Genomic DNA, 121,896 nt, shown 5'->3' on the forward strand with positions numbered 1-121,896 from the left:
CTGTCATCTTTAGACTTAACCAGCCCTAGAATGACATTTCATAAGTGTCCCTGAAGCCTCCAAAGCACCTCATATCCTTGTGTCCATCAGGGCAGCCTGTGTCAGCCAGTTCTGGAGCAACCAGAAATGATGAGGCATTTCACAGACCCCACCAAGACTCAGTGGATGGGTGCTGGTATTTCTCCTGCCCAATTCGTTTTTTTTGTTTGTTTGTTTCGTTTTGGTTTTTTTGAGATGGAGTCTCACTCTGTCGCCGAGGCTGGAGTGCAGTGGCGCAATCTCGGCTCACTGCAAGCTCCATCTCCCGGGTTCACGCCATTCTCCTGCCTCAGCCTCCCGAGTAGCTGGGACTACAGGCACCTGCCACCACGCCCAGCTAATTTTTTGTATTTTTTAGTACAGACGGGATTTCACCGTGTTAGCCAGGATGGTCTCGATCTCCTGACCTCGTGATCCGCCCACCTCTGCCTCCCAAAGTGCTGGGATTACAGGTGTGAGCCACTGCGACCGGCCTCTCCTGCCCAATTCTAAGCACACCCCTCTTCTGTCTTTCTGTGTCCTTGCATCATTTTAATCTTACGACAAGCATACACAGAGGGAATTGCAATAAGCACATCCACAATACCAAGGACTACTTATTAGTAAACATGTTTGGTTTTGTCATTGTCTTATTTTTATCTTAATCAATGTGAATGTTACTTACTCCCACTTCCCAGAATCTTCACCCAACCCTTAGCAGATAGGGACCTGAAGGATTAGGCTATTCTCCCCCTGAACACACTTCCAGGAAACTTTTCAAACAGCCACATACACAGCTAAGCAGCCCAGTATTTGTGAATGCTTTTTCTGACCTTCTCTTTTTCTTTCGTTTAACTACTTTAGGGGATGTTTCTGGCCACCTAGAGGGAATTCTGAGTAACAAACAGATCTCCATGTGGTTGTTTTTCCTGAGCCAGATGCATGTAACACCTGGCAGCTGAGTCATTTGGGGAAAACAGCTTATTGTCACACCTCTCTGATTCCACCAGCCCAGGGAATCATTGGAGAATCCAGAAACAGTAGCACAGAGGTTGGCATTGCCAATTCTTACTTTTCACATAACTATGGGGAGTGTGAAATGCTGCAACCCATCTTTTCCTTTTGTATAGCTTCTTGGTTTCATCTCAGAAGAATAAGACAGGAATGCATTCCTTTCATTTGTTAATATTTTGTTAATGTGCAACTCTACATACATAATGCACATCATGCTATTCCTATGCCAAAAAGAAACCCCGAGTGTCTCCTCACTGCCAGTAAATTAAGCCCAACATCTTTTCAAGTTTCAAACAAGCTGAACCTGCTTTTTTTTTAATTCTATTTTATAGTGTGTAGAGTGCTGTAATCTAGGCAAATCGACCATCATCCACTTTCTCTTTTGCCCCAGACTGTCCCTCTTTTGCAATTTTGCTCACACCACCCCTCCACTTCAAGTGTCCTCTCATCCTGTTGTGGTGACCACATACCCAGCCATCCTTCTGGAGTCAGCACGGCCCCAAGCAACTCAGAGCTCACCTTCTTCTCAACCCCCATAGCACCTTGGGGTGCCTCGCTTACTCCATTTTACATTCCACTTTGTATTGCAGTTTTGACCAGTTTGTCTCTTCCACTGTGTTAAAAGTTTCCTGAGGGGAGGGAAGGTGGCGTAGTCACTTTTGCTACTGACAGTATCTCCTATGTCCCAGGGATTCAAAAATGTTCACCCAAATGAATGTTAAATGAGAAGAGAATTAAATGGCATGGCAGTCCTTTCTCTTGGGCATCAAGCATCCCCCAAGCGAAACTAAATTTGCCTTCTTGCAAGTGCTTATTTAGTGCCTGTGCAGCTCTTGCGTTTAGTTCCCCAGAAGTCCTGACCAGCTAGTGTAGTGCTCATGGAATTGACTTATCAATGCCTAAGGGATTAGAAGAACTCCATTCAAGACACACTGACTCTTCTCTTGCTAATTATCTTCAGTGTCTCCTGAACAAATTGCTCGGTAATCAGTAACTTCATCCTCTGCACAGAGCCTGGGCTTAACTTAAGATGTCTGAAAAACAGCTTTGTCCTCTCCCATCTCTAACAGGGATAAGAGGGCGGTAAGCAGGCCTGAGAATGGGGCCTTAACACTAAGTAGGTTTAACATATGACAGGAAGGCTCAAGAGCTCAAAGGACCCTTCGCGACTATCTAGCCCAATACTCTCATTTTATTAGGTTGCTGCAAAAGCAATTGCTGTAATACACACAAGGAAAACGCAGATGGAAGAAGGGGGCCACTTCCCCAAGGTTATGTGGTTCCTTAAATGTAGAACTAGAACTGGAACTCTGGAGGCCTGATTCCCAAGACCGCACTGCCATTAATTACGCTGGTGTTTTCCCTAATCCGCCTCAGCACGCAAATCACCTGATGTTTTTTGTTAAGAAGAATCATGAAGACTTTGTTCTGCCAGATTATCAGAGACAAGGAATACAGGCTAAATAAGTGGCAAGTTTCATGCTTAGACGTTCCCGCCCCTCAGCCTGGCTCGGGTTCCCCCTACGTCCTGGCTGCCACTGCCTGGGCACCCATCTGCTGCCCTCGAGGAGCTGGGCTGTGGGCGGAGAGGCGCCCCAGCGCTGCGCGTGGTGTTTCTACCCGCCTGCTCGGTGGCCTGAGCCTCCTGCAGCCACTGACCTGGCTGCACCTCCCTGTGTTCCTGGCACCTCCCGCTCTGCCCCCTCGACTTCGGCCTCGGCGGCATGGAGAGCTCGTGCTGGCCCTTGCTCGCTGAAATCTCCTCCAAGGACCTCACGGTCCCGAAAATGCTTTCATTGTGCTACTTGGTCGTATGCGCCTCTGCCGCATTCTCCGGCTGACCGAGAAGCACACGGAGGCAAGTCCCAGGCTGGAACAGCGGCTCTGCACGGTCGGCACGTCGCCTTCTCAGCACTGGCTGTCTACTTTGGGCACGTGTATTGCTAGGCTGGGGTGTGCACCATCTTTGCCTGCCTAGTGTATGCTGTCCTCCTAACCAACATAGGGTCCAGCATGGTGGGACTTCCAGAGCGAAGAGCATACCCTCTTAACCTGAGGGAAAGCTATTCTGAACCCTTCAATCCTGCTTGGGAGGAGGCAGCCCACTGCCCGGAAGCCAGAAACAAGATGCTACTCTACTCTGGTCTTCCCCACCCCGCGTCCTCTCTTGTCCCTACTGAAGACAGAGGTGGGGTGAGACAGAAGGGCAGAAGCCAAGTCTGACTCCAGTGCTGCTGGCCTCTCCCCAGCCCTCAAGCAACAGCAACTCTACCTGAGAGGCCCCAAGAAGTTGAGCTAGCAGAGACCTCCACCATTTGGTGCTGAAAAGAGTCCAGAGGCTCATGACCACCATCCAGTTTTTGGCCTTTACATAGCCACCTTTTGCTGAGGTCAGGCGCCCCTGGGCAGTGGCTGCTCCCTGACAATCACAGCCATTTCTCTCCACAGGGTCATTCACATGTCTGATGTATCTCATGATATACTGTGCATATCCAGGCCTGGGGCCACAGTCCCCTGCTAAAGCTGCTCAGGTGGTCTAGTCCTGACCTCACCTCTTTGATTTGGGGTGTGCCCTCGGGTGCATACCCTTCCCTATCTGAGCTTCAATGTGTCCATGTGTGTGATGGGGGATGGGTGTGTTATGTGATTTCCAAGGGCTGTGCCAGTCTGTGGTTCTGATGTCATGGATGAAGGTGGTGTTCTGTGCCTAAAGGATGACCCATTCCAGAAAAAGCACCAGCACGGCATGTATTTCCCTTCCCTTCTGAAATTTCTGGCTTACAGACCTCCCCTCCTTTACAAAGGTATGGGGGTGGAGGGATCAGATCCACAGGTCCCTACCCTGAAATGGGCTCCCTGGTATGCCCCTGTCTTCCCTACTGCTCCAGGCCCTGAGCGTTTTTGGTTGTACATTTTATTTTAAAGGAAAATAATGTTTTTTGCCAGCAACAACAACCAAGTTTCATGCTTAGGAGATGGTAAAAGGAGGGGCCTTTAAGAAGAAAAAGAGAATTTGTAGGTTGATGGTGGAATTGCAGAGGGGAGTGGAGAGGAGTTCAGTTTTTGAAATGGCACTGCAAGTCACATAGTAGTACAACAAAGTGTTTTATGATCTTATTGGAAAAACTAGACTAGGACACTGCACGCCAGGTCTTAGAATTAAGCACTATTGGCAATGGAGGAGCAAAAATGACCATGATTACTAAATGACTAGTAAAAGCTTCTTGGAGGAGGTAGTGTTTGAGCCAAACCTTGAAGAAGAGCAGGACTTAAATGGGGCCATAGAGGGGTGCAGAGCAAAGGTAGTTTGGCAGAGGGGCGATTTTCAGGGACATTAGAGACCAGCTATCCTCAATCAAGAGATGAGGGAGTCTGGAGAAAAAGTGTTGCAGTCAAAACAGCTAAGAAAACAATGCTTTTCAGTGGTCTCTCCCTCTTCCCTCCTCTTGGTGCAACTTACACAACTCTGCACACTTACTTTCCTGCCAATATCACCCAGCACCTGTTCAGAGTAACACCCCACTTGGATCCCTCCTGCCCTAGACAACTCCCATATTCTCAACCTGCTCAGTCCCTCTCCCCACTAATTAACCAGTGCTCAGGCCTTACTGTGTACCAGAGCCTGTGCCAAACAAATGACATGTAACATCTATTTTGGTACTCACAGTTTAGCACTTAATAATAGTTATTATTATCTGCATTTAACAGAAGAGTGAATTAGGTATGGTAGGCCAAATAATGCTCCTGCCTCCCCCCAAAAATATCCACACCCTAATGCTTAGAACCTATGAATATGTTATCTTACATGTTAAAATACGTTGGCTGGCACGGTGGCTCATGCCTGTAATCCCAGCACTTTGGAGGCCAAGGCGGGCAGATCACGAGGTCAGGAGATTGAGACCATACTGGCTAACATGGTGAAACCCCATCTCTACTGGAAAAAAAAAAAAAGAAAAGTAGCCAGGCATGATGGCAGGCACCTGTAGTCCCAGCTACTCAGGAGGCTGAGGCAAGAGAATGGCCTGAACCCGGGAGGCAGAGCTTGCAGTGAGCCAAGATTGCGCCACTGCACTCCAGCCTGGGCAACAGAACGAGACTCAGCCTCAACAAAAAAAAAAAAAAAAAAAAAAAGGTTACAACGGCACTTTGTAGATGTGATTAAGTTAAAGATCTTGAGATGGGAGATGATCCCAGATTCACTGTGTGGGTCGCTGTAATCACAAGGGTCCTTCTAAGAGAGAAGTAGAAGCATCAAAGTCAAAGGGAAGCTGTGATGATGGAAGCAGAATCACACAATTAAGAGTCATGCACCTGAAGATGGAGGAAGGTGGAAGCCAAGGAATGCAGGCAGCCTCCAGAAGCTAGGAAAGGCAAGGAATTCAATTCTTCCCACAGCTTCCAGAAGGAACACATCTCTGCCAAACATGTTGATTATAGCCTGTAAGACCCATTTCAGACTTTTGACCTCTAGACTGTAGGATAATAAATTTGTGTAATTTTAAGTTCCTAAGTTTGTGGTAAGTTATTACAACAGCAGTAGAAAAATAATACCGTGGGTTTACACAACACTTGCACTTTAGCAGAGACTTTTACTACCTTAACTCAGTGCAGTTTCTTCAAACAAAGGAAATTTTGCAAAATCTGGCAGGCCAGTAGGGGAGACATCTGTGTGTGTGTGTGTGTGTGTGTGTGTGTGTGTGTGTCTGTCTGTCTTGCAGAGTATGCATGAGAGGGTGTTGTAAGAAGTAGCTGTTGGAGTGTTTGAAAATTCATCATAATGTCAAACAATCTGTTCTAATGGAGAGAATTCCCCAAGCAGTCAATGCCACATCTGGAATGAGATTCTAACCAAAGTACCTAAAGAAACCTGGTCAGGGCTGGGTGCAGTGGCTCACACCTGTAATCCTAGCACTTTGGGAGGCCGAGGCAGGTAGATCAGCTGAGGTCAGGAGTTCGAGACCAGCCTGGCCAACATGGCAAAACCCTGTCTCTGCTAAAAATACAAAAATTAGCTGGGCGTGGTGGCAGGTGCCTGTAATCCCAGCTACTCAGGAGACTGAGGCAGGAGAATTGCTTGAACCTGGGAGGCAGAGGTTGCAGTGAGCTGAGATTGCGCCATTGCACTCCAGCCTGGGTGACAAGAGCAAAACTCCATCTCAAACAAAAAAAGTAACCTGGTCAGAAAGCATCACTCGGAGACCTCCCTCCTACTACGGTTTTACATCCCTCTCACTGCCTTTGTCCTGGAATCAGTGGCTGCAGTTTTTGTTCTCCAGGAGCCTGCTGTCAATCTGACTAATTAGGTGGGTGCAATGTTCAGGAATGGGAACCATAAAAGGAAAATTGCTGAGCGGTTGGCTGCCCATTAGAGAAGGGCTATGCCTATCACTCCGCATTAATAAAAGAAAGGTGGGACTTTGCATGAAATCTCAGCTCTAATATTGCCTGGCTGGTTTTTATCGGCCGTAAGAGACTGTAAGCAGGAAATTCTGAGACAGTTCAAAAGCACTGTATTATATAAGATTTACTTTACATTCAACAAGGCAAAGTAAAGTTACTGTGCTGGTGGTTAGGTGCTGAGGTACCTGACCATTTTGTTTTCAAGAAAATATAATGAATTACTTGGAGAAAATACAAAGATTGACCTATGATATGATGAAAATAACACTTTGCCCCCTCTGGTCTTCCTCCCAAAAACCCATACCCTAGTCTAATCATAAGGAAAAAAATCAGATAAATCCCAATTGAGGGCATCCTACAAAATAACTGACCAGTTCTCCTCAAAACTACCATATGGATTGGCAACTACAGAGATTGCCATTTCCATAGTGTGTAAAAGCTCTGGCTCCTGCCTCCGCTGGTCCCTACCACAAAGCCCTATGCAAATCTTAGCCTCAGGATCCATGTGGGCAGCTCTCCTAATTTCAGAAACAACCACTGTAAATGAACACAAAGACTTACATGTGCAGGATTCAGGAGACATGATCTTGAGCAGGTCATCTGCCCTCTGGAAAGCCATCTCCTCACTTATAAACTGAAGAAGTTGGTTTAGGTCAGCTCTTGTCAATCCTAACTGCATACGAATCACCTGAGGACCTTGTTAAAATGTGGATTCTGACTCAGTAGATTTGGAGTGGACCTCAAGAGTCTTCACTTCTAACAAATTTCTAGATGAGGCAGATGCTTACTGGACCACAGACTGTATTTCGAGAAACAAGGGTCTGGATCCTTGGTTCTCAAAACAGGGATGATTTTGACCCTCAGGCAGACATTGGGCAACATCTGTAGATAGTTTTGGTTGTTACAACTGGAAGGCAGATCTACTGGCATCTAGTGGGTAGAGGCCAGGGAAGCTACTAACATCCTACAAGGCACAGGCCAGTCACCACAACAAAGAATTACCTGGTCCAAAATATCAACAGCACTGCTGCTGAGAAACCTTAGTCTACATCAGTTGTCATCAGAATCACCTGGAGGATCTGCTAAAGTACTGATTGCAAGGCCCCTCCCCAGAGTTTCTGAATCAGTGAGTCTGGATGGGGCCTGCGCCTTTGCATTGCTAGCATGTTCCCAGGACGCAGTTGGAGAACCGCTGGTCTTCATGACTCAGATCCTTGCAGCTCCAGCACGCCTTGCCTCTCCCACTGCCCACACACCGGAGGCCATGACTCCTCATTCTAAAACACCTAACACAGCCAGAACTTGTTGGTTCCAAGGTAGGAACTGGCATCTTTCCCCTGTGACAGCTTCAGATCTCGAGATGAAGCAAAATCGAGGGGGAAACCAACTCCATCTTAAAGAACATTCACGGTACACCTGGCCCTGTGTGTAGGTGGATCCACTTTTAAATGAAAGTAACAGCCCTTCTTCTCCTGAGGCTAAAAACAAAGCAATGGAAGGACAGTTTACACACAATTTTGTTGCCCCCCGCCCTCCATTTCTGTTCCCCACAGATGACTCATTAAATGTCAGAACCATATACAAGGAAACAGCTAACAGGCAAAGAAAAATAGCTGTCTGTCTAGGATGACATGTTGGCGGGCCCATGAGATGGCACACAGTGAGACTCCCCACCCAACCCCTCCATTCTTCTCACATGAAACAGCACAGAAAAACTGTTCCTATTAATCCAGGCGACCTAGGAGTGAATACACACGCCCTCACCTCCCGGCTTGCCCACTTCTCTGAGTGACCCGGGGGAAGTCACTTCACCTCTGGAAGCCTCGGTTTATAATCTGTAAACGAGAATGATACAAGTACTTCACGGGTTACTGTGAGGCTTGATGCATGAGGCAGCCTATGTTATTGACCCCAACTATGGGCCAGCACCGTGGTTAAGCACCAGGGCTATCGCAGTGAACAGAACAGACTAAAATCCCTGCCCTGCTGGTTCGTGGTAGGACCTCAACATTTTTTTTCAAGATGGAGTTTCACTCTTGTTGTCCAGGCTGGAGTGCAGTGGCGCAATCTTGGGTCACTGCAGCCTCCACCTCCTGCATTCAAGCGATTCTCCTGCTTCAGCCTCCCAAGTAGCTAAGATTACAGGCACGTACCACCACGCCTGACTAATTTTGTATTTTTAGTAGAGACAGGGTTTCACCATGTTGGTCAGGCTGGTCTCGAACTCCTGACCTCTGGTGATCCGCCCGCCTCAGCCTCCCAAAGTGCTGGGATTATAGGTGTGAGCCACCGCACTTGGCCCGACCTCAACATTTTTTGTTGAATTTACCTTAGACAAATTAATGAGGGCTTCCTCTCCCTAAGAGATCAGTCAACTCACAGCCTCCAATCCACTCACAAAGAAAAGCTCCAACAAGCCAGGCAGCCCAAGGCAGAGGAAATGGAGTCAGTGAGGCCTTTTTCAGGATTAATTATTTTTCGCTCAATATGGTATGGGCTGCAACTCCCTGAGCTTTAAATATTAAGGGTTTTATTATGACTATTTCATTACTCTGGGCAGTACATTGCAGGAGACAAAGTTACTCAGTGTGACCAAAGCAGGAGGTGAGGCTGGCTGGTGTCAGATGCCCAGTCCTGTTGGGTGGACAGGGAACTGGGAGCTGGTGAACCGCAGTCAGCTGAGAACTCCCAGCTGGCTGTGGGGAGGACAGGATGTATCTCGTTCATCAGTGGATATATGGAGAAGGCCCCATTTGTGTCAGGGACTGTGCAGGGCAGAGGGGACACAGCAGCTCTCTGGGCACAGGTGTCAAGTGGTTGGCTCTGCGGCCGACTGCCAGACCCAGGCCCAGGACTCCCAAGGGCCAAAGAGGACTTTCTGGTGAAGCCTCCATTTAAACAATGGCTGTGAGCTCTGGCTGGTCAACATAGCAGGTCAGTCTGAGCCTCTACAGGTCCCACATCATGGGTTCTGTCAGGGGGCCAGCAGCCATGAGCCAGCCTGCCCTAGTCTGCCTCCTTTCTTCCAGCACCCCAGTCCCCTGGCCTTCCTCTCCCTGTTGCCCCTTCTCCCAAGGGAACCCCCAGTGTTCATGGTCTTTTCAGTGATTACCCTGCCTTTGTCACTTTCTCCCTGGACCCACTCCCTATGTCTAATTAAATGTGACAAACTCTTCCCCAGGGCTGGGATCAGAGGATGCTGACTTGCTAGTGTTATTCCTCTGAAACATTGATTCGGTAAACATATATTCACATTTGTCATATAGGTCTTCTGGAGGCTATTTTTTAACCCCAGGGAATGATGGATGCAGAAAGTTGCCACACCAGCAAACAATGTGAGGGGACAAAAGGTCAGATATTGGGAGGAAAGCATTTGTTTACTGCCACGATAGGCTGCTAAGGTCACAATAACCATAAGAGGTAGATATTATTTAGGCAGATTTTTGCAAATGAGGAATCTGTGGATAAGAGAGCTTTAAGGGACTTTCGTAAGTGTCACGCAGCTAGCAAAAGACCCAGCCAGGATTTTCCTAAAGTCACATGCCCCATCATCCATGAGAAGCCAGCTCTTTAACCCCACGTACATGGCCTCCTGATAAAGTTTGGGGTTAGGAAGCCCAGAGAAGTGAGACCTCTCTAATATCTGTGCTGAACCTACTGCCTCACTTTCCCTCCTCGCCCCCCAAAGTCCCAGCCTGTGGTTGTAGCTACAGCAACTGGAGAAAGAGGTCAAGCAGCAAGGTGCAGCCTGTGCCTATGCAGGAATGAAAACCGTTCAGGTGTCCCCTGAAAGGAATCACGGTCCAGACCCAGGTCAACTCTACCTGCGAGTCTGAAGGCCAGACCCTGATGCAGGACAGCGGGCCCTTGGCATCACTTCTCCAAGCCCTGCCTGGGGAAGCAGGGCTCACTGAAGCTAAGCTGGCCAACTAAAGCCAGTTTCCGCCTAACAGCTGGTGTAGTGCCTTCATGTGTCTGCCCTCCTGGGTCACATTTGCATTTTAACAGCCACCTTCTTGTTGCCCCACTGGGGGGCAACGGTTGCAGGGTGGGGGGCAGGGTGGGGAAGATGCTCTTGAGAGAAAAGGGCGGCCTTTCCTAGACCTGGAAATGTTTTTGATTTCCCAAGAGCTATTTTTCTATTTCCTACTCAAGCCTTTTCCCCGCTAGGCTGCTCCTCGCTTCCTTTCTACTGCAGCAGGAAGGGCTCACAGCTTTCAGGGCCCCCTGCCTGTCTTCTCTCTGGCAGGGCAGATTAGCCTCAGCTGGGGCTCCCAATTAAGCAAGGGCTCGGGCTAATGGGCTCCCTCAGCTCTCCCTCAGGGCAGTCTGGGAGGGCTCCCTCCCGCCCTTTCTGCTGCATCCCTGACACCGTGCCACTCTCCTCCACCCCAGCCCTACCACACACCTCCCCAAACCAGCCTTGGATTCCCATGTCTCAAATCCAGTGCCTTTGACTACTACACCCCTGCCAGCTCCAGGACTGATTGCTGATCATGGTCTCCACTGACCCCTCCCCCTGAACTAAGTGATGACCAAATCATGCCCCCCACGCCCTTACACACCCATAGTAAAACTGGAGAGGCTCTGGGTTTGGTGCTTGGTGATTCAGGTGTGACTCCCAGCTCTGCCACTTGTACGAGTGACTTTATTCAGGACGTGACATCTCTACGTCTCAGTTGACTCACCTGAAAAATGGCAAGGCAACCAATACCTGCCTACTTCACAGAGTTGTTATGAAGGTCGAATAAGATTATGCATTTAGGAGCCCAATAAATAATACTCCTGTCTTCTCCTCCTGAGTTCTGAGAGGAGAAACATGATTAAAAAAAAAAAAAGACTAAATTGAGGCAGAGTATGTTTTTTAAAATCAATCAGTCTTGGCAGGGCACGGTGGCTCACGCCTGTAATCCCAGCACTTTGGGAGGCCGAGGAGGGTGGATCATGAGGTCAGGAGATCGAGAGACCATCCTGGCTAACACAGTGAAACCCCATCTCTACTAAAAATACAAAAAAAAAAAAAAATTAGCCGGGTGTGGTGGCAGGTGACTGTATTCCCAGCTACTCAGGAGGCTGAGGCAGGAGAGTGGCGTGAACCCGGGAGGCAGAGCTTGCAGTGAGCAGAGATCATGCCACTGCACTCCGGCCTGGGCAACAGAGTGAGACTTCGTCTAAAAAAAAAAAAAAAAAAAAAAAAATCAGTCTTATTAATAGAGCTAAACTGAAGAACATGGATTAGATTTGGGGCCAAGGGGGCTTCCTGGTATGTCTCTCCTGAATGCACATGTGAAAGCAGAAGGCATCACAGGCCTTCTGGCCCTGCAAAGCCCAAGCCTGTGGAGTGTAGCTGTGGCAATTGGAGAAAGAGGTCAAGCAGTAAGGCACAGTCTGTGTCCATGCAGGAATGAAAATAGTTCAGGGTTGCCCTGACAAAAATCACAGTCCAGACCCAGGTAGCAACTCTACCTGCGAGTCAGAAGGTCAAACCCTGATGCAGGATAGCTGGGTCTCTGGGCATCACTTCTCCAAGCCCTGCCTGGTATAATGGAGTATACATTTTTATCTCCAATATACACATACAAGACCTGTGGCTATTACTTGTTACAGAAGAGGGCGCTAAGGCCGAAAGAGATGAAGAAACTTACCTAAGCCCACACACCTAATAAGCTGCAGAGCTGGGATCTGAAGCCAATTAGTTGATTCCAGGCTCTCACCACTAGTCTGGGGAATACCAGGGCCTGGCTAAAAGGCAAGTGACTTTGCTGCAGTTGGAGGCAGAGGCATGGGACAGCAACTATCTCAACCAAGGGGTCATGCTTATACTCTTCACTTCACCATCTCACTGCATTCACTTATCCATTCAGTAAACTTCTATCGAGCACTGCGCTGTGCTAGACCATCTTCTAGATCCTCAGGACGCAGTAGGAAACAACATAAGTCCCTGCTTACATTCTGGCAAGGAGACAGACCCAGAAGAACTATCCGCAGAGGAAAGGCAAATACACAGATATAGACTAAAACAGATAAATTCAATGAAAAACTAAATCAGGGTTAAGGGATAGACCAGTCAAGGATGGCTGCTGTGAGTGTCACATCCAGCAGAGACCCAGTACGGTGAGCAAGTGTGACTATCAGGGGAAGAACATTCCAGGCAGAGGGAACGGCCAATGCAAAGTTCCCAAGAAGGAAGCAATGTAGTCATCAAGTACCAGCCAAGTCCTGTCAAGTAAGGCATTGCGGCTAAAAAAACAGCAAGAAGGAGAAGGATAGGAGGTGAGGTCTTAGAGTTAGTAGGAAGTTATGGGGCATGGATTGGGGTTATATATAGTCTAGTTGATCACAAAAAAGAGTGGGTTTTATTCTTCAGTGTGTCAGAAACTGGGGGATTATAAAACCAGTGAGTGACTTGATCGAATTTACATTTTTAAAATATAGCTATGGCTGTTATGGGGAAAGCAGGCTACAAATGGCAATAATGGAAACAGGGAGCCTAGTCCAGTTATGAAGCTATTACAGAATTTCATCTGGCACATAATGGTGGCTTGTACCAAAGGGTAAGCAGTGGAAATGTTGAGAAGTGGTTGGATTCTGGATGTATTGTGAAGGCAGCAGGGTAGGTATTGTCCCCCCACAAAAAAAGGGAAGCCCAGAGCCCAGAAGTAGGAAGGGAGGATGAATGCACCAGGTGTAGGGTATCCAGTTATCAAGACCTGAGCCCGCTCTGGAAGCAGCTCCCTGACCCTGGCCTGGGATCTCTACATTGGATGCACCAAACAACACCAAATGTCCAAGCCAGGGCCCAGCCCCAGCCACGGATCCATCCCTGGTTCCTCACCCTTCTCCTGTCGAGATGGCAGGCCAGATGCACCATCTAACACTTGCTGTGTATTTTTCAAATGATATTTTCCCAGTAGTGAAAACACAACATGGCACTTTAATGCAAGATGGTGGAACAAAGGAACAACTCTGGGGGGAGGCATCTCAAATCCTCAAATTCAGGGAACCATACCACATATCCCACAGAGAAGCCGGTGATGCTGCATTTCAATCAATATCCCTGAGCACGGGCTTGCCAGGTGCTTGCTGCAATACCAAGTTATACATTACAGAGGGCTGTGCTCCTAGCCTGATGGTAAAGAGAAAGAGAGGGATAAACTAAGCATCCAGTAGACTGTTCACCAGGGGCTGCAGGGACACAGGATAAACAAAGGCTAAAGCAAAAGATAAACCCAGGGTAAGGAAAAGAGTCTTCAGTGTGTGCCCTGAATGAGACTTGGTGATGGGGGTCCAGGGAGAGAAGATCAGGTAGGGCAGTGTGTGAGCAGAGACCCGGAGATGTGAAAAGGCATGGAAGCAGAGTAGACCCATGCAGGGAGTAGTCTAGTGCATCCTGAGCAACAGAAGCTACAGCAGACACTAGTGTTTACTGAGCAATATGCCAAGCCCTGTACTGAGAGCCTGTAGGCATTCGCTCACATGTTCCTCACCACACTGTGAGGCAGGCATTATCATGGCCCCATCATGTAGGATGAAGAAACTGAGGCTTGGAGAGCTTAAGTGACTTGTCCAAGATTATACAATCAGTAAGAAGTGAAACTTGGATTTTTAAAAAATAAATGTCTTTTATTGAAATATTTTACAGAAAAGATCGCAAATCCTAAGTGTACAGCTCGAGAGAGTATCACAAAGAGAACACACCCAGTAACTACCACCCAGATCAAGAAACAGAATCTTACCATTCTGAAGCCCCTCTCATGCCCCTCCCCAACCCCTTCCCTTCCCTCCTCCCCACAGTAAGCACTATCCTGACTTTTAACTCCATAGACTAGTTTTTGGAGTTGAGGTTTGCATCCAGGTCTGTGGCCAGGATCTGTAGTAGGCACAGTAATAATAGGTGGATGGCTGTCTGCAGTCTGATAGGGTCTGTGCAGGATTGCCAAGATTGTTTTCCCCAGCTGCATCCCATTCTGTGCTGTTCTCCTTCAATCTGCTTGGCCGGGCGGGAGCTTGTGGGAGACAGGTGCTAGCTCTAAAGAGGACCTCTGGAAACAAGTGAGGGAGCCACCTGTGTCCAGTGTGGAAGCGAGTCCCTTCCTGTGCTCAAGGAGCTGGCTATGCACTAGGCCGCAGTCAATGAGGTTTGCTACATCCCATCTTTAGGAAAATATGATTTAATGACAAGAATGTCCTTTTGGAGAGAGCAAATCAATAGCTCTGGGCAGTATCTTTGGACAGGTTTAGCCATATTCTCAAAGTAAAGGGTTTCAATCTGTGAAATGTGAAGAAAACTATAGTCATTACCAAAAAAAAAAAAAAATAGAAAGACTTCAGTTTGTCAACTGGATAATAAGACTCAAGACTCACTCCCACCCCTCTACCCACCCCCCGGCTCGTGTTCTGAAACAAAAGCAAAAAATAAGCACAAATTGTGCTGAGAAAATGACTAGCTTGGGCTCCTTTGAAGCCCTAAGTCACATAAGCCTCAGCCCATCTGCCACTTGCCTTCACCCCATATTTTAGACAAATCTTCATACAGAATTCCATGGTCCCAGCCTTTGCTGACCACTCTTCTCTCAGGAAGTCTTCTGTTTCCTCTGTCCCGTCATTCAGGTCAAGATGGACCTCTTTCTCAAGTGGTCTCCAGCAAGATTCTGCTCTCCTCACCAGACAGTCCTGACTGGGGTGCTGTATTGCTAACTGGAAATAGCTTTAAGGGTTGTCCCTCTCGGAGGCAGCATCCCTCCTCTCAAAAGCTACTCTGAGTTTAGGGAACAGCCACCTTAAGGGAGACTTAGGCCAAGCCACAGAGACAGGTAAAATGCAATGTGGATGCTTCCATAGCATCTAAGTTGGAAATGTGCCTTTAAAATGCAGATATCAGCTGGGCGTGATGGCTCACACCTGTAATCCCAGCACTTTGGGAAGCCAAGGCAGGCGGATCACCTGAGGCCAGGAGTTTGAGACCAATCTGGCCAAGATGGTGAAACCCCACCTCTACTAAAAATACAAAAATCAGCTGGGCATGGTGGTGAGTGCCTGTAATCCCAGCTACTCAGGAGGCTGAGGCAGGAGAATTGCTTGAACCTGGGAGGCAGAGGTTGCAGTGAGCCAAGATTGCACCACGGCAGTCTAGCGTGGGCAACAGAGTGAAACTCTGTCTCAAAAACAATAATAAATAAAATGCAGATACGAATGACAAGGTCCCAAATAGGGATAAGGAAACACAAACCCAGGGTAAGGGCCGAGGTGCTCACCTGTTGGTCAGGGGAACAGGTACTTCCACGGAGTAGCTCCGTGGAAAGCCGAGCACTGTAAAGATATCCAGGAGGGAGAGGGTTGGAGAACAGAACTCAATCTTTGAGATAGCATGACATGGGGGAGGCAGCAGGGTGTAAGGGTATTGGGTTTACATTCTGCAGGCAGAAAAACACGGGTTCAAATTCCGGCTTCTCCATGTATTGCTGACGACAGAATTTACTTAACCTCTCCTAAAGCTCAATTCCCTTTATGGAAAGAGGGGTAATTCAATCTACCTCACAGGATTCAAATGAGGTTTAAAACAAAACAATGTATTTCAGTGACAGGCATACAGTAGAGGCTAACTAGATAAATGGTTGATGAATGAAATGAATGGGAGAAATTACAATTGCGCCCCCTGGTGAGATTTTGAAGCCTAGCACATTGGAGAATGACAAGCACATGGGAGATAGTGTCATTACAGGATGTGTCAATGTGTCATGGCCAATACTTACACACACACACACAGTCTACCTCTGCCAGATTCTCCTTGCTGCTACAGCAGCAAATAGAAGTGACCACGTATTAGTCCTTTCTCCTTATTCTCACACACACACAAATGCAATCAAGAGAAAAATCTCCACATCTAAGTGTGTCCAAAAGTCGTATCCAAGTTCTGTATTCTCAAATGTCTATTAGCAAACTCAACAAAAATAAATGATGGAGAAAAGACTCCCTATTCAATAAATGGTGCTGGGATGACTGGCTATACATATGTAAAAGAATAAAACTGGACCCCTACCTATCACCATATACAAACAATAACTCAAGATGGATTAACGACTTAAATCTAAGACCTCAAGCTATAAGAATCCTAAAAGAAAGCCTAGGAAATATCCTTCTCAATATTGGCCTTGGCAAAGAATTTATGACTAAGTCCTCAAACGCAACTGCAACAAAAACAAAAATTGACAAGTGGGACCTAATTAAACTAAAGAGCTTCTGCACAGCAAGAGAAACCATCAAGGAAGTAAACAGACAACCTACAGAATGGAAGAAAATATTCACAAACTATGCATCCAACAAAGGTCTAAGACTCAAAATCGATATAAAAACTTAAATCAACAAGCAAAAAGCAAATAACCTCATTAAAAGTTGACAAAGGACATGGACAAACACTTCTAAAAAGAAGACATACAACCAGCCAACAAACATATGACAAAATGCTCAACAACACTAATCATCAGAGAAATGCAAATCAAAACCACAATGAGATACCATCTCTCACCTGTCAGAGTGACTTTTGTTAAAAAGTCAAAAAATAACAGATGCTAGCAAGGCTATGGAGAAAAGGGAACACATATGCTGTTGGAAAGAATGCAAATTAGCCACTGTAGAGAGCAGTTTGTAGATTTCTCAAAGAAGTTAGGCTGAACTACTATTTGTCCCAGCAATCCCATTACCAGATATATGCCCAAAGGAAAATAAATTATTCTACCAAAAGGATACATGCACCCATATGTTCACTGCAGCACTATTCACAATAGCAAAAACATGGAATCAACCCAGGTGCCCATCAACAGTGGATTGGATAAAGAAAATGTGGTATATACGCACCATGGAATACTACACAGCCATAAAAAAGAACAAAATCGGCTGGGTGCGGTGGCTCCCACCTGTAATCCCAGCACTTTGGGAGGCTGAGGCAGGTGGATCACGAGGTCAGGAGATCGAGACCATCCTGGCTAACACGGTGAAACCTGTCTCTACTAAAAATACAAAAAATTAGCCAGGTGTGGTGGTGGGTGCCTGTAGTCCCAGCTGCTTGGGAGGCTGAGGCAGGAGAATGGTGTGAACCCGGGAGGCGGAGCTTGCAGTGAGCCGAGATCGTGCCACTGCACTCCAGCCTGGGGGACAGAGCAAGACTCCGTCTCCAAAAAAAAAAAAAAATCATGTCCTTTGCATCAACATAGATGCAGCTAGAGGCCATTATCCTAAGTGAAGTAACACAGAAACAGAAAACCAAATACCACATGTTCTCACTTATAAGTGGGAGCTAAACATTGCATATACATGGACATAAAAATGGCAACAACAGACACTGGGGAATATTAGAGGAGGGACGGAGGGAGGGGCGCAGGGGCTGAAAAACTACACATTGGGTACTATGTTCTCTACCTGGGTGATGGATTCAGTCATACCCCAAACCTCAGCATCACACAATATACATTTGTAACACACCTGCACAGGTACCCCCAATTCTAAAATAAAAGCTGAAAAAGAAAAAAAAAATCTATTAGCAAACCAGATGGTGCTAACATAAAACAGCAGAGAACAGGTTAAAACCCTCTCAGAGGAAATGCTATTCTAAAAATAGTCTCTCTTTGGTCCCCATTCCCACCCCAGCAGCCCCGTGACACACGCACATACACACACACACACCAATGTGTGTTCATGGAAAGCTCACCTTAACTGAAGTTTTAAAAACACCAGTTTGATCAAATCAATATTTTTTAAAAATAGACTCTGAAAGAAGATGGCCCTAAGGATCTCGCTGGGGTGTTCTTTGGTGCAACAGGCGATAAGCATGGTGACTGATATTTCCAGTCTTTCCTCCTCCCCTCTCATCCCACTGATCATGAACAGGCACTTTAAGTCTCCCATCAGCTTGAGAAGGGGTCAGTCTCCTTTCCTCAAGCATGAGAGAGGATGGCAAAGCTCTCTCTACCATTCAGTTCCTTTACTGGTCCTGAAAAGTGACAGTGGCTTTTCTTCTCGGAAGCTTATCTCAAGGGTTAGGGCAGCATCATGCCCCACCCATTCTTAATCTCCTCTTCCTCAGGGTCCCTGCCTGGAAAAGGAAAATGCCCCTCTCCACAGGCTGGAGCATAACCCTCCCAGAGGGCCACCCTTCTTGGATGCCAGGCTGACACCTCCCCAGAGAGTGTCAGAGCACAATGTTCAGCCCAACACTTTAATGACACTGCTGTTTCCTGGCTCTGAGATTTGTCCGAACCTGCCAGGTATACCTCGGCTTACTGTGGGTCTCCTCTTCCGGAAGAGTTTACATTCTAGTTAATTCAGTAAATGCCCATGGTGGACCCAAACTTCCTAGACTCTGAGGGCATTTTAGGGAAATTTATATTAACAATTATTTTAAAGCTTCATAAATATATGGCACTTATGAATTTTCAAAAGTACTTTGATCTTCATTACTTCGTTTAAATCTGACACACTCCTATGAGGTAGAAAGGACTTGATATTATTATTCCTAAATAAAAAGATTAAAGATTAGAGAGTGATTAGTCCAGGGTTATGCAAATAGTCTACTGCAAAGCCTGGGTGGTCTCTGGCAGGCAACAGTAAAGCCATATGCACATGAAACAGGTGTATGAAGAGGTGGGTGAGACTGAGACTGAGAGGGTGGAGAGTGCAGGTCCTGTAAGTTTCCTTCTCACAGACTGACCAATCTGAGTTCTACAGGAAAGCCACCCACAGTTCCTCCTTCTTGAGACCCCCCTAGATCTAGAAGTGGGGATTGTACCTCTTCGTGCACATGCCATTCTGCCTTGTACAAGAGTTGTGTCTATATGTGAGGGGCCACTGGCCATTTATGAGGTCCTGGAAGGCAGGGAGGGCTTGGCACAGTACCTGGCACATGACAGGTGCTCTCTAGTGTGTTTGAATTGACCATCCTCCAGCTGTTCTGAAGGTTAAACCGGGACTTTGCTTTGGTGTGGCTCATTCTCACCCTCTAGTGGCCACTTTTAAGAATAACGGACCACAGATGGAGCTGAGTTTCCAAAGCCAATCAGGAGGCACTGCCATGCCTGGGCCACAGTCCACCTTCTGGTCAGGAAAAACTCAGTTGTCAATGGAAGTCTTTAAAAATACATGTGCATCTGGGGTCGGGCGCGGCGGTTCGCGCCTGTAATCCCAGCACTTTGGGAGGCCGAGGCGAGTGGATCACGAGGTCAAGAGATCGAGACTATCCTGGCCAACATGGTGAAACCCCGTCTCTACTAAAAACACAAAAATTAGCTGGGCGTAGTGGTGCGCGCCTGTAATCCCAGCTACTCGGGAGGCTGAGGCACGAGAATCTCTTGAACCCGGGAGGCGGAACTTGCAGTGAGCCGAGATTGCACCACTGCACTCCAGCCTGGCCGTCAGAGCGAGACTCCATTTAAAAAAAAAAAAAAAACATGTGCATCTCCGCTAGCAAGGTGTCTGGCTCTAAAGCAAAAGTCAAATAAGGAAATCGGCCAACTGTTTATCAGGCACTGACTACGTGGCAAGTACCCTGCAGGGACACATGAGATACAGGAAAAACACATTTCACAGTTCCTGAACCGTAAACGAGCCCACAATTTAATGTGAAGTAACAACACTCCACCGCCCAGGCATCCCAGCATGCTTCACATACATAGAACAATGGAAGTTTTAGAACTCCAAGGAATATTTGACGCTGTGAACAAAGCAGAATTTCTCTGGAGGAGAAAGTTTGAAAAACCCAATGAGACACTTTTTTTTTTTTTCATTATCATGGTTCAGAAAACCTTCCTGCTACAAAATACCTAGAAATTCTAGATAAAATACAAAAAAATAATAATAATGAAGTCCTGCTTAATGCATAGCTGATCATATAAGAAAATGACATTAGACAAGGGCCAAGAATAGCAATTTAAAACATTAGTATAAAACACAATCAAAAATCAACAAGCAGATTTGGACTATAATGAAATGGTTTTTCTAAAAGCCAAAAATATGGTCATTGAAATTAAAAACTCAGTAAGTTTTAAGCAGCAAACTAAACATGGCTGAAGAGAGAGTAACTTAATTGGAAATGATCTAAGGAGCTTAGCTACAGTGTAGCTTGAGAGATAAAAAGATTAAAAATAAGGCAGGGCACAGTGGTACATACCAATAATCCCATCACTTTGGGAGGACAAGACAGGTAAATTGCTTGAGTCCAGGAGTTCGATACCAACCTGGGCAACATAGTGAAACCCCATCTCTACAAAAAATACAAAAATTAACCGGGCATGGTGGCTCATGCCTGTGGTCCCAGCTACTTAGGAGGCTGAGATGGGAAGATCACTTGAGCCCAGGAGGTTGAGGCTGCAGCAAGCCATGATCACTCTACTGCATTTCAGCCTGGGCTATAGAGTGAGACCCTGTCTCAAACAAACAAACAAACAAAAAACAGATTAAAAATAAAATAAGAGAGTAAGAGACTTAGAGGAAAGAACAAAAGGTCCTATGTACATGGAACCACAGATCAAAAGACAGAAAATAGAAAAGTGAGAAGGCAACATTAGAAAAGATAACAGCTATAAATTTTCTAGAATAGATGAAACCCATAGAACTTGCCTTTAGGAAGCACAAGGCCTAAGTAGGATAAATAAAAATAAATCCACATCTCAACACATCATAGGAAATTGCAAAACATCAAAGAGAAGTCTTTTTAAAATACAGAAAACAGAAGACCAATCTATTCAAAATGTTGGGAGAAACAGCTAAATTATAACTCAAGAATGAGGGAAAATAAAGGCATTTTCCAACAGAGTGTCCCACTAATAATTCTGCCAAGTAATTATGAAAATATGTGTGTTATGAAGAAAACTGAATCCATAACCAAGATTGACAATGCAAAATAAAATAGTGAACAAAGTCATTAGTAATAATCTGGGAAAATCTAAATGAGCACTGACAGGATAAAACAGTAATTGTAACTAATGTCAGGAATATAAAAGCAAGGTGGAATATAATACTTAACATCAATAACATGTAAGACAGAGTGGTCAGAGTTTAAGCTTTCAAAGCTTTCATATTGTTTAGGAAGAGGAGAGAAATACTGATTAAATTCAGATTTTGTTAACAATCCATGCCAATTTTAAAAGATGGCCACTAAAGTAAGAAAAATAAAATGTGTAATTTTCAAACCTAAAAAGAGGATAAAAGTGAACATAAAAATCTCAACTTTTGGTTCAACATGATAGGTTGAACCACTGTTTTCTCTCTGCTGTCTTCTAACACCACTCTAAAAATAGTGAATTTAGCAAGATTGCAGAATGAAAGACCAATATATAAAAATCAATTGTATTTTTATATACTTGCAACAAACAATCATAAGTTGGACTTTTAAAAAAATACTATTTACAGTAGCATCATAAAATATAAAATATGTAGGGATACATCTGATAAAAGATATATAAGACTTATACATTGAAAAGAATAAAACATTGCTGAGAGACACTTTTAAAGACCAAAATAAATGGACAGATATATCTTTTTCATAAATCAAAAGACATAACACTATTAAGATGTCAGCTGTCCCCAAATTGATCTATGGATTCAACACCATCGCAATTAAAGTCCCAGCATTTTTTGTAGAAATTGACAAGCTGATTCTTTAAAATTTATATAGAAATGCAAAGAACTCAGAACAGCCAAAATGATTTTGACAAAAAATAAAGTTGGAGAGCTAGATTTCAAGATTTATTTTAAAGCTACAGTAATTAAGACAGTGCGGTATAGATGTCAAGATAGACAAATCAATGGAACAGAGTCTAGAAACAGACCCACATATATGGACAAATGATTTTTTCACAAAGGCGCAAAGGCAGTTCAAAAGAGAAAGGACAGTCTTCAATTATGGTGCTAAAACACATGGATATCACATGTAAAATAATGAACTTCCATCTATTACCTCACACTATCTTAAAAAACTAACTTACCAGGTGCAGTGTTTCAGGCCAGTAATCCCAGCACTTTGGGAGGCTGAGGCAGAAGGATTGCTTTAGCTTAGGAGTTTGAGACCAGCCTAGACAACATAGCAAGACCTTGTCTCTAAAAATCAAAAACTTAGCCAGGCATTGTGTTGCACAGCTGCAATCCCAGCTATTCAGGAGGCTGAGGCAGGAGAATCATTTGAGCCCAGGAGGTCAAGGCTGCAGTGAGCCATAATTGCGCCACTGTACTCCAGCCTGGGTGACAGAATGAAAAAAAAAATTAACTCAAAAAAAAAAAAAACCCCACCTAAAACTTTAAAACTTTTAGAAGACAACACAAGAGAAAAATTTTTGTGGCTGGGATTGGTGGCTCACACCTGTAATCCCAGCACTTTGGGAGGCAAAGGCAAGCAGATCACTTGAGGTCAGGAGTTCAAGACCAGCCTGGCCAACATAGTGAAATCTGTTTCTACTAAAAATACAAAAATTAGTAGTAATGGTGGGTGCCTGTAATCCCAGCTACTCAGGAGGCTGAGGCAGCAGAATTGCTTGAACCTAGGAGGTGGAGGATGCAGTGACCCGAGATCATGCTACCACACTCTAGCTGGGGCAACAGAGCGAGATCCCGTCAAAACACACACACACACACACACACCACACACACAAAACACTGGCCGGGTGTGGTGGCTCACGCCTGTAATCCCAGCACTTTGGGAGACCCAGGTGAACAGATCACGAGGTCAGGAGTTCGAGACCCACCTGACCAACATGGTGAAACCGTGTCTCTACTAAAACTACAAAAATTAGCCGGGTGTGGTGGTGTGCACCTGTAATCCCAGCTACTCAGGAGGCTGAGGCAGAAGAATCGCTTGAACCTGGGAGGTGGAGGCTGCAGTGAGCCGAGATAGTGCCACTGCACTCCAGCCTGGGCAACAGAGCAAGACTCCATCTCAGAAAAGAAAAAAGTGACATTAGATTATGCAAAGATTTATTAGCTATGGCACCAAAGCAAAATTGGTAAGTCAGACTTCATCAAAATTTAAAACTATAGCTTTCTAAAAGACAGTGTCGTTTAAGAAAAGAAAGACAAGCCACAGAATAAGAGAAAATACTTGCAAAGTATAAATCTGAAAGTGACTTGTATCCAGAATACGTAAAGAACTCTCAAAACTCAGTAAAGAAGGCCAGGTATGGTGGTTCATATTTGTAATCCCAGCACTTTGGGAGGCTGAGGCAGAAGGATCACTTGAGGCCAGGAGCTCAAAACCAGCCTGGGCAATATGGCAAGACCCCATCTCTCTTAACGAAAAAAAAAAAAAAAAACTCAATAAGACAACAAACAACCCTCCTCCAAAACAATGAGTGAAACTTTGATATACAAAACATGAATGAATCACAAAATTGTGCTGAGTGAAAAAAAGCCAAACAAAAAGAAAAGGAGTACATACAATATGATTCCACTTATATAAAATTCTATAAAACACAAAGTAATCGCTAGTGAGAAGAAGGCAGGTCAGTGGTTCCCTGGAGTAGGAGGGAAGATTATGAAAAAGCATGAGGAAACTTTAAGAGGCGATGAATGTTCACTATCTTGATTTTGGTGATGGTTTCAGAGGTGGATACATATCTCAAATTTATCAAATTAAACACTTTAAATGTGTGTAGTTTATTTTATGCCCTTTATACCTCAATAAAGCTGTTTTTTAAAAATAAAATTATATTAACAGACGTCATAGACTGAGTGCTTGTCATGCTTGATTGTTTCTTTTTGGTTATATTATCTTTGCACATTTCTTATTTTATTCAGGGTAGGAATGCAGTCAACTAAAAGGATCACATTTCTCAGCCTCCCTAGCAGGTAGATGTAGACCTAGACCAAGTTCTGGCCAAAGAGATGTAAGCAGAAGCGTCATGGGGTGTTTCTGGAAAGTCTTCCTTAACAGGAATAAGGCACGCCCTTCATCTCTTCTTCCTTCTGTATAGAATGATCTGCTGACTGTGACTCCAGCAGCCTTTTCAGACCACAAAGTGACTTTGAGAGCATCAACCAAGTGCTGATGATAGGAACAGGGGCCTGAGTCCCTTACAATATGATGAAACTGCCATATTAGCTCCAGACTTCCAAACCCTAGACTTCTGTGAGAAAAGTCAACTTCTACCTTGCCTAAGCCAGTTGTTTTGGTTGTTTTTCTATTATGTGCCATTGAACCTAGTCCTCACTGAAAGAGCCTCCCTCAGTGATGCTCAGTATGGTGGGGCTACTTCTCTGATACTGGGGTACTTAGGTCTTACGACAAGCTGACACCTTGAGTGAACATTGTCTTCATGCTTCCTGCTAGCTCGCAGACATTGCCCCAAGCCTGGCTGACATAGGCTTTGATTCCCTGAATCCACTTTGCTGTTCTCATCTGCTCTAATCTGCTTTCTAGCTTTGTGTGGACATCTTATTTTCCTTACAAATACATTGGTTTAGGCTGAACTCGATCAATTCTTAATACCACTTTGGCCCAGTTGCACTTTGTACTGAAAATAAGTAACACAGTATATGTTTGTGTTACAGTTTTTTTTTTTTTTTTTTGCTTCCAATTCATGTTATATCGATTATTTCACATGGTCTTCTAAACCACTAAACTGAGGAGGGCAGAGATGACCCTCTCATTTCTCAGATGAAGAGGACTGACAGAAGAGAGCAATCTACAAATGTCCCCAGGAAAGAGTGGGGCATTGAGAGTAGAGCGAAGGCCCCGACTCTGTGCCTGTCCTGTGCTGCAGAACAGCTCTCCCTCAGTCACTCACTCCTTTATTCCCATTTGTTTTTCAAATGCTTGCCAAGCACGCTCTGCAGCAGGAACCTGCCATCCCACGTGTTGGGGACACTAAGAGGAGCCAGACATGCTCCGGGCTCTCGAGGAGCTGCCAGTGCAGAAGAGGCCACTCACCGTACACACCCACAGTGCCATGGACAAGCAAGCTGTCAGGGTGGCATCTCGGGGTAGATGATGGAGGTGCAAGGAAAAGGACAATTCCCTGGTGTCTTCCCTTATCTGTTTTTAGGTAAGAACTAGAGCATTCTGCTATTTCCTCCTCTATTCCTTTGATTACCAGTAATTTCCACCTTCCATTCATTCCAATCATCTCCTCTTGACCTCTGTGGAATAAATGGACTTAGTGTTCCCAACTATTCAATATCATTGCAAATATTTTGCCAGTTTATCATATTTCTTTTTGGCAACTTACTGTTTACTTCTCTCCACCCTGGATTTCTTTGAGAAAGATTCACTTTCTCTTCATCCATTCCTTAACCAGCATTTACTCTTCCTGCTATGAGGTGACCCCATCTCCCATCACTATATGCCCTGAAGCCTTCATATTCCAGGCCTTCCTCTCCTCAGCTCTGGTTAGCTGTCCTCCTGGCATCATTCATCACTGAGCTTTCAGAGGTGGAACCCCCAAAGCCTGGGCTTCTCCTGAAAGACTTAGGCCTTCCATCAGACTTAGGGCTAGAAAAACATGACCTTTACCAAAAGGCAGCGTGATGGTAGAACATCCACTAGACTAGGGCCTAACCAAAGCCTTGCTCCCTAATTAGCTAACCATGACCTTGGACAAATCACCTTCTTTCTCTGAACCCCAATTTCCCCTTAGGTAAAACAATAGGATTCAACTGCAGGCTTGCCCAGCCCTGACATATATAATTCTAACTATATTGACCAGTGCTGCCCAATGACATGGCCACTAGCCATGTGGCCATTGAGCCCCTTGACATTTGGTTAGTCCAAACTGAGATGTGCTGTGAATGCAAAATAGATACACCAAAGACTCTGTACAAAAAAAGCATGCAAAAATCTCATGAATAATTTTATATTAATTACATATTAAAATAATATGTTGGATAGTTTATATAAATAAAATATAATGCAAAAATAAATTTCACCAGCTTCGGGTTTTTTGTTTTGTTTTTTTGTGTGTGTGACAGGGTCTCACTCTGTCACCCAGGCAGGAGTGCAGTGGTGTGATCACAGCTCCTGCAGTCTCGAACTCTCAAGCTCAAGTGATCGTCCCACATCAGCCACCCAAGTAGGACTCTAGGTGCACACCACGATGCCAGGAGTCTTACTATGTTGCCCAAGCTGGTCTCAAACTCCTGGCCTCAAACCATCCTCCCACCTTGACCTCGCAAAGCACTGATTACGGGCATAAGCCACTGCACCCAGTCCTGCCTTTTACTCTTTTAAATGTGGTTCCAAGAACGTTTTAAATTTGGGATGCTCATTTTGTTTCTACAGGCCAGAGCCAGTACAATTATCTCACAAGAAGCCTAGCACCACTGACTGAGGCTCAGCTCATTCCGCACGAAGGGTAAAGAGGAAAACTTTGGTCTGCCTTAGTCTCCAGGTGACTAGGATGATTTGGATCTGGACAGGGGTTCATAATCTGAGGATAAAGCACTGAGCAGAATTCAGGTAATCCATGAACTTAAAAAATGACATCTATCTTTTCACTAGCCTCTAACTGAAATTTAGCATTTCCTTCCATTATGAAGGCAAGTTGTAGGCATCATAGAAATATTGGCTGTACTTGTTTGTCAGCAACAGAAATCAGTTATTTTCATAACACATTATTGTTACACAATTGCAAAATATCACTCAGGTGCATCACTACCACACAATTTTGGTAGATATTAGACCTGCTGCTAGAGCTTGTTATTTGATGTGTTAATAAAGCAACACATATCTTACTATATCCCAGATTTGTCTTTATGTTTTGGTAACTGTATTGCAATTTATTTCCTTTGATATCTGTGGGGTGTTATTTCATGTGTGTAAAAACATTCTGAGAAGGGGTCCTTCTCAGAATACATATACATATGTATCTCATATATACATAGACATATGTATCTCATATATACATATACATATGTATATATGTGTACATATATATACATATATACAAAATATATATATACATATATACAAAATATATATATACATATATACAAAATATACATGTATTTGCATTGGGGATCCCATTTCTCCCAGAAATGTTCTATATGTTGCTTAAGGAGCTCCCCTGCCTGCATGGAGACTGGAAAGAGGGTTTTGAGGCTGCCCCCAAGCCCATTCAAAGCCAGCACTGTTCTCTAAGGTTGTCAGACCCCAGGAGGTTCTAGGCTGGAATATATATGTATATATATACACACGTATGTATGTATGTATATATGTATATATGTGTGTATACATACAAAATATATGTGTATATATACACACACATACAAAATATATGTGTATATATACACACACATACAAAATATATGTGTATATATACACACACATACAAAATATATGTGCACATATATATATACACATACATACAAAATATATGTGCATATATATACACATACATACAAAATATATGTGTATATATATACACATACATACAAAATATGTGTATATATATACACATACATACAAAATATATGTGTATATATATACATATATACAAAATATATGTATATAAACCCCAACTGACAAAGATGGGGTATTTTCATCAGCCAGGGTACTGGAACATCCTGAGTAGAGGCGGACACTGGGCCTAAAGGGGTTCCAGGCACGATGTACTGTCCCAGTAAAGATGCCAAGTGTCCCTCAGCTTGTCTGACCCCCTAGGCAGCCCCTTTAGCTGAAGAATCAGAGGACACAGTATCAGACCCTTTTGTTTTGATACCAGGACTTTTTGACTTTCACTATTTTGAAGAAATGGTGAAACACACACCATTAAATTGTAGGATCCCTTTAAAATTACTAAATAATATGTGCAACAGATATCCTTCCTTACACCATCCCCAAACCCAACTTCCATATCACAGTCTCACCCCAAAGTGGGCATCGGGGTTGGCAAAAGGCCCAGAAATGGGTGTGTCTCAGCCTGCGAGGCACAGAGATCCAGGGGTAGGCTAAGCTCTAAAACCGATTTGATGTCTGATCAAAATATCCTGCTTTGGTTTTACTAAAACCTTCTCTGCAACAGCTGAGTTTAGCCTAGGGGCAGGGCTCTAGCAGTGGCTGCTGAGAAGTCTAGTTTACGTATTCTTTCCCAAGCCAGCCAGCCGCTCCCAGATCTCTGGGCAACACAGCCTCACCCACAACCCAAGCACCAGGGATAGACTAGAAGCACAAAATCAGCCACCCCTCACTGGGCAGCTCCTGTGCCAACACTGTCCTGCCACTCTACCTGTAAAGTCTCATTCAATACTCTAGGCAAAGCAAGGAGGTTAGCCCTGGGTTATGGATGTAGACACTGAAGCCAAACAGCCTCCCCAAGACCAGCTATTAAGTGAGGGAGCCAAGTTTTTAATCCAGGTCTGTTTAACTCCAGAGCTGTTTCCCCAAACAAGTCACCTCCCCACTTGGTTGAGGCCAGCCAACACTGAAGTCCTTGAGCAGAAGGTGGAATCCCTTTTACAGAACTCAGCGGATATCAACTAACCAAATATAACTTGTAAACAGTGTTCAGTTCTCTGTAGAGCCCTAATCCAATCCACTGCAGACCTACAGCCCAACAATGGGATCCTGACCCCGTCACTTTGCTTCTGGGTCTATTTCATCATCTGTGAAATGAGAAGCCTGGATTTAAACGGTTTCCAAGCTCAAGGGAGAGGCTAAGGGGAGGCTCCAGACCCCCCTTGCCGGTTTCAACCGTACAGCTTTGCTTTCCTCTGATTTCCACATTGAAACTTCAGGTAAGATTTCCTGAAGGGATCCACAGCCAAAACATGTTTGAAGGCCACTGGGCTCGCTAACTTCTAAAAGCACCCCAGCTCTAGCAGACATCCTAAGGAACATTCCCAGGAAAATTCCAGCCTAGAACCTCCTGGGGTCTGACAACCTTAGAGAACAGTGCTGGCTTTGAATGGGCTTGGGGGCAGCCTCAAAACCCTCTTTCCAGTCTCCATGCAGGCAGGGGAGCTCCTTAAGCAACACATAGAACATTTCTGGGAGAAATGGGATCCCCAACACAATGAACACTATGGATCTTAATGGTCTGTATGGTTAAATACACAAGACCCCTCATTTCTAACCCTGCCTGTCCATCTGATTCATCTGTACAGTTTGTTATAAAAGATTCCCTCCCCAACATGGCAAAACCCCATCTCTACAAAAATAAAAAAATAGTTGGGCATGGTGGTGCACACCTGTAGTCACAGCTACTCAGGAGGTTGAGGTGGGAGGATCACTTGAGGCCAGGAATCTGAGGTTGCAATGAGCCATGACCATGCCACTGCACTGCAGCCTGGGCAACAGCAGGACCCTATCTAAAAAAATAATAATAATAATTCCCTCCCTGGAATTCTCAGGAATGGATCCCACTAAAGTTTTTAAACAAGCCCACCCACTGATTATGATGGCCATCTTGTGGAACCACTACAACAGATGGTAGCAATAGAGAAATTAAGAGGGTCAGCTTCCATCTCCCCTAGTGAAGACTTTAATAAAGATTTTCCAGAAGCCAGGTGCTGTGGTGCATGCCTATAGTCCCAGCTACTCAGGAGGCTGAGGCAGGAGGATCCATCCCTTGAGCCCAGGAGTTCAAGACCCACCTGGGAAACAGCAAGACCTGCCCCATCGCTTAAAAATTTTTTTTTCCAGAAAAAAAAAGAGACTTCTAGGGACACTCGAACAACTCTCTTATAAACCATGGTAGCCAAGCATATGCCAAGTTCAGCAACCCGAAACGACCTTCCTGTTGCAATCTGAATCCCACCATTAGATGGCAGGCACACATCAGACAACCTGACTATACAGCCTGTCCTACTTCCCAGCAGTTGCTTTGGGTTTAAATCAAGTTTCCTTCTCAGAAAAACTGGAGCACATCCACATTCCTTATATATTTCGCAGGACTGTTTTAAGGATAAAATGAAAAGTGTAACAAGAGCTGGAAAAGGTGAATATGAACATTACAATGCAAACTGGAAATTTCAGAAACAGAAGAGAAAGCATATTCCATTATAAAGAGAAATCTTGAGAACATCCACAACTACAATTATCTTGGGTGAAAAACTCCTGGGCTTTTCAGCATAGAATTCCACCATCACCTGTGAGCTATTTAGGCAGAGACCATGGTGGCTTTCCCTGGACCAGAACAGTCAGAATTCAGTGAACACTGCATTAAACCCTGCACCGTTTTCATTCTGGGCACCATGTCATAGGCACCACTGGATCTAGTCCAAACACACCCTAATATGAAAAGGCAATGCTATGCGTGGATTTGACTGTATGAAAAGGGAGTGTGTATAAGGCACAACTTCATATTCTCCTGCCCCTCACCTCCATTCATTTAATTGAGAATATATATCTTGGTTTAGTCCTAACTCAAATTTTTTTACTTGGTATTTTGTTATTTTAGTTCATGAAAAAATTATAAGCATATGTGTATGTGTGCGTGTATATATATACACACACACGCACACACACACGCACACACACAAAATCCAAAATCTAGCAAGTAGCTTTACTTCATTCTGGGTTTAGGAAGTGATCTGATTACAGTCTACTTTAAAATAGAAATCTAAAGGCCAGGCGCGGTGGCTCACGCCTGTAATCCCAGCACTTTGGGAGGCTGAGGCGGGTGGATCACAAGGTCAGGAGATCCTGGCTAACATGGTGAAACCCCGTCTCTACTAAATATACAAAAAAAAAAAAAATTAGCCGGGAGTCGTGGTGGGCGCCTGTAGTCCCAGCTACTTGGGAGGCTGAGGCAGGAGAATGGCGTGAACCCGGGAGTCAGAGCTTGCAGTGAGCCAAGATCACGCCACTGCCACTCCAGCCTGGGCAACAGAGCAAGACTCTGTCTCAAAAAAAAAAAAAAAAAAATAGAAATCTAAACATCCCCCCAGCACCAAATAACAGAAATCCATCTCTGGTTCCATCCTCTCAAAGCACTTTCCCACATCCCAAGTCTTCTTCTCCACCCCTTATTTAAAACCTTTCAGCAGGTCCTAACAAGTTTCTTTTAATCTGCCCCCAATTGGGGTTTGATTAAAGCAGCACTAGTCAAACAGGCGTCTCCTCCTAGCTGGGGAGCTGGAGGATGGCTCAGAGGATGTTGTGACACAAGGGTGGGGAGACAAAAATAAAAAATCGACTCCGGGGCATTACTGGCCTGCACCACGGTCCCCTCCAACTACAACAAAAGTGCAGAAACACACTGTGAGAACCAACTGGCATCCCAAGCAAAGCATCAAAGTCCAGAGGTGGTTGGCTTGGGACACGCGAGACTGCGAGCAGTGCAGAGGGAAACTGAACCACAGCTAAGCACCGGCTTGCACGACCACTGCCTGTGTGACACCAGGCAAGTCACTCACTGTGACTCACGATGTCTTCACCTGACAGAAGTTGACAATGCTTACATTAGCTCTTGCAGGGGCACCTGAGTGTTGCTTAAAATAGCCACCTTCTGAGGGCAGATCCTGTTAAAAACCTGCTAAATTCACAGATGGGGTTGCACCTGTCAGAGTGGAGCTAGTGGCTAGAAAGAAAATGGCTCTGCTCATCAATGACAGTCATTGGGTGCCTGGTAGGCAGTGGTAGAAGAGTTGAACGAGAAGCTAAGAAAGGTGGCAAGCTGATAGGGGATAGGGCACCCCAAACAACAGAAAAGCCGTATTTTTTCCTTTTTTTTTTTGAGACAGTCTTGCTCTGTTGCAGTGGTGCAATCTCAGCTCACTGCAATTTCTGCCTCCTGGGTTCAAGTGATTCTCGTGCTTCAGCCTCCCGAGTAGCTAGGATTACAGGCATGTACCACCACACCTAGCTAATTTCTGTTTAGTAGAGATGGGGTTTCACCCTCTTGCCCAGGCTGGTCTCAAACTCCTGGTCTCAAGCAGTCCTCCTGCCCCGGCCTCTCAAAGTGCTGGGATTATAGGCATGAGCCACCACACCCTGACAAAAGCCAATCATCTATCTTTGGTGGGTGGCCTAGGTCTTTGAAAAGCAGGGATGGACATACACATACATCCATTCACTGCGTGTGGGCAACATGCAACTGTTTGTGTTGTTATAATGTAAACTTTCCTCATCTTCCACCCACCTCCCTCAAAAAAGTTTACTTTAAACGGGTTTGTTTGAGCAAGGAAGGGGCTGGGTCACCAGCCTAAGGAAGGCAATGGGGCAGAGGCCAGGTAAACTGGATGGCATCGGGGGAACATAGCGCCAGACTGTCCTAAGAACCAAAGGCTCCCAGAAACCCTGGCCCGGGCTTCCCACTTGACAAGAACTGCAAGTCCACTAACCTGAACCGGTATCTGAGCCCAGGTGAGGCCTGGGGTCTGCCCCACATACACCCCAGGATCATGAGGCTTTGTGACAGCAGGCCCAGTGACATCTACACCACACATGCACAGCATGGCCCTTCCTGAGCCACTTGGGACAGCCAGGATTCAGTCGCTGCTCTGGGCCAAGCATCACACAGAAGGCGAGAGCCGGATCCTTTTTGTTTGTCTTTATTTACAGCAAAGTACATAATATGTGGTCACTTTGTAACCACTAACAATAAAGGTAGGGTGGTAAAAAGAAAAGGGAGAGGAGCAAGCATCTTAAAAGGGGGGGAAAAAAAGCCTAAGTCTGTATTTAGCTACTCACCCTGCTCCTGAGGCAGGACTGGGTAGGCATTCCCTGCCTCTAAGACCACAGCCAAACTGACCCGGAATGCCAGTCCCCAGTATGAGGAGGGCAGCAGAACGTCCAGAGACAAAAGATTAAAGGGGACTGAGCTCTGGATGCATCCTCTTATGCCTTTGCCGGACAGTTCCCTTCCTTGTTTTGTTTGAATGCTTCCCCTACCCCGCCCTGAGCAAAGTGTAAAGGGCAACGGTGGTACAGAAGTACAGGCGGTCCCTTCTAGAAGCAGTCCTGAACCGCATAACCCACCTACCTAGCTGCTCCTCAGCCTGCCCAGTTCTTGGCCCTGGAATCTTTAACAGGCACATAGGAGATTCCAGGGCAGAGGAAAGTATTTCCCTGCAAGAGGTTACTTCCCTCCAACAGCCGTGGGGGCCAGTGCAGGTCAAGGTTGCTAAATCAAGGAAAGTGCACGAGGGCAGCAAGAGAGGTCATATACAAACCAACCAGGCTTCCGGCCCTCCTGCTGCCCAACTGCTCTGAGGTGTACACAAGCCTCCAGCCCGACCCAGCGGCCTAATGAAACTCTGGCAACCCACCCTGGGCGTGGCCACCAGTATCCAGCTGCAAGCCCAAGTGAGGCGGGGAGTCAACTTCCCCATGATTGCCAAGTGGCCAAGACCAGAAGCAGGGACGATTAGGCTAGTTCTGCGGCAAGGTGAACTGGAGACCCTGTCTCTGCCCTCCTCCCCTGGCCTGTCCCACAGACATCCCGTTGTTTAACCCACTGCCTTTGCAAGGACCTGCTCTGTCCACTCCAAATCAAAGGATACTTGCATCCTTCTTACACAGACTCCCATCTCTCTGCTCATAGTGGTCCCAGGCTGCCCGAGAATAAGAAACTTGGGTCAGTAGAAGGCTCATTAGTGTGAAGGAGTGTGAGGCCAGGCCTTCCTGTGACATAATGCTTCTATGCTTGTTTCCTAAACACTTGGTCCACACACACTACCTGAGCAGGAAGAGAGAACCAAGCACCAGTGGATGGTTCTGGAGCCAGGGGACTTCCATGCACATACAACCAACATCACCCCACTCTGTTCATCTGTGCCTCCACCCTGAAGAGCAAAGAGTACCTAGATGGCAAATGTCATGGTTTCTGGTCCAATAATTCTACTCCTGACTCTCCATGGAATCAGAGACCCAGAGGCTCTTAAAAAACTAAGACCATTGTTTGTTCCATAGAAAGCTCAAGTTCAGATACAGAGTTGGCTAAATGCTGGGCTGCCACAGAGGGATAGAGCCTTCCATCCCTTCCTTTTTCCAGGAACAGTGTGTCACAGACCCCAGCAGACACTGTTCAGTGTCCCCAGCCAAGCCACCAATAATTGGTGATCATTTGACAAGGGGCAGGGCAGCCCTTATAGCTGTTTCCAAGCTAGGAGTGGGCTACTCAGAGATATTGGAGGCTTGGTCCCAACACCACAGGTAGATGAGGAAGCAGCTAGGTAAAGGCTCAGAGATGAGACGAGTCCATCTTCCAAGGCAGTGGAATAAACAGCCAAGGCACTAAATGGTTTGGCACCTGGGAGCTTCAAGTAAAGTTGAGCATGCTGCCCACTGAAAAGCCAAGGCTCTCCCAGACAGGGGTGGGCTTCACCTGAGCACGACCCAGTGCCATCAAGGCCAGGGGCCCTGTGTCCTCAGGATGCTAACCCAGGTCTGCATTCCCTGCTTCATCTCAGAACTGATCAGGGCATGACTACAAGGATAATAATGATTGATCCTGAACTGATCCCGGTGAGCACCGGCTTTCAAAGGAGGCATCTTGGGAGCCTTCCCTTGCTCCAAGTAGGCGGCTGCTGTGACTGGGAGCTCCCTTCACAGCCTGCACGGTCTCCTGAAAGTCTCCAGGTGGCAAGCTCTGTTGGGGACTAGGTTTGACTTTTTAAAATAGCAAAACAGATTTAGAGTCAAACTGAGCCCAGAAAAGGGGAATCAGACTGGATGGTGCTGAGTCTGAGGGGAAAATCTGGTGTGACCAAGTAATAACGGAGACCAATTTACCTGAATGGCTAGAACAGGCTCTGAGAGCAATGGAAAGAAAAAGTTCTCCAAAATGTTTCTGGCAATGGCAGCCACAGTGGGATAGCTAAGGGCACAGTCCACCAAGCACTAAGATGATCAACAATGAAATGAAAATCTCTGGCTCTTCTGCGGTCAGAAACTGAGGCTTGGGACTCTATAATCGGACCTCCTTCAGGCTCACTTGGGCTCCCCTCCACCCAGAATGTCAGGAATCTCTACTTCCAGAGAAAACACTGCCACCAAGCAGCGGCCCTCAGGAAAGCTAGAAATCTCCACCCCAAATATTTCAACCTCAGACTCCAACTTAGGTACCTATGATTTAAATACTCTCCTTTTAAATACTTTTTAAAAACTGCTTTTCTGAGCCCCTTTTATGCTCTGCAGCTGCCATATCCACTAGGTGGTACTGCAAATAAGAAAATTATCCTGGCCATGATGCTGCTAGTGAGAATCCCTGACCAAAGTTACTCTTCTCACCTCACTGCAAACCTCCAGGAAACGGAAACTACTACCCCTCCACAGACAGAGCTCCCCTGCCACCCCGTGAGGCGCTGCTGCCGGCGTCAGTTACCAAAGCCCTCACCCACACCCAGCCTGCAATGGTTCACTCTATATTCCACAATACAGGAAAAAGCCCAAGGAGTCAGATCAGTTACGTCTCTGGGAGGCAGAAAGAACCAGTGATTCTTCAGATATGACAGCAGGCAAAGTTCTGCCCTCTCCTTCCCATCTTCTTTCAGGAAGTGATCCCATAAAATCTCTTCCAGGGAAGGAAAGAGGAAGCTCTGGCTTCTTGGAGAGACGGAGAAGCAGGAGGGTGAGGAAGGAGTCACCAAGCTATCCAAGCAGCCAGAGGCGAGAGGGTGGGAGCAGGGCAGGAAGAAAATGCAGAAGACTTGTTCTCCTCAGTGGGCCTCTTCCCTGAGTTTGGTTTTTGAGTTGAGGTTTTACCTAATTTCAACTCAAAAAAAAAAAAAGAAAAGAAAGGAAAAGAAAAAGACAAGAGTATCTCTCATTGACATATCACTAAGCTCTAGCTCCAAGAGTGGCATGTGACAGAGGAGGCAATCAAGGTTTTCCAACCCCATTCCCATCAAGTTCCACGGGGCACTCAAAAGCAATGGGACCTTAGCCACCCTCCCTGTCTCTCACAGATGCCCGAGCCTCCCTGCCCTGGGACACAACAGGCAATTCCCCCTTGGTGAAATCCCAGCTCCAGTCCTAAAACACTCAAGTACAGACCCTCCTGCAAAATACTTATGGCAAACAGCTTTACAGTATTTGTACATTTACACAAAAATAGATCCTTTTATATATATATATGTATTTATAACTGGTTACACGTTGGATTCATAATTAGGCATCACCAGTAGTAGTTGGCACAGTTTTGTTATTTAAGCTCAGGGTCAAGTTCTGTTTCATTTTGTCGTTCCAAAGTACAAAAAGAAAAAAAAAAATCAAAGGCGTTTCATCTCCATGGTGTTTTCTTAAATACAGTAATGTCATAGGAAACAGTATGTACAGATGAGCAGTGCCTCCTGACCCCTCCTTTGTCTCTTGGAGATAGGGGCTGGGGTCCGATGGAGATGGGTCAATGCGGCCTGCTGCTGGACTCCGATGCCTGCCTCTTGCGTGAAGGGGTGTAGCCGTTGAGACAGCCATTGGTCTGCCGTTTGGAGGGCCCTCCATTCAGGATGTCCTGGATGTGCTGCACGATGAGGTTGATGGCCACTGTGGGGCAGAGACCAGCAGAGTGTTACGGGTGCAGGCATGGGTGCAGGGGTGAGTGTGGGAGTCTGTCTGGGGAAAGGGCATACAGGGACCACAACAGAAAGACTTCCAGGGAAGGAAGTGGCTCTGCCACTTGCAGGCAAGTCATCCAACTTCCCAGTGGCTCTGCCTGGGCTTCTATGGTCCTCCTCATTCACAGGAGGGCTCTAAGCAGTAAGACAGACAATGCCTATCACAGAGTAAGCCCTTAATGAATGGGCTTCTTATCAGAAGACGATCAGTCACCACTGGATGAAGCACTCGGGCCAAAGTCTGCAGACGTGGTAACCAGCCATGGTTCTGACACAACAATTAGCTATGAGACCTTTCCACCAGGGAACCTTCCAGTTTTCCATCCTAAGACAGAGCATCCCGATGGAAGGCCCTCTTTCCCTCCAAAAAATACAATGCAGAGAGCTATCTTTTATTAGTATTAGAAATAAATTATACACCTCAACCAAGAGGTCAATTTAACATCACCAGAAATGGAATACACATCAAATGCTTTCTGATGTGATACACAAAGAGGACCACGCCACATCTCTCCTGGGATAATTCCTTCAGACTGTATAAGCTCATGAATCCAATCATAAGAAAATGAAAGACAAACCCAAATTAAGGACCATTCTACCCAACAATGCACCTGTACGCTTCAAAAATGTCTTAAAAAACAAAAGATAGGGAACATCTCCAGGTTAAAGGAGGTCATATCAATGGTAAGTGTCTTGAATTTAATGACTGCATTGTGGTAATGAATAAGAATGCTTTTGTTCTTAAAAAATACAGGGTTAAATATTTATTGCTATAACTTATTCCCAAACAGCTCAACAAATAATCTTTTTAAATGGAGGGAAAATTAAATAAATTCTAAAGAGAATGAAGAAACCAGGTCCTATCTTACAGATCAACTCTGCCACACTATGCCTAGTCCAGAGACATTCATACTTCCTAGACAGGTCAAAAATAAATAAATAAATAAAACAATAGGGCCAGGTGCTATGGCTCACGCCTGTAATCCTAACACTTTGGGAGGATGAGATGGGAGGGTCGCTTGAGGTAGGAGTTTTAGACCAGCTTAAGCAACATAATGAAACCATCTCTACAAAAACACTTTTTTTTAATTAGTGGAGCGTGGTGGTGTGCGCCTATAGTCCCAGCTACTGGGAGACTGGGCCCAGGAATTGGAGGCTGCAAACGAGCTGTGACTGTGCTACTGCACTTCAGTCTGGGTGACAGAGCAAGACCTTGTCTCTAAAGTGAAATAAAATAAAATGAAAAATAAGTACAATAACGGTAGCAACAAGCTCCCTTTAGAAAGGGCTACTCTGATGGCAGGTCATTCTAAACTAGATCAAGGAGGGAATCTGCTTTTGCTAAAAGGTGGCCTCAGAAGCAAAGTATCCAAGTGTCATCATTGGGAAGTGATAGCAAAAGGTAATCTACAGCCCTCTATTCTGCCAGAGAAGCGTAAGTGCATGTCTGTCCCCATAACACGTGGGTGCCTACACCCAGTGACCTGTTCCCGAGGCCAGACGTGTAGGTGGAAAGGTTCTGCTGGCTCACAATCACAGACAAGCAGGGCAGCCAGGTCTGCAGAGCCCTGTATGGTCACCACGACCTGCCCCAAATTATGACTGACAAAGGGCAGACGTTATACTCCAGGATGACACTCCGCAGGGACTCACCTAGATTATCTGCACCTCTAGGGATGATCACATCAGCATACTTCTTTGTCTGTGAAGAAAGACAGTTAAAATGCATTAACACAGTTCAGAGACAACTGGCCCGAGACCCTTTCCAAGGGAATATGGGGAAAGGGCAGCATTCATACTAGCGAGCCCAGAGGAGCAGCTTTTAAGGCTTCAAATATAATGTTGTTTACAACCTCACAGTGAATGCATCTATTAATAGAAATTTGGGGAAACCTAAGGAAGTGCCTTGTTTAGCTGAAATGTGAATGAAAGAAGATAAGCGGGGAATGAGGAAAATGAGAAAGAAGGATTGAAGACTTTCATGTATCAGTGAGGGAAAATGGTCCAGACTGAGTGGTTAATCCAAAACCAATTCATAACTCAATTTATAACTACCTACCATGGATTTTTATCCACTTTATCTACATTACAAGAATTTAGCTCTTATTCAAGTTCTCTCTCACTCTCTCTTTTTTTATTTTTTTAAGGCAGTGTCTCACTCTGTCACCCAGGCTGGAGTGCAGTGGCATCATCACAGCTCACTGCAGCCTTGACTTCCTGAGTTGGGGAGATCATCCCACCTCAGCCTCCTGAGTAGCTGGGACTACAGGCACCCGCCACCACACCCAGCTAATTTTTGTTATTTTTTATAGAGAGGGCGTATCTCCATGTTGCCCAGGCTGGTCTCAAACTCCTGGGCTCAAGCGATCCATCCACCTGGGCCTCCCAAAGTCCCAGGATTACAGGCGTGAGCCACCGCACCCAACCAAGTTCTCGTTTCTAATGCTTAACACTGTTTCAGCTTATGACCTACGCAGAGAACATGGTCTTTGAAGCCAAACACTTAATTGCCTCTATTCCACTAGGACAAATATGAACTAGAAAAACCCAAACTTTCCAGGGGACTGGTTCACCTCAGACTTTTACGTATAGTCTGAAACATGACAATGTTCACTCCTAGCACAGGGTAAAACCAGAAGAAGTATTCTTCATTGATGACCAGTTCATAGGTTCTGTTATTACCCAATTTTTTAAAAAAGAAAGTCGGGCCACAAAGAGGCATATTTTTCTTTTTCTTTTTTGTTGGTCCAAATTTACTGAGATTTTGTAGACCATTCTACAAGTAACTGCATCCTGGCATATAAACTAAGTCTAGCATAAGAACACATAAACCACACCTCAAGCGTGTGGGCATCTTACTCTGTGCAGCTTCTGCCCTAGGATTGCTGAAAGGCAACAGTGTCAGCCCCAAACCCAACTTGAACTGAGCAGACAATTATTCAGGTCCAAGTTCCTGGCTTACAGGGGAATGAGCTGATCTTCCCTGAGCAAAGAGTGGCTGGACAGTGGGAGCAGGCAGAAATAACCCAGAAAATGTCTGCAGAATTTTTAGCTTTGTTACAACTAAGTTAAACAGCAGAAAACTGACAGCTAACTATAACTGATATCCAATAATAAATTCATTTTGTGTTCTTATTAAGTCAAAAATAACAGGAGAGGTCCTCAGATAGACAAATGGGTGGAAAGAAGTTCACAGCTCCTCATCCCCCTCTGGTCTCTTCCCAGTAACCTACTCTTGTAACCCAATAGTCTTCAGGGCAGTGGATAGGGCATCAATGTTACTCAGTTGGCTCAAAAAGTCCACCTGTCCCGAGCTAAAACCAAAGTCAAGTATGCGCTGCTGTAAAAGCTACTAACATCCTTAAAGAAACAAAGACAGTTTGAGATATTTTCCCAGAAGAAAAAGAATGAAGTTTATTATTAGAATAAATAGGGAAATTCCAATACCCAGCCTTACTCTAAATCTATTCTCAGTGTCTTCAGAGATTCCAGCCTTCCCAGTGTATCTCAACAAAGACCAGGTTAAGTCCCAACCTCTTCCTTCCCTTCCTCCCAGTCTCAGAGCTTAACTATAAATAATTAAGGAGCCAGACCATGGTTTGGCCAAGCTGGAGAAGACTCAGTGAGTCAGTAGGATTCTCCTGAGTTAAATACTTCTCCTTCTGCAGCCCCAGCACACCACACCTCTTGTCTCTGGTAGCCTTCCCTCAACATGCCCCTTCCTGTCTTTCCTGGGCTGAGAGCCAACTCTCTCTGTTCTTCCTTCTCTGAAAGCCACCTCACTAGAGAATTCCTAGCTGCCACAGGAAGGACTGGTGAGTCTGCAAGGGTGAAGGGAAGGAAGCTTATTCCAGTAAGGCATGACAGTCTCTAAATGGGAGCTAAAGACAAGCTCAAAGCAGGGCTCACTGGTGATGGCAGGAGAGGCTCAGAGGGGAACATCTCGGGGCACAGCACCCAGTGCATCCATACTTCACCCACTGCAGACCCTTCAGAGATCCAGATGGCTGAGGACTCTCCTTGGATACGATACACCCTCAGTAAAGGGTCTCACACCATGATCCCACCAAGCAAGAAGCCTAGAACTAGCTGGGAATTAAATAACCTGCCTAAGGACTGGCAGGACCCTACAAGGCTACCCAAAGAAAGAACAGCAGGACAGGGCTCCTGGAGAACACAGAGGACACAAGAACCAAGGGCTGCCCTCTCTTAGGACTTCAGGCAGAGGATCACTCAGAGAGAGGTGTGAGATTCAGGCAGGGGAGCTCCGCCAACTTGCATACCTTCGTTTATATCATCAAATTTTAAATTCTACATTCAACAAAAACAAACCAAGAACACAACTCACTGGCAAGCAGAATTCCTCAAAGGCAGGCTTGACGAACGTAATGTACTGAGATAAAATCTGCTCAAGATCCCTGCCTCTCTCGCTGATGTCCCTTAATACTGTAAGAGAAGGGAAAACAAGAATCAAAAAACGGTGTAGGAGCCAGCACACACCCGCCCTTCATGGGGTGGACCTAGCTCCCACAGGCTCCACAATTACTCTACATGATTCTCAAGCTGGAATCCTGAGAGGCTTGACCAAGAGCAGATCAGCAGCGGCTTCGAAAAAGACAAGTTACATTCTGACATCTTACAATGGTCAAACATGGCAATGACACAATGCTCTTTGAAACAAAAGGCTGTCCGTGGAGGCCAACAGCCTTCTTGTTTCAAGCAATATTTGCTCCAAACAAAATTTCAGTGTGAATTTTTTAAATAAGAAGGGCAGCCCTGGAGAGCTCACTGTTAACAAGAAGCAATCTGGGCCCTGAGAGGGCTGGGCTGCACGCTGCCTCCTTGCATGCACTTACCTGTGTTCAGAAGTCCAGTGACCCACTGCTGAGGCATCAGCTCACTGCTCCCAGCTCCCACCCATGCCCCCTCTGCAGCATGGAGCCCAGGCCAGGCCGAGGACCCAGACATGGTTAACCATTTCCACCTACATCATGCACAGAGGTTTGCCAAAAAAAAAAAAAAAATCAGTGAAAGATATGAAAACCATGGTGTAGAGAATGGTGGGCTGGGGCTGAGATGAAGCCCAAATTGACAACCAACTCACCATCTTCTGTCTTCTACCTTCTTTCCCCGGTCAGTTTTATCCAGGGGCTTTTACCATTCTTTTTTTTTTTTTTTTTTTTTTTGAGACGGAGTCTCACTCTGTCGCCCAGGCTGGAGTGCAGTGGCGCAATCTCGGCTCACTGCAAGCTCCGCCTCCCGGGTTCACGCCATTCTCCTGCCTCAGCCTCTCCGAGTAGCTGGGACTACAGGCGCCCGTCACCACACCCGGCTAATTTTTTGTATTTTTAGTAGAGACAGGGTTTCACCGTGGTCTCGATCTCCTGACCTCGTGATCCACCCGCCTCGGCCTCCCAAAGTGCTGGGATTACAAGCGTGAGCCACCGCGCCCGGCCCTTTTTTTTTTCTTTAAAAAAATTTTTTTTCTTTTAAGACAAGGTGTCTTGCTCTGTCACACAGGCTGTAGTGCAGTAGCGCAGTCATAGCTCACTACAGCCTCAACTTCCTGGGCTCGAGCAAGTGATCCTCCCACCTCAACTTCCCAAGTAGCTGGGACTACAGGCACACACCACCTCAATGGACTAATTTTTTGTTTGTTTTTGAGACAGAGTCTCGTCACTCTGTCACCCAGACTGGAGTGCAGTGGCGCGATCTCAGCTCACTGCAACCTCTGCCTCTGGGGTTCAAGCAATTCTCCTGCCTCAGCCTCCGAGTAGCTGGGACTACAGGCATCTGCCACCACGCCTGGCTAATTTTTTGTATTTTTAGTAGAGATGGGGTTTCACCGTGTTGGCCAGGATGGTCTCGATCTCCTGACCTCGTGATCCACCCGTCTCAGCCTCCCAAAGTACTGGGAATTACAGGTGTGAGCCTTTTTTTTTTTTTTTTTGGTAGACACAGGGTCTTGCTTTGTTGCCCAGGCTAGTCTTGAATTCTTGGGCTCAAGTGATCCTTCTGCCTCGGCCTCCCAAAGTGCTGGAATTACAGGCAGCCCATACTCTCTTTATTAAATAGTGTCTTCTGTCAATAAATAGAAAGAAGATTGATCACCCTTGTTCTGCCACTGTACATGAGCCTTAGTTTCCCCATGAGTAGGGACTTTGGAAGGAGATTCTCTTAATTAAAACTGCCTCTCTTTGCAGATGTCATTTTAAATGTTATCTTAATCTAACCTTATCATCTGAGCTGCTTAATCTTTCACCCCAAAAAGTTACCACATCCATCTACAATCATTTGCAGTGACTCTTCAGCTCCTTCCCAACCATTTCTCAGTGAATAGACTCAAATGTTGGGTGAAACCCACTGTAAACGAACATGGGGTATATCTGTGATGGAATTTCTGAAAGCCATTTGTCTAAATAATTCTGTCTTTATACACACATGCACAGGTGCATGCACAGAGAGGACAGGGAACGGGGAGGCTGTCACGGCTATGATCCAGGCTGACAGGAAGTCTATAAGATGAGAAGGCTAGAAAACTGTCAGGAAATCCACATTTCCAGAAAGCCGGGCACTAATGATGCTGCCATTCGACTTTTGTAACAGCTCCTCGATTGACGAAGTGTTTTCTCCATGGGAGACCTGGTAATAAAACAGTTGGTCGCTAATGTCTCAGGATTTGCCCACCCAGCCCAGCAGCAGCCTTCTCCAGCCAGGAAATGGTTTTCCCCACCCCTGCAACACTGGACCTGGGCTCCCGCTACCGACCTGCTGCTCTGGCAGATCTGCTGGGAGACTCGCCAAGAAGGAGCCCTGAGGAGCTGCCACGTGGCTCACCCCCCAGAAGTCCCCAGAGCTCCGGCACACGTGGCTAACCAGAGTAGCACCGCCAAAACACACAGCCAGCGCGGCCTCCAATTCTTCACACGTCTCCAGATAAAGCCCAAAGAAAAAAGGAAACCAGATCAAAAGGGTATCAGAGCTAGGGAAAAAACAAACACACCCGTGCTTGGGCAGCTTTTACTTAACGCCCTGCAAACGCCTGATGCTGGATTGTTTTGCAACACCTCCTTTTCATACAATTGCTGAAGGCTTTAGCACTGGAGGAAGCTTTGTCCTTCTCCCAGCACACGCACACACACATGTGCACACACACGTGCACACACACAAACACACATGCACACACACGCACGCACACACAGTGCACGTCCACACCCTGTCACGTAGTACTCCTACTGCCCTCAGCCTGGGCCTTCAGCCCCCTTCCTTCTGTAGACCTGGTGGCTTCAGCTGTTTTGTCACCAGAGAGAGGAAGCTGGTCGTGCAGAAAGTAGAAGGAGGAGGTAAATCACAGTGAAGCTGCTCTGTAACCCAAAAGCTGCTTCTTGTTCTAACTCTATGGGCTCCGGGGGGAAAATTGCCCTGGATCTGAATCCTGACCCCAATAACTCCTACCTCTGTGACCTTGGACAAGTGACTTTAACCTCTTTGAATCTCAAGTTCCTTAACTATAGAACAGGGACAATAATGGTACCTTCCTCATAAAGTTACTATTCAGGAATATAGAGATGTGCATAAAACTCTTCAGCACCGTAGCTGGCACCTTAGCATATGTTCAATAAGCATGTGTTCTATGATGATTACGACCACAACAGAACCTGAGGATGCGTTGGGAGGGCAGTGCCTCCCTGACAGAGCAGCTCAACACCGTGGGAGGGAGGGAACCTCAAATTCAGGTAAGCAGTTCAGACCTAGCTGAGCGGGGGCAGCAAAGGGAAAAAGGAGTCCTGCAGGGCAGCTGGAAAGGCAGTGTGCCACGTGGGAAGGGAGGGCACAACATAAGCACATGGGACAACATACGTGAGGAGGGAAAAAAAGCAAGGAAGACAGGGAAGAGTCTCACTACAGCTTCCATGCTGGAAAAGCAAATGGGGAATGGGTCAGAATGTTGCCCAGACACTGGGAACATGCAACATCAAAAGGCCTTGCCCACCTCTGCTCTGCTCCCCAAGAACCTCCGATAGAATGATCACCTCAGGCAGACTGGGCCTCCCTGAGCCAAGGATAACAGAGGGCCAGCCAGTTCCCTGCACTGAAAGGCCCTGCTCCTCAGGCAGAGTCAGGAAACAGGGCCACGCCAAGAACTGAGTCAAAACAAGGTCTTGGCACAACCTGGAAACCCCAGGGGCTCAAAACCAGCCCCTCCATCACTGCTCTGACCCCAGCACATTTGCTGGGCCAGGACAGGCCCTTTTGGAGGACAGGGTACAGGGCAGGAAGCTACAAGTCTGCCCACATTCCCTGCTGGGCTTCCACGTCAGCCCTTCCAAACCCAGACTTGCTCTTTCTAGTTAGCCAAAAGCCAAGAAAGAAACTTAGAGGGACCCAAAATAAAGATAATTCCTAAATGGTGAAGTCAATCACTAAAAATCTGATGAGGAAATGTGCTACTCTATAGTAAAAGAACAGGCTGAATCCCCCAAGGCCCAGTGCAGCCCTAATTCTATGAGAACCAGAGAATGATGGATGAGGAAGATGAGGGGTCAGCCATCCTGAATCTCCCTGCCCCGCTTCCTCCCTGTCCCTGTATTCAGGGCTGGGTGGCGGTAAAGAGCACAGAGGGAATATGAAGGCAAACGAGGCTAGAAACCAATCCCTAGAAGGTCAAGGGTTTCCATCAGGAAGAAGGTAGTTTCCAGGGCTGCTTCACTCAAACACAGATCTCTCCCACATGAGGGTCAACTCAGAATCTGGAGGTCACATGCCCAGGAGGGTGTGACAGATGGGTAAAATCATGGAGCTAACTCAAGTCTCCAGGAATGTTCAAGCTCACTCAACAGCTGCTTCTGACTAACCAGCCTCCCTACCCCAGCACCCCCGCACTCCACAAAGCACATGCCAAGCATGTTTTTTGTCCTACGTGGAGAGAGAATGAATTTGTAGAAATAGCATGCAGAAAAGTCCCATGAGTCCATCAGGAAAGTGACTCGGCAGTAGGTGACATGTGAAGTCAGCAGATCTGAAATGAGAAAGCAGAGTCCTGCCCAGGCAGCCTGTTCAGAGAAGGCAGAGAGGCAGAGCTGGCCCTAAGAAACCCCCAGAGGGCCAGCACCATTGTAGGAATTGCTCCTATTTCACATAAGAATCCCGTGCAAGAAAGGAAGGGAAAATGTCCTGTTGAACCCACAACGTGATGATCTGTTTGAATTAGACACTAGGATGCACTTTATTTCCAGCGTCTTGCTGCTGCTCAAAACTTGGTTCTAATCTCCTGTGCTGGTTCTTGCACTCCCTGCTGCAAGGCCTCCCTCGGCAGCACTGCATCCCTGAGACTGAGTACTACTGCTGGACTAGTGATGGCATCAGTCCGGGCATCACTAGCTCCTGAAGAGGTGACCAGAGCAGATCCCCTTGGAGGACCTAACCAGTCTTGTCAGAAAATTCAGAAAACGAACAGCACCGACCCCTTTGGCAGAAGCAGATTTCTGATCTGCCACATAGATATGTATTGACTAATGCACCACCAGGCATTTTACCTGCATTACCTCTCATCTTCACAACTATCCCAGGAGTACCAATCATAAGACCACATTCTAATAGGAAAATGAGATACAAAAAAGTTAAAACACAATTTGCCCAAGGTCACACATCTAGTAAGTCGTAAAACCAGGATCTCAGCCCAGCTCACTGGACTCCAAAATTTATCTGTCCCTGTGTATCACGCTGCCTCTCTAATTTGACAAGCTGACACGGACACTGAGCAGATCAACTAAAGCAGGGCCAGAGTTTGTGGATTAAGGTGACAAGCCAGGCCCTGGGGCAGAAGCATGAGGGGTTGTCAGGCTCAGGGTACAAATATCTATCCAAAATGACCATGCAACTCTTACCCGGCCAGAGTCGTGACACTAAAAGCAGGCCTGTCTCCCCTGTATTATGCATAAAGAAACCCAAGCCAGGGTGTCGCAAGAGCCTAGTCACAAAGCTGGCTGGGAAGGGCTCTGCTAGAAATAAAAGTCTCCTCCCGTTCCATTCTTTTTTCCATCACACAAAACTAACCGTCCCCCATCCCACCTGGGAGCAAGATGTAGCTCCCACTGACTTAATAGCATGTGTATCTATTACTACTTAGAAGGGCAAAGCTCAGGACTTGTTTCTGTAGGTTCTACTGGTCTCATGAATAGTTCTTACAATTACAGTGCTAAATGGGATAAACTACAGATCTGTTTCATGAACCGAAAAGAGAAAATTACCCAGACTTTGAAGTCAGAGGGCTCTGGGATAGAGCTTATAAAATCTGAAACTATCAATAGTGTGTCCTGTGACTAGGAGCTAACCTCATCATTTCCTGTGTCTCCCTGCCTCCTTCACACAACGGAGACTCAAACCTTCTCACCTCTCATTCCTCTATTCAGTCGCCTCCACCCACTGCCCTTGCTGGGTCCTGGTCGACTCTAACTCTGCTAATACTCTTCTCAACTCTGCTCCCTCTCCCACCCACCTAAGGACCACAGCCCTGCCTCTTGTCTAGATCAGCAGAGCTGTCTCCAAAGAGCTGCTCCAGCTACAGGCTTCACTTGCATTTCCTCTGCCAGAACCAGTGTCCAACACAGAACAGTGGCCACTTCACTTGCCTTGCTCAGAACCTCACAGTAGCTCTCCCTTGCCCACCGAGAAGCAGACTAGAGATCTCAGTCTCTAAAACCAGACCCCAACCTACTTTCTAGTGTCTCTTCGTACAACCCTCTGTACACTCCAGGTTCCCGCCACTCTCGGAACAAGCCACTGTCTGTACATCTGTGCTGTGCACCTTCATGGGTTGCCTATATTGTCACCCTACCCCACCACATCCAAGTCCCAACCCTTCTTCCTCCATGAAGCCTCCCAATCTCTCCTGGTGGAAGCAAACTCTCTGCTCAATACCCTATAGAGCTCAGTTCACAGGCTGGGCTCCTCTACCAAGGGGCACTGCTGTGCCTTCAGCACACAGGCATGGGGACTTAGCACAGGCAGGCCCACACTCAGTAGGGCCTGCGGAGGGCACAGCTGACTTCCCTCCTGAGCTGACTAGAAAGAGTGGTAATGCCTCCATAAAGCCTGCTGGAAAATAAGGGGCTAGAGAAGCAGGATAACAGGATGAGCTGCCCAGCGCTTCAGGCACAGGGGATCCTATCCACAGGGGTCCTACAGTTAGTTCCCCAAATCAGAGCATCTTCATTTTGACGTCTTATAAACAAATTGCAAGGAACTAAGTATTTAATCAAACTTTTCCCAGCAAAACCAGACGTCAGTGTCTTATTTAGTCTCTGTGACTTCACAATCCTTTCGTTATCCCAAACAGTAAGTGACTAATCCCTTCTCAAATGTTACCAAGTGTCTGGGCAGCAGGATATCCTGGGGCTGGACTGACACAGCCGGGCTGGACCATGCGACACACAGCTGCCTCAGGGAAGGCATGGGCTTCAGACTCAGGCGGGTGGGGTCCTGTCACAGGCTCCCAGCTCCCCCGCCCTCAAGGTGGCCACCAACAGGGCCACCTGAGGCTTTTAGAACGCACCTCTGCGTGAGAGCCGGGTGTCCGCATCTGTATCCACAAAAAGCTTCATCTGGAACAGGTCTCGTACCTCCTGGGAGTAGAAGGCCAGGATCCCTTCAAAGAGCACCACGTCTGCGGGATAGACAGTAACTGTCTCCTCCTTCCTGCAAAGCACAGAGCAGATAATGGGCCAAGCCAGGCAGGGGCTAGCAAGAGACAGAGAACAAGGGCCAGAACATCTGGCTGGGCTGGGTTCAGGGTTCCTTGCCCCCACAGACTTCAAGCGGGGGCTAAAGACTTGGCTAATACGGTCTTACAGAGCCCTCGGACCACCACCAAAGAGCCAAGGGTGATCACGGCTGGGACAAAGGTCTCCTTTGACCACTTCTGAGCTTTCACCATGAAACAGAAATACACGGCAGACATCCTTCTCCTTGGAATTAAAAAAACCTGCTGTTGAATGAAGAATAAAGGCAGACAAAAACAGATGTGATTTCTTTTTTTCTCTGAAGGCGTCTCCAGGAATGCTCTCATGGCCTGGCATTTATGGAACCTAACACGCTGAACTTTAAAAACAGAAACTCACAGTTTTCTCTCAACAACCCCACCCCCTCCTCGCCAGTCCTGAGGCAACTGAAAGGAGGGAGGAAAGGACAGAAGGGGAAGGGAAGGAAGGAAAATAAAGAAAAGTTTTGGGAAAGAGGATACAGACGAGAAAGCATTTGTGAGGAAGTACAGAATCCCGATGTCTGTCTGGTCTGGCTCTACCCCAAGCCAATAAAGTGGCCACAGGTCAATCCTGGGCTCCCTAGAGCTGCTCTCCCTTATCAATAAAGCAGAAATATGCATGACCTCATGCACCCAACCCACATGGTTGGGAAGCCTAGGGCATGCACTAATTGTAAACATGACTTTTCTTTCTTTTTTTTGTTTTTGGAGACAGGGTCTCACTTTGTCACCCAGGAGGCTGGAGTGCAGTGGCGCAATCTTGGACTCACTGCAGCCTCAACTTCCCAGACTCAGGCCATCCTCCCGCCTCAGCCCCCTAAGTGTCTAGGACTACAGATGCACACCACCACCCAAGGCTAGTTTTTATATTTTTGGTAGAAACGGGGTTTCACCATGTTGCCCAGGCTGGTCTATAACTCCTCGACTCATGCAACCCACCCACCTCAGCCTCCCAAAGTGCTAGGATTACAGGCATGAGCTACCAAGCCCAACCAACATGACTTTTCAAAAAGCAAGAAGGGTGAAACATTGCTAAACGGTTAGGCGATGGGCTTTCACAGATGGCCTTGCTTGTGCTCAACTTTGCCTTGCTGCAGCTTACACTGTGTTTTGTCTTTTGATTCTGTCCTATGCCCACCTTACATGTCACCAACTGCCTCTTGCTCAAAATTCACTGAAAATAGAGAAATAATCATCATTACAAGGTTTTCACTCACCCTGACTAGCACACTGGCAACCGCAATAAAACAAAGTCTCTTAAAACAGTAGTTCCATCTGTGCAAGCATAAGGAGGTCAGTATCAATGGCCAGCTCAAGAGGGTGCCGTTGGAACTCCTTCCCATAAACACTCCCTGATGCCTTCTTAGCTTGGACCAACAGGCTTGTGTCTGAGTTTTAAGGCAGGCACTGTTGGGGTAGCTAGCAAGTGGCAGAACGGGGCAGGGAAGACAGGAGAAAAGGACTAGGATTAGGAAATGCCCTAGAATTGTGGTGTATCTGAGATGCATATCAGAACCATCTGGGAAGCTTATAAAAATACCCCTACCTGGATCCTACCCCCAAGGAGCTCTGATTTAATGAGTCTGAAGTGGAGCTAGAACTTCAATACTATTTAGAAGCTCCCAAAATATTTCTAACATGCAGCCAGGGTAGAGAAGCACCAGCCTAGATGAATGTCAGCTGCCAGAAAATGGTGTGCCCATTGTGCATAAGAAGGCAACCTAGAGAAGTTCAGAAAACAGAACCAATGGGTAAGTGAAATAGTGAGCCACTCACTAGGCAACTGCCCTACACCAAGGAGAGGGTGGGAAGGCTTTGTCCAAAAATAAAGTGAATGTATGTGCAAGAGTCCACTTGAACACACTAACAGAGAACACAATGGCTGCACTAAGTTTACATATCCGGGTTGAGTATCCCTTATATGAAATGCTTAGGTGTTCAGGATTTTTGAATTTTGGATTTTTTTCAGATTTTGGAATATTTGCATTATATTTAGGGCATCCCTAAGATGGCAGGGGGAGACAGATCTACAATGAGCCTCCCTAATATGAAAATCCAAAATCTGAAATGCTCCAGTGAGCATTTCCTTTGAACGTCACATTGGCACTCAAAAAGTTTCAGATTTTGGAGCATTTCACATTTTGGGTTTTTAGATTAGGGATGTTCAATCTGTACTGACACTAGATATTAAGAGCATTTTAGGATGCCTAATTGATAAATACTACAAAGGAAAAGTGGTTTTCCTTTGGAAGGAGAAAATTAACTGCCTAATTTGTTGCTGGTGCCTTAAGAAGTTAGAATTAATCATTTCCCAAGTCCACATGCAGGTCTAAAAACTGTCATAACAGCTCAGAGTTTTTAAAAAACAACAACAAATTTATTGAGCAACTACTAGCCCAGAATGTGCAAGGAGTCATAACTGGCATAATATACCACTTAGGAATTTAGAGTCTGGCTGGGATGTCCCAAAAAGAAACTAGCCAATTAGATCATTTGAGATAACCCAGTCTAACCATCTCATTTGGCTTATGGGGGAAAGGATGCTCAGAGAAATGTAATTGCAACAAGTAAGTGTCTTCTTCATTTTAGCCCAACAAATTTTTATTTGTACCAAATGCCCACGGGTGGGATGGAATCAGTTAACCCTGAATGGCTCAATGTCCAATTAAGTGGCCCTTAAGATTTGCAAGGAGGTGGGAAAGGGGTGGCTATGAGTCTAGGGTGATCAGTGAAAGTTTCTAAGACATGAGCTTTGAGCCACTAAAGAATAAGGTTTTAAAATATAAGGTATGAGATAAATCAGGAGGAAACGTGAAACATGTCTGCACTGGGAATTCTACCAGGATTTTCTTTTGTTGGCATATCAACTTGCTAGAACTCATGATGCACGAGGTCTTCAACTTCCCTCCTCCACTCCTAGACTGCACTGGTCAGGCCCTGGCTCCTGTCAACCACGCTCAGTTCCACTGCCTTCTTTCAGGCCCTTATCAGACTCTCACTGGGGCTGTTCCAAAGGCTTCTTCACAAATGGCATTGCAGATCCTCTCTCCTCCTGCCACAATGACCTTTCCACTACAACAGCAGAGCTGTCTGTAGCTCCCTATTGCCAAAATGTCTGTGCTCCTGGCCCTGCCGCCTATGGCCCTTCATGACCTGAGGCCTGCCTGCCTTCCCACACACCCACTCCCATTCCTCCACACCTCTCCACTGCCGTGCCCCAACCAAGCTGATCCATGCCTAGCTCTGAAATGCTTCCCTACCCAGCACCTTGGAAATCCCTTTCCCAAACAACTTCTTATCCTTTCCTATCTAAAGCTTAAATATCACCTCCTCCATACAACCCGCTCTGAATCCTCTGCTCTTCCTCCCTCCTTTACATTCTTCTGCAGGCCCTTGCCTTAGCCATCATGGTGCATTTTAATTCTTCACTTGGGACGTGATGGGCTGGAATGTCTCTTGTCAACGTGACACCACCACCACTTCCCCCTAAGGGAGAACTACAATTCTCAGAATCCCTTTCCCCATATGCCTCCAGGTTACTACGCCAACAAGAGACTTAGAAGGTGAGAGTGAAGCAAAATCCACGATATTCAGGAGATCATAATAATGAGACAGGGAAACTTTGCAAACAGTCCACAAGCTCCCAGATTGAGGCTGCAAACCCAGACGTGGTGGTTTCTTGGACTTTTCCATGAACCCCAGCTTCTGCTCCAGTGCCTCAGGCTAGAGTCAATGGGGACTATTTTGTCTGTTTCTCTGGCTATAAACTTCCAGGTCTTCACTCTCCCAGCCTCGATGTTCGTGTAAGCTCCAAATCCTATACTAAATGCCTTCATTCATTCCTCCATGATCTGCAGTGGTTGGGTTATGAAAATAGAGTGACACGGGAGGCATGAGGATGGTATCCTGATCTTTCACTTTCCTCTCTCCTACACAGAAGAACCTGGCCCATAGAAGGAAGTGTTTCAGAAGATTCTGGTGAGGCACGGAGGTAAGCACCAAAACAGCCCCCTCTATACCTCAACGCACACACATGCATGCTCATTCTCTGTCTCTCTCATCTTCCTCCTGCAACCAAATCTTCACCATGCTCTCTAGTTCAGACTCACGGGAAGATGTGTGTGTTCTACATTCAGGTCTGAGACGCTCTGAAGGAGCTTGGGGTCTGGCCAGCAGGAGTGCAATCCTCTAGGAGCCCATTCCCATCACTCAGAGGGAAGGAGGATGAGGTGGAAGTGTGGCCACTCCTCTATTCCTAATCAGGAGCACTAAAATTGAGGCTTCACTGGAAAGGACTGCTTTGATTCCACTGAGAAGCTTTCTGGAAGGCTTGGTTAATTCTGAGATCACGGTCTGGTGACCTCATGCCTCTCCACATTGTCCAATCCCAGGTAAACCAGGAGAGCAGAAAAAAGTTTTCTTGGCTCTTCTTCCTGCCCTTCCTCTACCCCTCCCCTTACATCTTGTTCCAGGAACAACAGCAGTGGAATGTGGATCAGAACGCACATGGAGTCCCTCAAGCTGAAATCACGATCCTATCCTTCAGAATTAAGGAATCGTGACAACAGGACTGTTCCAGGAAGTGCCCAGATGAACTCCCCAACCTCTGCAATCCCACGGCACACACTGCTGCCACCACCCACCCCACTGACAGGCTGGAATGGCATTAGGCAGGGATAGGACAGAGGTCTGAAGTGCGAGAGGTAAGGAAGGAGGTCTCAGTGCAGACCAGGGATGCTCTGTGGAGCAGTGGGTGCCATCCCTGGCCTAGGACAGCTCACTTACCGGGAATGGGAGACAAAGTCATACACGGGGATCTGGACTGTTTTCCCTTCAGTGATTTCTTTGAGCGTTTTGAGAATGAGTTCATTGTCAAAGGCATCTGAAAAATACCAAACTGTTAAAATGTTTCTTAATTTTAAAATAGTATCTCCTATAATCATACACAAGGCATCCTCATAAACATGTATATGGGCACATCACACTTTAAAGGTAATCATACTGCTCCCTAAAAAGCTGGATTTTTACCCAAAGGAGAATGGAAGCTTCCTGTATCTCAAAATAGGGTGTATAAATGAGTTCTGACAAATAGATTTCTTTTTTTTCTCCTTTGACATTCCATCCCTGACTTCGGACAGGTCTTTCCCCTCTCCAAGTTTAGCTGTTATCATCCTAGGATTGGCACATGCTAAACTAACCTGGAAAGCAAACCCACGACTAGGGGAGTACACACAATAGGCACCATGCCCAGGTTTGCTTCCAACAGTTATAAGAAACCCAAGCCAGCTAAAGGAGCAGTGTGCTGATCTAGGGCTGCAGGGCAAAAACCATTCTGGCAGCCACCCTGCCCCTCCATCTCCCTCTCTGCCAGACAGTGGGTTGAACACACATGTACACATGAGGAGGAGGGTCTGACGAGGGCTGCCTCAGATCAGAGGCAGCAGAAGGACTAGCTCTGCATGTTCGACCTCATGTCTGGCCCATCTTGAGTCCCAGGCTCATACAAAATCACCTTTGTTCAGATACAGATTCAATCAGTATTTAATGAGCCAAGCACTCCATGAAACATTTGAAAATTCCTTCTTTCACATAAGCCCCACAATAACACTGCAAGGTAGTTATCAAGTCCCTACGTTCTAGATAGAAACAAGATTCCGAGAGGTTAAGCAACTTCTTCATGAGCAAAATAAAAATATTCCCCCCTCAACACCAATACACATACATACCCCCTTCAATGCCCCGACTCACCCGGGTGGTCAAAGTTGAACTGGCCCTTCAGGGCTTTGGCCTTCTGCTCCGAGGTGAGGACACGGTAGAAGCTATCCTGGCTCAGGATGACCACCTGCTTCTGGCGATAGTCCACCTCATTCTGCCCCAGGAGCTGCACGATCTTAGCACACACGGAAGACTGCGAGGAGAGAAGAGAGCACCCAGGAATAAGAGAAAGGGCATGTGTGGTACAGAGGAAGTCCCGGGAGTAACCAAGCTGATGCACACCTTCCAAGAAGGGCCTCTGGAAGGAAGAATCCAAAGGCAGCTATCGTGCATGATGAGTTAAAGGGCTAAGGGATGCAGCCATAAAAAGAATAAGATCATGTCTTATGCGGGAACATGGATGGAGCTAGAGGACACTATCCTTAGCAAACTAACACAGGAACAGAAAACCAAATACTGCATGTTCTCACTTGTAAGTGGGAGCTAAATGATGAGAATGCATGGACACAGGGAGGGGAACAACACACACTGGGGCCTGCTGGAGGTGGCAGGTGGGAGGAAGCAGAGGATAAGGAAAAATAACTAATGGGTACTAGGCTTAATACCCGGGTGATGAAATAATCTGTATAACAAACCCCCGTGATACAAGTTTACCTATGTAACAAACCCCTGAACTTAAAAGTTAAATTAAAAAAAAAAAAAAAAAAAAAAAAGGCTAATGGAGAAGAGTCTGCCTGACACGCCTGTGACAGAGAAGTCTTAAGATCCCCAAAGTTCCTTCCTCCCTTCCCTTAACACAGCTTACTACTCTCAGGTACTTGCAGTGATGGTGGGGGAAGGAGGGGAGCACTCCTCCTCCTCCTCCTCCTCCTCCTCCAGAAGAGCCTTTCCCAGAGCCACTGATAAAGGTAGGGCTAACTGATCCTGTCTGCTTGTGCCCTGGTATAGACAGATAAAAAAGGCAGCAGAAAGTAGAATGAGGGCATGGTGATGATGTGCTGAGGGGCTACAGGGCCTTGGAATCACAAGGTGACTGCACATCCATGGAATGCCACTCAGCCCCTGAACATCTCTTTATATCAATGGAACCAAAAACCATGGCCAGAAAGCTCAGCTAGTTAGCAAGAAGGCTGTGCTCACAGCGTTAATCCTACTTCTGTTGGTTACTTTTGCTCCAGTCCACAGCCATGACTTCACATCTACAGTAAACCAGGTGGCCTTTTCACAAATGTGTGTCACCACAGACAGGGTGACAAGGAACACAAACACCACCGACATCTAAAACAACTTAGGGGTATCCCAAACAAGAGTGGAGAAGCCAATTCCAAATGAACTCAAACCTACATGCTTTGTGTGTGTTGTTAGTAATACATGTATCCCAAAATTAAAAAAAAAAGAAAAACAGATAGTAATATATGTATCTGCCCCCTTTTCCCTTCAATAACATATACTCTTCGTAAAAGGAACATTATGAAACAAGTGCATTCAACAGAATGAGATAGTGAAGGATTATATTTATCAAATAACTGATTTCTTTTTTCATTTCATACAAAGACTAATGTAAAAATAAAAATGTCTGTATTACATAAGCTGTAGGAGACATAACCCAAGTCTTCTAATGAAACTGATTGACCTGCTGGGCACGGTGGCTCATGCCTGTAATCCCATAACTTTGGGAGGCTGAAGGGGGTGGATTGCTTGAGGTCAGGAATTTGAGACCAGCCTGGGCAACACAGTGAGACCCCGTCTCAAAAAAAAAAAAAAAAGAGGAAAGAAACTGGTCGACCGAATAAATAGAAAGGAAAAACAGCATATTTAGGCCAGGCACGGTAGCTCACACCTATAATCCCACAGTTTAAGAGGCTTCTTAAACTGTGATGAATCACCTGAAGTCAGTTTGAGACTAGGCTGGCCAACATGGTGAAACCCTGCCTCTACTAAAAATACAAAAATTAGCCAGGCATGGTAGCATATGCCTGTAGTCCCAGCTACTCGGGAGGCTGAGCCAGGAAAATTGCCTGAACCCAAGACACAGAGGTTGCAGTCAGCTGAGATCGTACCATGTACTCCAGCCTGGGCAACAGAGTGAGACTGCATCAAAAAAAAAGAAAAAAGAGAACAGAACAGAACAGAACAGAACAGAAAACCAGCATATTTAGAGGTTTGATGACTTAAATCTTAGAAGTTTTACTATTGAATTTATTTCACCAACTGATTTTAACAACAACAACAACAACAACAACAAAAACATGAAATCTTTTAAAGTTACAATTCTTATAAAGTTGTGTTTGATTGCCCTGAGCATAAGGAAAACTGGCCATTCCTGTTGCACAAGTCAGTGCAAACTAAACAGTTCTGCAAAATACGTCCTGTTATACAAGTTGTGACACACGACTAAGTAAGGATCTTTGGAGGAACAATAATATTTTAACTCAATTATTTGCAAACAATTTATTTCGCTTTCATGATACTTTTGCATATTAACACAGAAAAACATTTAAAACTACTCTGGACTTTGGGACCACAGATCCTCCCATGCCCCAAAATATCACAGAACGGTAAAACTTTCATATGATAAACTAGATTCAAAAGTGAAAATGTTACAACAAAACCAAGGCTCTCTGGGTGCTACAGATGGATGGGGGGGGGGGGGGAATCAAAGGCTCTATGCAATTAGAAACTATAAGTTTTTAAACATCTGTAGGCCCTCAATTTCCTTTTCCTCCCAGGCATCTATCTTAGGACATTTCTTATGTCCTAAGGTTGTAGGAAGGTAAAGTCTACAGCCCTTATTAGTAGATAGAATTCCTCCTAGAATTCCAAAGAACAAAAACAAAAAAGTGATTCACGAAGCCAAATGTATATTATCTAGTTATTCAAATTGTGATATTTTTATTTATATTTAAAACCCATAAAATATTTTTAATGTAAATAGCAATCCCATCACCATCAAAAAAGCATATTAAAAAGTTACACTACCTAATTTTGCAGATAAACTACTGTTTCCCTTAATCCAGCACAATCTAGGACACAACCTGTACAATGGCCAGTAAAATGGGATAATGAACATACAGTAGGTGCAATTCTAGAAAATCAGCGCTCATCCCAACCCTTGATCAATGATACAGTACGACTAATTGTGTTGATCCCCCGCTAAATGTCTCAGTCCCGTGTTTTCAAGGACCTGGCTGGTGACCCTTCCCTTCCACAAACACACTACCACTGCTAACAGTGTAAATGATTACTTATTAGGCAACAGGCCCTGTGCCAAACACTCCATTATGACCATCCTTAGAAGCCACATGTGCTCTCCTGCATGGATGAGGAAACCAAGTTAAGTAACGTGGTTTCATAGAGTCCTGGCTCTTTACTTCAACCTTAGATAGTAAGAAGTCCCAAGGCAGAAGAAGCCCTTTATCAGGAAGGAGATACATAAAATTGCACAAATAAGCAAAGAAACACCTGCCTCTAGGTTAATCTAGATTGTTCAGGCATTTTCTTCCTCCTGGGCCATGTTACAAATGGGCCCTAAAAAATCTGGATAACTGTTGAATCTGGCTGACAGGTACATAGGGTTTGGTTATATCATCCTCTCTATTGTTGTGTAGGTTTGAATTTTTACCTGGTAGGGAAGAAGGCAGGGAGGGAAGGAGGAGTCCCACAAAGAGACTCTACTCTGCCCTGAATAAATGCTCTTTCGCTTACTTAACGCTCACCTCTGTATCTCTTTCACTATCATCTCTGTGTTCTCCTCTTGCCTAATCCTGCCCCTCTCTTCCAAAGGATGAAATGGAGCTCTGAGGTGTCATCTTGTCCCTTAAGAATAATTCAGCTGGGCACAGTGGCGTGCACCTATAATCCCAGTGACTTGAGAGGCTAGGGCAGGAGGATCACTTGAGCCCAGGAGTTCAAGCCCAAGGTAGGCAACACTGTGAGACCCCACCTCTACACAAATTCAGAAATTATCTAGGCATGGTGTTTGTGCCTGTAGTCCCAGCTACGTGTGGCAGGCTAAGGCAGGAGGACTGCTTGAGCCCAGGAGATTAAGGCTGCAGTGAGCCATGATCATGCCACTGCACTCCAGCCTGGGCAACAGAGCAAGACTCTATCTCTAAAAAGTAAGAGAGAAAAAAGAAAAGAAAGAGAAATAATCCACCAATATCCAGGGTTTGAGAAGGCAGGCAATCCTGAGCCTACAGAAATCTAAAATGGGAAAGGGTACAACTGTTACAGTGGGCTAAGACTTAACAATTATATTAATAGTCACAAAAAGACAAATACCATAGGATTTCACTATGCAAAGTAGTCAAATTCATAGAAACAGAAAGTTAAATGGTGGTCGCCAGGGGCTGAGGGGAGGGGAAAATGAAGAGTTGCTGAATGGATTTTGTACAATGAAAGGGTTCTGGAATTTGGTCATCCAATAACGTGAATATACTCAACACCACTGAGATGTACACTTAAAGACGGTTACGATGGTAAATTTTATGTTATGTGTATTTTACCACAATTAAAAATTATTATTACTATAATAAAAGCCCCATTTCTTTCTATATGCTAGGTACTGGGCTCAGCACTTTAAAATGATCTCATCTGCATACCACAAGCTTATGTGATGGGAATTATTATCATATCCACACCACTGATGGCAAACATAAAGGCAAAGAGAGGTTGAATGGAGCCAGGATTCCCACTCTAGCAGTCCATCTCCAGTGCCTAGACACTTAGTGGCTGCAGCTGCATAGCACTGTCTCACAGGCAAACTGACACTGCCCACTGGAGCGTGAGTTCAGCTTCATTTTGTATAATATCTCTATATTTAGTGAATGAATCCAGAATATATTCTGTCCCTGCCACTTCTAACACATTACTGAAATTGGAGTCGGGAGGGTTAAAGGTCTGCTAGGACTGTGGGCTGTTGTCCAAATACAAAGTTAGGTGAAGGTCAATACAAGGTATTTTAAGAAAGGAAAAAACAAAATCTATGGAAGAAATCAGTGTAGGTGATTCACAATTTCTTTACTTATATGGTATTCTGAAGACACTATCTCATTTAATTCCATTACAACAAGTATTACTTTGTCTTCTTTTTTCCTAATTAGGAAATTGAAGCTTAGAAAATTGATCACATGAAATGATTTGCTCAGTCCCAAAGCTGAGTCTCAAACCATAGGTCTAACTCCAACTGCACAATTCTTTTCACTATTTTAGAACATAAGCCGCTTTGGCATTCACCCCGATGCTCTCCATAAATGTACTTTACCTCTGGAAAACAATGACAGGGGAAGGGAGACAGGGAGGGAACTGATGAGAAATATAATACTGTTTTGTCCCACTATATCACTAAAGTCAACGTTTATGTTGAACTTCATAGAACTAAAGGCAGGCAAGTGATGTGCCTATTAAAAGGAAGCTAAAAGCTCACCAAGAAAACCTGTTCTAGAAATGTTTATTATGTTCAAAAGAATCCAGCTGTTAGGAGCCAGGGTCCACTAGACATGCTGAACAATGAACTCCTTTAGCAGAGACTTCCCATTTGGGAAGCCCCAGTGCCAGTAAACAGCTCATCAACAGGCCCCTTCAGCTGGCAGTTTCCAAAAGGGCAGCTGTTGAGCCAGCATAGGTTCCTGTATTGCTACACAAAGGATATTTCTCTAAAATCATTCTCCCTCTGGAGGTGGCTCTGACAGCCTAAACACAATCTTACTATGTTAGTTCTAGTGTGTGTCTTCCAGGATCTAATCCATAAAATCCTCTTGCCCAGTTCCAAGACCACTGAATGAATAAAAGAAAACAAGCAGGGCAATCAGCTCTGTTGCCTCTTTGTCATATACCCTCCACTGCACTTCAGTGCTCAGAACCTGACATAGCCCAAGCCTGGACAGCTCAGAACAACTCAGCCCTTGGGAGGGCGTCGGCTTAGGTGTGTCCCTACGGGAATGGGCTAGCACATCTCACAGTCATCCTTACAGAAGAAGACCAGATAACCATGCTGCCCAACATTTTTGAATCCCATCAAGATGTCTGTTGTAACACTCTGGATGAGCTGCTTCAGAATCACAGGGAGGGCTGCTCAGAGGGAGGAAAACTTAGCAACCACAGCCAATCAGCTCCAGGTTGAGGCAAACTGATTGATCATTTTCTCCCTGCTTTTCAAGACGGGAAACATCACAGCAGAGAAGAATGCCTGAAGGCCAGATGCTTGGCCTCCTCAGGCAGGAAGATCCCATCTGGCTCCTTGGCTCTGGGACTATGTGTGGGTCACATCGATTACTCTTGGCAGTAGCTTTCCCTGTCACTATCATTAAGTAAGTATCACCACTAGCTTATATGGTATCCATCTCAAAGGAAAAAACCATCGCGGCCCCCAGACATCACATCACTCCTTTGCGGGTAGGGGTTGCTCCCCACATGGCTCAGAAGCTCTAATTTACAGGCATTAGAAAACCAAAGCACCAGTAATTTGCCCTGGTTTAAAACTAAGAACAAGGTTCAAACCTGCTGGCTCAACTTCCAATCCAACTGATTAAGTGGCACAATAGAGAGGTGTCACTCAAATGCTTCCCTGGAATATCTGCAAGGCCATCTATTCTTTTTTTTTTTTTTTTCAGCAGCAAGATTTATTGTGAAGAACGAAAGAACAAAGCTTCCACAGCATGGAAGTGGACCCAAGTGGGTTGCCCCAGGCCATCTATTCTTGAAGTCATGGATGGCCCTAGAGCCCATGCATTGCTGACTAGGAGCTCCTAGCTACAGTACAATCACCACCACCCACCCACGCCATCACATACAGGATCTAAATTAGAAACTCACTAAATTACAAATAAGGCTCTCCAGTACCAAAAAGCAGCCATGGGTCAGTCAAATAACCGAAGAGCTTTTGGAGCACAAGGACCAATAGTGTGACTAAGTTTTTATTCTCAGGCACCTGGGCTGGGGGGTGGGGGGGTGTCTCCCATATGTCTGTTAAATAGAAATGTCCAAATTTATCAGAAGTCTTTTTTGAAGTCGTTTAACATCTTAGCTCACTGCAGCCTCAAACTCCTGGGCTCAAGCCATCAGTCCTTGAATTTTAGCTGGGCACACAGACTGCAGTTTCAGCCACCTTTGCAGTTCCTCATGACTATGCAACTGTTCCCTCTTTTGACATTCCTTCCTGTTGACTCAAATGAAGACTTGATAGCTGAAGCTCAAGCAGCCACCTTGCAGCATTGCTATCATTCTAACTAAGGATGGGAGAGAAGCTAAATGAAAGCCCAAGATTCAAATAATTAGAGCTGAGAGCCATTAAGAGTGAGTGCTTCACACCTGTAATCCCAGCACTTTGAGAGGCCGAGTCAGGCAGATCACGAGGTCAAGAGATCGAGACCATCCTGGCCAACATGGTGAAACCCTGTCTCTACTAAAAATACAAAAAATTAGCTGGGCGTGGTGGCATGTGCCTGTAGTCCCAGCTACTTGGGAGGCTGACGCAGGAGGATCGCTTGAACCCAGGAGGCAGAGGTTACAGTGAGCTGAGATCATGCCACTGCACTCCAGCCTGGTGACAGAGTGAGACTCTGTCTCAAAAAAAAAAAAAAAACAACAACAACAACAACAAAAAAAGAGTGAGTGTTAAGGTCTGAATGTGTCCCCCCAGAATTCACATGCTGAAATGCTGAAACTTAACTGCTGATGTGATTGTACTAGTAGGTGGGCCTTTAGGAGGTGATGAGGGCCCTTATGAAAGGGCTTGAGGGAGTGGATTCATTCTCTTCTGCTCTTCTGCCATGTGAGGACACTGCATTAGTCCCCTCCAGAGGATTCAGCAACCAGGTGCATCCTTGGAAGCAGACAGCGGCCCTCACCAGACACCAACCCTGCCAGTACCTTGATGTTGGACTTCACAGCCTCCGGAATTGTGAGAAATAAATTTCTGTTCTTCATGAATTACACAGTATCAGGTATTTTGTTACAGCAGCACAAACGTTCTGAAATAATGAGGTACACTATCTTTAAACCCTGTTTTAGAGGTTTTCTGTCACTTTCAACAGAAGTGATACTAATACTGAGGTCAACACTCACATAACCAGCACACCTTAGTATATGGCTCTTGGTAGAAACATTCTCCTGAAAGCTGAGAAAATCCTTTGTCCTGGTCCAACAGGCTGCCTTAATTATCACAGGAACCACAAGTAACTTATCAGCCAAGTCATTTCCATGTGAGTTTTAAAGGGCAAGGTGATGAACATTCACCTGAACCAGTGTCCCCAGACCACTGAGCACTGCTCTGTCACCTGCCGACCTCCAGATATTTACCCAGAGGTGTTTCTTCCCCCTTTCGGCACCCGTTTGTGCCACAGACCAAGCTCTCCGTAGAGAAAGTAGTACCCAGGAGAGGGAAACCCAAAAGGCTATTAACAGTAGAAGATGAAAGAGTCCCCACAATAGAAGCTCCCAGTTTTAATTCCTGATCCATCTGCTGGTGCCGCAAAGGTAGTCCAGCCTAGAAAGACGCAGATGTTAGACTGCGTCTGAGAGATCTTCTGGTTGATCAACAGTCACCAACATAAACAAGTTCCTAGGACTTTCCCCTGAAGTGCCAATCTCATTAAGCTCTATTACTAGAAAAGACGTTTGAAAATTTCACTTCTGGGTTTATGTAATTACATGTTTGGCTCTGCTCTTTGGACTCACCAGCACTTGGAAATTAAGTGGTTCAAAATTAACTGAGTGATGATAATAATAGCTAACACACAGAACATGCTATATGCCAGGAACTATTCTAAAGGCTTCACATATACTTGGTTATATTTAATCCTCAAATCAACTCTATGAAGTGGGTATTCTTATTATCCCTATTTTACATAAGAAGAAACTGAGTCAGAGAAGCAGATTAAGTGACTCAGACCAAAGTCAAACGTCTGAAAAACAGTTGAGCCTGTCTCCAAAGTCAGGTAGGCTGGCTTCAAGATGCATGCTCTTCGCCACCACACAACTGCTTTGGCTTGTCTTGCCACCTCATCAGAAGGGGATGGAAATCTTCTGATGAGAAAAGAGCCACAATAACCCTACAAGCAGGGGTGTAGTGCCAACATGTGTATACTGAATATACTGGAACCACCAGGAGCAAAACATTCTCAGCAAGGCTCTGTAATTTACTCCCTGGGGGGCTCTGCAAAGCATATGTTTGTTGGGCTTCCTTAGAAGTTAATTTTTCTGATAAATATTTTATCAAGAAAAGAGAAAGGTAAGTCACTTCTGATTCCCTACAACTCATTCTTTGGTTGAAAATAGTATCTAAGTCCATGCTTAAGGCGGCTGGGATTAATCCTCTGGGAAACAGATGAGCCCACGTAGGTGCTTTTGGGAGCAGAATTGAGCAGACCAACTGTTTAAAACCTCACCACATCAAAACTGGTACACTCATGCCGGCTGTTGTGCTGTGAACTGGTAAACCCATTTTAAAAAGCAGTAGAGTAACAATCAACATTTCTACCCTCATGCCAAGTAATAAACTTACAGTAAAATCGATCAAGATAGAAAACAAACAAACAAAAAACCCTGAGTAAGTATATACGAGGACAGGGGAGAATACAGTACAAATACTCTGACTATAACCATGTAAAAGATAAAGGTAAACATGACGAAGAAAATCTGGAAGGCAAATTGGCCAAAAATGAGAACTGCAGTTCTTCCACATCATCTCTTTTTTTTTTCTTTTTTAATTTTATTGAGACAGAGTCTTATTCTGTTGCCCAGGCTGGAGTATGGTGGCGTGATCTCAGCTCACTGCAACCTCTGCCTCCCAGGTTCAAACAATTCGTCTGCCTCAGCTTAACGAGTAGCTGGGACTACAGGTGTGTGCCACCACACCCAGCAAATTTTTTGTATTTTTAGTAGAGACGGGATTTCAACATGTTGGCCAGGCTGGTCTCGAACTCCTGACCCAAAGTGATCCACACACCTCGGCCTCCCATAGTGCTGGGATTATAGGCATGAGCCACCACGCCCAGCCTGCTACATCATCTTAAACAAAAAGGCAGAGAGGTATCTACACAGCTCACGTGAGACCAAGTTCTAGGCTCACCCAGAGCCTGGTTAACAGCTACCACCAAGCAAAGACAAAACAGGGCTATGCTTGAGATTCAAGGGGCAATGTATCCCTCGCAACTGAATTAAGATTATTCCATATAGAATAGTGATTAATTTCAGTCTTTATTCTAAGCCTGAATATGGAGTCTATGGATCCTACTTTGTATTTGTCCCCACAGGACAAACACAAAAGATATCACACACACACACACACACACACACTCCAAAAAAAACTGAATGGATCTAGGCTTGTTGCCAACTTTGGTGAACTGCTGCTTATGATGCCCTCTCCAAGAAGTAGAAACAAAGAGGAGACCTGCTGGAAGATTAATTATTACTGACTTGTGGGTGCAAGTGAGGCTGCGTCTATTTCTTTCCCCTTTTACTTGAGCGTTAAGAGGCAAGTTGGGATAGTGAAGAACAACAAACTAGGCCCCTTGTCCTAGGTGACACACCAAAACCCACCCACTTGCTAGGGACCTGTTTACTGAGCAAAGATAATATGCTTATTACAGAAATTATGGACTGAAAGAACTGAAGTCCTTCTGGGTATGAGACACAAAACGAAAGCTGACTTGCCTCCGTTTTTAAAAAACTGAATAGATCAAGAAAGCACAATGTGCCAGTTGGATCCTCTGCCGAATCTTTCCAAATTGCAGGCCACACATGAGTAAACATCTAATGTGGATGTAACAGCCCAACAGTGCTTTGCTGTATAAAGTATATTTTAGTTAACTCCTCCATCCAGTAATCCTTATCTAAACTGGAAAATCAGAAATCAGACTGTCCGGTTATCAAGATTTTTTAAAATTTCTTCTTAATTTCTCCTCCAGCACCCACATCTAATGCCCAAATACAGAGCAACAGGGGAAGGAAAGAGAAAGCAATGCCAAGCACCCACTTCCGTCCCTTTTTCAGAGTCTCTTTCACATCTTTGAAAACTAATCTTATTATTTATTCTTCATAGCATTTGAAGAAAGGGGTTCAAGTCCTCTATTGGCTGTCTCAATTCCCTCGACTGTTCCCTTCTAAGTTTTGCTGAATTCGTCATTCATCACCACCATCTCCAGGGCCCCAAAACTCCAAGAATCAAAAAAGAGAAAAGAGAAAAGAACTCCCAAAGCCACACAGACCATGTTACTGTATAAGGAGGAATTCATCACACTGGAAGTCATCATAAATTTTCAGGGCTAATCTACTACTGACAAAATAATAATAATAATAATAATAAATAATAAAAAGCAAACATTCTTTGAATATAATGATTTTCTTTCATTAATTTGTGAAACTGACACAACTATCAGCAGATATGGGCCAAACTCTTATTTCAGACCCACACAAATATGAATAACTGATATGACAAAGATGCAAATGCAATTCAGTGGAGGAAGCACAGCCTTTTCAAGAAATGGTGCTGAAGCAACTGAATGGATATCCATCGACCAAAAAAATGAACCTCAAGCCAGGCATGGTGGTCTGCTCTGCAAAAGATCCTGCCAAGAGAATGACAACAAGATACAGACTGGGAGAATACATTTGCAAAAGGCATGCCTGATAAGAGGTTGTTATCTAAAATATAACAAAAAATAAAAACAGAAAACTCTTAAAATTCGACAATAAGAAACAAACCTGACAAAAAATGGTCTAAAGACCTTAACAGACACTTCACCAAAGAAGACATATAGATGACATATAAGCATATGGAAAGATGTTCCACATCTATTGTCATCAGGGAAATGCAAATTAAAACAAGGTACCGCTACATACCTATTAAAATGGCCAAAATGTAGAACACTGACAACACTAAGTGCTGACAAGGATGTGGAGCAACAGGAACTCTCACTCATTGCTGGTGGGACTGCAAAATGGCATAGCTACTTTGGAAGACAATTTGGCAGTTTCCTGTAAAACTAAACAGTCTTACCATACAATCCAGCACCCATGTTCCTTGGTATTTACCCAAAGGAGTTTAAAATGTATGTTCACACAAAAACCTGTGCATGGTATTTACAGAAGCTTTATTCATAATTGCCAAAACTTGGAAGCAAGCAACCAAGATGTACTAAAGTAGGTGAACGAATAAACTGTGGTACAGCTAGACAATGGAATGTGATTCAGTGCTAAAAAGACATGAGCTGGCAGCCGGGCACAGTGGCTCACGCCTGTAATCCCAGCACTTTGGGAGGCCAAGGTGGGCGGATCACGAGGTTAGGAGATCAAGACCACTCTGGCCAACATGGTGAAACCCCGTCTCCACTAAAAATACAAAAATTAGCTGGGCATGGTGGCACACACCTTCAGTCCCAGTTACTCAGGAGGCTGAGGCAGGAGAATTGCTTGAACCCAGAAGGTGGAGACTGCAGTGAGCCGAGATTGCGCCATTGCACTCCAGCCCAGGTGACAGAGCGAGACTCTGTCTAAAAAGAAAGAAAGAAAGAAAGAAAGAAAGAAAGAAAGAAAGAAAGAAAGAAAGAAAGAGAAAGAAATGAGCTCGCAAGCCATGAAAAGACATTGAGAAACCTTAAATGCATATTGCTAAGTGGAAGAAGCTAATCTGAAAAGGTCACACATACTGTATGATTTCAACTACAGTATATGACGTTCTAAAAAAGGCAAAACTATGAGGACAACAAAAAGATCAGTGGTTGCCAGGGGTTAGGGGAAAGGTAAGGATTTTTTAGGGAAGTGAAACTATTCTGTATGATGCTATAATGGTGGATAACATGTTATTATACATTTGTCCAAACCCACTCAATGTACAACAGCAAGGGTGCACCCTAATGTCAACTATGAATTTGTTGATAAGGATGTGACAATGTAGGTTCATGACTGTGACCAACGTACCTCTCTGATGGTGGGTATTGATAATAGGGGAGGTTGTGCATGTGTTGGGCCAAGGGGAATCAGAGAACTCTGTATCTTTTCCTCAATTTTGCTAGGAACCTAAAACTGCTCTTTAAAAAAAGCGTATTAAAAAAGATAATAAACATGCAACTAAACTACCATATGATCCAGCAATTGTACTGATCCCACAGAAATGAAAACATAGTCACACAAAAATATATACACAAATGTTCATAGAAGCTTTGTTAGAGCCAAAAACTAGAAACCACCCAGATGGCCTTCAGTAAGCCAATGGTTAAACTATGGTATATCCATACAATGGACTATTACTCAGCAATAAAAACGAACGACTGCTGATACACACAACAACCTGCACGAATCTCCAGAGAATTGTGCTGAGTAAAAAAGGGCAATTCCAAAAGGTTACATACAGTATGGTTATATTTGTATAAAATTGTGGAACAGATTCGTGGTGGACCAGGGTTAGGGACAGGGAGCAGTGGAGGGGCAGGAAATCCGGGGCAGATAATAAACAGCAGAACAGCAGTAGTGATGGAAATGTTCTGTATATTCACTGTATCAACGTCAACATCCTGGTGTCTTTTGTAATATGGGATGTCTCTGTATTATTTGTTGTAAGTGTTTGTGAACCTACAACTATCTCAAAACAAAATGTTTATCTAAAAAAAAGATTAGCGACTATCCATCTTCTGCCATTTATCTTTTTATTTATCCCAGAAGTATAGACTCTCACTTTTCAAAATTCTGAATTTTTCCTCACAAAGTAGTGTTAATAATTAATTGGGATGAGGTGAATGCATTCTGCACACAGGACAAATTTTGGGGGGTCAGTGGACCAGTTATAAGTGAGTTACATTGTTGCCCCCCAAAATATACAATAATGTTCTAACTCCCCCAACCTCAAAATGTGACCTTATTTGGAAAAAAGGTCTTTGCACATGTAATTAAGTTGAAGACCTTGAGATGAGATCATCCTGAATTAGGGTGGGCCCTAAACCCAATGACATGTGTCCTTCTAAGAAACAGAAAAGGTGAAGACACAGAGACATGAGGGAAAGCCACGTAAAGGTGAAAGTAGAGACTGGGGTGATACAAGAAATGGCGGCAGAAGCTGGGAGACAGGATGGAGGCATGGGTCTCCTTCAGATCTTCCGGAAGAGGCCAACACTGCCCACACCTAAATTTCAGTCTTACAGCCTCCAGCACTATAAAAGAATGAATTTGTCATTTTCAGTCATCAAGATTGTAGTAATTTGTTACTATAGCCACAGAAAACTAATACACCTGTCACTTTTTTAATGGGTATATTCCATTTCTTTTTTTAAATCACAGAGGATGTACTTTCTTCAACCTTTATTTATGTACACTCCTGTACATTGTTTTTATCTCCTTGCAGAGGATATATGTCATAAAGATGTATCACTGCATTTTACAAACTTGTCCTGCAGAATTTTTCCTAGTGTTTTCTGTTTGCTCTAATGGTAAACTGTTGCTGTCTGGAATATAGGCGTGTCTACCTCATCAAATATCCTGGTTAATAATTTATCATACTTACTAAATACTCAACTTAGAAGTAAAACTATACTGAGCACAAGACTTAATCTACTGTTTCCTTGGTGACTAAGACGTCACTTCCAGATCCAGTGGTGTGCTTCAGGGTCTTCAAAATGAGTAGCAATTACTAGGCTGCAGATGTGTGAAACTGCCATTTAAGAGAGGTGTTGTGTTTCCATAGAAATGCCCAATAAACTTCTGGGCAAGATGGATTTTAAAAAGCAAGAGGATGAAAACTACCCACCTACTACAACGTCCTAAAAAGCAAAATATAGGTCCTTGTGGTGTTATGATTCATAATGGTTTTCAACCAGGTTCCTGGTCCATAACTCCCACAGCCCTTGTTACAGTCTTTTGTGATAATGTTGGGTCAGGAAACAGAATCTCTTTCCTGCCTTCCTTTCACCTGGCCCAAGGCAGGAATCTAATCTTTCCCCACCTTTCAGACTGTAGGTCTCAAACCCTCCCGAGAGGGCTAAGCACTGTAGGAAGGAACGCTTCCAAAAAATCCAAGAAGGCTGGGTACAGGGAGTTTCCGGATAGCTGAACACCTGGAGGTTCCTGGAGGGTGGCACACAAGGGAGGGGTTGGAAGCTCCGCACCTCTTTCCCCACGCCTTGCCCTGTGCGTCTCTTCATCTGTGTCCTTTGCAAAATATCCTTTATAATAAACCAGAAAACATAAGTGTTTCCCTGAGTTCTGTGAGCCACTCCAGCAAATTAATCAAACCCAAAGAGGGGGGTTACGGGAACCTCGACTTGAAGTCAGTCAGTCAGAAGTTCCAGAGGCTCAGGTTTGCATGTCTGCAGGGGGCAGGGGCAGTTTTAGAGACTTGAGTTTCCAACCTGTGGGATTTGACACTATCTCCAGGTAAATAGTGTAGCAAGTAAATTGGAGGACACTCAACTGGTGTCTGTGCCTTGCTGTATGAGGAAATCCCCCCTCTCTCACCACAATCGGTCACAGAAGTCTTCCGTGTTAACTGTTGTGGTGTGAGAGTAAAGGAAAAATGTGGTTTCAGAGAATTTCCCTACACAGTCCTTTAGAGTCAAGCTGGGCAGGGCACACAGGACCTGGCTTGATTCCTGACTCTAACACACCAGTGATATCTCGGGCAACTCAACCTCTTAGAACACTGGCATCCTTGTTTTAAACTGCAGGTAACCATGGGCTTGTTTTAAACTGCAGGTAACACAAATGGGCCATAAGTGTTAATAAGCTACATGCCTAAGATAGTGGCTAGCACAAACTATATGTTCAATAAAAATTATTCTCTTCTTTAAGATCCACCAAATTTTCATTTAGACAAATCTTTCCAGGAAAGTCCATTAGGAAGCCTTTTTTTTTTTTTTTTTGGTAACTCAGTTGAAAACTTCATCAATTCATGTCCATTAGTTTTATTTTCTTCACATCTATAGAACCACACAAAACTACATTATCATACTATTAAACCATACTACACAATTAAAACAACACACTCGTGGTTATACATTATGTACCAGGAAAGAAAAAGCATCCATTTCCTTAGTTAGTGTTCCTGCCACAGCCACCTAAGAAAACACCAGGGCAAAGGACAGCACCCTCTCCTAGAATGCCCAAGCAACTGCAGTGCCTTTCATGTCCTTGGTAAAATAAATCTTCCATTTTAACAACCTATAGATGGAAGAAAACGAATTCTTACGTAAAAAAAAAAAAAATCTTTCTGTTGTATGGCAGAGGCATCTGATAGCCATAACGGAAGCATATCCTAAGAATGGGAAGAGTATTGGTTTGGAGTTCCAGGCTAAGAAATCTGAGAGTGGCCAACCTGGAGATTCAGTCTTTATCTATCAAAGACATCCAAATCCCTGCCCTATCCCTTTTAAGGCAGGGGATGGAGACCCTTTGTTTTGGGAGGCTGCCAGGGGGAGAATGCTAAATGAAAATGCTATACGAGCTACATGTTTTTTACAAAAGGTAGCAGCATGCTTCCTGCCAAGCCCGCCGCCACGGGACGGCTCTGTATGTGAGTCCCCCAAATAAATCCTATGTCTCATTCGATATCTCCGGGTCTTTTCTTCAGTCTCTCAAACATGGTGTCACCCCTATTGGAGTCAACAGGGGTCCAGCATAACATCTATAAACAATCAAATCACAAAACATTCCCTCAAGAAGCAGGCTGGGTGGCCCGAAAAATGGCCCAGGTGATTGTGGAGCCCAGAGAACCAGCGCTTATAAGGGCAGAATCAAGTTCCCACCTACCCCTGTCTCTTTTGTTTTCAAAATAAAAGTAGTAGAGAAGTAAATTCATAAAATAGAAGGTTGTCCTCAGAGGATGGGATGCATGAAATTAAGGTTATAAAGGACTGCAATTACTGGTAATGATAAGGTCTAAGGTAGAGAGAGACAATGGCTAAAGTCATTACCTATGTTTACACTAAAATTGCCAAGAACTAAAGGAAGCAGTGATATTGGAAAGAAAGAGACAATAAGGTAGGAGATAAAATCACAGAGAAATAGCTCAGGAGTAGTGAGTGGCTCTGGTGATGTGAAATCCAAAGCTGGTGTTTTAGGCAGGAGGGAGGGAGGGAGGGAGAATGGTTTGAAAGAAATAGGAAGTAAGAAGGCAGCACCACCCCCCACGTCTAGGCACTAAGGCCCAAAGATAAGCAGCATGTGGGAAAAGCTTCTCCTGACGTCTGGCAGGAAAAACAGGGAAATCAGGAAAGAGCAAGTTTTTGACAGAAAAGGTAAAGGAGACTCAAAAGAAAGGGTTGAGGATATGGCGGTTTTACTGATGATGAACTATGACAGCCCAACGGGAGAAAGGTTTTTCACACTGCAAGAAGTGAAAAAAGAGAAGGTCAGGAAGATATAAAGAATCACACAGAAATGGGAAGCTTCCCTTTTTCTCATTATTAAAAAATGAACGTAATAATCTTTTTCTAAAAAGTACAAGTAGGTAAAACAAAGAAATGATTGGCTAAGTCCTACTGCTAGAAATAAATGTAGCTACCATTCTGGCAAGCATTTTTCCATGTTTATATGCATGCATGGTAGCTTGTCTCCAAGACGGTGGCCATCAGTTTCTTCCCTCCCTATGTGGGCAAGATATTCCTCCAGTGAGGGGTGAAGTCTATTCAATCAATTGTATACTGACTTCTTTTAAGATAACTACATTTTATTTGTATCTCTCTATTCTCTATCTCAGAGTTCTGTAATCTGTCCCTTCTTCATTATTAAATCGTGGCAACCTAAAACCAGACATGAAATTCTGGGGGTTTTTTTGGTTTTCTTTTCTGTTGGTTTGTTTTTTGGTAGTTCCTACCTTGGTCTTTCTACTTACTTTACTTTTTATAATTAACACTGCGCAGAATAAATATCTTACTCTACTTCTCTCGACTGTCCTTTTCAAGGTAGTTGCTTTTTGCATCTCCAACATAATGCAAAATTCACAGGGTACAAAACAGTATAAGGCACAAAGCCTGTCTCCTTCCTACTCTATCTCCCAGCTGGATTGCTGATCACTTCTCTGGCAACTACTGTTTTCAGTTTCATGTACATCCCTTCGGAGGCAGTCCCTACATATAAAACCATGTGTGAATGATTTTTTTCAAACACAGACACTAATACATGCTGTCTGCACCTTCATTCACATATATCTCAAAGATTATCCTGTCAATACTTTTAAGACTGCCTCCTTTTTAAGGGCTTCAAGGTATTCCACTATATGAAGGAACTGCAGCTAGTCCTCCACTGACAGACATAAATTATGTCTCAACTTTTTCTAAAATGAACTTAATGTATGGATATACATATATATTTGTAGAACAGATTTCCAGTAGTGGATTTGATAGGGCAAAGAATCTGCATTTTTAAAAATTTCCATATATATGCCCAGCTAGCCCCCACCATCAACAATTTATATATAATGTACTATTTCCCCCTCACTCTTAATGATATCTAACCTTTGGTCTGTTTAATTTGCTGTCCTATTTTAAGTGAGGGTAAACATCTTTTATATGCCTAAAAGACGGCCAGGCATGGTGGCTCACACCTGTAATCCCAGCACTTTGAGAGGCCAAGGCGGGCAGATCACTTGACATCAGGAGTTCAAGACCAGCCTGGCCAACATGGCAAGACCCCGTCTCTACTAAAAATACAAAAATTAGCTGGGCATAGTGGCACACACCTATGATCCCAGCTACTTCGGAGGCTGAGGCAGGAGAATTGCTTGAACCTGGGAGGTGGTGTTTGCAGTGAGCTGAGATTGCACCACTGTACTCCAGTCTGTGTGACAAGAGCAAGACCCTGTCTCAAAGAAATAAAAATAAAAAATAAGTAAACTGGTTACAGCAGCTGGCAAAAAGAGAGAAAAAAAAGACTATGTATATGTCTAAAAGGCTTCTGTTCTTCTGGAACTGGTTTGTTGATATCCTGTCCTCACTTCTCTGTTGAGTTATTGGTCTTTTCTTATTGATTTATAAAAGCTCTTTATATATTAAGAAAACTGGCCATTTCTCATTTGCATCACAAATTCTTTCTAGTTAACTGTTTTTAAGTAGTGTTTTGCAAAGAAATTCTTTATTGATGCAGTTAAACTGATTAACCTAAACTGATTTTATCATGTTATATTCAGAAACAATTTCCTCACCCAAAGATTTTTTTTTAACTTCCCTATGTTATCTTCTCAACTTCATGTCTTCCCTACTCCTCGGTAGCTCACTTGTCCTTTCTTTGCCTTCAGCTCCCAAGATCCCAACCACATCAAAGGCGGACCACAAGAGGGCACCAATCCAGCAGCTCCTTGAACCCTGAAAAGGCAGGCCAGGCTGACACCCAGAGAGCACAGAGGGCAAATAACCGAAGAGGAAATGAGATCTAACAGAGTGAGTTGTAAGGGACTTCCTGTGCATATATAGAGCGTTACAGAAAGACCTGCAGCTGTGTCCCTGTGGAGTTCACCAGGAAAGAGACACAGGACCTGCTTTCAACTCTCTAGCCCACAGCTGCACACATGCTAAGGGATCAGGTCTGTGGCACAATTGGAAGAGCATGAAGCAGCAGCAAGTCTGGAGTACATCACAGATGAAAGCCATTTGTTAAACTATTTTTCTTTAAAACACGAGTTTTCCCACCTCATGCAGGGTATCCTGTTAAGAGTATGAAATCCTGTTTTTTTCCATACCGTGAGAAATGGGTACAATAAGCAAATGCACACGCGCACACAAAAAATTCACTCCCCCTACACAAAAACACCACCATACTAAAGACTAAAAGGGGCCAGGCGAGGTGGCTCACGCCTGTAATCCCAGCACTTTGGGAGGGTCAATGCTGGCGGATCACTTGAGGTCAGGAGGTCAAGACCAGCCTGGCAACATGGTGAAACTCCTCTACTAAAAATACAAAAATTAGCCAAGCATGGTGGCACATGCCTGTAATCCCAGCTACTTGGGAGGCTGAGGCAGGAGAATGGCTTGAACCTGGATGGCGGAGGTTGCAGTGAGCCAAGATCGTGCCACTGCACCCCAGCCGGGGCAACAGAGCGAAACTCCTTCTCAAAAAAAAGACTAACAACGAATTTTTGTCCAATGAAGCCTTCTGTAAAATAATAACACATATATAACTGAAGACTGGAGAGTAAGCAGCATAATAAATACATGTTTCTAATCCTACCTTGATAACCTCCTTCCATGTCACTTGAAATGGTTCCTACAGATTTCTAGGAAACAGTACACAGCAAGTTCCCTCAGGGAAGCTCCCTGTAGTGTGCTATCTACCCGTTAATGGAGCAAGAGGCTTGAATCTCTTCCTCCTACATATTAAAGCAGAACCCTGCAGCCAGACACTGAGGCTCAAAAACTCCTGTGAGCAGAAGTATCTTCATTCACATATTAAAATTATCATCCAGCAAATGGTATTGGGAAAACTGGACATTCATATGCAAAAAAAAAAAAAATGAAGTTAGACCTTTCCTTACTTTACACCATACAAAAAAACAAACAAACAAAAAAAACCACCACCTCAAAACAGATAAAATACCTAAACTTAAGGGCTAAAACTATAAGTCTTAGGAGAAAATATAGAAATAAAGTACTTTGACATTGGATTTGGTAATGATTTCTTACATGTAATACTGAAAGCACAGGCAACAAAAGAAAAAAATAGGTAAGATGGACTTCATCAAAATTTAAAACTTTTGCCAGGCATAGTGGCTCAATCTATTAATATAATTAATATAATTCCTGTGCTTTGGGAAGATTGCTTGAGGCTGAGAGCTCAAGAATAGCCTAGGCAACACTGCAAGACCTCCACAAAAAGGTTTTTAAAAATTAGCTGATGGTGGCTCACGCCTATAATCCCAGCACTTTGGAAGGCTGAAGCAGAGGATCGCTTGAGCCTGCAGTGAGCTATGATCATGACACTGCACTCCAGCCTGAGTGACAGAGCAAGACCCCATCTTTTAAAAAAAAAAAAAAAAAAAAAAAAAAAGGCCCATGATGAGATTCTCTTTCATACCCATTAGGATGGCAATTTTTTTTTTAAGAAACAAACTAGAAAGAACAAATGTTAGCAAGCATGCGAGGAAAAGGAATTCTTGTGCACTGCTGGCAGGAATGTGAACTGGTACAGCCACTGTAGAAAACAGTATAGGAACTCCTCAAAAAACTAAATATAGAATTACCGTATGACCCAGCAATACCACTTGTGGGGATGTACTCAAAAGAACTTAAAGTAGAAACTCAAGTAGATACAGGCATACTTCATTTTGTTGTGCTTCACAGATAGTATGTTTTTTGTTTTTTTTTTTTTTTACAAATTGAAGGTTTGTGGCAACACTGAAGGTTTGTGGCAACACTTGGAGCAAGTCTTGTTAATACCATTTTTCCAATAGCATGTGTTCACTTTCTATCTGTGTCACATGTTGGTAATTCTCACAATATCTCAAACATTTTCATTATTTTATTATATGTTATGGTGATCTGTGATCAGTGATCTTTGACATTACTATTTTAATTATTTTGGGGTGCCACCAACCAGGTCCATATAAAATGGCAAATTGAATCCATTAATGTACATGTTCTGACTGTTCCACTGACTGGGGCATTCCACTGTCTCTCTCCCTCTTCTTGGGCCTCCCTATGATTTCCTGCGACAGAACAATATTGAAGTTAGGCCAATTAACACCCTACAATGGCCTTTAAAAGTGTTCAAGTAAAAGAGTCACATGTCTCTAACTGTAAATCAATGGCTAGAAATAATTAAGCTTAGTGAGGAAGGCATGTTGAAAGCCAACACAGGTCAAAAGCTAGGCCTCTTATGCCAAGGAGTCCGCCAAGATGTGAATGCAAAGAAAAAGTTCATGATGGCAATTAGAAGTACCACTCCAGTGAACACATGAATGATAAGAAAGCAAAACAGCCTTATTACTGATACAAAGAAAGTTTGGTCTGGATAGAAGATCAAACCAGCCATAACATTCCCTTGAACCAAAGCCTAATCCAGAGCAAGGCCCTAACTCTCTTCAATCCTCTGAAGGCTGAGAGAGATGAGGAAGCCACACAAGAAAAGTCTGAAGCTAATAGGCTGGATCATGAGGCTTAAGTTAAGAAAACATACCCCTAACATATTGTGCTAGATGAAGCAGCAAGTGCTGATGTAGAAGCTGTAGCAAGTTATCCAGAAGATCTAGCTAAAATAACTGATGAAGGTAGCTACATTAAAGATTTTTTCAATGTAGAAAAAACAGCCTTCTATTAAAATAATATGCCATCTAAGACTTTCACAGCTCGAGAAGTCAATGCCTGACTTCAAAGCTTCAAAGGACAGGATGACTTTCTTGTTAGAGGCTAATGCAACTGGTGACTTTAAATTGAAGTCAATGCTCTTTACCATTCCAAAAATCCTAAGGCCCTTGTATGCTCTATCTACTCTGCCTGTGCTCTGTAAATGGAACAACAAAGCCAGTATGGCAGCATATCTCATTACAGCATGATTTACTGAATATCTGAATCCCATTGTTGAGACCTATTGCTCAGAAAAAAAGATTCCTTTCAAAATATTACTGCTTATCAGCAATGCACCTAGTCACCCAAGAGCTCTGATGGAGATGTACAAGGATATTAACGTTATTCTCATGCCTGCCTACACAACATCCCTTCTGCAGCCCATGGATCAAAGAGTGATTTTGACTTTCAAGTTATTACTTAAGAAATACATTTCATAAGGCTATAGCTGCCATAGTGATGCTTCTGGTGGATCTGGGCAAAGTAAACTGAAAACCTTCTAGAAAGGCTTCATCATTCTAAATGCCATTAACAACATTTGTGATTCATGGGAGGAGGTGAAAATATCAATATTAACAGGAGCTTGGAAGAAGTAGATTCCAAGCCTCATGCATGATGTTGAGGGGTTCAAGACTTCAGTGGAGTAAGTCACTGCAGATGTAGTGGAAATAGCAAGAGAACTAGAATTAGAAGTGGAACCTGAAGATGTGACTGAATTGTTGCAGTCTCATAATAAAATGTGAACAAATAAGGAGTTTCTTCTTATGATGAACAAGTTTCTTCTTACGAAAGTAGTTTCTTGAGATGGACCCTAATGCTGAAGATGCTGTGAGCATTGTTGAAATGCTAACAAAGGATTTAGAATATTCCATAAGCTTAGTTGATAAAGCAGTGGCAAGGTTTAAGAGGACTGACTTTAATTTTTTTTTAATTTTTTATTTTTTGATTGCTGGGTCAAACGGTACAATTGACTCCCACTTTGAAAGAAGTTTGACCATGGGCAAAATGCCATCAAACAGCATCACATAAAACAGAGAAATCTTTCATGAAGGAAAGAGTCAATCAACATGGCAAACTTCACTGTTGACTTTAAGAAATTGCAATAGCCACCCTAGCCTTCAGGCATCAATATCGAGGCAAGACACTCCACCAGCAAAAAGATTACAACTTGCTGAAGGCTCAGATGACCATTAGCAATAAAGCATTTTAAACTTAAGGTATCTACGATTTTTAGTAATGAAGTATTTTAAAATTAAGGTCTCTGCAATTTTTTTAGACATAATGCTACTGCATATTCAATTGACTATAGTATAGTGTAAACATAACTTTTATGTGCACTGGAAAAGAAACAAAAAAATTTTGTGACACTTTACTATGATATTCACTTTACTGCCGTGGTCTGCAACTGAACCCACAGTATCTCCGAGGTTTGTGTGTATTTGTACACTCATGTTCATAACGGCATCATTCACAACAGTCAAAAGGTGAAAGTAACCCAGTGCCTATTGATGAATAAATTGATACATACAATGATATGTAGCCTTAAAAAGACAATTCTGACATACAACACAGTATGATGAGTCTTGAGGAATTATATTAAGTAAAATCAGCCAATCACAAAAAGGCAAATGCTGTGTGATTCCACTTAACTAAAGTACCTAGAATAGTCCAATTCTGAGTCAGAAAATAGAATGGTGGTTGCCAGGGCCTGGGGACGAGGAGGAATTATTATTTAACATTTACAGAGTTTAAGTTAGAGAAGATGAAACAGCTTTGGAAATAAATGGTGGTGACGGTTGCATAACAACATGAGCGTGCCACAGAACTGTAAACTTGAAAATAAATTTTATGTTACATATTTTTTGCCAGAATAATAAAATTATCTATTTATATTATTATTCCTCTCGCTGCCACTAAACTGAATATATCAAGGGCAGGGATCTTATGTTATCAATCTATGTACACTTATTCCAGTGCCAAGCCCTCAATAAAAGTACAATGAACCTAAATCACATTTTTCAGGTAGAGTCTCTAAAACCAAGATGTCCTCCAGGTTCAAAGTGGTGAAAAGTAGCATCTGAAACCACAATTAGGCAGGGGAAACCTTGTCCTACAGCCATTTTCACAGTTATAGAAATCAATTCACTCTTAACAAATACTTTCAAAAAAATCAGTAGCTTGCATTACTAACTGTCAACTTCAAGCCAGCCTCCTAAGAGGTGTTTACTTCCTGGTATATATGCTAAGAGCACAGCCTATACTCCCACAGCCTATACAATCTCCCAGTTAACTTCCTCTTCCAGGAAGACTTAAAATACTGCTCCCTGAAAGCACCTTTGCTCCCCGCTCCTCCCTTTGTTCCTCTCCCTATTCCCCATACTACCTAGCCCATCACTCACTTTTAGGCAGCCCTTCTTCTGTTTCCAGCCACACACCAAATAACTGGTTTGGGAAAGGGGATCAGATCTTTCTGCTTAGCAGGTGGTAAGCATTGGGTTTGATCTCATACCTTTTTAGAATTAAAAGAACTGGCCTGAGTTCTGTCACTGTTGATGAAAGCAAAGTCTCATTGTGCGAGTGTTCTTCTGTAATTGGTCGTTATGACTGTGGTTATCCTAGTTAGCTTACCCCAGACCCCGGCTTCCAAGCTCTGTCATCAGAGTGCTTGGCTGGTGATCAGGGGCGTGTTCATTTCAGACCTCCTTTACTGTCTCCTCATGGTACCGGCTTTGTTTGAGGAGCGTCCTAGTGAAATGGAATGGACAGTCTGTCGGTAGCTCTCTTTTTTGTGCGGGAAAGACGTTTAAAAAGGCAATATAGGAAGTCTATCTTCATACATTAAAAAAAGAAAGAAATATGATTGATTGAATTGACAAAGAACACCAATTGTTCCCCCAAAAAAACAGGGAAAAAAGCAATGTCAAAAGATGATGGGAATGACTGTCTTCCTGGTTTTTGCCACCGCAGATCTTGCTGCTGCACTTGCCATGCTTTGCAGGGGGTGGGGGGCCTTTCAGTACTGTCACCCCTGCAACACACTACACCTGGGAAACTACTTACAGTGCTGCCAACAGCAAGCACCAAGAATTCTGCACACCAGTTTGGCAGGAGTATGACAAAGGTCTAGCCTTTTAGCCAATGAATTCCACTTCTAGGAATTTATCCTAAGGAAATAATTAAAGAAGAACAAATTAACTTAGGAAGATGCCTGTCATTGCACAAAAGTGGATTAACAAACTACATGGTCACCAATAATGGGGGGTTGTTAAGAGTACACTACACATATGATGTGATGTGTACAGCTACCAAAGGACGTTTGAAAAGAATATTTGGTAATATGGGAGATGTTCAGGATACATTAAGTTACCAAAAGTGTGTGTGTGTGTGCGTGTGTGTGTGTGTGTGTAAAATCTCAATTTTGGCCAGGCACAGTGGCTAACACCTATAACCCCAATACTTTGGGAGCTGGGATGGGAGGATCAATTGAGGCCAGGAGTTCAAGACCAACCTGGGCAACATAGTGAGACCCTCATCTCTACAAAAAGTAGAAAAAATAAAAATTAGCCAGGCATGGTGGCTCATCCCTGTAGTCCTGGACACTCAGGAGGCTGAGGTGGGAGGATCACTTAAGTCCAGGAGTTCGGGGCTGCAGTGAGCTGTGATCATGCCAATGAACTCCAGCCTAAGTGAAAGAGTAAGACTGTCTCTCTAAAAAATAAAAATTAAAATAAATAAAACTAAAATCTCAATTTTATCCAAAACCTTTTTGTCTAAAACCTTACTTATATATGTAAGTTCCATACATATATTTTAAAAAGTTTAGAAAGAAATGTAACAGTGTTAACTATTAGTTAATGGTTAGGTTTGGGCCATGAAAGTTTTTTCCTCTTTATACTATTCTATTCTAATTACTTTTTATATACCCAATAATCAGGCTCAAGCATAATGAGGTGAAATCCTAAACCCCATACACAATATACTGATACCTATAAAAATAATTAATAAAACGTTTGTTTCTGAAATACCATTAAAAAAAAAAAACTGTTCTCACTTGGCACCCTGGGTGTGACCATCACAAAAGCCAAAGAAAGCACCAAGAGGTGGCAGACCTAGGACCTGGTGGAGTCATGTACCTGGATATTGAAAAATAAGGCAGGACCCGGCCGGGCGTGGTGGCTCATGCCTGTAATCCCAGCACTTTGGGAGGCCAAGGCGGGTGGATCACCTGAGGTCGAGAGTTCGAGACCAGCCTGACCAACATAGTGAAAGCCTGTCTCTACTAAAAATACAAAAATTAGCCAGGCATGGTGGCAAGCGCCTGTAATCCCAGCTACTTGGAAAGCTGAGGCAGGAGAATTGCTTGAACCCAGGAGGTGGAGGTTACAGTGAGCCAAGATTGCAGAGCAAAACTCTGTCTTAAAAGAAAAAAAGGGAAAAAAAATAAGGCAGGAACTACTAAAAAACTACATGACTTTTTACAAAACAGATAAGGTGATTGCCGTATTTAACAAATACATTATATAAGTGATATATAATACATGCTTTCTATATAAATTTCAGAGAATGTAATTTTCATCACAAACCAAATCGGTCTGTAAACTCGCAATCAGAAACCACTAGATGACCTCCATGAGTCTACTACTAATATTCTGTATTGCCAGAACACCCTGCTAGAGGTTATTTCGGCTCAACTGTACTAAGGTAAAATCAAAACTAATTTCAAGAATGCTTTTTTAGCATCTGGTTCCAATGACAACTCCCTTTATCTCTCAGAAGCCCTTGGTTTGAAAAGAATGTTCTCTTCTTTACAAAATGCCCTACAGGTAGTCCCCAACTTACAAACACACTGCCATCAAAAAGTTCACTCACTGTGCAACACGGGAACACATTTTCGCAGACAAACAGGTGAGGATTAGGTTCCCAGCATAGCTTCTAATGCCAACTTAACCCATACTGCTGATGAAATACTGAAGATCTGCTTAACAAAATCAGGAAACAATACTGCTGCGAATCTAAAACTGAAGTAAAAAAGAACACCAAAAATCCTGGTGCTTGCAGATCCAGAAAAGTCTATGTTTCTGAAGCATTTTTCCTCACGCCATTCACAACAAATGGCCAACATGGCTTGTTCTCCAACACACAACCTGCCCACTCTGTGCAGACCTCTTTACTCTGTACCTCCGCCTTGCTCATTTTCCATGTGTCTCCAGAGATGAGCCCTCAAGTGCATAAATCCTTATGAGGTCAATCTGCAAAGTAGATCTTTAGCACACCTGGCACCTGGCACTGGAGAAGACAGTGTCCTCTGATGGACATCACAATAGCTATCTCTTTTCTCTGGACCCATTGGCTCGCACATAATATGTTTCCTATGTTCCCCGTCTGGCTGGGGACAGTTGAGAACCAGACCATCAGAATGATCTCTAAGTAGGCAAATGCCTAACAAAATCCCTAAAAAATAAAGTTTTTCTTATCTATGCAGGGAAGTCCTATTATTTATTATTTCTACACGCAAATCTGACAAGCTTCTTTTCCAAATTTCAAAAACCATAAAAAGGGAAGTGAAAGGGAAGGTATCCAATATTTGTTGATGGCTTCTCTGTGTCAGGAACTTTTTAAAATTCTCATTTACAAGAGGAAACTAAGGGTTTAAGTGTCTTGTAAAGGTCCCTCGGCAACGACATAAGACCTGTGGGCTGAAACCAGAACTCACTTGGCTGGCTCTAAAGTCAGTGGAGGCTGAGTTGCAGCCAGCTGCCACCTGATGTACTACTATATGGAAGTCAAAAACTGACATCAGACTCAGCCTGCAGCGGACCATTCACTCACTGTTCCTTAAGGACACAAAGCAGTGCTTGAAATACTTCCCAAACATCTCTCTCATAAGTTTTCCCAAGTGCTGGCACTTCAGACGGGCTGTGAAACACTGCTAACCCTGAGGCTCCAGGCAGATGGGGTTTTCACACCAAAGGACCTCCCATGATCTCCATTCGCCTCTGCCTTGTGCCTGCATCAAGCGTGGGCCAGACTACACCCTATGGATGTTTTCTGATCTGGAAGCAGCACTGTCCCAACCCTGGCTGCCTTAGCAAAAGCAACTTTGCTCTTCACTTGTTTAGAATGCAGCATGAAGAGACACTCCAGGGCCACTAAGAAATTAGCTTCAGAGAAGTTTACCATCTGAGACTACGGTACTCTAGTACTCTAAAGAAAGGGAAAACAGAAATTAAGAGCCTGTGCATATGAACAAAGAGATTGATGAGAGCCAAACCAGATGACTAATGGTTTCAATCGAGTATTTAGCAAGAATGATTTAGCACCCTTCTACCAAGGGTGACGAGAGGACTTATGGCTTCCATTTCAGTAAGCAAGGACCTTCAAGTGGAAGTCATGAAAGAATAAAAAACGATGAGGGCTTCCATCAGAACTCCTTCTACCTTCCAAGGACTGCCAGCTAATTATCAGTTAATTGAAAATGATAACATAATTTGCTGAAATTAAAAGTGGTGTCATGAAATCCGCGTGTATTTTGCTAGAGGCAGGATTGGCATGGTGAAGAGAAAAACAAGCTTCAGTCACACAAGCTGGTGTCTGAATCCAGATGTGTTGTCTGACCTTGGACAAGGTTGTCAACCTCCTTTAACCTGAGTTCCTTCATCTGTAAAATGGCCAGGTGGGGAATGCCTATCTTAGTAGGCATGTAATAAACAGTCAATAAACCAGAGCTATTGAGTTTTACTGTTTTTAGGATACAAATTATATGACAAGTTGCTGCTAAGGTTGGCATGCCTGTGTCCCCCTAAAATGCCTGTGTTGAAACTTAATCCACATATCAATGGCGTTAAGAGGTGGGACCTCTGGGAGGTGATTAAGTCATGAAGGCTCGGCCCTTATGAATGGAATTAGCGCCTTTTTAAAAGAGACTTGGGGGAGCCCTTTTGCCCTTTCCACCAAGTGAGGACCATAAAAGGCACTAACTATGAAGCAGAGAATGGCCCCCCACCAGACACTGAATCTACTGGTGCCTTGAACTTGGGCTTCATAGACTCCAGAATTGTGAGCTATAAATTCCTGTTGTTTATAAATTACCCAGTCTAAGCTATTTTATTATAGTAGACTGGACACATGCTTTCTTTTCTTTTTCTCAACAAAGCAGTTTCAAGTATTATACTTACTCCCAGTAAAGTATCAAGTATTTTAGGCAAATCATGCAGACTTGGTTCCTATTCTCTTGGAGTTGACCACCACAGCTCTAAGGATTATAATGGAAACAAAGGAGTCAAGAATAGTGAATAGATATGAGATAAGGTTAAGAATTCACTCTGGGGCGGGGTGCTGTGGCTCACACCTGTAATCCCAGCACTTTGGGAGGCTGAGGCGTACGAATCACTTGAGCTCAGGAGTTCCAGACCAGCCTGACCAACATGTTGAAACCCTGTCTCTACTAAAAATACAAAAAATTAGCCAGGTGTGGTGGTGTGCACCTGTAGTCCCAGCTACTTGGGAGACCGAGGTGGGAGAATCACCTGAGCCTGGGAGGCCAAAGCTGCAGTGAGCTGCAATTGCACCACTGCACTCCCGCCTGGGCAAATGGAGTGAGACTCGTCTCAAAAAGTGAGACCCTGTCTCAAAAAAAAAAGAATTCACTCTGCACAAACATCATGCACAACTGCAGGGAGATGAATTATAACCCTAGATCATAGCCCCCTCCACTTTTGTCAACAGTAGAAAAGCAATTGGAAAAGCAAGGAAGGCTTCAACAGGAAGAGGGCAGCTTCAAAGGTGTGGTATGTGGCCTTCAAGACAAGGCTGTGGAGGGTGGGGACAAAGGTGGATACAAAGAACTAAGAAGGTGATCCTGAAAGGCAGTAGGCAGGTGTGATCAACACAGCCTGAAAACAAGCAGTGGGACACAGGGTGAGCATCTTGAATCTGCCCCGCAGTGCAACTGCGTGCACAGGGTTAAGGCAGGGATAGAGGACTGATCAATGCCCAGCGGTCTGGACTATAGCAAAATATGATGGTGGCTTGAGCCTCCTTCGAAGCTGTGAGCCCTGACGCAAACAGCAACCCAAAGAAGAGTAAAAACTGGTCCCGCACAAGGAGACTAGTGGGGAGGGGTACTGCAGTGGAACGGGAGGCCTGCTGTGATGGGCAATGCAGGGTGGACAAGGTGGGCAGGGGAGGGCCAGAGAAGGCAAGAGCTTCTTCCCCAGAGTTGAGTTTCGGAAGGGACTTTCACTTCCAACCCATTGATCTTTTTTGAGACAGGGTCTCACTCATGACTTACTTCAGCCTTGAACTCCTGGGCTCAAGTGATTCTCTCCTACCTCAGCTTCCCCCTACTCCTCCCCACCCAGTAGCTAGGACCACAGGCATGCACCACCACACCCTGCTAATTTTTTGTGGGTTTTTTTGTAGAGACAAGAGTTTTACCATGTTGCCTAGAATGTTCTCAAACTCCTGGGCTCAAGTGATCCACCCACCTTGGCCTCCCAAAGTGCTAGGATTACAGACGTGAGCCATGGCGCCCGGCCCCGCTGATCTTTCTGACAAGGGTGCTATTTAGGTCTGAAATGCAGGGAAGGGTTCAGGGATCTGGGCCCAGAGGGCAGAATGTCACTTCACTGAGAGCTGGAATACATATAACAAGGAAAGTTCAGTTAAGGGGTTCAGTTAAGGTTAACCAACTGAGACAGCAGCGGAGGACCAGCAGCGAGTCTCCAACACAGGAAGGAGACAACAGCTCTGGACTGGGGCGTGGGGGGGCGGGGGGCGGGAATGGGGTCCTCCTCTAGACATCCAGAAACTTCAGGGGTAACAAATGGTGTTAACCTCCATTCCCAGGTTGCCAGCAGCCTCCTCCACAGAGGAAAATGAGATGATGCACCTATTCAGAACACCTGCCCCGCCAGGCGCAGTGGCTCACGCCTGTAATCCCAGCACTTTGGGAGGCCGAGGTGGGCGGATCACAACGTCAGGAGATCGAGACCATCCTGGCTAAGATGGTGAAACCCCGCCTCTACTAAAAATACAAAAGAATTAGCCAGGCATGGTAGCGGGTGCCTGTAGTCCCAGCTACTCGGGAGGCAGAGGCAGGAGAATGGCGTGAACCCAGAAGGCAGAGCTTGCAGTGAGCCGAGATCGCGCCACTACACTCCAGCCTGGAAGACAGCGAGACTCCGTCTCACGAAAAAAAAAAAAAAAAAAAAGAACACCTGCCCCAAGAAGTTCAAAGTACACTTGGAAAACATGGCCTTTTTATGTAGATTTAATTACAGTCCTCCATTCCCTGTGTCATAAACGTTGCAACTCAGTGAACTGTCTTATCTTTTTCATTCTTCAAAACACACAGTTATTAAACATGTTGTAGCAATCCCAGCAGAAGATTTATCCAGCAGATGCCAATCTACAGAATTTGATTCCTGGTTTACGCAGCCCTTTCAACACTCATGTAGCTAACAAAACAGTCCCTGAAGGCCTCAGAATGATGAATATATAAAACGGGACCTGCTCCCACAGTCATTTTCACTGCTTTGAACACAGCTGGAATGCCTGGCTTCCCTGTCACCCTTGCCCCATCAGCATTCCATCTTCTTTCTTGCAATGACCCTGGCCAGGTCACTGTGAACATCTTCACAGAGACTGGGAAGGGGAAGTTCCTATGGCACAGGGTCCAGAAGTTGCTGCAACTCTCCCTCCTCCCATGGGGCCTCTCCTGGGCTAAGGGATGAGTACCAGGCAGGGAGTCAACACAGGGGCCCTACAGAAAGGGCTATGAAGTGGGCACTGCTGGCTCAGCAGGCTGTGTGACATGTCCAGACACTTCTGCTTCGTGACCTGGCATAACCTTCCTGGACTTGGGCATTCTCTCCGGGGACAAGTTCCCAGGCCTATCAGAGCAGCTGGCTGCTTGTCTGTTCACCTGTCAGCAAATCGAGCTAATGTAGGCAAGGCTCCCAAGGGGGTGGACTGGGAACCACGGCCATTCTGCAGGACACCCAGGGCAGTACTGACAGACCCACCTACACACACAGGAGGCACAGGGCATAAAGAGGTTGGCCAGCCCACATGTGAATCCTTGGTTCCATATCTTACTGGCTGAGCAACTTCAGGCAGGTTATTTGACCTCTCTGAGCCTCTACTCTCTCCCCTATGACAGAGGTCTAGTACCTCACACCTCGGGATAAAAGTCCATGGACTATCAATCTTTAAGATGCATCTTGCACAGTGGCTGTAAACTCAACACATGCTAGTGGGGTCTTCAAACATCCACCTTATTCACACATCTGATATATCCTGAACTCATGAGTTTTTGTAATGGTCTGAAAGGAAAAAACCTTTCTCCAATCCTACTACCATGCTTACTCCCTCTTTCTCAGAGTGCTAATTGTAGATGTCATGATCCACAAAACTCCTTCTGTACCAATTCTCTCAATCCCTCCAGCAGATACAGACAGTCTCTCCTAGTAGTCAGATCAGGCCTGGTGGGAGGATCTAACCTTTTATGGGGTGCAGTAAACACTGACAGCCTAAAGCAACGTTGAGAGGGGTAAAAGGGAGAAAGTAAGGCCAACAGGAGTAGGGAAGAATGACAGATGTCAGCCAGAGCTACAGGGGAAGGACATGTGGTATATACAGTGGCAATGGGACATCATTCAAATGCTTCGCTTCGCACACAGGGCTGTCAAGCTTCAAACTGCTGTTCCTGCCTCTCACTCCTGCTACGTACCAGGTGTGAGCACACACTGCTGTTCCAAGCCCTCCGATTTTGCCTGGAAATGCCACCCGGCACATGTCCGCACCCCCTTTGCAATCTGCCTAACTCCTGCTCATCCATCCAGCTCCAGCTCAGTCATTACCTCCTGTCATCTGCCTCCTCCAACTCCCTACCCCAGGCAATTGTGGCTCCTTCATGGGTGTCCCCACAGTACTCTGCACTCCAGATCATGCCACTTACGCAACTGCACTGTCATGGGTTATGTCAGTTATCTGTCTACTGCCTTACTCATCTTTGCAATGCCAGGTACTAGAGATACAACAGACACTCAATGTTTGCTGAATAAATTAATGTATCAGATGGTACTTAGTACCATAAGTCACCTACTGCTACAGTGGACCCTGATCAGCTTAGTACAAAGCATGATTCAGAGAGAAAAGGGTTCAAGTACTGGATGTGCCACTGGCTAGCTGCATGTGCTTTGGGAAGGCACTTCCTCTCTGAGTCTTAGTTTTGTCATGTTAATACGTAACAAAAGAGGGGTGAATAATACCATCTACCCCACAAGACTGTGGTTGACTTAAAGTCACTTGTGAAAGCAGATGTGAAGATTCTAGTAACTATGAGTTACTAGAGTTACTTGGAGTTGAAATACTTTCCCAAGCCCCTAAAAACACTCTCTCCGCAGAGAATGAAGACAAGGCACATGTATACCTGCCTTCTGAGCCTCATCTGTGTCAACACGTTTGCAAAAGTAAAAAAACAAACAACCCTGGGGCCGCCTATGAAGGCCATATTTAACACATATCCTTAATTCTCAGGCTCTGAATACTTGTCCCAGTTGACATCTGCAGCTGCCAAGAGTGACATTTGACTCTGGAAGTGTGTTCCAATAAACTTACCTATTAAAGCTTTCCAGCTCCCACTGGATAAGCCTAAGACTGAAGACTTAGGAAGATAAAAAATTAAATCACCTCCTGGAAAACTAACCATAAGCAATTTAATATAATCATGTATCACAACTCCTAGTTCACTTACTGAAATCATTCAAAATCTCTTTTCCTAATAAATAACCCTCCGGCCAATTGCAAGATAAAAACACACAGGAATGTCAACTAAATTTTTAGACTAAGAACCAAGGGTAGTGTGGTTAAAAAGAGGGAGGAAGTTTTTTTTTTTAAAGCTAAATGCCTCTGAAGCTCATTACAAGTTACTTGTGGGGTGGGGGAGGGGGGAGTAAGTTTTAATGACAAAAAAAATCACCTAATACCCAAAATACCAGCAGCTGGGGATACAACAGGCACTTAATGTTTGCTGAATAAATTAACGTATCAGACGGTACTTAGTACCGTAATTTGGCTACTGCTTCAATGGGCCCCAATCAGCTTACTAGATATCAGAATTCAAAGAGAAGATTCAAGCACTGGCTATGCCATTGATTAGCTGTGTGAGCTTGGGAAGATACTTTCATTTCCGGGCCTTAGTTTTATCATCTAAGTGCAGACATATGTATCTTATAATATGTAATAAATTTTTTTATATATACAAATATAGAAAAGATAAAACCTTCTACACTGGAAGACACACATCACTTTATCAAGGGGAAATTCTTTATGGTTTATATATATTTTCATACCTATTTTCACATTTTATTCTCACAACACTCAGATGCTATAGACAGGACAAATTCCCAACCACTGGACAGAGATGATCAAAAACCACAGGTTAGTCAATTTGCACCAGGACGTAAAAAGGCCAAGCAGAGAACAGATTCAGTGTATTTTGATTCCTCTACTCTGCAACTTTTCCCAAGGTTTCACATTGGCCAGGACAAGGAGACAGGGTTCCAAGTCTCCAGAAGGCCAGGCTGGCTCTGTGACGATGCACAAGCTCTCGTCCCCACCCCACATCCACCTGCACTCGTCGAATATTCAATGTTCCCCATCACAGGTAGCCCCAGCTTCTCCACACCAGTCAGACACAGCGACTTCCAGCAGCTCACGCACAGCAAGATTCAAGCAGCACATATTCTACTGCTCTGCACATATTCAGACACAAACAGAAACCCGGGAATGTCCAACTCAGCTGGCTGAGATGTTATGTGGGTCTCAGCCCAGACAGAAGGAGCTTGCAAGAAAAAAAAAAAAAAAAAAAGAAAGAAAGAAAGAAAACTGGGAAGTGACCAAATATACATGTAAAAACAGTTTTACTTCCTACCACGATGGATTCTGGGCCCATTGAAATGTGTTAAAAAAACTGTGTGAGCTGTCCTGAAACAAAATGTAAGGAAGTAGAATCTGTTGCTATATATAAGCGCCTTATTTGGGGACATCTTTGCTGCAAAATAAATGGAGATTCAGACAAGAACTAGGAATAGGTGTTTGTGGAATGAATTAAGAAAGCCTAATATGTTATATAACTCCCCTTCACATACTAAGAGCTACCTGGACCTGTCAATCACAATCTATGTCATTCTAAAGGTAAAGTCTTTTTCATTTATTTTATAAGCATCCATCTTTCCAGGGTAGGATAGTTTAAAACGAAGGTGGGTGGGAGAAACATAGGCTGGCTAACCATCTGCACTCCTTACAATTTAAGGCTGAAAATGTAGCAATGGTAATTTTCCCCCAGTGAGCTACTTTACAGAATATGTCCCTCTCTTTTCAGTATCATGTGTACAAAGTATCTAGAAAATTATTTATTATACCTTCCTATGGGAATTTATTTAATTATTCAAACCCAGTTAAATTCTTCTCAGTTATGTTCTCCTACAATAGGGTTCTGTACGAGTTGGGGATTGGTAGGAAAACACAAGTATAAAGGAAAGATTTCAAGGACCAGAATAAAGCATGGAAGGTGGTATTTGTGGACTAGAAAAGATATGGTGAAGTAAGATAGGAGTTAAGTGGGGAGAGTGGGGGAGCTGCTTCAGAGTAAAGGACTGAACGAAATCAGAACAAACATAGGAAAAGTCAAATACAGATTTTTGTCTAACCTGAAGAGATCCAAAAGACACACTCACTTATTTATTTATTTATTTATTTTAAAAAAAGGAAGCCTAGTTAGCAATGTACAGTCTAACTCTAGAAGACAGGGCTGGGGGCTGCGGAAGTGGGACCCAGTTCCCTACTACACTGGTCAGGCTGGCAATGGCGCCTTATGCTACATATTGGTTCTCTGCAGTATGTGACTAATCAGGTCCTACAGCAAAACCAGGGAAATCGGTTTACTTCCCCATGGGACACCCAAGAATCATCTGAATGAGGTTAACTAATATCCAAAGAGCAGACATAATTTGTTCTCCATCCCCCACCTGGTGTGGCAACACCAAATACCACACATACATCCAGCAGCAGGAAGTAACACACAGGCAGGAGCGGTTTCCAGCTCCCAGACAGTCTTTTTGTGTGGGATCACAGACGTTCTCAGCCTGCCACTGTGCTCTGAGGTGCCTGGTGAAGCCACTCCAGATCCCACTGCTCCAATGCTTCCTATGCGCTCAGCAAGTCTCAACAGGCATTCTGCCTCACAATCTGAACCCCAAAATGAGAGGAGATAGGAATGGCACCTAAAGTTTCTCAGACTTCCTAAAGAGCACGGAATTCTGACTACACAGATTTAGTTGAAAGAACTGGTGAACGTTCAGCATCCAAGAATCTAAAACTGTTAACTGTTAAGAAGGAAATTTTGAAAGATGAGGTCTTTATATTCTAGCAACAAAATACAGCTGCTCCCATGAGTGGACATTCCAAAAGCCCTTGAGTGCCTATCCAGAGCCTTACATTTAGGGTAAGTTAAGAGTTCTAGGGAAGATAACTCCCTTGTCTTCAGTTGTGAAATACTCAAGAAGGGAGATAGAATTACAGCGCAGAGATAAGAATGAAAAAGATGCAGGATAGCAATCGTACCTAAACCTGGTAATACTAGGGGCCCAAAACAAATACTTTTCATTATTTTCATGGGTCATAAAGCATCAAAGGACGGAAGGAGTAAAGAGGAGGAACACTCTACGAAATACATTCTGGCTAAGGATGACGTTCAGTGAGGGAAGCACTGAGGTGAAGCAGAACTTAACTCTGAGGTTTTAAATTCCTTTCTGGATAAAGATCCTTTCTGGAAAAAAAAAAAAAAAAGATCCTTTCTGCAAACACCTGGTTGGAGGGGGGGTGGGTGAGAGAGAATCCACTAGATTTAGCAGAAAGACATAATACTTGGCCTACTTTTTAAAAAATAAATATTTGACATATTTGACATAGTTTTTTTGGAATTTCTTTTAAATGAAAACAAAAAAAAAAAATATCAAATATGCCTGACAAGTGAAGGGTAGGAAATGCAATAGGGAAATATATTTCTCCTTTCACTTTGCAAATAAAGGTGGGCATTAAAATCACTGAGATGATCTGCTCTTCCCAGCACCCAAATTTTCCCCCATCTCTGATTAGATTTGGGAGAGGCCTCATCAGTAGGTTCAGCTCTTTCTGGGGACTCTTGGTACTAGCTCTAAAGCCTAACAGCAGCCCAGCATTAAAACCTGTTCTCTATGACACATATGATTCTACAAAACTCCACTGGAAGGCGGCCCCTTGGAACTCACACGGAGGAAGAATCAGGCCTTGATATTCACATGACAAGTAATCACAAGGGCAACTTAGAAGAAAAGAAACCAGAGCCAGGGCACCAGGAGAGGGATAACCTTGGGAACAATAATCTTTAAGGGAAGATCACTCTTTGATATTTATTTGAGAGATATTTGACTATCCATTAATCATAATATCCAAGTAGTTTCCATAGAGCTGTGGCAACACTTCCCATGCTATCTATTTCCCTGCACCGTTTGTCCACATACCCACCCATTCTTTCTCCTTTCTACCCAAATAACAAGCCACCTCCTGTCCCAACTCCAGAAGAAAGAACTTACATAAGGAAGAATAGATGAAATGCTAAGAGGCAGGTTAAGGGATGTGTTCTACGGGACTAAATATATGGGTCCCCTGCTCTGGAAGCCTTTTAAAAACCATAAGCACTAATTTACATTCCTACCAACAGTGTACAAGCATTCCCATTTCTCCACAGTCTCGTCAGCATCCACTGTCTCCTGACTTTTTAATAATCGCCATTCTGACTGGCGTGTGGCGGTATCTCATTGTGGTTTTGATTTGCGTTTCTCTGATGATCAGTGATGTCGAGCTTTTTCTCATGTTTGTTGGCCACATAAATGTCTTCTTTCGAGAAGTGTCTGTTCATATCCTTTCTCCGCTTTTTGACGGGGTTGCTTTCTTCTTGTAAATCTGTTTAAGTTCCTTGTAAATTCTGGATATTAGACCTTTGTCAGATGGGTAGATTGCAAAAATTTTCTCCCATTCTATAGGTTGCCTGTTCATTCTGATGATAGTTTATTTTGCTGTGCAGAAGCTCTTTAATTAGATCAATTTTATCAATTTATCAATTTTGGCTTTTGTTGTAATTAGTTCAACTATTGTGGAAGACGGTATGGTGATTCCTCAAGGATGCTGAACCAGAAATACCATTTGACCCAGCAATCCCATTACTGTGTATATACCCAAAGGAACATAAATCATTCTACTACAAAGACACATGTACACATATGTTTACTGCAGCACTATTTACAATAGCAAAGACTTAGAACCAACCCAGATGCCCATCAATGATAGAATGGACAAAGAAAATGTGGTACATATACACCACGCAATACTATGCAGCCATAAAGATCATGTCCTTTGCAGGGACATGGGTGAAGCTGGAAGCCATCATCCTCAGCAAACTAACACAGGAACAGAAAACCAAATGCCTCATGTTCTCACTCGTAAGTGCAAGTTGAACAACGAGAACCCATGGACACAGAGAGGGGAACACACACCAGGGCCTGCTGGGAGTGGGGATGAGGGGAGGGAACTTAGAGGACGAGTCAATAGGTGCAGCAAACCACCATGGCACACGTATAACTATATAACAAACCTGCACATTCTGCACATGTATCCCGTTTTTTTCCTTTGTTTTAGAAGAAAAAAAATCCATAAGCAGCTTCAAGCCTTGAGCCCTGAAAGGGTCACGTTTTAATAAATATTGCAGGGGTCGGGGAGCGGCATGCACAGAGTAGCAACAGTAGCTTTACCAGCTTGACTTTGATTCTCATCAGGCTATAAGGAGGTCTTTCAGAATGTTAAATTAGCCAGACTATCTACACAAGGTACTCAGGTTGGGCTGCAGTCACTCCTATTAACCACATCCAGATCCAGGAAAAAAAAAACATGGGCACAAAATGAGGGCTTCCAAATAAATGTTCAAAAGAAAGTAAGACAAAGGCAAGAGGGTGAGAATCTGTGCTTGTGGGCGAAGCCAGGAAATTAGGATAAACCACAGAAAGAAAAATCATCATGACAATGTGCCTTTCACAACCGTCTTTCTCACTACTGCTGCCCCTGGGGGCGCACGATCTCAGACACACCCAGGTGCACTGGACCAACTCCAAAGATGAGACAGAGATAACAGGGGGCGCAGAATCTCCAGTCTGCCTTCCCAAGATTCACCTGTGTGACCTGGAGGGGACTTCACAGGCTGATTAGGCTGGGTGCACTGGCTCACACCTGTAATCCCAGCACTTTGGGAGGGCAAAGCGGGAGGACTGCTTGAGCCCAGGAGTCCAAGCAACACAGTGAGACCCATTCTCTATTAAAAAAAAAAAAAATTTAAAGGCTGGACGTGGTGGCTCATGCCTGTAATCCCAGCACTTTGGGAGGCCGAGGCAGGCAGATCACCAGGTCAGGAGATCAAGACCATCCTGGCTAACACAGTGAAACCCTGTTTCTACTAAAAAATACAAAAAAAAAAAAAAAAAAAAATTAGCCGGGCATGGTGGTGGGCGCCTGTAGTCCCAGCTACTCGGGAGGCTGAGACAGGAGAATGGCGTGAACACGGGAGGCGGAGCTTCCAGTGGGCCAAGATCGCGCCACTGCACTCCAGCCTGGGCAACAGAACCAGACTCTGTCTCAAAAAAAAAAAAAAAAAAAAAATTTAAAAATTAGTCACATGTGGTGGCATGTGCACCTGTAGTCCCAGCTACTTGGGAGGTTGAATCAGGAAGATGGTTTCAGCCCAGGAGTTCAAGGCTGCAGACAGCTGTGATCACGCCACTGCACTCCAGCCTGGGCAACAGAGTAAGACCTTGTCTCTAAGAAAAATTTAAAAATTAAAAAATAAGGCCAGGCATGGTGGCTCACGCCTAAAATCCCAGCACTTTGGGAGGCCGAGGCAGATGGAACACCTGAGGTCGAGAGTTCAAGACCAGCCTGACCAACATGGAGAAACCCCATCTCTACTAAAAATACAAAATTAGCCGGGTGTGGTGGTGCATGACTGTAATCCCAGCTTCTCGGGAGGCTGAGGCAGAAGAATCGCTTGAACCCAGGAGGTGGAGGTTGTGGTGAGCCAAGATCACAACATGCACTCCAGCCTGGGTAACAAGAGCAAAACTCTGTCTCAAAATAAATAAATAAAAATAAAAATAGTTTTTTAAATGAACAAAGGCTGTTTAATTCAGTCTCCTCAACTTAGATCTAAGGAAGGTAGCTTCTCTGGGACACGTAACGATCTCAGGTTCTTCTTGCTATTTCATACCATTTCTGGGTCACTCCAGTCCAAACTCTTACCTGTTAATCCAGTCACTATCTGAGTAACAGGTGTTATTAACTACACCTCATTTACAGAGAAGATGACTTGCCTGTAGCTACTCAGCAAAACCTGTTTAAGAGCTGGGTGAAAAATGTGGAGTCAGGCACCACACCAAGAACAGAAAACTACCTTGAGCAAGAAAACCCTCTGCTACTCATTCCAAGAGACAGATTTTTCCTGTCTAAAATGAGCTTCTCCATTTTCGCAGGTTTTCCAGATTCCCTCACTACAATCACTCTCCAAAATTGGTTCCTAACTTCCAACACAAAAAGTTTAGAGCCAAAAATGGAAAAAGGAACTCTGTTTTAAGCAGAAATTTCACATTTCTCTATGCAGGCTGGAAGCTGGCATTGTGTAAAACTATAATTAGTGCCCTAGCACTGGCTTCCTCAGGAGAAAAAGGCTTGGCCTTCCTCATCTCACTTCACCTCTGGCCCACTGCCCCGCCCACCATCCCTCTCAATCTTAGAGGCCAGAACGCCCTAGACCAGGCTTGCTTCAGGACAATTTCATTAACTGCAGCCCCATAGAGAAATCTGCTTTGGTCCCGAGTCCACTCTTTCCCAGATCGGAGCCCATGGTTGCGCCAAGCACTACACAGAGACAATGTTTTGCCTCTCGGTCAGGTTCTCAGAGCAGAAGCTCTCCACCACCTCACCACCTCCATCTAGTTCATTGGTAAACACCTGAGATCCACAAAACCACAACTCCCCCTTTATCCTTATGCTCTGCCCCTTCCCCCACTCTGGGTAGACTGTACCAAGGAAAACTAAATAAATACTGACATTCCAACTATTAGATCAGCCTAATCCTTTTGTTGAGTGCACTTTTAAGAAACCTCTGCTCTTCCCTACTATATTTTTTAAGAAATGGGGTTTCACTTTGTTGCCCAAGCTGATCTCAAACTCCAGGCCTCAAGCAACCCTCCCACCTCAGCCTCCCAAACTGGGATTACAGGCCTGAGCCACCGCACCCAGCTCCATCATTCTTACTTTTCATAATCATATTAATTTGCCTTTTCCCACATCTGGCTCATTTTGTACCAAATCCAACTAGGTTGTCCCATCTGAGTGCTTTCCTATGACCCACCATGTTTTCTGAAATATGGTGGGCTTATTTCTATGGGTAGAAAGTTAAGGTTTTCCACCCACAGATGACAATCTAAGAATAAAGACGTGAAGGGCAGATAGTATCAAAAACTGACACAGATAACAGGTTATCTATTTGTATTCCGAACTCCTCATCTATGGATGTAAAGCTCAGGGGGTTTTTTGGTGTGTGTGTGTGTGCGTGTGTGTGTGTTTTGTTTGGAGACAAGAGTCTTGCTCTGTCATTCAGGCTGGAGTGCAGTGGCACGATCTCAGCTCACTACAACCTCTGCCTCGGTGGGTTCAAGCGATTCTCCTGCCTCAGCCTCCTGAGTAGCTGGGATTACAGACACATAACAACATACCCGGCTAATTTTTGTATTTTTTGTAGAGATGGGTTTTCACCACCTTGGCCAGGCTGGTCTCGAACTCCTGGCCTCAAGCAGTCCTCCTGCACTGGCCTCCCAAAGTGCTGGGATTACAGGCGTGAGCCACTACGCCTGACAAAAGCTCAACGTTTCTTCAAGAAGTTCAACCTCCACCAATATTTTCTAAGAGTCCAGACTGCTTGTACAAACCAGTAAGGTAAAACTGAGCATCTGAGGAGAAAAATGAGCAAGTCATAAAATAAACCTAAATAAACTACAACCATATGACAACCTTTAACTTCACTCATAACTAAAGTCAATAAACAATATTTCACCCAACTTTTTCAACTCAGATTAGCAGTTAAAATGTTCATATGATCATTATGTTAACACTAAATGTCAATTTAACCAAAACTTGATATAATTGCATCAGAAGATGAAGAAAAGCGTAGGGAAGCAGGAGGTGTCACTTAAAACCTAATCTTCGGCCGGGTACAGTGGTTCACGGCTGTAAATCCTAGCACTTTGGGAGGCCAAGGTGAGCGGATCACTTGAGGTTAGGAGTTCGAGACCAGCCTGGCCAACATGGTGAAACCCTGAACCCAGGAGACAGAGGTAGTGAGCCAAGAGTACGCCACTGCAGTCCAGCCTGGGTGACACAGCAAGACTCGGTCTCAAAAAACAAACAAAGAAAAAACCCTAATCTTCAAGCTGGGAATGGTGGCATATGCCTGTAGCCCTAGCTACTCTGAAGGATGAGGCAGGAGGATTGCTTGAGGTCAGGAGTTCAAGGATGCAATGTGCTATGATGGTATCTGTGAATAGCCACTGCACTCCAGCCTGGGCAACATAGTGAGATCCTATCTCTAGAAAAAAATAAAAACCTGATCTGATCTTCTAAAAGAGAAAGTCAATAAAGAGGCTTAACATAGTCGAGGCTGAGGGAGTGATGCAAATTAAGAAAATGTAATTTTTTGAAATATGGAGATAAAAGAAATAGCTTGAGGATTTAAAAGTGGTTGTTTCTTAAAAATGGGATGGGGTAAAGAAGGAAGGACTACTGACTTTTGGTTACGGGCCTTTCTAGGTGTCATTATTGTTATCAATACCACCACCATCATAAGAGGTAATTATTATCTGTTTTCCATATACCAGAAAACATTTCAATTGCCTTTTCTGAATTATTTATTATTTTATGTAATCTTTACAATCCTTACAATACAGGCAGGCACTACTTTGGTACCCATTTTATTGATGAGGAAAATTGACACACAGCAAGTAACTTTGCCCAAGATCATTTCACTAGGAAGTGGTAGCACTGAGACAGTGTGATTTGTCTTTTTATACCATATACATTTTTTTAATTTTACCAAAGTAATAACCTATATGTTAAATTTTTAACAATATACAAGCACACATACACTTCACAGCAGCAGCATCTGAAAATAAAAATGGCCAGTTAAATGAGGGTGTGAACTATCTCCACTCTACATGATACAAGGCTCACAAGGGGACAAAGGCAGTCATGACATTGCTGTCACACCACAACATGAGATTTAATATGAACAGGTGCCCCCGTATACAGGCTGAGCCCATACATCCACCTGATGAGTGCGAACCCCTGTTCTTCACTGAGGAACAGTCCAAACTGCCCTCTCTCATTTTATTCCCACTGACATCATTTTCTGGGACTAGGAATAAAAAGGAAAAACATGTTCTAATCCCTAAATCAAGTCAGCTTCCAGGATCCTTGTTGCCAACTTGACAAAGAATACACCTATATCAAAAACAGTTCGTGCTTATCCTCATCCTGGGATCTGACATGAAACACTCTCCCCAGTGAAATGTGAAATGCACACTTAACAAAATTCTACACGTAGTTTCAGAAGATAGATAGCCCTTCTGACGCCTATCCATGGATCCCAGGCTAATCTAAAAACTCTTGACCTACAGGTAAGCTATCTGCTACCACCAGAGGGAAACAGAAAGAAAGAGAAGACTTGACCAACTTCCAGATGTTTTGTTTTGTTTAAAAAAAAGGGCAGTCTCTTTTTTCTTATCAGCACAGTTATAGAAACTAGGAAAAGACCACAGTCAAAATCCCATACCCATAGGAATTAAATGCCTGTAGGAATCCAGGGACGTTAAATAAATTTTAAAATGTTGTGGTTTTTTAGAGGCAAAGTCTCACTCTACTGCCGATGTTGGAGCACAGTGGCACAATCATAGCTCACTGTAACCTCAAACTACTGGGCTCAAGTGATCCACCTCAGTCTCTAGAGTAGCTAGCTAGGCTACAGGTGCCACATTCAGCTAATTTTTTTTACTTTCTTTTTTAATTTTCTGTAGAGACAAGGTCTCACTGTGTTGCTCAGGCTGGTCTGGAACTCCTGGGCTCAACTGATAATCCCACCTCGGCCTCCCAAAGCACTGGAATTACAAGCATGAGCCACTGCACCTGGTCAACTTTCTTTTCAGGGCATGACATCCAGTGAGAATGCACAGAATGCTGGGCACAGTGGCTCATACCTGTAACCCAACACTTTCGGAGGCTGAGGCGGGAGGATCACTGGAGTGCAGAGTTAGAGATCGGTCTGGGCAAAAAAGTGAGACTCCATCTCTAAAAAGAATTTTAAAATTAGCTGGGCATGGTGGCACGCTCCTATAGTACCAGCTACTCAGGAGGCTGAGGCAGGAGGATTGTTTGGGTCCAGCAAGTTGAGGCTGCAGTGAGCAGTGATCATGCCACTGCACTCCAGTCTGGGCAACAGAGCGAGACTGTGTCTCAATCAATCAATCAACGAACAAACAAACAGAAAACAGCAGCTGCTGTCTGCAGGAGCACCCCCTTCCCCAAAATACTGCTGATGAGACTTAAATATTTCCCAAATCTCACGGAGACTGATATTTAGCTGATGTAAAACAACTCAGATCCAGTTAATTGTTACACAGCTAAAATAATGTCACATCTCAAGGGACATGCTCTCCAAAGAGTTTCGAAGAAAAAAACTGTTTCCCAAGAGAGGTAACACTCATTTTATAAGTACTACATCTGTGCATAAATGTACATTTGTAATTGAAAAGGAAAAGCTTTATGAGGAAAACAAATTATAGCAACTAACTTCTGAGGAAGAGTGGGCCAAGAAGATGCAGGAAAAAAACCAAAGTGCCTTTCCTACCCTCTACCGTGCACAGAATATTTCACCTCTGGTCACCAAAACGTGTGGAGATTTCTCCCCACCAGCAACCAATCAATTCACCAGCAGACACCAGCTGGATGTCCTGTAATTCAATTCTGACACGATCTACCTGGAGAGAGCGCCAGATCCCACAGGCTGAGGGCTCAGTCCCCAAGACTGCCCCACACTTCAGATGCCAATGGCAGGTCCCAGGTTGTGACCTGTGCTTTTGACAGAAGCTTTTAAATCAGGGTTCTCATGACCCCTCCTCAGGTTCGATTAATTTGCTAGCTTGGCTCACTGAGCTCAAAGAAACTCTTACTTATGTTTACCCATTTATTATAAAGGGAACAATTTATTATTTATTATAAAGATTATAAAGGAAACAGAGGAACAGCCAGATTAAAAAGACGCAAAGGGCGAGGCATGTGGGAAGGGTGCAAAGCTTCTACACCCTCTTGAGGCAGTCACCCTCCAGGAACCCCCACCTGTTCTGCTATCTGGATGCTCATTCAAACACTGTCCTTTTGGGTTTTTATGAAAACTTCACTACATATGCATCATTGATCACAATGCTGCCATTAGTGATCAGCTCAACCTTCAGCCCCCCTCTCTCCCTCTCACCTCCCCAGAGGTCAGGGGCATGGGGCTGAAAGTTCTAACACTGTAATCACATGGTTGGTTCCCCTGGCAACCAGCCACCATCCTGGCTATCCAGGAGCCCACCACAGTTATCTTGTTGGAACAAAAGATGCTCCTATCACCTGGGAAATTCTAAGGGATCTAGGAGCTCTGTTATCACCCAGGAAATTACAAAGGTTTGGGGGGCTCTGTGTCAGGAACATATTAGAACAAGAGGTTCTCCTAGTGCCCCTATCCACAAGGGTTTTAGGAGCTCTGTGCCAGGAACGAGGGGGCAGAGACTAAACACATATTTCTTATTATATCACAGTACCACAGGTGCTGAAGGATTTTATTTTTACTTCTTACTTGGAATACCTCGTGTTCATCCACACTGAATGTCAACTATGAGGAGGGAGCCATTCTAGGTGCAGGCACTGCAGGAGAAGGCATACGTGCCCTTTCAGGCTTGCACTGAGACTCAATAGAGCAGAGTAGGTTTTTTGGACTCTGAAGCCAAGGGTTTAAATGCCAGCCCCACCTGGCACTCTATACACAGTGGGTACTTAACTCCTTGGTGCTGCAGTCTTCCCATGTTGAAACTGGGGATAATTATAGTGCCTTACCTGAAGGGGCTATGAGAGGAAATAAAGGCACTAATACAAATAAAACACTTAGAATAGCACTCAGTATATAGCTAGTGCTCGGGAGGTATTAGCTATTGCCAAAAGAAATACATTGAAAAGAGATAATCAATAAACACATGCAAAATTATTTCAAATGGTATTAGTGAGATAAAAAAATAAGGCAGTGGAATCAAGAGTTGCAGTAGGCACTCCATTAGTATTAAATCAACATTTTACAAGAACATGTGTTACTTCTGATTAAGAATAAAAAGTGGCAAAACATGATAAAGGTTGTTCTCCTCTTTTTTAGAGATAGGGTCTCTCCATGTGTCACCCTCAAACTCCCGGGCTCCACAGATCCTCCTATCTCAGCCTCTTGAGTAGCTCGTACTATAGGTGCATGCCACTGCACCTGGCTCATTACTTATTTTTTGTAGAGATGGGGGTTCTACTATGTTGCCAGGCTGGTCTCAAACTCCTGGCCTCAAGTGATCCTCCTGCCTTGACCTCCCAAAGTGCTGGGATTACAGGTGTTGAGTCATCAAGCCCAACCGAAAGTTGTCCTTTCTAGTAAGTTAAAAGCCTGTGCCATCCCTCAAAAAACCTGTGGCCTAACGACTTCTTGAAACTCAGTCATGTCCCTAATTTTTGCCATAAATGTAGGGTTCATTTAAAGATGACTTTTCCCAAAACTATACATGTGAAATTAAGTTTTCAAATCTTAAATTCTGACATGAGAATGAGAAACAAAAAAGACCCAGATGAACTCCCAGGTAACCCTATCTCACAATCATGGTTTAAAAAAAAAAAAAAAAGACTTGAATACATTCACTCAAGTACGTTTGAGCAGCTACAATATTCTAGGCACAATGGACAGAGATAAAGACAGTGACCTTAAACTCAGTCTACTGAGAAGAGAGCAGTATGGGGTGTCAGAGAAAGAAAAACACAGGATGGAAACCTCAATTCAGATTGCAGTGAACTGACAGAACACTTCCTAGGGAAGTGACAGCTGAAGAGGTCTTTGAAGGATGAGTAAAAGTGACCACACAAAAGAGGCATATCAGAAGCAGCAGCATCAACACGTGCACTAGTGTGGAGGTGAGCTCTCAAGAGCTGGGAACTGGAAGTGCTGACAACTCAGGGTGGGGGAGGACCGAAAAGGCAAAGAGGGAGTGACAGGAAGCAAGGCTGGAGGGACTAAGCCTCCTGTGGCTTAGCTGGGAGAAAAGGATGACAGCAAGACTGAAGGCAAAGAAGAGCTACTGAAGAATGTACCCGACGGACAGGCAGCATCGGAGTTGCATTTTTAAAAGATCACTCCAGCAGCAATGTGGACAATGTTTTGGAGGTGGTCCAGATTGGCAGCTGGGAAATCAGTCAGTGGAGAGTTACCCAGGCAAGAAATATGGATGTGGATTGGGAGGAGAAATTATTTCAAGAGAAATTCAGAAAGCAAGATTGACTGCACCAGGAGACGGGATGGATGTGGGAGAATGTGGAAGTGCAGGAGTGATGGAGATGACTGTAAGGTTTCTGTCTTGTGCATCTGTGTGGAGAGAAAATACAGGTAGAGCAGCAGGTCTGTGGCTAAGAACAGGAGGAGGCAGGGTATTGTTAGGGGTCTCATTCTGGATAAACATTGGTGAAGAACATGATGTGGAAATGCTCAGTGACAGCTGAATAAATGAGAAAGAAGCCCAGGAAAGGACTCAAGGCAGGAAATACCCAATCTGCGAATCACTGACAAATGGAAAATACAGAATATGGGGGGGAAAACACAGTAAACCAAGAAGGGGATTCTGAGGCATGACACAGCCATAGGCAGAAAAGGACCCAGAGATGACTGAGAAGAATGGGGAGAGTGAAGAAAGCCAACCAGCCAAGAGCAGTGAAACCAAGAAAAGTTTCCCAGAGGACAAGGGCACTGTCAAGTTTTACAGAAAAGTCAAGATAAAGAATCTACAGCTTGAACGGGATTTAGAGACTAGGTGATTACTGGTGACTTTAGCAAGAAAAGCTTTAGCATAGTCATTAACACTTTCTGACTCCTCTCCACATGCGACAGCACTTAATGACTGTAGCATTTACTTGGTATTTAGCATACTTTCAACAATCAGACTGAAACCCTCCCTGTGCACGAGACTGGGGACACAAGAGGGATAACTGACACTCCAGGATCCTGGAATCTAGAAGTGTAAACAGCTAACCATGACACAAGAGAATGACTGCTACAGGAAACCAGTAAAGGGAGTATTACTTAATTCAGTTTGGCAGACGCTTAAAAACACCAACCATGACACTGGGCACTGGATTAACACAGATGAGTCAGACCTAAACATACAAGCTCCCTGAGGTCAGGGCCTTTCTCTAATGCACTGCTGTGTTCCCAGCACCTCGCAAGTGTCTGACACACTATAAGTAATCAACACATATTTACTGAATGAATGGCTGAATGAAGGAAGACATGGACCTTTTCTTTCAGGAGCAGGAAGGGGTGGAAGCTTCAAAAACTGCAATTTGTGACCTGGATTAAAGAAGCAGTAAGGGCCAGGCGCGGTGGCTTACGCCTGTAATCCCAGCACTTTGGGAGGCTGACTGGGGGTGGATCACCTGAGGTCAGGAGTTTGAGAACAGCCTGGCCAACATGGTGAAACCCTGTTTCTACTAAAAATACAAAAATTAGCTGGGTGTGGTGGCGGGCAACCGTAATCCCAGCTACTTGGGAGGCTTGGGCATGAGAACTGCTTGAACCTAGGAGGCGGAGGATGCAGTGAGCCAAGATTGTGCCATTGCACTCCAGCCTGGGTGACAAGAGCAAAACGCCATCTCAAAAAAAAAAATAAAAAGCAGCAGCAGCAGTAGGATTTTGCTAGGCTCATGGAGATTTTTATATTCATTTTATATATATATACACATATATACACACACACACGCATGCACACACAAATATATATCTCCCGTAAAAGGCTAAGTTACTAGAGTCACACAGATATTGGTCAAACACTACCTTGCCTCTAACAGGTTATCAAGAAACAGCTGATAGGAGAGGTAGCAATGTGTGGGGAGGGCTTTCTGTGGTGCTGGGAATAATCTATGTTCACCATACGATAATTCATTGAACCGTGCATTTAGAATTTATACATTTTGCTAGGTGTTCTATTAGTAATTAAAAGGTTTTTTTAAAAAGATGCTAATAAACTGTTTTTTCTCCCCCTAACTACCTACTACAAAACAAGAGACCTTAACTCCTTCAGGAAAAAGGCACAACTTAACTACAGGAAAGGATAGCTAAGGCCTACAGAAAGCTGTTAACATAAGAATAAGAAACTTGAAAGGTTGACCTAGGAAGAGGGTGCCCAATATCTGACTAGTTATGGGTCCTATCAGCAAAGAAGTAATAACTCACATTAGTCAGTGGGACTCAGACTATAAAGGCTCCTTATCACTATCAATGCCTCCATTCCTGGACCCTGTTAGGCACAGATGCCAGGGAGCAGTGCTGGCTAGAACCGGACAGCAAGACCGACCAAAGATAACACTGGAGGGACAAGTTCAAGGGATCAATTGCACCACATGCTGACTATGGTCAATGGCAATGTATTGTATACTTGAAAATTGCCAAGAGAGTAGACTTCAATTGTTCTCACCACAAAAAAATGACTAAGTGAGGTAACAGATACGCTAATTAGCCTGATTTAACCATTCCACAATGTATACATACATTAAAACATTAATGTGCACACCATAAATATATTTTCATTTGTCAATTAAAATCAATGGATAACTATTTGAAAACATTTTTAAAGGCTGACCAGGCTGGGCACGGTGGCTCACGCCTGTACTTCCGGCACTTTGGGAGGCCAATGCCGGGGGATAACTTGAGGTCGGGAATTCGAGACCAGCCTGGCCAACATGGTGAAACCCCGTCTCTACTAAAAATACAACAAGTAGCCGGGCATGGTGGCACATGCCTGTAGTCCCAGCTACTTGGGAGGCTGAGGCAGGAGAATTGCTTGAACCCGGCACAGGCTGCAGTGGGCCGAGATCGCGCTACACTCCAGCCTGGGCAACACAGCAGGACTCTGTCTGGGGCGGGGGCTGGGGTGGGGGAAGGCTGGCCAACCAGCCTGTTCTGACAGCACATCTGCACAGAACATGAATCACGGTACCGGCAAGTGACCGGCCCACTGCAGAAGCATTGCTATGTATATACCTCTGCATACATTTTATCGTTTAACCCTAACACCTCTCCAAACCAGACATCATCTCCTTTTCACAGATGTAGAAATAGATTCAGAAGAAACAGATTAAAAGTGGCCAAACAGGGATATTAACATAAGCCTGGCTGACTCCAAAACCCACGCATGTTCTCCACTCCATCAAGCTTCTTGGACTTACCTCAACATGGAAGCATTTTCTGAACAAACCAGGGATTCTCAATCCTAACTTGAAGTGGAGACATTATAAAGCTTCAATTCCATCACACCAAAAAAACACCTTAAACTCCACCAAGACCCAGCAAGCAGAGCCTCTCGGCAGGCTAGGACTGAGTTCTTCCCAGAAGACAGGTCCAAAACACAAGCTTTTCCACCTTAACAATGGATGTCTCCTGACCCCTTCCTCCAGAAACCAAATGGCCAATCTGATGCCCACTTCAGCTTGTGTCCTCCCTCTGTAGTCAGACAAGGAGGGCTCGCTCAGCTTGCATTTCCTTCCTGAAGAGTATTCACTACCTCTCTTGTTCAAACACTACGTATCACTCAATATTCTATTCCTTCTGCTCTCAAATGTTTACTTTCTCTACAAAAGGAGGTAGAGAAAAACATAGCCACCAACTAATTAAAAAAAGCATCTTACCTCAATTAAAAAAAAAAGCATTGAGTTAAACAAAATGGGTGATAGTTCTTTAAGAGCTTGACAATACAAATTTAAAGTTAAAAGTTTAAGTTAAAGTCACTCTCTGATTTTGTTTTCTTTCTTTTTTTGAGACGAAGTCTCGCTCTGTCACCCAGGCTGGAGTGCAGTGGTGCGATCTCAGCTCACTGCAATCTCCACCTCCCTGGTTCAAGTGATTCTCCCTGCCTCAGCCTCCCGAGTAGCTGAGATTACAAGCACCCACCACCATGCCCAGCTAATTTTTGTATTTTTAGTAGAGATGGGATTTCACCATATTGGTCAGGCTGGTCTCGACCTCCTGACCTCAGATGATCTGCCCATCTCGGCCTCCCAAAGTGCTGCAATTACATGCATGAGCCACCGCACCCAGCCTGATTTTTTTTTTTAATGCACCACTAAACAGGCACCTAAGCCACCTAGCATGCACACTTACAAGACCAAGCTCAGTGACTGACAACGTGCCAGCAATCTTATCCAGGTGATGGTACCCCAAGAGGAAATACAAATGTGAACAGCAAAGGGGCAGCTATCCACATCCCCCAGCAACAGGTTTAATGTTAAAACTAGTATTAGAAGCAGTAACTGAGCAAAGTAACTCATTCTTCAACCATTCAACAGATATTTGAGTGTCTAATGTTTACAATTTTAAATAGAGTGATCATGAAAAGGAGACACATGAGCAACACTTGAAGGAGGGAAGGTGGCTAACGATACTGATATCGAGAGATGCCCTGGCAGAATGAACAGCCACTGCAAAGGACCCATTTCTAGGGCCCTCCCGATCTTGTTGTAGACTTAATTTACTAGGAGTAAAATGGAAGCCACTGCAAAGTTGTATCAGAGCAGGGAATTATCCAACTTTCATTTTCACGGGATCACTCTGGCTGTTATGAGAATAGAATGTGTATATAAAGAAAGAAGAGAGAGATGGGTCAGGAGACAACTGCAATGATGCAACCGACAGATGATGATGACCTGGACCAGGGTAGGAGCAAAGGAGTGGAAAAGTGCTCAGGCTGCAGATATGTTGTGAAGGCAGGGCCAACAGGATTTCCTAAGGGAATGGATCCAAGTGACTTAGCAATTATGAATGCAAACATGTTTGAAGACTACAGTCCAAAGTCAACACTCTTACCAGCCCATTCTTCATAAGCTCTTTCTAGACAGCCTGAGAGGCTACAGAAGAAATAAAGAGTAGTCAAGGATAACCCCGAGGTTTTAGGCCTGAGCAACTAGAAAGATGAAGCCGTCATCAACTGAGATGGTGAAGGTTAAAGATTGAGCATGTTTAAGGGGTGAGACAAGGAGTTCAATACTGGAAATGTTGAGATTCCCACGATACACGGAGTTTGATAAAAAAATACTTAATATTTGGTTATTCTACAAACATTTGAGAACCTCTTCATCCTTCCTGTTTTTGGACATGTGTTAGCTTCAGGCAATAGTGAGGTAAAACAAAGTCCCTGATCCTGAGAGCTCAGTCTAGAGAAGATAGACTAAACAAGCAAGGACCACACAGGGCAAGGGAAAAAAATTCTGTAACTGAGGTCTGTTTAGGATGCTTTAGCAACATAGAAGAGGAGGCCCCAAAAAGAGCAAAAGAGCAACATCTGCAAAGGCTTGAAAGTGACAGTAAGCATACTGAAGGGTCCCAGGACCTTCAGGAAATCTAACTGGTATCCAGTTCAGATGAATGTTAGCAAACGGCAGGGGATGTCGGTCTTTCAGAACACCACCAAAGAAAGCTTACAAATGACTACCACTTACACAGGTTCAGATTCAAGAAGTACTTTGTGTGACCAGTGGTAACAATTACAGGATACTCAAGGCTAGTTACAGATCTGGGAAAATGTAAGGGCTTGTAAGGACCCTCTTCTGTAGATGAATATACAGATACTTAGTAAGTAGCAACAGTGGGCTGGAACACAAGGGCTGTGGTTTGAAAGTGTCCTCCAAAGTTCACGTGTTGAAAACTTGATGCTCAGTGTGGCAATGTTGGGAAGTGGGGCCTGATGGGAGGTGTTTGGATCTTGGAGGCACCACCCTCATGAACCGGATTAATGCCATTATCATGGGAGCAGACTCGTTATGACAGGGGTGGGTTCCTTATAAAAGGAACCTCTTGTTTGAACCTTTTGTGCACGAGGACACGCACTTCCCTCCCCCTCCTCTCCTCCTGCCCTTCTGCCTTCCAGGATGGGATGACCACGACACAGCAAAAAGGCCAGGTGTCAGACACTCAATCTTGGACTTCTTAGCCTCCAGAACTGTGAGAAATAAATTTCTGCTCATTATCAGGTATTCTGCTATAGCAGTACAAAACAGACTAAGACACCAAGCTACCTAAATCAGTTGTCTTCAAACTAGGGTACGTGAAAACTTCCTGAGTCACATGAAAGCAAGCATACCCTTTCACAATCAGGCTTCTCCCACTTTACAAAATAAAGTCCCATCACCCCTCCATTCTGAATCCATGCAAAAACGTGATCTAATATACTCGAGCTGATACTGGAAGATGAATGACCTAATGACTGAATAACAATTCCTTTTACAAGTCTGGAGGTTTCCAGTTTTCCTGCTTTCTACAAAATTAGAGGAGATGATTCCTATACACCAATAACAGACAAACAGAGCCAAATCATGAGTGAACTCCCATTCACAATTGCTTCAAAGAGAATAAAATACCTAGGAATCCAACTTACAAGGGATGTGAAGGACCTCTTCAAGGAGAACTACAAACCACTGCTCAATGAAATAAGAGGATACAAACAAATGGAAGAACATTCCATGCTCATGGGTAGGAAGAATCAATATCGTGAAAATGGCCATACTGCCCAAGGTAATTTATAGATTCAATGCCATCCCCATCAAGCTACCAATGACTTTCTTCACAGAATTGGAAAAAACTACTTTAAAGTTCATATGGAACCAAAAAAGAGTCCGCATTGCCAAGTCAATCCTAAGCCAAAAGAACAAGGCCAGAGACATCACGCTACCTGACTTCAAACTATACTACAAGGCTACAGTAACCAAAACAGCATGGTACTGGTACCAAAACAGAGATACAGATCAATGGAACAGAACAGAGCCCTCAGAAATAATGCCTCATATCTACAACTATCTGATCTTTGACAAACCTGACAAAAACAAGAAATGGGGAAAGGATTCCCTATTTAATAAATGGTGCTGGGAAAACTGGCTAGCCATATGTAGAAAGCTGAAACTGGATCCCTTCCTTACACCTTATACAAAAATTAATTCAAGATGGATTAAAGACTTAAATGTTAGACCTAAAACCATAAAAACCCTAGAAGAAAACCTAGGCAATACCATTCAGGACATAGGCATGGGCAAAGACTTCACATCTAAAACACCTAAAGCAATGGCAACAAAAGCCAAAATTGACAAATGAGATCTAATTAAACTAAAGAGCTTCTGCACAGCAAAAGAAACTACCATCAGAGTGAACAAGTAACCTACAGAATGGGAGAAAATTTTTGCAACCTACTCATCTGACAAAGGGCTAATATCCAGAATCTACAATGAACTCAAACAAATTTACAAGAAAAAAACAACCCCATCGAAAAGTGGGCGAAGGATATGAATAGACACTTCTCAAAAGAAGACATTTATGCAGCCAAAAAACACATGAAAAAATGCTCATCATCACTGGCCATCAGAGAAATGCAAATCAAAACCACAATGAGATACCATCTGACACCAGTTACAATGGCGATCATTAAAAAGTCAGGAAACAACAGGTGCTGGAGAGGATGTGGAGAAACAGGAACACTTTTACACTGTTGGTGGGACTGTAAACTAGTTCAACCATTGTGGAAGTCAGTGTGGCGATTCCTCAGGGATCTAGAACTAGAAATACCATTTGACCCAGCCATCCCATTGCTGGGTATATACCCAAAGGATTATAAATCATGCTGCTATAAAGACACATGCACATGTATGTTTATTGTGGCACTATTCACAATAGCAAAGATTTGGAACCAACCCAAATGTCCAACGATAGACTGGATTAAGAAAATGTGGCACATATACACCATGGAATACTATGCAGCCATAAAAAATGATGAGTTAATGTCCTTTGTAGAGACATGGATGAAACTGGAAACCATCATTCTTAGCAAACTATCTCAAGGACAAAAAACCAAACACCCCATGTTCTCACTCATAGGTGGGAATTGAACAGTGAGAACACATGGACACAGGAAGAGGAACATCACACTCCAGGGACTGTTGTGGGGTGGGGGGACGGGGGAGGGATAGCATTTGGAGATATACCTAATGCTAAATGACGAGTTAATGGGTGCAGTACACCAACATGGCACATGTATACATATGTAACAAACCTGCACATTGTGCACATGTACCCTAAAACTTAAAGTATAGTAATAATAAAATAAAATAAAAACTTAGAGGAGATGAATGGCAAGCTAGTTGATTCAAAAAATTCACTGTATTTTCACATATAATTTCTAAGGTAAAAACTGAGTCTGAGTGACCTTGATATAACAATATTCTGTCTATTTCCATCTAGTTATTTATGTCAACACGGTTCCTTAAAGCTTAGATCTATACAAATGAAAAATCTTATTCTAGTATTAAATAGTAATTATCCACAGAATCATCAAATAATTGGGGGTGGAAGGCTCTATCTCATCAAGATGCTTTCTTCAAAAAAATGTATAATATATCCATTTGGTTTTTTTGGTTTTTTTTTTTTTTTTTTTTTTTGAGACGGAGTCTTGCTCCCGTCACCTAGGATGGAGTGCAGTGGTGCAATCTCGGCTCACTGCAACCTCTGCCTCCTGGGTTCAAGCGATTCTCCTGCCTCAGCCTCCGGAGTAGCTGGGATTACAGGAACCAGCCACCACGCCCAGCTAATTTTTGTATTTTTAGTAGAAATGGGGTTTCCTCATGTTGGCCAGGCTGGTCTTGAACTCCTGACCTTGAGGCCTGCCTGGGCCTCTCAAAGCGCTGGGATTACAGGTGTGAGCCACCGCACCCGGCAGTATCCATTTGTTTTGATGAATTTTATACTAATAAGTACAGTAGTAATGCAATCCAAAAGAAATAAATATTTAGATTCATGAGAACAGGAAATAAAATTTTAATGTATACTTCTGTCACATGTGATAGAATGACCAATAAAATATTTTCAAGCATAAAAATAAATGAAATTAAATTAATATTTTGCAGGGGAAGTGGAACTGAAATATGATTGAGGAAAAAAGAAAAATGAACATTTCTGACTCAGATAAGAGCTTGTTCATCTACATGTTTTAAAATGTATGACAATAGGTCAAATTATTAGAGATTTAGAGCCCATCAGATACATTTAAAAGAATAATGAAACAATTGTTGTTTTTAAGTGTATATTTACAATATATCAGAAATTACTTCCTTTTCAACTCTTTACTTATAATGAAAAAAAACTGATGTCAAAAATATGTGATGGGGCCCAGTACAGTGGCTCTTGCCTGTAGTCCCAGCACCTTGGGAGGCCAAGACAGGACGACTGCTTGAGGCCAGGAGTTCATGCCAGCCTGGGCAACACAGTGAGACACAGTCTCTAAAATAATAATAATAATAATAACTAATTTTAAAAATACATATTTTTACAACATATAAAAATACAGATTTTATAACATATAAAAGGTATAATATTTTATAACATATAAAAATGTATATATTATATGTGCAAAATGGGATGAAGAATTCCCCAAAATTCTCTTAGTGGTTATGAATGCAAAAATGTCTTTTAGACCATAGTCCAAAATCAGCACTGTTATCAGCCCATTCTATTACAAGCTTTCTCTAGACAGCCTAGGAGACTAGAAGCCTGCAAAGGGCAAAGACAGCGCTCATCTCCACTCCCAGGGAAAAGCAATCCCAGAGACATAGAACTTTGGACTTCTAGAGGACAGGCGAGGGAAAGCACAGCATGCTAGCTGAGATGACAAAACGGCCCTTGCTCCTTGCTAGTCAGCCAAAAAAAAAAGGTAAAAATGTCAGACCAAATAGCATACTTACAGGCTGAATAAAGAAATAAAGAAGCACAACTCTACAACCCACACAAAATTTTTATGTTTCTGCCATGCATGTACCAGGCAAAATTCTTACGAAACACTACATTGGACAGGAAGAAAAAGTACTGCTTGCTGGTCACCTGTCCCATAGGGTACTGAAGGTTAAGTGTGGGCATTCACAGAAATACTGATTTTCCTGTAGTTTCACAGGGAGAAACCAAGTAAAAACAACTGCTTTAAAAAAAAAAACAAAAAAAAGAAAGAAAAAAACCCATGTTATGGAAAGAGTATTGCTAATAGCGAGTTGGCAAAGCAAACTGAATTTTTCAGAGTTGTCACCTTCTCTCATTGTTCAAAATTCTCAGGCATACATTTAGAACCATTGCCCCCTCATCCAATCAAATTACCACTTATGAGGCCTGAAAGCCTAATGCTGGAGGGCTGTATATGGTTCTTTATACTTTTCAGGTTATTATATTAAATTGCCTACTAATTGTACTTTTTTTGTTTTTTTTCTGAGATAGGGTCTTGCTCTGTTGCCCCAGGTTGGATTGCAATGGTGGGACTAAGGCTTACTCCAGCCTCAACCTCCCAGGGCTCAGGCAATCCTCCCACTTGAGCCTCCCAAGTAGCTGGGACTACAGGATGAAAATTTTCTAGCTCATTTTAACGAAAAGCCATAGCATCACTGGAGGATGGGAATATCATGATTTAGTAAGTACTACAAAATGATGACTTTCCTCTACTTGGATATTTTTAGGGGTAACTTTTTCAAATATGATAATCATTAAATAAAAATTCAGAAGACTAAACTTAGAACAAAACCTTCAGTCTTGAATGATCACCAAAACTAACACCACCAAGGTTATCCAAGACTCACCAAGTATTAAACAAGATTTTTAAAAATAAAATGTCTTTCAATCTTCAGTCACAAATAAAAAATATTTTGGTATCAAAAGATTTTATACCATTAAAGAAATCATGTTTCTAAATGTTTCCTTTTTCTCATTTTTTATTCCTACTTTGTATGTCATAATTATATATGGGTTATGCTTATATATTTTATATATATGATGAAAAGATCAAATGCTTTCATGACAAATCAGCTTAATGACTGAAATGGTTTAATGGACACGAAAGCATACAGACATATGCATACACACTCACATATAAAAGTATACTCTCAACCCTTTTTTATTGGTTTTAAAATACTGAAATACAAGTCTAAGATTTAGAGACCGTAAGTAGTTCCAACAGCACCATCACAGAGCCCACTAGCAAAAAAGGTCAGGTCTTCAGCAGTGAAATTCCCAAAGACAATCTGTCTCCATCACAGAACCTCATAAAAGCGAGATTTGGCAAAGAAATGACATGAAAGCAAATGCTATGTAGTGAACTGGTAGGTGACCACAGACAGAGTGAGCATCAGAAATCATACTTCAAAGACACTCAAGGAACAAAGAAGAAATACAGCTTGAGGAAAGGCAGCAGGATAGGAACTACTGGAGGCAGCCAGACCCAGGGTTTCTTCTTCATTCTACCAGACATCGTGCTAGGCATGGCTCAGTGAACAAGCAGGAGAGTTTCAGGCAGAGCAGACAGCAAATGCAGACATCCTTGGCTGGGGGAAAGCCTGCCTTGCCAAGAGTGGGCGTGGCTGGACTAGCTAGGGTAAGGGGGAAAGGGAAGGAGGTCTGAAGGGCCAGATCACCCCAGGCCTTCCCAGCCATGGCAACAGTTTGAGGTGACGGAAAACACACAATGCCATCTCTGAGAAAAACAGCAAAAGGACCAAACCAGCCCCACAGTCCTGGGAACACCTGATGGGAAGGTGTGGAATACGTGATCTGGCTGGATGGGGATGGCGACTGAGGTTCCAGAACAGGGCAGTGGGCACCGACATGGGTCAGCACATTCTGAAGCATTCCAAAAGCAGATGCTGACTCACGGCCAAGCCGCACTGAGGTGGCAGTCCACACCTCAGAGGGGACGGCATCTCCTCTCTTATCCTATATTGGTCACACACAGGCCAACCTCCCTAAAAATACTCACACGAAGAGGCCACTGCTTGTGGAGAAAGTTCAAAACAGGTACAGATTTTAAGAAAAAAAACCAGCCGGGCACAGAGGCTCATGCCTGTAATCTCAGCACTTTGGGAGGCTGAGGCGGATCATGAGGTCAGAAGATGAGACCAGCCTGGCCAACACGGTGAAACCCCGTCTCCACTAAAAATATAAAAATTAGCCAGACATTGTGGTGGGCGCCTGTAATCCCAGCTACTCGGGAGGCTGAGGCAGGAGAATCGCGGGGGTTGTAGTGAGCCGAGATCGCACCCCTGCACTCCAGCCTGGGTGACAGAGCAAGGCTCTGTCACAAAAATAAATAAAAAATAAAAAATGAAACCCTAGATCCTAATCCCAGTCCTACCACTAAGTCAAAAGTTCCCCTAACCTCATCTTCCATTGTCATCTACCAGTAAGGAAGACACGTGACTGACTTCGAAGGGAATAGATAATCAAATGGTTTAATGATAAAGTGACTTGGTGATAAAAACAGTGGAAGAAGGCGGGGCGCGGTGGCTCACGCCTGTAATCCCAGCACTTTGGGAGGCCGAGGCAGGCGGATCACGAGGTCAGGAGATCGAGACCACGGTGAAACCCTGTTTCTACTAAAAATACAAAAAATTAGCCAGGCATGGTGGCGGGCGCCTGTAGTCCCAGCTACTCGGAGAGGCTGAGGCAGGAGAATGGCGTGAACCCGGGAGGCGGAGCTTGCAGTGAGCCGAGATTGCGCCACTGCACTCCAGCCTGGGTGACAGAGCGAGACTCCGTCTCAAAAAAATAAATAAATAAAAAAGACTAAAAGCCATTACAAAAAGACCACTGAGCAAAACTGTAAGTGAAGGCAGTTCAGTAAGATGGTCTGTGTGCATTTGGCTGTGTAGAAAAATAAGGCCGGGCACGGTGGCTCATGCATGTAATCCCAATGCTTCGGGAGGCCAAGGCAGGCAGATCACCTGAGGTCAGGAGTTCGAGACCAGCCTGGCCAACATGGTGAAACCCCCACCTCTATTAAAAATACAAAAAAACTAGCCAGGCCTGGTGGCACATGCCTATAATCCCAGTTACTCGGGAGGCTGAGGCAGGAAAATTGCTTGAACCCGGGAGGTAGAGGTTGCAGTAAGCCAAGATGGCACCACTGCACTCCAGCCTGAGTGACAGAGCGAGATTCCATCTCAATAAAAAATAAAATAAAAAATAAAAATAATAGCCTGGGACCATATTCAGGGGCTAAGGGGATTTGTACTGTACTGAAGTGTTTGACCTGTACTGAGCAGTGGGGAGTTACCCAAGGTTTCAAAAAAGGAAAATGGCACAACCAGAGCTATTCCTAAGGAAGACCACTCTGATGGCAGTGTAATGGAGCAGATTTTTCTCGTTTCAGAGGCTATTTTAGTTGTCCAATGAAGAGGTCACAGAACAAGGAACAGGCAAAGATGAAAAGGAAACAGAACGGCACCTAAAAGTCACAGATATGTATGCAGACAAAGAAGTTTAGCCTGGGTTTTTTTCCCCCTTTTAGTGTTATCACTACACCTGTCCTTTAGAGGGAAATATGAGAATCTGGTTTGGTTTGGTTTGGTTTTGAGATGGGGTCTCGCTACATTGCCCAGTCTGGAGTACAGCGGCACCATCAAAGCTCACTGCAGCCTCCAAGTCCTAGGCTCAAGCCATCCTCCTGCCTCAGCCTCCTGATTAGCTGGTGGCACAAACCACCATACATGGCTAATTTTTATTTTTTCGTAGAGATGGGGTCTCTCTCTGTTGCCCAGGCTGGTTTTGAAGCCATCCTCCTGCCTTGGCCTCCCAAAGTGCTGGGACTAGAGGTGTGAGCCACCGTACTCAGCCATAATCTTTTTCAGTTTTTGTTTGAGACAGGTCTTGCTTTGTCACCCAGGCTGGAGTGCAGTGGCACAATCACAGCTCACTGCAGCCTCGACCTCCCATGCTCAAGCATTCCTCTCACCTTAGCCTCTAAGACCTGCAGCACCGCACCTGGATAATTATTTTATTTTTTGTAGAGAACAAGTCTCACCATGTTGCCCACGCTGAGAATCTGGTTTTTAACATAGGTCAAAATAATTTTCTTGACCCACCACAATTTTCATTTTATACAGACGGGGTCTCACTATGTTGCCCAGGCTGGTCTCAAACTCCCGGGCTCAAGCAATCCTCCTGTCTCTGCCTCCCAAAATGCTAGGATTATAGGCATGAGCCACCAGGCCCAGTCTTGGACTTTTTTAATAACAAAAATATCAATAATCTTAAAGGATGACAAACTATCAATCATTCGTATGTCAAAAATGTACAAACAAGCTTGGGCAACACGGTGACCTCGTCTCTACAAAAAATAAAGATGGCCGGGCGCGGTGGCGCACGCCGGTAATCCCAGCACTTTGGGAGGCCGAGGCAGGTGGATCACGAGGTCAGGAGATTGAGACCATCCTGGCTAACAAGGTGAAGCCCCGTGTTTACTGAAAATACAAAAAAATTGGCCATGCGTGGTGGCGGGCGCCTGTAGTCCCACCTACTTGGGAGGCTGAGGCAGAAGAATGGCATGAACCCGGGAGGCGGAGCTTGCAGTGAGCCGAGATCATACCACTGCACTCCAGCCTGGGCAACAGAGCAAGACTCCGTCTCAAAAAAATAATAATAAAAAAAAAAAGATTAAAAAGCCAGCCCAGGTAGTAGCTCACACCTGTAATCCCAGCACTTTGGGAGGCAGAGGCGGGTGGATCACTTAAGTCTGGGCATTTGAGATCAGCCTGGCAACATGGCAAAACCCCTTGTCTACAAAAAAAAAAAAAAAAAAGTTAGTCGGGCATGATGGTGCAAGCCTGTAGTCTCAGCTACTCTGGAGGCTGAAGTGGGAGGATCACTTGAGCCCGAGAGGTGGAGGGTACAGTAAGCCAAGATCTCACCACGGCACTCCAGCCTGGGCAACAGAGTGAGACCCTGTCTCAAAAACAAAACAAAACAAACAAACAAAAAAATTAGCCAGTTGTGATAGCGCCAGCCTGTAGTCCCAGTTACTCCAGGTTGAGGCTGAGGCTGCAGTGAGCCGTGACAGCGCCACTTACTCTGGGCTAGGTGGAAATGCGAGACCTTGTCTCAAAAATTAAATTAATAAATAAAAATGTACAACATGCTTTGAAAACTGCAGAAAAACGGACCCTTCCTTTCTTGGGAGTTTCTACACTCTTCCTCCTGGATGAAAAATAGCAGCGAATGAGCTCCTCCCATATTGGCTCACCACTATTCCCACCCCACACTTTACCCAAGTAACACCAAAAGCTTGATTATCAAGTTAGAACAGGTGACGACTGAGAAACACACAAGAACAAGAACAAGAACAGTTATCCACCTTTTAGGGTCGCAGTTTTCACCCTCGTGGTAACTAAATTATTTAGATGATTACCAAGATCATTTCGTTTCTAAAAGCTCATATGTAAGTTTAAGCCTCCTCCCCACTTTAGGAGGACTGGACTTCAGCTTAAAATTTGGACCCCACTAGATGCCAGGAAGGCATTGTGCTAGGAGGGCTGGGAAAACAGCCATGAACAACAACAACAAAAAATGCTCCCAATCCAACAGGAATATGCCAGAAGAGCAAGAATAATTCTAAAAGAACAGGTAAAGCTTCCTGAAAGGGCTAGCATTCTGGTTTTGCTTTGAATTACTAGTATAAGTCATAGTAAAGAACATATTCAAAAATTACAAATTTTTTTTAAAAGACTTCAAACAGGGAGCACACAGAACAGAAACTTCAGGACCTAAAGCAGGCCGATTCCTAACCCTGGGAGCTACGGACGAGATCAACTTCATCAATAAATAAGTCCAGCAGTGCCAGCCGCCGTGTCTGGCTGAGCTCCTTGCGCTAAAGTAGTCCAGACCAGGAGGGAAAAATGTAAAACCAAAATGGAGGAGGGGCTACTGACGAGTCGGTTCGGGAGCTAAAAACCTCGTGGCTCTTTCCTCATGGCGCCAACCAGCCTTCCTGCTCTGCTCTCCCCCAGTCGGGGGAAGCATCATCCCGCTTCTCCAAACCAGCACCCAGCACCCAGCTCTCAGGATCCCTTGAGGAACCCGTGCTCCAAATGAAGTTGGAAGGTGATAAACGGTGGGAAAAACAAATAGCCACATCTTAAAGGCTGTTAGGGGAGCAAAGAAAGAACCATCTGGGAGGACTCCACCCTTCTCCACCTGCAGAAAAAAACCCGGGTAAAGCTAGGAAGTCATTTCCCTTGTCTCTCCTTGCCTTGCTGATAAAACAAAGGAAACAGGCTCCTAAGAGGGTCAGACACCCATACGATGACCCCCTTCCGTGGATCCAGGACGCGTACGTCCCAGACACCGAAGAGCATGGAGCCAGTACAACTTTCTCATTGAAGCCGACCACGTTTCCTCTTATAACCTTAAAAAACAGAAGCCCCTACTATTATCGTTTCATTGATGTCACGGCACCTATTTGGCTCTCAGACTTTTAGCCGGAAACCCCTGTAATCCCCAGCCCTTGCGTGCAGCCCCACACGGGGCTCCCCTTCCCCGGAATGCCGCCTCGCGCGTTCCCGCCACCCTCGCCCTCTCGGCCGCGCTTCCCGGCTCGCTCCGCCCTCGGCCCCAGGCTGCGCCGCGGGGCGAGCACGTCTGTGCCAGACCTGGGCTGGGGGTCGTCCATCGGGAGTTCGTGGGGGATCCTGCGGAAAGCCCTCTCCCCCGACACTGGACTGCAAAACAATAAGCATCCGCTTCCCTTCCCTTCCCCCATAGGACCCCGGCCACAAGTTATTAACGCGGGGGAAGAAAAGCGAGGGGAGTACTCCCGCCCTGCAGTCGTGGCCGCGTACCCCTGGAATCTCCAAGGCCCGAGTCTTCGCCCGTCCCCGCCGCAGCGCCCCCAGGCCACGCGGGGCGCACTCGGCGCTGGAGCGCGGCCGGGAGCGGAGGCGCGCGGGCCACGCGGTGGCTGCAGCAACTGACACGGCCCGCGGCCGCCGGCACATGCGCCGCCCTGGGACACGAGCCTGGAAGGGAGCGCGGCCCCGGGCCCCACCGTACCTTGCCGCTAGCCGTTCCCCCGCTGACGCCTATAAGGAAGGGCTCGCCGCTGTTGGGCTGCTGGTGGTTCTGCAGGGTCTGCTCGCTGTCCCCGGCCATGGTTCGCGCCGCCCCTCCTCCCGCTGCCTGTGCGAACGGACGCACGCTCCCCGCCCGCGCCCGCGTCGGACTCCCTCCGCTTTCCGCAGCCGCCGCTGGGCGCTGCCGGGGCTGAGGCCGCTGCCGCTCGCCTGCGAGCCGCTCGGAGCCCGGTGATGGGGCTGGGTTTCCCGGAGGAGCAAACAGCCTTCCTTTGCCCGCAGCGGCTGGGCCGGTTTACATCCCAGGCAGAGGTCAGCGTGATGCTGCTGCTCCAATCCGGGCGGGCAGCGCGCTGCTATTCGCCGAGGCGGAGGCGGCGAGGCGTCTGGCCCCAGCCTCCGCCCCTCCCGGGCCCCGCCGCCGCCCGAGGTCTCTGCGAAAGGTGTGAGCCCGACCTTCCCTCCCACCCGCCGGGTTAACCCTTTCTCCGACGCGCCCTAGCGGACCCTGGGGGAAACAAACAGGCTGTTCTGTATTTTAATTTGGTATGCTACCACCTATTTCAGAAGGGATAAAAAGCTTGAAGGAAATAATACGCAGATTAAATAAGAAGGAATGGCCCAGGTTTGAGAAGCAAAATTTGAACAAGCTTGAAAGATTAGGGTGGAACAAAGAGTTAATGTCATTTACCCATTATCCAGGCTAAAAACTTGTGTTTCCAAAAAATGAGGGTTCTTTTTCCCTTCTCCCGTTCGCCAAGATAGTATGTCAGCCGCTGGCTTTAGATATTTCCTGTCTTGGAAACCCCCCAGCGCCATCCTTTTTAGCAGGCCTGTCCTCGTGCGACTCTCTAGAGAAGGGCAATTTGAGGGGCTTATCTGAAGGGTGCCCTCCATTGGAAAAGCAATTCCCTTCTAAACCACAGTATCTCAAATCCCATACACTGAGCTTCCTATGGAGTTAGGTTATCTGAAAACACACTGACATTTTGATCCATTAATACCTTCAATTGAACCGGTTTTCCAGAGATTGCCGATCAGTCACTTAGAAAGGCAGTTTCAGACTCCACCTCTGGAGCCAGATTTCTGCATTCACATCCAGGTCCCTGAGCAAGTTACTTAATCTCCCTGTGCTTCAGTGTTCTCATCTGTTAAATGGGAATAATAATGGTAATTACATCCCAGGATTTTTGTGAGAATTAAATGAATTAGTATATGTAAACTTCTCAGAACAGTGCTGGTACAGTCTAGGCCCTGTATTAGTGTTTGAAGAGAAAAGGTCTCTAAAGCGCTGAAACTGGAAAGAAAAGTTTTGCTGGGACACACCTGAGAGAGGCAGAACTAGCCTAGGAACTTCCAGTCTCTTCTCCTGTGAACTTGGGACTAGTATCAATGAGCTGATGGGGCCTACAATCTAAAACAGAATTTATGTCAATAGCATTATCTTTTGAAACTTAGTAAATTACCTTAAATTGAAAATTATTTTGAAAAAAATAATTTTCTCTCAAGCCAGGGAAATCGAGGCTGCGGTGAGCCATGATCTCCCCACTGCACTCCAGCCTGGTCAGCAGAGCCAGAGCCTGTGTCAAAAAACAAAAACAAAAACAAAACAAAAAAAAAGGATACCAGAAAACACAAACTTTTTTTCACTTTTAAATTACAGTTGACACTTGAACAACACTGGTTCAAACTGTGAGGTTCACTTTTATGCAGCTTTTTTTTTTTAACCAAAGGCAGATGGAAAATACAGCATTTGTGCAGGTTCCTCAGGGCTGACTGTGGGACTTCATGTGTGGATTTGGTTACATGTAGGCTGTCCTGGGACCAGTCCCTCCGCATATATCTAGGGATGACTGTATTTTATGTCACCATCTAACATCAAACTCGGTAGCAGCTCAGGAAACAAAGATGGGGAGAGTGGCCACTACCTGGTATCCAGAAGCAGGCATTTGGGTGAAGTTTCCTAAAGGGGTGCCTTACCCAATAGCTATGGAGTGGGTGAGTTTTAGGTGGTCCTAGAGTTAGTTAGCCTCTTCTCCAAAAGGTCTTTTCTCTACTAGATAGATTTATTAGTCGTCATGGACTTTTGTAGAACTCTTTATAGCCCATTGGAATTTGGAAGTTGAACCTACAACTAAGGGTTAGCATGGGGACATTAGGTAGTTAAGGAGAAGAAGAGGAGGATAAAGGAATGCCAAAGGCCAGTGGGGTGGCTCATGCCTGTAATCCCAACATTTTGGGAGGCAGAAGAGTGAGGATCACTTGAGGCTAGGAGTTCGAGACCAGCCTGGGCAACATAATGAGACACCCCTCTCCACAAAAAGTACAAACATTAACTGGGCATGGTGGTGCACACCTGTAGTCCCAGCTACACCAGAGGCTGAGGCAGGAGGATCACTTGAGCCCAGGAGTTCGAGGTTGCAGCTGTGATCATGCCATTGCACTCATCTATCGACTTGTCTCTTAAAAAAAAACAAAGAATGCCATGTCTTTCATGAACTCTTCTCAAATCCGCACCTTCCTTGTCATTCCTATAGTGTTTCTTCCATACTATTTTGTCATAAAAATTTTCAAGCACAGTTGAAAGATTTTACAGCAAACACCAATATACCCACCACCCAGACTCTATCACTAATGTCGTACTATATGTATACTTGCTTTAAAACATAGCTGGTCATCTACCCATCCCTCTATCCATCAAGGCATTTTTATTATAGGACTTATTTCCTTTTGCTTTATTAATTTTAATTGACTTACTCCACACTGGCTTATACATTTCTTGTTTGTTTTGTTTTTAATTACTATATCCCCGACGCCTGGAACAGTTCTGGCACCTTGTAGGCCCTCAACAAATGAAAAAAGATAATGTCTCATTTCTACATCCCC

The 121,896-nt window shown here is 44.4% G+C and overlaps 1 protein-coding gene across 1 annotated transcript; it reads right to left on the reverse strand.

Moving 5' to 3' along the window:
• Positions 1–32,882: 32,882 nt before the first annotated feature.
• On the reverse strand, positions 32,883–119,428 carry UCK2 (uridine-cytidine kinase 2). Its single transcript, XM_030824037.1, has 7 exons — positions 118,991–119,428; positions 54,413–54,572; positions 53,450–53,546; positions 48,458–48,600; positions 41,252–41,349; positions 38,557–38,605; positions 32,883–36,832 (listed from the first exon to the last, which is right to left on the reverse strand). The coding sequence occupies exons 1-7, from the start codon at positions 119,087–119,089 to the stop codon at positions 36,693–36,695; spliced, it is 786 nt and encodes a 261-aa protein (XP_030679897.1). The 5' UTR covers positions 119,090–119,428; the 3' UTR covers positions 32,883–36,692.
• Between the last annotated feature and the right edge of the window lie 2,468 nt (positions 119,429–121,896).

Source organism: Nomascus leucogenys, chromosome 12 (assembly GCF_006542625.1).
Source record: "Nomascus leucogenys isolate Asia chromosome 12, Asia_NLE_v1, whole genome shotgun sequence".
NCBI classification, from domain to species: Eukaryota; Metazoa; Chordata; class Mammalia; order Primates; family Hylobatidae; genus Nomascus; species Nomascus leucogenys.

What these genes read in the sequence shown, in the direction of transcription:
- UCK2 (XM_030824037.1), bottom strand. Translation starts at nt 119,089, where the DNA reads ATGGCCGGGGACAGCGAGCAGACCCTGCAGAACCACCAGCAGCCCAAC. An exon ending in GGGGAACGGCTAGCGGCAAG is followed by an intron (nt 54,573 to 118,990) that starts GTACGGTGGGGC and finishes CTCTCCTCGCAG; the next exon opens with TCTTCCGTGTGTGCTAAGAT. An exon ending in GACTTTGTCTCCCATTCCCG is followed by an intron (nt 48,601 to 53,449) that starts GTAAGTGAGCTG and finishes TGTGCTTTGCAG; the next exon opens with GAAGGAGGAGACAGTTACTG.